Genomic DNA, 144179 nt, shown 5'->3' with positions numbered 1-144179 from the left:
GAATTACACACAGAAACAGGACTGGTAGGTGAGAAAATGAACCGATTCAGGTTTCATTACTCAGCACTGTTTTTGGAACTAAAACTAAAACCAACCCTCCCCAGCCCTGCCATCCTTCCTCTTTTGCGTTCTCCCATCCCTCAGCTTTCAACCGGGGAAAAGACCTAGGGTAACCCTTCACCTTTTGCTGAGGGGCACAGGCTTCTGGAGTCATGGAGATCCCAGTGGCAATGCTTTCACTGTACAAGAGGCTGCGTCTGAACATGAGCCCCCTTCATTGTAGGCAGCAATCTTCCTCTTTTTAAGGAAGTTATGAGAAACTAAGTTTCAGGGGGTATGAGACCCCTGTTCATCTTTAGGACTACCTGAAATGAGATGCCAAAACAAATGGCGGTGGATTCTGAAATCACAGCATGCAAATTTTTGAAAATAACAAGAATACTACAGCCTTCCACATGAGACTTTTTTAGATGGCACTGTTTATTTTGGAAATAAAAAATCAGTTCCAGCAGAGACTCAGATAATCCAAAGCATACAGAGAACCTTATTTGAAACTTAATCCATTTACAAGCTTCTCATTTTACAGCAGTTGGGGAATGTTCAAAAGAAGCATATTGTTAACAGTGTGTTAGATTCACCACACAGTAAGAAAGCATGAGGGATGCCATTTGAGAACACCTTCTCTGTGGTTTTAGGTAAACCATCTCTACATATTTCTGGAAGCTTTCCTTATCCATGGCATGCTTAGTAAAAAATGAAGAAGAGGAATGTTTTGAAAACAAATCATCATACATTTATGATTAAAATCTTCTCATAACCTTTCTCTTTCATCTCTGGGGACAGTTGTATGGGCACATATCTATATACCCTTTGGAAACCACCTACAGAATCTCAGTGAAAAGAGAGTGAAATTGATCAGAATAATTTATTTCCTGTGCAAATCACAGATCACTGATCAGTATCATCACTGATACTGGAGAGATTCAGCATTAGTGTTCTGTTGTAGCCAGCTATAACCCTCTTCAGCAGTGAAGTGGTCTGATATTAATTTGTGTTTGTCAGCTATTTTTCTGCTTTTCTCATGTCAATTTGTTACTCTTTGTTAAACATAACTAATGAACATCTACATAAACAAAAATCTACAATTTTTTTCTATCACCTCCCTAGAGCTAAGATTGCTACTTCACAGAACTTCAAGGGAGAAAGCTGATGTGTAATCCCAGTGCTCTTCAGTGTGGGGAAAAGTACCAGAGAGTGAGTTCAGAATCTTTCCTTCCTGTCATTTGAGCTCAGATGACAAGATGACTCTTTCAGTTCTGAAATACAAAATACATGTTTGAGTCAAGCAAAGCTACTTGTCTAAAGTTTCTCTACCATTATAACTGGGGAAAATAGAAAGCCAAAGTTCTATAATGAATAATTGAATATTTTTATAAAAATGGAAAAAGAAAGATTTTTTTTTAAATCACTTAAATTGTATGTAATAGGCATGGGAAAGAGCTTTGTTTCATTTAAGTAGATTTTGACAGAATGACTAGTGAAAAATCATTTTCCTTGACCTAATATTTTTTATTACTATAATTCACAGTAACTTATGACACAAAAATTGCAAAACTTTATTTAGAAAAATCAATATGATTACCTATTCTGACCTTCTGCATAAGACAGACCATGGGATACCACTGAATGATTCTGACAGCAAGTTCACTAATTCCACTTGAATTAGCACTTATTTTACAGAAGAACTTTCTGCTCAATCTTGAGACAATTTTAAATTATCCTAGTTTAACAACAGCAGCTGCTGGCAGGTATAATCCATTTCTCTAAAAGGTGCTTCAGTGGTTGATTATCCTTACCTTAAACATTTGCCATTGATTTCTGTTCAGGATTTGAATAGCTTCAGCTCCCAGTCATTACAATCCTTCTGCAGTTTTTTATGCCTTCAGAAAGTTCAAATGTCCCCTGGTAAATCTGCTCCTCTTTTAGGCATTTATCTCCTGTAAACAGACATCATATACCTTTAAAGATAAACTAAGATGACTGAATATCATAAGGTTTTGTAGCAAAGAAGATTTTCCAGAACTCCAGTATTTCTTGCAGCATTTTTCTAGACATTTGTTTGCCAATATGCTTTAGAAAATGTGAAATAGAGCTGATTGCAAATACTGTTTTATTTGAAACACCTTTTCTCTATGAAAACCAAAGCTTTCCATGGAAACATATTGATTTACAGGAGACTTCTGAACCGCTTAGACTGCCTTAGACCAACAATCAAAATACTTTCCAGGGATGTGGCTGACATATGTTCAAGTCATCCCAATTCAACGCAGAGATCTTGAACCTTTAACTCCTGTGATCCTAGGGATTTACTTACTCACTAAAACATCGGTACTCTACATTGATTGTCTCCACTTGGAGTTATTGCAGTTTATGTAACTCACTGAAATTCAATGGACCCAAACTGAGAAGATAATCGTTCATAATGTAGTAAGAAAGACCTTTCTTGGCACCACTCCTGGCATGAAAACCTAGGATTCAAATCCCTGATGCAAACCCAGCAAAGCAGACAACCACAAAGTTTTAGCCATGACCTGGTAGGTAGCATCATCATCCCACGTGTCCTTCTGAGAGACTGTGCCAAAGGGCAAACAGTCCTGATGCCCAGACCCTGCTGCAACAGTCCCACAGGCTGGGAGCTCTGCAGTGGCAGGGAAAGGAGGTGGCTGTGTCTTGGGACTGTCAAGGAGGCTTAAATGCTCCAGGTGCCAAGATATACCCAGGTTCCAAGGCACCCCGTAGGGCATTAAATCCAGTCACTTGAATTTAAGTCCACAATGGCCCCAAGGAGCAGTACCACTACTTGTCACGGGCTAGCTTGATTTTTATAGCGTTCTCTAGCTTTCACACAACAAAAATCAAACATTTCCATTTTGCAGAGCTAAAAACAATTACTATGCCTTGAAACAACCTTCGAGACAGAATTCCTGCTTTTCACATAATCTTGGTTTAAATACAAAAGCTGTATATTGTCTCTCTACGTGTGGTGGTAACAGTACCTCTGCTTCTGATTGATCTTTATTTACACTGTCAAGGACTGCATAGACTCTTTTCTTGCTACCGCATCATCCTTAGAGCTCATGTTGTGGTAGTTTTTCTATTCTGATGCTTTAGTCCTTAATCTCAATCATGCTTTTTAAAGCACAGCCTTCATTTTATATAAATATGGCATACCATTTTCATTCCTAGATGAATAACCTTGCATTTAGCTGTATTAAAAAAAGATGATTGTTGCTCAGCTGAGCATCCCTCTGCTGGCATCAACATACAGCTCCGGAAAGTTTCCATAGATCTCCTCCTTCCAGCTGGAGACAAGATTTCGATGGCAGATCTGACTGAGAAAACTGAGCAAAAGGAAAGGGATCAGGACAATAAGGATGAAAACAGGAAAGTAATGGAGATCTGCCCTTGCTTCAGATAGTTGCATATAGAAAGGCAACTCCAAAAACTGCAGTGAAAATAGAGCAAGTTCTTACATACCAGCTATCTCTCCCAGCCAGGAAAATCAGGCCTTTGAAAAATGTGGAGTATCCCACACCTTCTAGAGTCCTCTCAGTCTGCAAACTGGCATTAATACCATCCCTCCCTCCTGCTGCTTCAGTCTTTCATACAGACAATCAGTTTTGAAAGGCAGTCATGTCCATCTCCCTCTCTCTGTGGTAAGAAATAAAAAGCAGTGCAGACAGAAGATTTTATATGCCAATGGCAGGGGTCTGACTGTGTTTTCCCAAAATACAGATATAATTACTGGGCCTCAGGCAAAGAGAAAGAATGTGTGCCTAAAGGCACGCAGTTTTGCAATTTAACTAGGTTCTGAACAACTCTTCCAAGTAAAGGTACTGTTCAGCTGAATTGTTGCCTGCCCAAGAACACATGGGAGTCAGGCTCTTTTTTTCTGAAGCACAGGGTGGTTTTTGGAATGTGGTTTGTTTTTTTTAATGACTATCCAACTTGTGTATTTTAGTGCTTGTTCCAGCCTCCTAATACAGATCAGCTTTCCCAGAAGAATGGTAGGAACTAGTGAAGTGATTGTCTCTGTCCCAGGCAACATGGGTGCACAAAGGAGTCTTCTGTTTGCCTTGTACTTTACGAAACTCTACTCCCAGCTCCCTCTATATGAAGTGTAACTTTCCAAAGATGTGCACAAGCACTCTTGTAGGACTATGCTTTATATGTGCAAGTTTGCCTGTGGACTTTTTCTTTTCAATATACTCATATAATGTAGATTATTTGTAATTCACTGGCTTGCATGGACTTCTCCAATCAGTGTCTGCTTTTCCTATTTATCTCTGGATGAATGCAAAGGATTCAATCAACCTAGCATTTTTCCTGGGACAGCTAACTCCATCTTCTCAAGGAAGTGATCCTGAGGCCTTTAGTGTGTGTGTTGAGGCTCCTGAATTACCCTTCTATTTCAGAAGACAGTAACTTTGTGTGTTTTATTTGATTCGTAGGCACCCAAAAGTTTTTCTTCCATTCATCTCCCCAAAGCCAAAGGACTTTGAGGGCCCACAGATCACAGCCTGAATAAGCAGTGTATAACCCTGCATGGAAAAGCACAGTGGAAGTAAAAAGACAATGTGTTCATAGAATCATAGAATGATTTGGGTTGGAAGGGACCTTAAAGATCATCCTAGTTTCAACTCCTCTGCCATGAGCAGGGACACCTTCCACTAGCCCAGGTTGCTCAAAGCCCAATTCAACCTGTCCTTGAACACCTCCAGGGATGGGGCATTTCTCAGTTACAGCTTGTCACCTGTTAGCGTGAAGGCTCATTAATCCACACCCCAAGTGGGCAGCTGAGGCAGTGAGGAAATCTGTAATGATACTTTAAAGTATTCTCTCTCTCATGTGTCACAATATATAGAAGTGTTATGACTCCAGGTTAACCCAGGCTCTCCCAGTATCTACTGGTAAATCTGTTCCACTTCTCACTGAAATACATTCTCGGTTAGTTAAGCAGTCCAGATTTCAAAGTGATGGTCTTTCTTTGGGAAATGTTTGTAAAAATCCCACAATTAAAAAAATTCTATACAAAACAGTCCAACACTGTCACCCTTTAACTATACTGAAAGCCCAATCTGCTGGTTTTTAGAATTTCTAAAAACAAGCCAATAAAATTCCCAGGGAGAGCAGACAGCTTTTATGAAAACAGTGTTTAAGTGAGAGAGCTAACATACCCATAAAATTATATTTCAACAGAAGATTCTCATTAACTGTAATTGCATGTTTTCAAAGGTGTTAGTATGCTCTTGGTCTCATAGACCACTGCATGTGCAAAATGGAAATACAGAGGGCTCTACCTTCTCTGAGGTAGCAGTCAAAGGGAGGGCCTTTAATACAGTACCAGTAAAAGACACCTAGGCAGCTTGTGTCAAACAGGAGCAGTTCTCTATCCCACATTTCATAAACCAGCCTCTGAACCTCCAGGTCCAGCAGTGAGGTGGCACGGGCTGCAGCAGCTGTCACACATCTACACAGGCACAACATCATTTCACAGTAGGAAAACAATCAGTGTCACAGCAGATTAACATAAACTCTATTTCTTTTCTAGAGTGGGGAATCTCTTGATTACCATAAGCTGCAACCTCATTAAAATATCACAAGGAAAAGCATATTTCTGACATTTCCAATGCATTTGGGTTTTTAATTCACTCATCCGCACAAGCAGCAGTTATCGAGTGTGGGAGGACAACTCCTGTTAACCAGAAGCAGCCTTCAAGGGCAAACAGCTCTGATCTAGGCTCTTGAGGAAGGGAGAGAGACAATCCCCAACTGAAATAAATCTTCAAAGGATAGCATGAAGACTATTCTGGGTAAAAGCAAAGTGTGTGTGTGTCCCTCAAGTTTATTATCCTTTTTTCCCTTGATTTTCGGCTTCTAAATCAAATAATATAAACTGAGTTTTGGTTGGTTTTTTTTTTGTTTGGTTTGGTTTGTTTTTTGGGTTTTTTTTTCCTTGTGTACTGCCTTTGGACTCCATTTTATACACAAACCCCAAAACTGGTATTGATGATGGTGCAGAAAAAGAGCAGTCTATGAGTTAGGGTAAACATAAAATATGTGTAAAATACTGGCAACCCTGTGAAAGGCGAGATAGCAACAGAACAGTGGAAACAGTCGCATAGAGCTACTAGCTTACCATGTTGCAATTGTTATGATTTCTGTGGAGAGCAGCACTGGAAGAGCATTTGTTCCGTCTCCAGCTGAGATGAACCAGAGAACGTCTGTTTACTTCAGACAGCTTACTTCAAGCTTTCACAGACATAATCTGTTTCTGTGAAAGCTTTCTCTCTGTTAGGGAGAAATATGATGGATTTTTAGCAGGAATATGAGAACAAGTCTCCCTCCATTTAAAGCAACACTTGGCTGTTTTTTCTAAGCATTATATAAATTATTGGCCAGACAGAGCTAAGGAGGGGGGCAGAATCCAGCCCAGCAGTAGTTCATTTTTTCCAGCAGTGCTCTCCTGATCACTAGGATATGTGGGACTGGATTAATATCAAACAAGAATTACATTTTGAGAAAATACCTGAAGCTTTGCCACTTGTTTTCCTTCTGTATGAGATTAAAGGCCAGACCTCTTTCAGATACTAGATGAAATCAGATTTTGCTCAATGATCAGTGGAGGATGGAGACTGACCAAGTTCAGGTCCCTGTTGCTCTGGAATTTGCTTCGGTCCTAGCACAAGCCCCCCACAGCAAGCTATAATGTCAGTCTCCATGGGGTTGTCCATTTGGCAGTGCTGGACTTTCACTCCATATGCAACAAATAAGCTTAGAATAAAAGAGAACATGAACCCAGACAGGTTCTGTCACTCTCTCATGCTAACATTAGCTGAGAATCAGGAAAGTTCAAGTAACCCAACCCAAGCAACTAAGGGCGAAAAAGAATTTTTGTTCGAAACTGAAAAACAATGACTAAATAAATAAATGGTATTCCATACACATCCTATAACACAGAGATATTAAGTGTATGCAGCCAACAATTATACTGAAAAGTGCATATTACATGAAGGACATGATATTTGCCATACAAAGCAAATAGAAAGTTTATTTCTAAGAAAGAAAACTTACTAAGGCAGAAGTCTTACCCAAGCTACCTAAATTCATGAGCTAAGGTCACAGAGGTGGTTTTAAAATAGCAGTAGATAAAGTTCTACATGAGCACAGGCTTAATAGGAGAGCACCTTCTCCATGATGGTCTTTCTTTTCTTGTAATAATTTTCATTAAGTTATCTCAGTACATACTTTGTAGAAGTTGGTCAAATATTGCAATACTGTTTTACCTTAATCTAAGTAAGTTATAAAAAGTTTATCAGCTTCTCTGTGATCAGACCAAGCTCCCCTGATATGTGCCTATAAATATTTCCAGTTATCTAACTTCCTCATATACTAACTTAGGTTAAGCTGGCATGAGCTGCTTCTATTGTAACCTATTTATGCAAAATTCTATACCCATTTTTATCTTGTTACATCCCTAATGGTTTCCATATACTATTTGCTACCTTATCTTATGCAAGTTCTTACACATTGATCTACAGAAAGATAGGATTGAATGATAGCTCTACTAATGCACATGTGCACTTTGTCTGGAAGTCCATTCAATTTGATGTGTCACCTTGTCAAATGTGCAATAAACTACTAAAAAAAAATAAAAGAGAGAGAAAAGTTAAAAAAGGTTATGGAATTATTATCTTGAACAACATTTATTCCTGGAAATTGGAAAATTATTAAAAGAACATTCTTTATTCTGCTTATGAGGCTTTGAATTTTTAAGTAAAGGAAAAAAAAAACAACACAGAAAAAAATAGCACAAAATCTTTAAAAGAAACTACTAACCTCATGAATGCTTCTAATCCAGCAGCTAGGACAGGTTACTTGGAATTAGTCTGCACAAAGGATCCAAGACATGTCCCTTCTAGGATCCTTCTGGGGTTCTATTGACTTACATGCACAATCAAAGAACAAAATTAGGTGCCTCCAAGTAATCTAAATATAATTTCAGAGACAACCTGCAAATTTGCTTTTCATATAGAGTCCACGGCTGCATTAATTCTGAAAGGACATTTATGCTCTTTTGAATCCCAAACAGCTCTCAGGCTTTGGATGGCTTTAATTTGGTCCCTTCCATTAAGGAATCATGAACATTTTAGAAGCTCATTTTTGCATAAGAAGTCAGCTTTTTATTGATTAATGAACTGATAGTGAATCGCCAAAATACGTATGTCACCTCTCTGAAGAGAATATGCCCTTACATTATCATGGGTTATATCCCTGTTTAGTTCAGTGCCAGGTTCCAACTTCCAGGTTCTTCCAGCACACAGAACAAGGACTCATTTATCTGAAAAAATGAGTTGTTCACCTCTGTTTTACACTCAGCTTGCACTTCAGTTTATGTAATAACTTCCATTTCTGATAAGAGTAATTTTTGTGTCCCTTTTGAAGTGCTGTAAACAGATGATGCTTCAAGACAGAAATCATTAAGCCCAACAAAACAGATTTTACTAGCATCAGAGCATGGTACTATTATGATTCTATGATTAATCCTATAAGGCTGTGGGTCACCTTGGGCATGAGTTGGCAGCTCAGCACCACACAGCTGCTTGCTTACTCCCCTAGTAGGACGGGGGAGAAAATCAGAAGGGTAAAAGTGAGGAAGCTCATGGGTTGAGAATAAAACAGTTTAATAGGTAAAGCAAAAGTTGTGTTCAGAACCAGACCAAAAAAAGGGATTCACATCAGGAGGCAGGTGTTTAGCCACTTCCAGGAAAGCAGGGGTCCACCACGCGTAAGTTATTCAGGAAGACAAATGCCATAACTCTGAGTGGGTCATCTCCCCCCAAACTCCTTCCTCCTTCTTCCACCAGCTCTTTACTCTTGAGTACAACATCATATGGTATGGAATATCCCTGTGGTCAGTTGAGGTCAGCTCTCCTGGCAGTGTCTCCTCCCAGCTTCTTGTGCACCTGCGTCCTATCCATTGGCAGAGCAGCGTGAGAAGCAGAAAAGGCCTTGAGTTGTCCCTGTGTTCTCAACACTGTTTTCATCACAAATCTAAAACATAGTATCATACAAGCTGCTATGAAGAAAATTAACTGTCTCCAATATCTATCTTTTCAAGACTAATAGTATAATTGTAACATGAAGGAATAGAGACTTGGATTCAAAGGTTTAATTTTATGTTCTGGATCCCAGGCATGGTACCTGATTCTGCCTTGTCTTGCATTTTCTCTCTACACCTGTGAGATGGAGATTGAAAAATTGAGATTGTAAATATGAACTATTTTCCATTGGAAACACACAGATGTCTTAGGAAAGCTTTGTGAGCAGATGGCTTTCTGGAGCCAAGACCAATCCAGGTGTGAGCTGCTCAAACTGCCCTCCACAATTCCTTTATCTCAGCCCTCTTCATTTCCAGCTGTCCCAGTAGAAGCCAGAGACTGTTGGAGAGGCTGGGCTGGCTGCTTGCACTTTAACTCATCTATTTTGTCTGCACTGATGTTAATGTAATTCCTTTGCAGTTTTTGATGGGGAAAATGAAGTCACCACCACCACCTCCTCTCCTTCTTTCTTTTTCCCTTTACAGGTGATATCAGGGAGAAATTGAATATTGTTCTTTACATGCAGAGAGTCACTAATTAAATGCTGTCACCTCCCTCTATGTGTGCCCACAATCTTCTAATACTTTTAAAAGGCGTCACACACAAAAAAATATTAGCCCCAGGCAACAAAAGAAAGAAACATAAAGTTCAGCAAAATAAATGCACTTATACTCACACTGATCTCAAAGAATTGGTCATAGCACATTACAGGATCCAACAAAATATAATGGAATTTCAAGAGGATTTCAGAAAAAAAATCACCATGCTGCTACTCCTTGGATAGTCTCAGAGACTATATGGGGCTAAAGAGTAGGCACTTGAGAAGAAAATAAAAGCTCTTTTTTGACTTGAGTATGTTACATGTCATGAAGCTAGAAGGAGTATATTATTCCCACCAAATGTAGGAAGGATGTGAAACATATTTTTCCTGGTAAACAACCCTGGTCTTAAAGTGAGATAATTACAGCTGTCTTGGGGATGATATGTGCCACAGGGGAAAGGAAAGAGATACAAAATTCCCAGCTCATTCCCACCTGTCTTCTACATTCCTGGAGATCATAAATTACAGGAATCTACTGTGAAGAGGCTTGCTAAGCTGTCCTGGTTTTGACTGAAATAGAGTTAATTTTCTTCCACTGCTGGTACAGTGCTGTGTTTTGGATTTAGTGAGAATAATGTTGATAACACACTGTTTTAGTTGTTGCTAAGTAGTGCTTACCCTCAACAAAAGCTAATCAAGGACTTTTCAGTTTCCCATGCTCTGCCAGTGACAAAGGGGCACAAGAAACTGGGAGGGAGCACAGCCAGGAAAGCTGACCCAAACCATTATTATTTCTATTAACTTTATTTCAATTATTAAATTGTTCTTATCTCGGCTTGTGGGTTTTAACCTTTTTTCTGATTGAAAACATACGTGCTATCAGCAACCGTTCCCAGCCCGAAAGTCAAACCACGGCACTGCACCAGCTACCAAGAAGGAGAAAAAAAAAAGACTGCTACTGCTGAACCCAGAACAGCTCCCCATTCCACAGAGGGGCAGGGAGCAATGAACATGTTGCTGTGTGGTACTTAGTTGTTGGCTGGGGGTTAAAATACAATATAAGTCTTTTCTTACTTTTCCTCTGTCTTTACAGAATTTCCAAGTCTATATGATGCAATAACCCCCTTTTTAATCCTCTTCCAAGGTTGGTAAGTTACCCCTGGTACTGACATGATAGATATATGAGCCTAGCACATGCCTAATTGCTCTTCCCTGTGTGGGTATTAAGTTCTGAAGGTGAGAAAGTAATAGGCTTTTGTACATTTGAGGTTACAATAGAACAGAAAAACTTCCACTTCATCCCACATTGGTCTGGGGGTACATGCACATATGCCATTATATGTTGTGTATATCTGCATATATTTGGACATAGGGTAATGTATGTGTGTGTGTGAGTGTGCATCTCTTTTTGTGGCTTACTTTTCCAACAGAAAATCTGCTGGTATCTGAAAGTTTATATGTGTTTATTTGCTGTGCACTAAAACTTTCAGTAACACACAGTCCTTCAGAGGCTCCCACGGCCCTCTTTGAGGTTTTGTTTTGCAGGCAAACTTTTGCTGCCCACAAGGATGCTGCAAAAGAAAGTGAGAGCTTGTTTCCAGTGTCAGCTTATCTGCGGTAAACCCACTTTCACTGCCTCACCAGCGAAATAAATCTGGAACTTGTAGCTACTCTATGGTTTATTCTGAAATAGGTCATGGACATGCTGACAAATGAACTGTATTCATTCTTACCTACAGTTAGAGCCGCAGGGAACCTCAACTTTCTTGAGAGAAGCAGAAATAATAAGGTAGAAGTATTTGAATATTATCAGGTAAAAACATACAATGTGCCTAAAATTCATCTTCACCTTCACAGACTCCCTGCAGCATCTCTGAACTACCCCAACTCCCCATCAATTTAGAGAATTTTTTTTTTCAATGTGGAACCTAGAGATCAACAGGTAACAGCTCCATCAGGACATAACGAGGATGACATTTGAGAATCATCTGTGATTTGTTACAGTCTTTCCTTACTGATGCTGCAATATAGATGTTTCATGAAGTAGATTTCCAGAGACAGAGACAGACAGGCATCTTCTAAGATGCTATGACACATCCCTCTAACTCTGTTAAGTGCAGTCCCTGAAGTGATATGCTATAACACTTTGTAAAAGATCACAATTAACAACTGTTACCAACTAATTAAGAGAATTCATAAAATCAGAAACTTGAAGTCAATGCAGAGATTAGAGAGTTCTAGAAAAGCTAGATGATACAGATGGATAGCTAGTTTTTGTTCTCTTTCTCTCTTAAAGTTTCTTTCTCTTTCTTGCTCCTGTGCCTTAGTTAAAGCCTAGCTCCAGTCACTGAAAAAGAAATTTGCTCAATAGAATCTTTAAAATATTCTCTTAAATTTCCTGATAACTTGCATTTTTCACCTTTGGTGAAGGAGGAAAATTTGTAGGTAGGTGGGAAAAAAGAATGAATATATGTGGCCACTAATTAGCCAATGCAGCACACCAAAGATGGAAATATTCACAGTGAATTTTTGTTTTTCTACACAAAATTTAAAATTTGAAAAATAAATAAACACAAACCCAGCAATAATTTCTAGCAAACCCAAATTTTCCAGCTCCTTGAGAAAAGCCATCTGGGGAGGTAAAAATAATGTTATGTGAATATGTGTCCTGCTTTCTTTTCACTAAAGGAGGCATTGCGTAAAACAGCATCGTCATTGGTTTAATCATAGCATTTTTCATTTTGAGATTTCAGAACACTGCCAGTATTTATTTTTCCACTGGACTCATCCTCAAGCTCTTCCTGAATATGCATAAATAAATTTCTGCTATATGTATTCACTCTTAACAGCAACAGTTTAATTGCTTTGGTCATAAGCACCTATAAATTACCATTAACAAATAAGTTATGCTCTCATTGCAAACATTCCTCAAACAAAGATACTCCAAGCATTCAAGATTACTGGCACAGGCAAAACTTTGGGGTGTAGAAAAGAACAGAAATATTTAATGGATCTATCTGAACTGTCAAACACGAAAAGCCAAATTTTAGACCATCGTAGATGCACTTTGAGGTCATTTAACAGCAAGAAACCTCTCTGTGGTCTACATAAGCATTCATATATCAGTAAAAGAGCTGTGTGCCTCACAGTGAAAGCAAAGAAAAGCTGGTTGCATGGCGATAGCTTTTCTCTTTAAACTGCAGCAGGTGAGGAAGCAGGACCAACACTATGGATTTTGCACCATTTCAGTTTGTTGCTGGTCTCAAGAAGAACAACCTACTTCACATTGCACTTTTCTTTCTAGCCCTTGCTCAGCTTACAATCTAGCCATCACTTCCCTCTACAGTTGCTTTACCTGGTGACCAGAACATTTCCCTAAAGCTGAAACAGCAGCAAGCGTTCCCTCATCCTTTAAATAAGACATGTGTGTTTCTGTTGTCTGTGCCTGTGATTTTCTCAGATGGGAACTGCCAAGGCTTCCAGCAAGGTAAGCATCAACAGGCATCCATTGCCCAGTATTTCTGACAGGCTCTGACAGCCCTTACCTACAGCTTTCTGGCTCTCTCATTCACTCTTCTGGCTTGCAGCTAAACAGCTGCATGAGGAAATGAAGACAAATATTTTTCCACTTTTTCCCCACAAATTGGTAACTATAACTTCTTTTTAGTGCTCAGCTACTGAGAAAAACAAACAAACAAACAAGAGTTAAAGCCAGTAATCAGTGAAAAATTCTGGAATAAATATAAGTGACTGATTCTTCAGAAAGTACCTCACAGATACACCCATAAGTAATCCCAGGGTACCACTGTGACAGTCTGGTCTGGCCAACAGCACAACACAGGTCATACAGCTTTCAGGAGAGAATTATTTCTGTTTGGACAAGTGTGTCTTCTATGGAATAATGACCATTTTTAATGTCACAGTTTTCAAGAATGAAGAATCCATCACAACTCAGTAGAGATTCTTCTAAGCTTAGCTACAAACACAGTTTAAAATGTGCTTCACAATTCAAGGAATTGTCTCTCAGGAATGTAATTTGAAATTGTTCAGGTTACCTGATGGTTTCAAATTCACAAAAAAACCCCAACCCAAGTAAGCTTTCTGGAGGACCGAACATATTGTTTTCCCAGAATACATTTTATTTATTGTTTTGTTTTTAAAATGTTTGAAAAATACAGCTCTCAAAGTGACACACCTGCCCGACCTTCAGTCTATCTATTTGAGCTGTATTGTAGAAGCATATAGGGCCTTAGCTTTTCCTTCTGTCTTTGCATTACTTTGAACTGGTAATGACATATGTGTGCTGGCTAACACTCCCCTGAAGGAACTTGGAGTGATGGAAATGTTTACCTCACCAGGCAGGCTTCCTGTAAAACCTTCTTCTTTCAATAAGGCACCTACCCTTATCTGACCCTGCATTTGATGTCAAGATAATATGTTGCTCAGGATGTCACAAGCTCAGCATAATTTTCCCTCACTAGAAGAGAAAATACAGCCAAAGGAGGAGATGGGTTCAGAGGAGGAAAGATTCAATTTAATTGCAAATATCTACAAAATTAGTGAGAGATAAATTAGTTTATGCTTTTATGAATGAAAAAGAGCTAAGATTTCAATTTTTAGTGTGGCACTTCATCCTATTGTCTGGCACAGATGTACACTCTTGCAGTCATTACGTATGTGATAAGATAATGTAGCAACATAACACCAGATCTATCCATATATTTTAGAAGGAACTAGCATATTTACATATATTACATTCACATATTCTGTAACAAGTATTTTTTATTCATTGAAAAACATGAATCAAATACTACACTTTTTATGTACTTCAGATAAAATTCAAAGGAAAAAATGTTATTTTCATATTTTACTTTCCAAACTAAGAAGAAAATACCATACTTTTTTCCACTGCAAGTTGTTTTTCTTCCAGTTAAAGACTTATGTCTTCAAAAGTCCCTTTAATGGGAAGTTTTGGCATGTTTCCTCACCAACTACAAAAAATTGTTTTTTTTTTCAAAATGAAAAAATATGGAAAATAAAGTTTGTGTAATTATTTTAAATACAAAAGAAATTGGCTGTAGCAATGCTAAATAGCTTTAGTTTTTACAAGACAATTGTAACATATGGACTTATCTTTCCCAACGCCTTCTAAAAAAAAATTGTCCTAGGCCCGTAATCCAAACTCCAAAATATTGACACCATGTGCCTTCAAACAGATAAGAGAACTAAGTGGTTGCTGCTGAGGTCTGGTTCAGCAGAGGAGCCTGTGAGCAAGTGTCTTTAACTCAAGTGTGATGAAGTGCTGAGATTTTTGCCTGGGCTGGGCAGGTCAGTGTCATTCATGATCCAGAGCAATTCACTTCCTGTGAGAGAAATGACAACTGATGCTTTTCTAAAACTTTCCCCCTCTCAGTGCAAGGCCCACAGACAAGTTACAGTCACTGTGCTCTTCTATACATAAGAGGAAAAATGGTTCTCTCCAATGCAAAGTACATTAATTGTCTGGAAAACCTTCAGATAGGAGATAGGAAGTTTTTGCAAGTAATTTGAATTCAGTGTATATCGCACAGACACTGCCACCTCCCACTGTCATTGACAGTTGTTAATGAAAATGAACTTGTCCATCACAGATGCTGTATTGCTTTAAACCCTCAGGGCTATGATGGTACACTATATACTTACAATGGTTTTATAACACTGACATGATTTATATCACCATTAATGGCACAGCACAGGGCATTTCTCCACACCCCCATTAAGTCAAACAGGAAGCTCACAGGTGTATTTTCCTATGGTTATCCTTTATGTAAAGTGAGTGTAAAATGTTAGCAAATGGTGGAGTGGTGACTACAAATCATTACAAATAGCCTTAGATCAGAACAAAACTTATGCACTAGAAGGCTTCACCAGGAATCATGTTAAAGTTATGATGCTAAGAAAACATAGAGCATACTCTTGAGATAGTTTCCAAATGGACCTACTTAACATCTTCAGATGCTAACTGTGCTGAAGCCCAGTGTTGTCCAAATCATGCCTCATTTTCTGATCCATCCTCTTATACTCTTGCACAGTCTTTAGGTAAACTGTGGATGGTCCTTGTACAGTTGAATGTCATTGGATTCCCCTTATCTAAAGGAGTTCTTCAAAGGGTAAACATAATCACAGTAGAACTCAAGACTGGACTAAAAATTTATTTCACCACCTAGGAGTCTGCTTCTTTCATATTTTTTTTCTGAATAAGTATAATTCTCTCTTTTTCTTCCCTAAATGAGGTATTTTCTTTGCATCGTGTCTCTTGCTACTGTGAAAGTTAATCTCTGCCCTTTTCTCTCTTCCTTCCTTCATTTCTTCAAATCATAAGCCACCTTCAGTGTTGATTAAATCTAGAGGATTTTAGGACAATAAAGAAAAAGGGTATGACTTGAAGGTATGAAAGATTTATCACTGTGTGTGACATAAGATACTGAATGGCATAAATGCCTAAGACTACAGCAGTTTACACAGCACACCAGGCAATTCATTATAGCTTATTTCTAAGGATGCACTTGTTTAACTCAGCAGGCTGTGGGTCTAAAAATAATTATAAATAAAAAATAAACTGACATACGTACAGTCAGAACAGAAATCAAGTAGAGAAGAAAATAAGACCACACCATCTGCAAGACCAGCAAATTTCTAAATTGCCTTAAGGTTACCTTTTTCTAACAGACATCAGTTCACATTTTTTCACTTTTGGAAGTGAATTCAGTTCTCTCTGACTGAATTCCCTCCTTACTTTTCCCTAGTCTTGCAACAGCATGGAAATGCATTGCTATTAGACAGTCATGCTGTCCAAACTGTACTGAGGAGCACGTGCCAAGAGGCAGGTGATATATTTCTCCGTACTGGAAGTGTTATGCTGGAGCCAGGTACACAGGCAGGAGTCAGCATTGTTGAATGGTGAATGGACACAGCTGGGAAACACAGCACTTTCAGCATCATGGTAACGTGGCTGGAAGATCTCTGACTGTACGGGAAAAGAAGTGGGCCAGCCTGTGAGACTGCACCAGCTTTAGCTCCTGCTGTTTTATCTCTTCACTTGAATGACATTAAGATTATTTCTCTTAAACCATAGTTGTAATAAAATGGAAAAGTTAACACATATATAAAAAAACAAAGCCATCTTTTGCAATGCCATTTTGCAATATATATGCTTCTTCAATATCTCAGCTTTCACCTTAGCTTCACCTGTTCTCTTGTGCTAAACTAGAATACCTCCATCTGATAAAAAGCAGTCTCTCTTGGTTTTGTGGTCTTTGCTGCCTCCTACTCTTTTGCCCTGAGAAGAATTGAGGGCATGAAGCTCCTTCTTTATTAATACCAAGTTCATGGTATTACTATTAGAATCATTCCTCCTTTTTTTTTCTGTAGCTATCACGTAAAGGTTAACATCAAAAAGGTAAAATTAGGGAAGGGGACTCCAATCCACCTCTATAGGGTTAATTTCTGAGTGGTTACTCTCCCAGGCATGATCATTTCCTAACATATAGCTGTTAAATTTTTCCTGAGCTTCAATAAATTGGGCTTTCTTATTCTGGTGCATGTGAAAAAATAGATTCTGACACCTTTATTGTATAAGTAACTCCATCACTGACACTGGCTCTTCTCAGAATAATTACCTGTTAGTGTGAGTAAGAGTACATATAACTTATTGCTGGCAGAAATGGTAAAATGTAGACCTTTGGTTAAGATTTTTTTATTTATTCTTTTTTAAAATGAAGGTAGAGTGACAGAGACACCGCATTGAAAAGAGGGGAAAGGTTATTTTGTGCAGATAAAAGTTGGTGTAAGAAAGATGTGCTATTACAGCATTATGCAAATAGCAAACACAAGGAGGGTGAACCTACAGATTTCCCCTCGGGAGGAGTATCTCCTTCTCTACTGTTTTCTTTGGAGGTAGTGTTCCTCAGTTGAAGGCTGGTCTGGAATATTTCCCTGAACTTTCTAATTTGACCTGGATGCGGGAACTGAGTGTACCCTCAGCAAGTTCGCTGATGACACTAAACTGGGAGGAGTGGCTGACACACCAGAAGGCTGTGTTGCCATTCAGCGAGACCTGGACAGGCTGGAGAGTTGGGCAGGGAGAAACTTGATGAAATTCAACAAGGGCAAGTGTAGAGTCTTGCATCTGGGGAAGAACAACCCCATGTACCAGTACAGGCTGGGGGTTGACCTGCTGGAAAGGATTGAAGGGGAAAGGGACCTGGGGGTCCTGGTGGATAGGAGGATGTCCATGAGCTAGCAATGTGCCCTTGTGGCCAAGAAGGCAAATGGCATCCTAGGGTGCATTAGAAAGGGTGTGGTTAGTAGGGCAAGAGAGGTTCTCCTCCCCCCTACTCTGCCTTGATGAGGCTGCATCTGGAATATTGCATCCAGTTCTGGGCCCCTCAGTTCAGGAAGGACAGGGAATTGCTTGAAAGAGTCCAGCGCAGAGCCACAAAGATGATGAAGGGAGTGGAACACCTCCCTTATGAGGAGAGGCTGAGGGAGCTGGGTCTCTTTAGCTTGGAGGAGGCTGAGGGGTGAGCTCATCAGTGTTTACAGATATGTAAAGGGTGGGTGTCAGGATGATGGAGCTAGGCTTTTTTCAGTGATATCCAGTGGTAGGACAAGGGGCAATGGGTGTAAACTGGAGCATAGGAGGTTCCACGTGAACATCAGAAAGAACTTCTTTACTGTAAGAGTGACAGAGCACTGGAACAGGTTGCCCAGGGGGGTTGTGGAGTCTCCTACGTTGGAGATATTCAAGGCCTGCCTGGACAAGTTCCTGTGTGATGTACTCTAGGTTACCCTGCTCTTGCAGGGGGGTTGGACTAGATGATCTTTTGAGTTCCCTTCCAACCCTTGGGATTCTGTGATTCTGTGATCCTGAAAAGCCATATTCAGGTGGGGATTATTTCCTTGTTCCATCTGGATAAGATACCAAAGTTATCAGACCAGCAATTCAGATTTCAGAGATTTCAGGTCACCATGAAGAAGAACAGGATACAAAAATATTCCATTAAAAACTTAGTGTCTCCTTTTGAAATACTGATACTTCAGAGGTAAAGAACCCCATCAGGATATTGTCTCCTGGTTTCAAAACAATAGGCTTTCCAGTTTGGAAAGCTCGTATTTGTTCACACAATACCTCAACAGATTGCTGCAAGTATTTATTCTGATGCAGCAGTGACACAAGCCTTTCTGCATTTGCCAAGATTCTAATGTCAACAGTGGTTTCCATTAGCTATGGAAAGGTTGCTATCACTAATCCTACTAAGTAACAGCAACTTGCCAGGTCTCAGTTGCTTAATGGACTCACAAAATTAATTCAGCCACTGATTTCCTTCGTTTGCTGTCAAAGCTGAGGTAAAAAATAATCTCAAGAGACCCCAAACTTGACCTTTTCAAAATTTTATGCTTGTCAAATTTTAGTGCAGAAGATGAATTATCAATGCAAGCTCTAGGAGAGCAACAGTTTGGCATATATAATGCCTCAGATTGATTCAGATATACATACTTCTGTGTGTCAGAAGAATCAAAAACAGGATACTCTATCAGTGGTACTCACAATAGACGTGTCTAGCTCCTGTCCAAAATAGACACATTACCAGAAGCATGAATTCATTCTTCACTTTCTATGTGCAAGAGCAATCAGGCAAACAGAAAAGCAATGCCATTCATATTGCCTCCCCTCCTCTACAATTAGCTTTCCTTTTAAAAGGTTGCTACAGGCTATATTCACAGTGGGAAAGAATTGCAAATTGTGCAGGAAACCTATTTCACTTCAGGGAAGGAGTGGCCCATAATTTTATTCCTTAACATTATAAATTATGCTTTTCTATGCTTTAAGGGTTAGAAAATGCAGTGAAGATTAATAACATCACTGTTATTAATTACGACCCATCAAAATACACAATAAGGAGGGAGTATTCTCAGTGGGAGGCTATTCTGCTGGCATGAAGAGAAATGACTTAGGAAATAGCCATGCCTGAGTCAGCTGACAGAGAGCAATTAAAGCTTGCCTTCAGCCTATAGAAAACAGGCAATAATATAATTGATTTGTACTTTTTAAAATAAACCCATCAGACAATGCACAGAAAACATAACCATGATACCTTGTATCAAACTGGATTCACAACTCCTGCAGAACAAAACAGTGGCAAAGAAATATAGCAAGACTGAGGGCAGTAAGAAGATCCTGTCATCAGTAGCAGATTATGTAGCTAGACTGGCAGGCCACTTGTAAATAATGATGCAACTGTACTTAGCATAGCATAGGAAAATATTTCACTTCAGGAATCTACCCTCAGGTATTACATATCCTTTTTACTCTATGTATGTACATACATGAGGAAAGGGACAAAGATAAATTATGAACAAGCTGTATATACAGTCCATGTGATATAAGCAACACACCTGTAGTGGAAATAGAATATAATTTCCAAAAAGAGTTAGGCTCTAGATCTAAATAGAAGCTTAGATACTAAAGCACTGAGCATCATAAGTACTTAAGGAGACACTGTCAAGTGATGAGGATAGTTGTACAGTTCACAGACAGTCTGGAAAACCCAAGTCATATTTTGAGTGTATATTCATGAGCTAGCCAAGTAGGGAATTCAGATTAAGGGGTTATGCCATCAGTTTTTGTTGGTAGGCCAGTGGCATATATCCTGGAAAGTCAGAAGGAGAGTACAGGATTTAATCTAGGAACTGAGGTGGTCAAACCAGAATCCCTTTCCTTACTACAACCATTTTCAGCCTATGCTTAAACACAAATGTTAAAAAAAAAAACAAACAAAGAAAACTCAGATTCTCAGATTACAGCCACTGCGGTGTCACCACCAATGAATCCGTTGTGGTTTGTGGCATTTATGTTCCTATGACTTTGACAGTAATTTTTTTTTCAATTATCATAGAATCATTGAAAGGACCGTTAAGATCACTCAGTTCCAAATCCCTTGCCATGGGCAGATATGCCTCATACTAAACCATGTCACCCAAGGCTCTGTCCAGCCTGGCCTTGAACACTGCCAGGGATTTAGCATTCACCACTTCTCTGGGCAACCTGTTCCAGTGCCTCACCACCCTCACAGTAAAGAATTTCTTCCTTATATCTAACCTGAACTTCCCCTGTTTAAACCCATTCCCCCTTGTCCTATCACTACAGTCCCTGATGAAGAGTTCCTCTCCAGCACTCCTGTAGCCCCCTTCAGATACTGGAAGGCTGCTATGAGGTCTCCACGCAGCCTTCTCTTCTCCAGGCTGAGCAGCTCCGATTTTCTCAGCCAGTCTTCATACAGGAGGTGCTCCAGACACTCATTACCAGTCTCCATTTGGATATTAAGCTGTTGACTGCAAGTCTCTGCATGGGGCCATCCAGCCAATTCTTTATCCACTGACTAGTCCATCCACCAAACTGATGTCTCTCCAGTTTAGAGACAAGGATGCCATGTGGGTCAGTGTCAAAAGCTTTGCAAGTCCCAGTAGACAACACCAACTGCTTTGCCCCTATCCATCAGTTCTGTAGCCCCATCATAGAATACCACCAAATTGGTCAGACATGATTTGCCCTTAGTGAAGCCATGGTGCTATCATCAACCATCTCATTTTTCATGTGCCTCAGCATGTTTCCAAGAGAATCTGCTCCATGGTCCTGCCTGGCACAGAGGTGAGACTGGTCTGTAGTTTCCCAGGTCTTTCATTTTCCCTTTCTTGATAATGAGGGTTATATTTCCCTTTTTCCAGTCATCAGGAACATTAGCTGACTGTCACAACTTTTAAATACTATCAACAGTGGCTTATCAAATTTATCTGTCAGTTCCTTCAAGACCCGTGGATGGATTTACACATAATACAATTTGTGATAATACAATTAAATTAAAATTTATAGTTCTGCTGATTGTACTGATTGATCAGTGCTTCATCTATTTTAGGTTGCTTTCGAAATTTTCAGGTAAAAATAAAAATGGGTTTTTTTGTCACTAGTTGAAATAAGTGACATTAAATACTATCTGGAATGGGATACCAGTGATTTTCAATTAACATTAAATAAACTGTTTAATATCAATTTTAATTAATACACATTACCATTAAATTAATGCTAAATGGTATAGACAAACTTTTCCCATGAAGAATACAGTAGGCAGCAGTCAGTTTCAGGTTTCCTCAGCTGAAAGATGTGTTTTGATAAATGAGCATTTATCCCATTTACGCCTCTTTAGCTACCAGCTCTATCTAATCTCCATTATAAATATTCCCTGGTTAAGACATTCTTGTAAATTTTGAAGTGCATTAATTCTATGGCTCCTGCCAACTAATTTTCGTTTTCTTTGAACCTTTTCTTTGAGCTTCACCTCACACATATCATTAACTATTTTTTGCTGTTCCACAGGACGAATTCATAGCATTTGATTCTTCTCCAATTTAAATAAGGGTCAACTGCTTATATCAATAAAATAGTACTGAATAGGGAAGAAACAAAATAAGAAAAAAGCTTGGTATTTTTTAAAGATAACCAGTCCCATAAGATACTCCTTTCTTATAGGAGCTGGCAGCTTCTATGATTCAGGAATCATTTTTAAAAGTGAGTACTATGTGAATAAAAAAATGGATAGGGATATTTGCTTATGGAAAAACATTGCCACTGGTTGAATGATAAATTGTTATTGAGTTGCATGGGGTGGGACACAGTAAATGCCATGAGTTTTACTCAAATAGAAAACCTAATAGGACTGTGTTGGATCGTATCTGTAACTGATGTGTTTGGACAGTCTCAACGAAAGCGTATCAGACCCCTGTGTGCCTCTGAAACTCCTCTGAAACCTTGCTTCTTGGGTATGTTAAGATACAGCTTGAAATCTGAATTACTTGTACTCACAAAAAACCCTGGGAGTTTTAGACACCAGATGGTCCTTAAGCCATAAAGTGGACAAGACCTCTTAGGTCTCTGAGTCCCATGTCCTGTTTTCACAAAGATCATATTCTTAAGCTCCTTGAACAAATTTATCAAACTACCTTAAAACTTAGCATGGGAGTCTCTCAAAAGTGGCAGCTAAGTCTGACACCTCGAGTTTGGAACTGAAATATTTCATCCCAGAAGGGAATCAAAGCCACAGGTAGTATATTAATGAATCACAGTATAAATACAGTTTAAAATGAACTTTTCATTTTTCTCATCTGGGGAGTTCAATAGCCTAAAATGGATTTTTCAGTGTGCTATTTAAAGCCTCAGCCTGCACGCTCTCATATAGATGAGCTATTTTAGTCAGAGTAAAAAGCAATTCTTGAAGTCTGCAAACATTTAGTCTTGCTGAATTGTCTTCAGAGAGAAAAAAAAAGCATTATACAGGAATTTTGTGCAAAACAGCTTGTGCTGTGCTTGTGAAGTGGCAGCATGTTAGGAAACTGGTGCGACAGTTTGATGGGTTTCCATGGAAACTGCTAGTCTTGAATGCATGGGTGCACAAGCAAGCTTGCCAGGTGCCTGTTATTGGCTTGGAGGAAGAAAACATTACATTTCCATGACAGCTATAGATTAGCTGAGCAAGTATCTTTCCAAAGTGATGTACTTGCAAAAATAGATAAGCATCAACCAGACTAAAATTTTTTCGCACTTTCTACAACAAGCTGCGTAATTCGATCTCCCCTTGAAAACATCCACATTGCAGTTTCTGCCCATTGACTGTTTCACACAAGATACTAGGGACTTTGGCAGCAAGGTAATTTTCTGCAAAAAACTTATAACACAGCAGGTAGGATGGAAAAAACAAAACTGAAATGGCAGAGTTCTCAAGAGAGCCACACAAACATTTCAGACACCAGTGAGATATGCGAGAGGATGAACCACAAATAGGGGCTATTTGATAATCCTTTACATTCACTCCACTTGTCTGCTGGGCTATTTTTAAAAATCCAAATATAACCAGGCCTTTAGCTAGTGTGAATTGCCACTGCTTTGATGAAATCAGTGTAATACTGAAAGCTTCTCTAAACTGGAGATTTAACACAGTATTCCTCAATGGGAAGATATAGATCAGGAACAAGGGACAGGCTGAATTGTACCTGGTGCCTCATCACCAGTATAACTATGTTGTCTTCTTCATTAACTCTTTGAGTACAACTGATACTTGATAATTTGATATTTGAATAAGCAAATTTGATATTTGAATAAGCAATGTAAATATCAGAATGTCATGATCACGCCAAGAGAGAAGGAGATTGAAAAGTTCAGGAAGTAATAACAAGGAGGCTTAGGCTTCTGGAAAACTGTAGGAATATGACTACCATAACTGCTCCAGACGGAAGACTTACTTACTTTGGTATCTAGCAGATAAGGAGTCCTCTCAGAGGCCACTTATAAAATGCTAGGGTTATGTGAACAAAATCTCACACAAGTCAATTCACCAGTTTCAGCTGACAAGGAATTTGATTTTATACACTGGAGAATATTCAGGGAAGAGAAAAATTGACTGTATGGAAGACATGCATAGGAGGAATTACAGAGATCCTGAAACACCTGGCCTAAGTCCAAAGAACACAGTCCAAGGGTAGAAACTCAGATGTTTCTTTGTTTTATCTAGGTCCATGAGTCTCTCACACAGTTGGAGGTGAAAAATTTGTCAGTACATAAGGATCTTCTAATACTCAGTGTTTCTGGGAAAATGAACTTTGAAACAGACAGCTGACAGGTACTGTGCTCTGGGAAACAGCAAACTGGCGAACCTTGTGTGTCCACATCTGTGTAGAACATAATTGCATTCCAGGAGCTTGCTTCTCTGAAGGGAGTCTACACCCAGGAGATTTACAAGAGATGCCAGAGAACACTGTAACTTACCCAGACCAAAGAAACCTTATAAGTACTTGCGCTTATTCCTCTACAAGCCAGAACAGCCTAGTAAGACATCAAATATGAGAGGTCAATTAACAGAGTCGCTGAACTAAAGCTGAGGACTTTCATGAATGGATCCTCTGACCTCTGTCAATGTCCAGAAGTGCTACACTTCCACAGTTGTTAACCCCTTTCCAAACAGTGGGTACTCGCTCATGGGTTTCTATACTTAGCCATGGACCAAATGGTATCTCTAGCACCAAATATTCACGTTAAAAATAAGTGATTGCTTACAAAAAGCTCTATTTCACATAGCAGTCTCTTAATTATATACTCATATGGCTTTATATTAATTCAATTATACTCTTTTAAAAGAACTAGCAGCTCCAACAGAGATTAACAGCAATACTCAATGGAAGCATAGGCCCAAACGTCTATTTTTAAATACTTACTTGCTTTTTCATGAATTATTCCTTTCCAAAACACATATTATGTCTCTCTTAAAGGAGAAGGTTACTGCATCTATTTTAAATGTTAATCCAAACCTCTCTGAAAGGTCTAGCCATAAGTCCTTTTGAGGGGTAGTTACCAAGACACACAACTGTTGCAGATGTTATTTCTTTTCATACTACTTCTGTCACAGATGGGCCACTTGTGTCATAGCAGTAGAGGAGGCGGGAATGAGTGTTACTGCACAGAGGGCAGATGGCAGAGGTACAAAACAGTCTCCAAGCCCTATACATTGTCCAATAGGCTGAAAACAAGACAATGTAACAGCTTCAGAAAAGGCACAAATTAGTGTTTTGTACACACTTCCATTATAGCATATGGTACTTTTCCATTCGTTCGTTTGACTAAATCACAGCTTCAGGATAAAATGATGAGACAAAAAGAACCCTGTACAAATGCATTTAGTATAATGGCTGAATAAGCTGACTCTGGAGAATCTTTCATGTTCGAGCAATTTTTTTCTTACTGTTTTTTTCTTGACACTAATTCTCTCTCTGGCTTCCTATAATACATAATTGATATGGAAATTAAAGCATGAGTGAAGATCAAACAAAAAGTCTCAGTACTTGAACTTTGTTATTCTTCCTTTCCTGGACAAAGTAATTTGTATTACAGTAACGCAAACTCAATTACACTAAGCAAATATCAATGTCTGAAACCAAAGACAGATTACTGGACAACAAGATGCTGGCTGATGGATTTGAAGGATGTTTTGGGGTTAATAAAATATACATCTTTACATATTTCTGAAGTGAGAATTCAAATCAGGAGGCTTTATAACCTTAAAGTACCGGGTTTGAAAGGAGACAAAAGACAAGAGCTGTCAGCAGGACCCCATAACTTCCTTTCATGTTACATGCATATAATGTTTATTATAGTTCTACCTCTCTACTGCTAGGAAGCTTTTACCAAACAGGAAATCCACTAGCTTACCTGTTCCTAGCTACAGATGGAAGGTTGCATCTTTCAACCTTTTCAAGCCTGTCAGAAAGCACTGGTCACTTAATGGGGCTTGAATGTCCTACACTAGATATAACACTGTCTCCATGGAGTAAGAGTTGCGGAAAACTACATTAAAAATGTGAAAAAAAGAAGTAAAACCAACAAAACAATTCTGAAAAATTAAATTTAACTTCTCAGTGGGCATTCAGATTTTTCAAGTTTTAAACTCACACAACCATACACTCTTATAAGTATGCCTATCATCCAAATGCTGCAGTCAAATGAGAATGAGTCAATATATAATGACCTTCCCCAGAGCTTTGTCAGGGTTACTCAAAAAAGAGCTTTAGCAAAGGTTTTCATGGGCCTGAAACACACTTTGAATTCAAGCTCTACAGTTTTCACTCATACTGACATGAGATAGTGGCTGCGTGACAGCAAATTAATCGGTTCTATGAATAATGAGTCAACCAGTGTGATAACATTCTTGAATTTAGTGCAACAAGGCAAGAATCTGATGATGCACTAAACAATGTCAAGGTTTTAAGGATTTCTTGCAAATTCTACTTTACTTTTAAAAGTGACTTTCAGCTGTTTTGGGTAGACTTGCCAAGTGACAGAAAACACTCTTGCTGAAATAATTTCTTCTGCAGATGTTGAGGGGTTTTCCTTCTGGGAAGAGCTGCACTGATGAGGACATAGAAGCAGCTTGTGTTTTTATAGAAGTTTCACTTGGAAGAGAGATATGCTATTTTGTGAACCGGTAACCTGAATATGAGACACAGATGTGCACAATGTGAAATGTACATCCAGTTAGTCCGACTTAATTCTACAGAGTTAGCAACAGCTGAGGTACCTCAGTAACAGAAGAACCAACAGAAGCCAGTTAAGGATTTGCAAATGCTTTGATTCATCGAAGAATTATGCACATACTTTTGGACTTCAACCAAACAACAGACAGATGTAAAGGCTTAAAACAATGTTGATATTTAATCATTGTCATGTACTACCAGTCTTCCAGAACTGAGGCACAAGCCAGTAAGAAAAGTTGCCCTATGTTGAACTCATCTGGGAGTTATGTACTCTATTGCAGATTTATAACACATGAAGCACGATCTGGGAGACCAGTTTCCTCATTGTACATGAAGATACAGTTCACTTCTCAGTAACAATTCATAACCATAGGCCGTTAAATTTTGGTTGCATTAGGATTCTTTTAGATTGGCTTACTGCATCCCTCAAACTCATACAATCACTGGAGTGCTGGTTGGAAGGGATCTCTGGATGCCTCTGGTCCTACCCCCCACAAAAAACATGGCTGTTGCCAAGACTAGATCAGGTCAGCTGTTGCTTTACCTAGTGACTTTAACTTCCTAGTTGACTTTAACTTCCAAGTATAGAGAGTCCCTGATTGGGTAACCTGTTCTAGTGCTGCATCACTCTCCCAGTGAAGAAGTTTTTCCTAACCTGACCCCCCAAAGCTGCAACATGTGACTGACATTGTAGGGAAAAGCTTGTATCAGGCATCCCTGTAGCACCCAACGACGTAGCTGTATGATGCTGTTAGTTTGACCAATAGTCTCTTCACCAGGCTAAGCTAGCCCAGTTCCCCAATCTTTCCCTGTATGTCTGTGCTCTAGGCCCCTCATCATCCTATTAGTCCTCTACTCAACCTTCTCTATTCTATCCCCTTCTCTCTTGGGCTGCAGAGTCTGTGAAATTGAAAATATCTGAACTAGAGCTTTGACCTATGTCAAATAATTTGACCTATGTCAAATTATGGCCCCCGCCTTGGACTGCTGACCCCATTGTCCCCAACACAATCCATATGCAGCTTGTGTAATTTGCAATGAGAATGCGCTAACTCAGAGCTTGGCATTCACTGTAACTCTAAGGCCCTTTGCAACCAGTCTGTTCCCAGCCCGCACTGATGCCTGCTGTTATTCTTCCCCAGGTGCAGAGCTTTGCACTCCCCTTCCTGCAATTCATGAAGTTCCTGTTGGCCCAATATTCCAGTTTCTTTGGAATGTAACTCTGCTGAACATGCTCTGTTCGGTATGTTAAGCATTCCCCCAGTTTAGCACCATCTGCAAATTTGTTAAGGGTACGTTCTGTCCCTAAAGTTGAGTAATTAATGTTAATACAAGCTACAGGAATTAGTACTGATTAGATGTTATTCTGTGGTGCTCCCAAAGCTCGTGTGAGAAAAATGAAACATCCCAGTCAGTATTTCTAGTTGTCAAGAAACAACCAAGTATGGAATGCCAGAGTCCGCAAAGCAGAAACATCTGCTGAATAGTTCTTGCTTTTTGCAGCACAGTGTGTTCAGGATGAGTGCAAAATGAAGAGAGAAAAAGAACATGCTCAAAAAGAATTAATGAGAGCAGAATACATAAACTGGCTAATAAAATGTGGAGGACAACTGGCATGGTGGACAGTATTTGCCATTTTTATTTTGTCCTTAGTTTTTACTTTCTAGCTGAGTTCTTCACTGTGAATTTTTCCTCCCCAGTGTACAACACACCTTTGAGGTACCTCAGAAGTAAAAACTGAAAACTAACTTTGCAGTCAGTCTCTACTATTTTACCAGGAGAATATTTCCAGGGTGAGTGAGAGCTAGTGATATTCATATGGGAAAAAGTGTAGGAGCCAAGCCCAATCTCCACAGAGAAGAAAAGAAAGCAAACCACCTCTTGTGATGTGCACTGACTAGTATTTTCTTAGATTAACTTTCCTGATTCACTCTTTTTCTTCTCTACAAAAGGTATCAAGCAGGCTATTTTCACTTAGCACAAGGCATTGAATTTTGTTAAGTTAGAAGAGATCTCCATTTTGCTTGACCCTACCTTTCACGTATCATCTTTCCTCACGACAAGAAAGCTTCAGTGTTCAATATCACAACCATATCTTTGTTCCAGATTGGAAATGGCAACTGCCCTTCTGAGACACACTTTTGATAGAATTGAGAATTTACATTTCACCAAAAAGAAACTCATGCATTTTTTTTCCCCTGAAAGAGGAAAAAAAAAAAGCCAAAATCCTTATGAAACAGATTCCTCAAACCTGAATGAGAACTAGGTGAAGTGATCAGTTTTTTCCAGGGAGCATGATGATCCTCACTTCATTATGGACATAGTATGCCTATTCTGCACCAGAGTAACTTGGTCTGAAGATACACGGTTTTACCACAAAGAGTCTCCCATGCACCCTTTAACAATTCTTATAACTTGAAAATCAGTTTGCTTCACACTGCATGTTAGCCCCTATGTCTGCTGGGGAAGGACTGTCTGTTCCTCTGGTGACACGACACTGCACCTCTTGCCACATTTTACTGTTTGCATGGGGCCACCAACATCCATGCTGAATTTGCATGCCTAAAGCAGTGGCATAGTCACCCCTCCTTGCAGTAATAAACAGTTAATCCACAAAAGCTGAACAGCTACAGCTAGGTTTTTTGAAATTGTTTCTCTATTCAAATGATCTTACACATGCAGGAAAACAGTTCAATCTCTGCTCTCAATAAAGCTGATTTAGGCTCACACATACCAGTGTTATAAATTGCCTGACAAAGATTTGCAGGGAAAGGCACTTTTTTCTGTTACAACTGTTTTTGGTTTATTAGTGGAAACCAACCTGAGACACATTTTGGAGAGACAAGAAGCATGAAGTGATCAAGACTGCTTTTTATTTGAAACTTAATGCAAACTGAGGCATGACAGTAACTTAGCCTTTTACATTAAAATTTGAACTCAGTAAAAAGCATTGACTATCCTAAAGCCTACACATCCTCCATCAGAAAGAGAACTGCAAAAACATTTTACCACCAAGAGCAACCCTAGCAAGAATTAGTTCTCCTCAAGATGATGTTCTGCCCTGAATTACTGAGTAAAGGAGAACCTGAGAAGCTCAACTTCTGGCACCAGGAACACATTGCCACTCGCTTTTCCCACCTATGGTATCTTCCTTCACTTTTCTTCATCTTCTCCCTCAACCTGGTGCTAATGTACTCAATTCTTCCTCTCAGTGAAGAACATTTACTCAGCTGGGAATTACATACACAAGGGAGGACTCAATACCAAAAGCAGCTGTTGTAAAGGGTTGGTTTACATTTGGTTTGAAGTTAGGTTCAGCTAGAAGAGCAGGGCACCTTGTGGACTCTAACTGAAATGCATGGGGAAGTCGCCTACCCTCTCTAGGCCCTTCACTTACTAGCTGTTGTTGTATCAGGCCTTTTTCATTTGATTTGGTTTTTATCATCAATTTATACAAATTATTCCTGAGCTATGTCTACACAGTACATTAAATCACAGGTTCATTTCCTTGCAGGTGTGTGCTCAGCAAAGGTGGGTCTATAAAAGCTGCCATCAGCTATTGTCAAATCAGAAATGAGAAATGTTGTTAGCGAGAATTGCGCTTCTTTTTTCCACCAGCTATGAATCAGTGCTCTACTGCTTGTTTATTGAGTTACCGAATATTGGCAAAATGATGCTATTATGCCCAAGGAATGTTCTTTCAAATTTTTTATAATGACACTGCACCCACTGTAATTGTGTAACTGCACTTCCTCTGGATTGAGGCAACCTGCACTGTGAGGTGTCTCACAGATTAAGAACTAAAGTCATGACGGTGTATCAATTAAAGACAATGGCCAGGCAGCAGGGGGCAAGAAGACAAAAACTGCCTAGAGGTATTTAATCTGTGCTCTTCCTTGGTGCTCCCACCCTCACGGTCCTGCATGTCTGGCCCCAAATGACTCCCCAAAAGACCAGCTGGTCTCCCTACCCCTGCAGTTGCTTCCAGCTAGCTTCTTTTAGACATTCACCAAGACACGGCTCCTTCCCTGAAAAGCAGCAGCCCTGGTCAGCCATGCTCAGTTCCCTCCGCCTTGGCTCAGTGCTCCTCCAGGTAAGCACCAGGATCAGGGATCCACTTTTCTGCAGCTCAGCATGAAGAAGCAGTTAGGGTAATCTTCCCTGAACATAGGCTTACATTGCTCCAGACCTATGAGTTTAACACAGAAGGTTATGATTATGACCTTGAATAAAGATTATCAAGGATGCATGAAATGTAGGGCTAGCACTGAAGAGTATACTATGGACATAATATATTCAACCCCTTGAAAGACAAACCAGTGTCTAGACTAGTAGAAAGACTGATTTTCTCTCACCTGATTGCAACTGTCTACAATGTGGACATCTGGAGATGAGCTGGGCATGTCAAGCTCACTCTGCAGGCAGTAAACATAGGCACTTCTAGAGTAGCAGCCCTTTGAACCTTTTCAGTGCCTCCTTTTGGGTGAGGTACAGTGTACTCAAAGACTCCCACTGCTCCTCACAGTCTGCAAAAGAGACCAAGGGTGATGCTGCTGCAGATCACTATATGACAAGTTGTTTTTCCAGCTCAGAGCTCTGTTATTCAAAGGTGAATGGTTCAAATTGAAAGAAAGGAAAGGCTTTCTGAAGAACCTAAAACTGTGACATTTCTGAACCTTCCAGCTTCAGTTTGCAGGAGCTGGGTGGCTGCCAGGAGAAATGTCCTGTGCTCTGGGAAGCTAATGGAGGAAGTGTTTCTTCCACAAGTCCTGCCCTGCCACCAGCAGCTCCAGAAGCAATGAACTCTGGAAAATTAAAACAAGAGCTCAGGACATGAGGGCAAGGATATTGAATGAAAAGAAAGGTGGTGTCTGTCTGAGAAGCCTAATCTAGCAGAGAAGAACTGTAGTGGATCAAGAGTCATAACCAATGCCCCTGATGGCTGTTCATCCAGTAATGCAAAGGTTGGATACCTGTTTGCCAGAAAACTGCAAAAGATGTCTAGATGAAGATGGTTCTTGAACAAATTCTTGCCTCCTAAAAGACAGTGAATCTGGTATAACTTAGGAGAAAGAGTAGCTTCTACAACAGCTTCAAGAAGTAGGGTTTGATGACTACTGAAGAGAAATTGGGCTCCTATCTGCCATCTGGAAATGTAACAACTGAGAAAAAAGACAGAGTTTTTTCCAGCTGTAAACTCAATTACTGCTCCAGATGGTGGCAGAAGAAAGTCACAATACAATCACAGAGTATTTGCATCCCTGTGTATTCTGATGATTAAATGCTATTTGTAAGTTGCTTCCTTCTGCAAAAAAACAAAAGGTGTAATAACCAAAGAGACAAATAAGATGAAACTTTGCTATTACAAAAGCAGATTGCTTTCTGCAGATCTCACTTTTCACTATGTCTCTGCTCCCCACCCTGCTCACGTAACCTGTAAAATATCATCTTTCTTCCTAAATATGCCAGCAGTTGTAATTGCACCGGGCAGGAAAATAGAGAATTGCATAAGAAATTAACAAATTAGGAAAGTCTCTTCAAATTCATCACTAAGAATTGTCTAAATGTTATGAAAGCATAAAGTAACAAGACAGCACTGTCCTGGTATAGTGCTGTTGTCATGTGGTGAATGTCAGAATTACACTACTAGTGTAAAAGAGGTCCAGATCTGCCAATGAACACTGACTTACCAAAATTTACAGCCACCAGGAGTTTGCATATTGCACAGCAAAAGAAATAAGCTCCCTTCACTTCACTAACTTTAGAATGTGAGGTTTTAGACTCAAAACAGTATTTTTGTCTTAGGAACATAGCAGTCACTTCCACCACCTGTTCACCAGGCAGATACAGGCAGACAATGCAAAGGAGCAGACCAACTCGATCCATGATATTAATAGCTGTGAAGAAAAGGACATTATCATGTCTAATACAGTTATGGACAGATGGCCTACTTGTAGCACAGTAATCCTTCAATCCAGTTTCAGTCTGTAAAAAAAGTCCTCTGCCTCAAAATAAAGTATACCAAACAATGACTTGAGACCCTCTGCTTCCTTTCCAAGGGTAAGTCTCATTACAGAAATAAGTTTCCACTTTTCCTGGCTATTTAAATCAGCAGCTTTTCTTACGCTGAAGCAGAAGATTTGTAATAATATTTTTTTACTCCTACACCCATTGCTTTCCTGTTGAATGTGACTCCCTCTGCTTGCCCTCCTTCAATTGTAAGATGTCTGTGAGAGCCCCTGCAGAATGCAATAGCTTGCAGCAAAGCCCTTACAGGAACAATTCCCCTGTCCCCTCCCACCACCATTCCCCCACATCTGTGAAATCTCAGCAGTTAGGACTTGTCAGGCTGCACTAGAGCTTTACATAGCTCAGTTTGAAAAAAGCCAGACAAGGTGAAAAGGAGGGGAATTTTTTCCAGCTCCTCTCTTTTTGACAACTTGACGGTTTTATATGGGAAAAGATGAGAACACAATGATTTTAAAAAAAAGTAATAATAATTAGGGAGAATGAAAGTGGGGGCAATCATGTGGTAGCTGGGAGGCAGTGAATCACTGCTGGCATGTGTCATGACAGCATCTTTGGACTATGCTAAAATGTCATACATTAAAAAGACCTGTGTACCCCCTGAGTTGCTTGGTGATGGGTTGGGCATAGCAGCCATTCTGAGGCAGGGCTGAGGGTAAATTGAATGTTTTCAGACTGCCTTTAAATGTCATTGGCTTACCAGCAAGTACATCCATCCATTAGAGTTTTAAAAATGATTGTGGAAGGGCAAAGTGTAAGGAAGACTGGGTGTGAGGTGCCCTCCCAGACTGTCACAGCTCCAAGTTCTTCCATACACTCAAATCCAAAAAGCCAGATCCCAAATTTCCTGTCTTCTCAGCTGTCTCTATGATTATTAATAACAACAGAAGCTTCTGTGCTGTCTTCTCTTTTCTCACTCTTACAGTCTTGTATTTAGATTGTTGCCAATAGCTGTATCTGCTGTTTCTCCGGCATCTTTCAAATCTTCGTAGTATCCAAAACTCACATTGTGCTTTCTATTCCTATTGCCAAACCACTTTATTACTGCTTTTGTTGGCTAATGCTGCATTGTATTCACTCATCTAGCATTTAGTGCTTGCCTATGCTGGTATGGGCTATAGCATATCTCAGATGACCTCTAAGCCCCCTAGCTCAGGTACTGGCAGCATTCTAGTTATTATAAAACTGAGACTCACAGTAAATTAATCCATGCAGTAGTGGAGATTAAGAACTGCATGATTCTGTGGCTAGTCCATGAGATACCATAATTAAAACTGCTTCTGATATCCATATGATATTTGCAAAGTACAAAGTGAATATAACCATTGTTTACCAAGGAATACCACACACACATAAATTCATTCTTTCCTATACTCCTTACTTTTAAATGAAACAAAAATTCAGTATTATGTTAGAGCTGAAGAGCTAACAGCATTATATCAGAAACAGAAGATACTCATCCCTCAGTAAGTTGTATTAATCTATAAAACAAAATACAGCTCTCATGTCATGAAAAATATAAGGGACTAAACTGTGCTAAGTTGACTTATTTTCCCCTTTGCACCATTTCTTTCCATGTTTTGAATTTGTGGCTACCTTCACACTGGTCTGGTGATTGTAATTTCAATCTCTTCATTTTGTGACTTCTGCTCATATAAATCCTCATCTGTGAAGCTGATGAAGCTGCGACTTTACCACGAAAAAGTCCTCAAGTTGAAAATGCATCCCTTGCACACTGCCACTCAAAGCAGCCAAACAGCAGAATGATGTTATCCTGAATGAAAAGCAATAGCAAAACAATGAGGATCAACCTAGCCCTGTCAAACTGCCATGCTCAGCCAGGCTGCTGCTAAGAAGGCCTTGAAAGGGCTAGCAGGAGCTGTGACTAGAAGGCAGTTCTGTCTCCTGATAAAGCAAGCAGACATGCTGCATTTCCTTGTAATCTGCGATGCTGCATCTGCCAACTTTCACTATTTAATCTTCTTTTTCCTCTTGTAGAGAATAGGGGTGGAGAAGGGTTAGGGAAGATTCTGGATGAAAATCCTCTTTCATTCTTCCCTTCTTTGGACAGTCTACTTTGGTTAATTTTATCTTGACTGTAGGAAAGGATAAAATAGACTGCTAGTAGGACTTGTGTAAACATTATTAGTAGAAAAGGTTTTGTTTGCTTTTCACTTCGTGATGGAAATCTACAAGCTATTAACATCAGCTGTCATTTTTAAATAGAGTATCAACTAATCTCGAGTGTGCATTTTAGATACAGCTGTACCTAACAGTTGTCACTGTTCTAAAAGCCAGGCACCAACATCAACCTGGCAAAAGAAGTGTCTAAGAGTAACACTAAGCAGCAAATGAAATATTACTGAGGTAAGAGGACCCACATCACCCTCTTTCTTCCCTACTCCCAGTCCATGGAATTCATATCTTTACTGTCAAAACTCAGACTTCCTACTTTTGTTACTTTTAATGTATTTTCAAAATTCACTTCCTAATGACACACAGCTTTATAATATGAACTTTATACTAGTACTTGCTGACCCAACTATGCTCAGCTCCAGCAAGCCTGCTCAGTTTTCTTGACTCTCATGAAGTGGTGCCACCACAGAACTGTCCCATGCTGCAGCTTTCCACATCCCTGTTATCCCTCTCACGCTGAACGTGGTGTAGCAAGCTCTGACAGAACTGGTGCTGCAGACAGAGCTCCTCTTCAAACCACATTCATTCACATACCTGAGGCACCACACAGCCTTCAGAGCTCATCTGCTGTGTTCTCTCCCTGGTGGCACTGCCTTTAAACCTCATTGGCCTGTTTGTAGTAGAGTAATCCTTCCATACAGTTTCGGTCTGTAAAATAAACCCTCTGCCTCAAAATGAAATATACTCAACAATGACTCAGGACCCTCTGCTTCATTTCTAAGGGAAGTCTCATTACGTACATATGTATTCTTTCCTCTCTAATGGATTCCCCATTCCTCTCACTCCTGGGACCTCTGAGTTTCATTTTTAATTGCCATTGCACGCTCTTTTCTAGCAAGTAGGACACAGATCTGCTTGATGCCACTCATACTTGCTTGGCTATGAATGCTGCAAGCTCTATTTCTGCCCCCATGTAAAAATTACATGAACGGAACTGAAAACAGAGATATTGCATTAGAATTATTCCAGAATAATTCTACTGGGAGCATTTCTGGAGTATCGCTTTGATCCCAGAATATTTACTGTTTGACCAGAGGGGATTTTTTTGGAGTTGGTTTGTGTGGATATAAACCTCGCCTCTGTTCTGGAATAGTTATTGCACAAATGGTTTTTGTTCAATAGCTATCCTTTCAATCACCCCAGACTACTATAAGATAGAACAAAGAGAAAAAAAATCACAGCACATGGGAACTGTGGTCAGAGCATTCCTAAGGGGAGATGGACTAACAAAGAGGGCCTGCTCTAGTTTATTTTTAGTTTGCTACCCTTCAGAGAAAACTCCCAAGTTGGAAAGTGTTTGCTGGATGGTTTTCATTGCCTTGCTGCCAGGCTAGTAACTGATTTTACCACCTCATTAGCTAATCCACTCCTAAATTAAATATGGATCCAACAGGCATATATGCAGGAAGGGGTAAAGTAGATGAGTGTAATGGAAGTGTAATAGATTTTAATGCATTGTGATATCAGTAAATGCTCTACATTAATAAGTGTTCCAGGGCAGCCTGTCTGGTCTCCAACTTAACTGCCCATACAGGATGTTAGCTTATGGAGGAATATATACAGAGAAAGTTTTTTTGGTTATTCCTCTAGTATAAATGTCACAATCAATTGACACTGGGATGTGAAAAGTAGGCTGAATTAAAAAAAAAAGCGTAGGATGGTAGTGGGTTTTTTTTACTTAGATTGTCAGGTAGATTTGCTCTCAAGTACCTAAGGTTGTATAAACACAATACAATGACTTACAGTCATTGTTTTCACCCAACATTGCATCAATCCTCTCTTGATTTTCTTGTAAAGATGGGAAGTGATAAGAATGTGTCAGCTGCAAAAATGGGATGAGAGGGACCACATTACCTGATGGCAAGTGCAAGAGGGAGTTCTGGTCCTGCTTAATAAGTGAGGACCAGAAGGGACAAAAGAAAGCATGAAGATGTTCCAGACAGAGATTGCCCTGAGGAGTGACCCTGCAAAGCCCTGCACCATGTGCCAGGACCTCTTTGCAAAATAAAATTAAAGGACTTGTGCCTGCAGTAGAGGCACAGCCTGGCTGGCACCAGAACATCTTCTCTAGTCCACCAAGCAAATAATGTTTTTCTAGTCTGTTCCTTGTGGGGAGGTGGTAATGGTTTTTGCTGGGAGAGCCTGTCACCCCTTGGCTCCCTGCTGGAAGCCTGGCAAATCACAGCAGACTGATTTGGTGTCAATGTACTTGTAGGAGGAGACCATCTCAACGGCAGAGATGGCTAAATGCTGAAAATGTGTTTTCACAGCTATGATGAGAGGGAATAAATTCATGGAGTGCACTCTCTCTTGAAAATTACATGACAATGTAAAGGATGGGAGCAATGGAAAAAAAAATCAGCAATGATGTACTCAAGGCAGAAATAGGTGGAAGCCAAATCATTTCAGTATAAGCTAATGATGTGTCTTTTAATCAAATTCACTGTCATGATAGGCCAGCTATATTTTTTTAGCAATGACTGAAGAGAAATGTTTTAAGATATTACCAGTCCTACTGAACCACCTGCACTTTTTCCACTTTTTTTTTCAGAAAGCTCATGCTCTCTTCAGCAATATATGAACACAGCAGTAAAATTCTAGTGTTTGCTTATGGGGTCACAGTACACACCAACCCCTCTCAGCAATGGCTGGTTTGTATTCAGAGCGTATGCCACGACTTTATAAAATCAGCACAAGTTCAAATTTAACTACACTATAGGAACTGAAAGTAAAAGCACATTCCCTAGGCAGGGGGACAACTTTCCACTTTAAATTTCACACTGGCAAAATAATTAACTGTACGGAGGTGTTCACCTGGTACTGAAACTTCCCAGCTTACTAGAATTCAAATAAAGCATTTCATAACTGAGGAAAATGAGGGCATGATGGTTTAATCCTTCTGTTAGGCTCCCACATATCTCTGTAGAAATACAGCCAAAAGCAAAAAGCCAGGAAACTACCACATAAAACAAAAAACTCCTAATATCAAGTGTAAAATGTCTTCAACTAATACTAGTTCAGATTATTAAATGGGTTCACTGTGAATGCACAGATGCTTTTTGCTGTTTGCTTTCTGGAAAGGATCTGGCAGTGTGGTTTGCTGGCAAAAATATTGGAATAAATAGCTAATTTTTTATAAGTTTTGAAACTGAAAATATTATAATTCCTGCCAGTAAGGCAATTTTAATAGTTTCACAGACTCACTTAGGAATAGAGACACAGCCCATACCACACTGCATGCTTCCAGCTAAAAATCAACCAATGCAGCCAAGATATCACAGATCAAATCCTTGCAGGAACATGCTTGCAATTAACTTCCAACAGTTAATCCCTTTTGTGCAGAACAGCATGTAAGAGCTGTTCAGGCGCAACAGAGGTACAAAAGAGTGGAGCCAAAGGAAAAAAGTGAGAATTATTTATTCATTTAAAAATATTAGTGGATGTGGGATAAATACCATGTCTTAAACTGACACAAGGCTCACGCACAATATCTCAGGCTTTCCATAAGCCTGTGTCAGGGTTCTCCCTCACACCCAGAAGAAAGGAAGGCAGAAGATGAGAAAGGGTGGCAGCAGCCTTCACCTTTGTGCTCTGCAGCAGCAGGACACACTGCCAGGCTCCCTGGGAATATCTGGTCCCTCTGGGTTGTCTGCTCTCTTTGCTCTCCTTGAGCTGTGTCTCACTGTACTCAATGACACCAGATTCCTGTTGCAAGGAAACAGAAAGAAAGCTTGTTTAATAAAGGTTGCAGTAAGCGACTCAACAGGTAAACACTGGAGACATTACAGAAAACATGAGGACAGATAACCAGGGAGGAGCTGAAGTCCTGCAAGCAATGTGTGCTGCCTCCACATGGACAGAATGTTTTGTGGTCTCTTCCTTTTCTTCCTTTTTGGTTACTGCCCCTGATTGCTTTTTTTACCTGTTATTTTTTGTCTTTTTTAGCCTCGGATGGTACTGTGAAGTAGTTTTAGAAGTCAAATAGTTTAGAAGTCAGCCCAGCCCTAAGAGTTTTCTTTAGTTGCATTCCATCACTGTCGAATATGCTTCACAGGGCAGCCTCTCCTGATGAAGTGAAGACTAGAAAGCAAGTAGCTTGAAGAGGCATAATGTGCTATGACAGAGAGCAGAGTATGTGAGCAGAAGTCTCTCACCAAAGAATGGTGATTTAAACTCCCTAAGCTCGTGACATGGTATAAGCCTAGCATGCTCAAGTCTTGATGGATGTCTACAGGGATAAATGGTGCTAAGGAAGCAAAGTTTATTCCAACTTTTGTTCCAAGCCAAAAGGTACCTGTAATCCATTCTCTTCCCCATTAAAACATCTTGTCACAGAGCTTTTAACTGTTTTGAGCAGCAGTCTGTCTAATTTTATGAGTGCTGTTTTGCAAGCCTACCTGGCAGACTATGAAAACAAACTTCTTAGGAAAAGATGCTTTGTCTGGCAGGAGGCCAGGGTGTGCACTGCAAATACGAGACACATGTAGGAAGAAAACTTATTCTGTCAGCTCTACAGCTTCTTAGGCGAAATGTCCTAAAAACTGAAGCTTAAAAAACCTCAAAACCGAAATTGAAAGCTCAGTTTTCTTTTTAGCTCTTTGTGGACTTCACTGTGAATCTGCCACCTTTCTCAGTCATTGTGTATTCAGAATTTCTCATTTTGTCCTTTCCTCACATAATTCAAACTGACTTTCTGGTGCAAACAGAGGTCGTTGGGGTGGAATGACTGCAAATGACAAACCACATCTACAAATAGCCTAACTCGGTGTCTGAGGTTCAATGCCTTTTTTGCAAATAAAAAGCTGTGACTTCCAGTAATGTCAGTTTAGTACTTTCAAAATTATATACTGGTTGGTAATGTAAAAATTTGTATTTTTAGACAATTGTTTTTTTTTTCCATGGATATCTACAAAGTGTCTCTTCAGGCCTAAAGGCAGCTTTATCTTCTGTATCCATTTCTGGCAGGAATTTGTGTGTCTTGTCTTTTTCCTACCTCCATCCCCTGTCTCCCTGAAAATCTGGATTGTCTAGTCCTGTTAAGAGATCCACAGGACCTGTTGATTTCCCAGCTCAGAAACCAGGCCAGTTTCGCACACCTAAGAAGAAGATGGCTCAGATTCAGATATCTGAAAGGAATGTAAGCCAAAAGCAAAGTGCATGACGTTTTTCTTGCATGTGAACAAAAATAATGACACCAAGACAAGTGTGGCAGGGATACAAGAGACTGCAGGAATGTTATACAGGGCAGAAAGCATAGGAAGTTTAATAACAGCCTTTTTTGTTGTTGTTGCTGTACAGATGGAAGCCTCTCACTAAGGGAGCAGTTACCCCACAGAAGTACCTTTATTTAGAGTGCTAATCTTCAGGCATTTCTGAAGAAAGCAGTTCTGAAAGCCAGTGACCATGGCACTCCAGGTGCATTCTCTACACTTGGATTGTGATGACAAAATTGCTTGAATGAATTGGTGTATGCAATTTGGTTTCCACTTTCCTGCTCACAAACTAATCTCTATGCCTATCATTCCTGCTACCGCCTTTAAGGATGAAACATGTTTATCATGTTTCCCTCAGTTCTCTCCATCAAAGTTTTAAGGCTTCAGCCATGCTTACCAACAAACTTCTTCCATCACTGATTGAACCAGATCAATTTACATAAGCTGGAAATTGGCTGTTGTTTCCGAAACACATTACTGTGGTGGAAGACACAGTGTGTGTTTGCTTTATGATTTCCTTTTGGCTTAACCTCTCCATCTCACCTCTCATGGCTTACATTTCAATCAGACACTTGCCTGAAGAATACTTTCACAATTTCTGGAAGGTCTCACCTAATTTCACTCAGAAAGATCTCTCCTCAGGTAAAAGTGCTGCATCAGAAAAGCAAAAGCTTCACGTGCAGAAATGACAGGAGTGCATGAGAATTAATGATAGTAGGACTAGTAATTCACATTGGAGAACTAAAACCTTTTAACCATTGCCCATTCCAAAGTAAGCTGCCTTTAAACGCATGACAGAAGGAAAAAGGACATACTATCAGATTGTTTGCCAAATTTCAGCATAGATCCTCAAAGGTATGTTTAGGCATCTAAGTCTTTCAGTGTTTCAGCAGGTGATTCAGAAAAAAATAAGATGGTGTTTACAATCCTCACATAAGCAGTAGAAGTTAGATGTAGGAAACACTAAACACAGAAGTTTATCTGACCTCCGGCCTACTCTGAAGCTGCCAGATGCTCAGAACTTTGTATTAACTGTCCAGCTTACCTGGACTAGTTCATTCTTAGGGTTCCAGACTGCATATTACCTGTTGGTTTGCTCTATACCTCCAGAGGAGCCCAGCCAGCAAGTGATACTGTTCTTGGGGACACAGAGAGAGCTAAGGCTATCTGGAAATAGTCCTGGGTGCTTCAGCACACCTGAAGGATGTGCCCCTTAATTAAGTCCATGCTTTAGCTATGCTTTAACTCTGATGGCTGGAAGTTCAGTCCCTGGAGGCAGTAATTTTCACAGCCTAGCCTACTGTATCTGCTACAGAAAACACAATTGTTCCTTTTTATTTGCTTAGATTTCTAAAAGCATACTCAAAAACTTAGATTTGAACGCCAGTTTAGCCTTTCTTTTCAAAGATGACATGATTTGGCTTTAAGGCAAAGCCAGCACCATGTCAGGAAGCATGTGGCAAATTCAGAATGCCAGCCCATCAGCTCTAACTCATGTGCTTAATTGTTTTTTGGAAGGTGGCTGGCCCCCTGGATCAACAGCACAGCCTGCCAGCCACAGCCTCAGGCCTTCTTCCTTTGACGGTCACACCTCCCACCTGGCACTAAAAGCACAGATCTAAATATGTGGTTTTGTCCTGGCAGAGGCTCCTGCATGCCAGGCATTTGGCTTAGAGCTCTTGTCATTGCAGCCACTGATATGGATGGAGGGGGGAGAGCGCTGGGCTGACTAGAGCTTGCCTGTGCCAGAGAGCAAGCAAAGAACTGGGATGTGAATAAGAGGGGTACTGTGGTACTGTGATAATTTTTTTTAAGTTTATGTAGGCCCCGTCAGCTGAAGAATTTAGAGAGACTTTTTGGCCTGATCAGCTTTTCACAGAAAGAAGTAGCTCAGATACCAGTTTTAGGTCTCTCAGGAGATGCTGAATGTCCTGTGAATGAAGCCCTAAATCTGTCAACAGGCAGTGCTAGATAAGGAGTGGTCCTGCAGAGCTATTCCCAAACCCTCCCCATTCTCTCTGCACGGCCCCTTCCTGCGCTCCCTTGTTTCCAGGAATTACTGGCCTGCTGTTGAGAAATGCGGCTTTGCTCTGGTTCCCAGCATGGCCATGAAAGAAGTGGGGGCATCCACATCCACATGCACATTCATCCGGGGAGAGGAGCTTCCCCTCACACCTGCTGTGTGGCACAAAGGCCCTGGAGCCTGGTGGGGGGCACAGCCCCTCTCCCGGTCTCCCTCCCTCAGCTAAGGCAAACAAGGGAACAAAAGCAGGGACTTTCTCTCCCCTCTGCTTCAATACCCATGTCAGGGCCAAGAAGGAAGCTATGAGCTCTCCTCTTTCACCTCTCTCCCACTTGGGCTGTGCTATGTGCGCAGTCCTCCCTCCTCTTTGACAAGAAAGATTTGCACTGGGACTTCAGATCAGATCCCTCATTGCCATAAGCCATGGCCTTAGGCCATTTACCTTTTACTTTTTTGGGGCATTGTCATCAAAGATATTAAGACCCCTTACATTTCAAATTCCTAAATACCTTTGAAGTTCTGGCCTCCAGTGTTGCAGTTTGCTATCTTAACCGGAGGGCAGACAACCAGGTGAAACTCAGGTCAGCCTAATACACTTAATTTCCCTAAGCTCCCTACACAGCTAGCAAGAAGAGAGGCCCTTCACAACATCTTACAGATCTGCTAAATTAGCCTTCTATTCTGAATCACCTTCTGAATAGACTTGTCATGCTCCATTGATTACAGCAGGAGCCTATGGACAGCCTCTGAGATTAACCTTCCACCTCACCCACAGGGATGGTGGGTACTTATCATTGGCAAACTGCATGAAAGTTTTTGAATCAAAGGTGTTAACTGAGAGTGTATTACTAAACTACAGCACAAGGCACAATAATGGCTGTTAAATTGTTGTTGTCGTTGCTACTAATAACAACAGCAAATAAAGAAGCATATTTCTGGGTTTAACATTAGAGTAGTTTTCATCTCCCTTGATGAAATCCATCTACTCAAGGGACTGGTGAAGTAGGAAGGTTAAGGCCTTTTCCATTGTTTTTCTTCCTCTAAAAGCTTGTTGTTCTTCTTTTATTGTACACTTTACCGTGACCTTACATTAAGGTTGCAGAGCACTTACTCTTTCGGGTACACACTGCACTGAAAAATTCACTGGTCTTTTTCTTCCCATACTGGTAGAACAGTGGCTTATTTAGAGAGCTTTCCAGATAAGACAGCAAGTAGCAGTGATGATACACAGGCCCAGTTCAAGTTCAACTGCTTACAAAACAGCCTTTATCACAGGGGACTTCTGTTTTGTCTTTGCAACACTCAGTTGTGCAGGCAGCTTGATGGACTCCTGTCATCAAAGGAGGACAACAGCAAATAGAACAGATGCTGTACTTCACTCCCAGCTAAGAGTAAATGGAGACCAGGTCCTGCCACACATGGTTTTTGCACTGGGAATTGTCCTGTTAAATCAGTAGGACTGTCTGCACCACATAAAGCACAGCACTCACGCAAATCATTACAGGACTGAGATATTATAAATTTTAGGATGTTTATACATTATATGATGAGTCTCAAGGCATTTTTCCAGGCTGAAAACAGGCCACTTCATATTCAGAATATATTCAAAAACAGGTCCTGAATTGAACATAAATCCTTTTTAGTGTATCTTCTCAGAAGACAAAGGAGAAATCTCTGGCTTTCTCTGCAGCCAGTTCCATCTACTTCCCAGGTAATCCTGTTTTTGGGAGGGACTCTTCAGCACCTCAGACTGGGCCCTTTTTTGTATTTTTCTGTGACACGCATACCTGTTTTCTTGTTGCATTGATCTTTACACCAGGGATACTATTATCACTTTCCAAAATCACCTCTCATCTTCAACATTTCATTCCCAAAACTGCCAGCCCCACTGAAGTTTGGAGAGTCTGTACAACAGGGACTCTATCCAATTGCAGACATCACGGACACATCTCTTCCTAAGCAATCACTTACTCCCCAAGTTTTGGTTCAACGGGATGTAGCCTAAGCCCAAATAGAGAGTAGAAGAAAGGAATAAAGAAAGACAATAAGGAAGAAAGAAAAAGAGAAGGAGAAAGGCCAACAGGGATAGTACTGCCCTGTGTTACGTTTCTTATCACTACCTCCACAACAAATGCTTTGAGGAGAAAGTGGAAGTTGGTCCATTCTTGCAGCTGGAGATTCCACTTGCATCAAGCACATCCCCAGGAAGCCACCTTGTCAGACTGAGGAACCCTGCACATCCTGCAGTGACACCAGCTGCAATTGACCAAGGTTGAGTATCTAGATCCCATGAGCATCTGTAGCTCTATGTAATGAACAGCAGAAATACAAGAATTAATGTATAAAATAATTAATAAAAATAAAAAAGCTGAGGTATCTCAGACAGAAAAAAAATTACTTGGGTGCAGAACTGTTTTGTTATAAACAATAGGTTTCTGAAGATGCGTACTAGGGTAAAAAACCAGAAGAAAATAACAGCTTGTATTTCAAAATGCAATAGTATGCAAGTTAATTATCAGTGTTACAGAAAGCTCTTTTGCTTTCCTCCATCCCCAACATACTACATTTTTCTTTACTTTGCCTTCAGAACCTCCAGTAACAAACACCTAACAACTGCTAAATAGCTATCAATCAAGTGAAAACATTAAGCATTATATATACTTTTTATTAATTAATTTTTTTAAGAAGGATTCTTTCTGTCTTCTGATCTTTAGTTTTCGTCTACTGAACAGGACTAAAAATAGTTACTGACCTTTCCAGATCCAAGCTCTTGTCTTTTGTTCCTGGGACAGAAATGGAGCAAAGCAGCAAATTAAAAGCATTAGAATGTAACTAAGAAAGCAGAGACTGAATAAATACAAATAAAAAAAATGTTCTTTGCCAATGAAGAAAATATTTTCAACAGTGGCTGTGTAGCAAATGAGCTTTCTGTAACTCAGTGTAATGAAGGAAAGGAGGTATTTTTCTGTAAAAGACACTCTGTGTGTGTGCACATGTGTTTGTATGTGTGTGCATAGGAATGTCTTTTTAATTTTAAATCTAATTTGACCACAAGTCAAGTATAATGGTCTTTCTTAAGAAATGCTTTCAGTAAACAGTGAAGAGTTTACAGCAGACTTATGTTTCACTATAAGATTACAGGTTTTCTTCTTTCATTGGGTTTCTCTAGTTGATCAGTACAGACCAAGTAAGATGAATCAAGAGGGGATCTCTGTGTACGTGGCTTCCCATATCACCACATAAGATGACAATGGACAAAGAATTGTATTATTATTTTGTGGGAATGCTTAATCTTGAACATGGACAGTTCATTGGGCAAATTCTCTATTCTCAGTGAAAATCACATGTTGCTCTGTCATTTACAAGGTAAGGGATGAAGTGAACGTGTCTGTGTGTGTGCATGTGTGACTATCATGTATTTGAGTATTACTTATAATTCTACCCTGTGCATCCCAGGGGGGTGATGAACTACAAACAGGTTTTTAACATCAGCTGTAGAAAAGCATAGATTGAGCTTACAGTTCTCAAAGTGGCCTTCACACTGCTACTGGTTATTTTTGCATGGACATCTTGTCCCATTCACCACTGGTCGACCTCCTTCCATCCAGATTCACTTAATGAACCACCAATCCCAGAAATTTGGAGCACAGAGTGGTAGCAGAATTTGGGCCTCTTCTGCATGAAATCCTCTTCATTCATATACTCCATATATAACAAAAAGAGGCTATGCAAACACAGAGATGGCCTTCTAACAAACTGTTCCATGAAGGCAACCCAACAGGAAAGAGCTGACCTAATAGTATAGAATCATAGAATGGTTAGGGTTGGAAAGGACCTTAAGATCATCTAGTTCCAACCCCCCTGCCATGGGCAGGGACACCTCACACTAAACTGTGTCACCCAAGGCTTTTTCCAGCCTGGCCTTGAACATTGCCAGGGATGACCAGTTATCTCCCATGGCAGTGCTCAAGGCCAGGTTGGACAGAGCCTTGGGTGACACAGTTTAGCGTGAGGTGTCCCTGCTCATTGCAGGGGGGTTGGAACTAGATGATCTTAAGGTCCTTTCTAACCCTAACCATTCTATGATTCTACGATTACTCAGTAATCTGAAAATGTAACTTAACTGCTAGGTAGCATATTAAAAAGAAATTTAAATTTTTCTTTTGTAATTCAATAGTTATGAGTGCTTGGCTATAGTTTCCAAGGATAGGATTTCAGTTGCGGAGTCCATTAGTGTTTTGAAGAATGCACTGTCCGTTTTCATACCTTACAATACTTCACTTTCTTCCAAACAGTTTCAGAAACCTGTATAAATCTCCTGGACTTCTAAACAGTGAAGCATCTCCCTCTTTTGGCAGTGAATGACAGAATGGCTTGTACACAGAAATTAATTATTCTAACATTTTAACTAACAGGTGAACACAGAAACAAAACAGGAAAAGTATTTGGAACAGAAAGTAGATTTAGAAAAAAAGGTTAATTGAAGAACAAAAAGAAAGGAAAAGAAATTAACACATAATGAGCATTACCTGAATTTCTGTCTAATTCTATTTAGTCTATTAATGTAATTTAACTTCTTTGTTCTATTTTTGAGGCTTAATCATCTCTCAATGAACACACACACCCATTAAAGTCACTGTTAAACTGCTGAACATCACAGGGCTGGGAATAAGGTTTTTCCACAGCTCACCCGATAGGGTAATTTAAAAAGAAAAAAAATCACAATAAAACAAACCCAACTTCTTGTCTGTATTTGTGTCAATATTACATAGGTTGAAATAACTGTATACTGAAACAAGCTGCTTGACAGAATGGGTGTCAGGAATTTGGGGCAGACTTCAGTATACACAAAACAAACAGCTGTTTTTTGCTACAATAATTTTCTGGCAGATTTCTTTCTACAGACTAAAACTTTTGTGAGTTTACAAATACAGGTGTTTCTACAACAAGCAAAACCTATAGAGGGTGGGAAATTAGTACAATATAGAAAGACCAATAAGAATACTTGGAATTGATTTCAGAATCTTCTGATGTCCCCTACAGTTTCCACACCCAAATGAGAACGCGACACTTCTGTGTATTAGTTTATTTAATTCTTTATCGCCACTAAGAGCAAGTAAATTATGTTGATACAATTGGTAAACATATACAGTCGCTAGAGCCTCCCACAATCCCACAGAGCTAAGGGAAACATTAAGGGATGTTACAGGATTAATGTTTTCATTCTACAATATGGATATATGGCTTTCATACAAGTTTAAAAAAAATGAAAAGGTAACACACTGCTAGCTTAAAAAATCAATATACAAACTGAAAAAAAAAGGAACAGGAAAAAGAGAGTAACCCATGAGAAGACATCAGATAGCACTGGTTTAATAGATATATACAGAATTAGAAATCCATTGAACACAATATTCAGGCTTTAATTTGTTATTTTGACTTTCATTCCTTCTTTGTGTTTAACATCCAAACTACAGGTATTAAGATGATTTCAGTTTTATTTTCTTCTTTCCATCTTTTTTTTTTCCCATTTTCCTCACTTTTTGTTGGCAGAGAAAAAGCCTTCTTCTGCCTGGGTTTCTATGTTCACACCTAACTGAAGCAGTCTGTCCACTTTGAAGCTTTGAACAAAGCCCTTCCACGCACTTGGTGTGACAGAAGAGAACATCACTGTGATACTGCCCTATTGGCCGTTTCATTGGCATGTGTTTTGCATTTTCCTCAGACACAGCTATCCTTAAATTGATATGCTAGTGAGTGGGAAGAAACCTGTCTCTTCATCCTACATACTACTTTTGTATCCTTGTGTAAATACCAACACAGGACAAAAAGCTCTTTCACTTCTACTTTAGCTTGAAAACATGGTAGCACTATTTGTGAGATACATTTTGAGTTATGGATGCACTTTTTTAATAGTTTTGCTTCCTCACATATAAATATATATGTATTTATATGTGATGAATAATAGTTTTGCTTCCTCACATATAAATATATATATATATTCGAAGACCTGCTGTGCCTGATGATGATATCCTCATTAGGTGGTTTCTAGCTCAAAGCTGCAGCACTATTAACCTGAATCTGCTTCAGGTCTTCCCAGAAACCACAGCACACTCTAGATTATCAGAGTTATTTCCTTCAGGTACAAAAATCTAGATGAACTACATAATTACAATATGGGAAGTACAATGAATCACCTAATGAGAAAAGTTAAATAATGTCTTCTTGCCAGGTAGATCAGGGTGAAGCAACTCAAACACTGTAATTAACTGAAAGAAATCAGCTACGGGTAAGACAGCCATGTACATTCTACTGTACATTCTATTTGTTTTTCAAGCTTTACATCACAGAATTCATGGCTAAAGCTTTTATACAGTCTTTAGCTTTAAAGACCTTCTGAAATGGGAATATTTGGGAGCCTCTGTTTTATCTCACCAGTAAATTCATTCATTGGGTACATGCTACCAGGTTTTTTTTGGGATTTTGTTTGTTGTTGTGTGTTTTTTTTAAAGCAAGGTATAAGAATTGTAGGTACCGTTTTTTCATAGGCAAATCACTCAAAAGCCAAGCAATTTAAAAGCTAGGGCTAGGAAGTATCTACTGAGTTTTTAGCCATCTGGGACCCCAAGAGACTCCACATTTAAGTGGCAAACTGCAGAATGGGGAAAAGGATTGCAAAGCCCCACCAAAGAGATAATGACAGTTGAATATAGTTGAATTCCCACATTTCCCTTGAAATATCTCATTTTTGATCAGGTCAGAATGATGAGGCGGGAGGCAGACCGCAATTTCTGAAGGGGAACATTAAGAAAATTGTTAGACTTCAGCATCATTTAGTTTTGGTCCAAAAGTACACACAGTTCTCTGCTGAGCAAGGCAACCTAGACCTTCTACAAACGCAAACACAAGTGGGGTGGAAGAGGCTCTCTCCATGCTCTGTTTGCTCAGGCAAGTCTTCCACTATTCCCAAAGCTCCATGTGACATGTCTTCTCCATTTAATTTGATGGTAAAAGAGGGAACAGTGGGAAACAATGCAGCTTCTTGCCACTGTTTATCTACCTAAAGTTTTTTTCTGTGTGAGGTCAGACGCTCTTTCACCACTATGTCTACTTTTTGATCACATGTGATGCATTTCTTTCCACCAGGAGGCCTTGCCCAGGCTGAGCTATGACAAAGATTTTACAAGCAAATCACCCTCCCAAAGAATCCAGGGATTCTTTGCTCATTCTCATACTTCCATGCTCATTGTCATCTTCTGATTAACATGTTGCTACTGTGTCTTTTAATCTTAAAAGAACACAATGAGAGGTACCTGACAGTAGGGGCTTGCTGGGCTGTTTTGCAACAATTCAGTGAGAAATGAAGAATACAGCTTCAAGGATCAATGATATTCACAGAAGTTTGGCTGAAAGGTAGAGTGCCTTAGCAGAATTGACAGAAAACCTACAAATACTATGGAAGTATGGATGAGTGGAGGAAGACAGACAACAGGTATAATCTGCTCCCACAGAGGAAAAAACGCAATCAGAAGTTCACAGAAGATGCTGTCCTAGAGAGTTTTAAAAGACTGAATATGAGATACCTATCACCGTTGACATACTGCTTCCCCTTCCTGTAAGAATTTAGGAGATGTGAAAGACTACAGTATTCTGTCAAAATGGTGTACACCTCACCAGTATTTTGCTTTAGAGAAGTGTCAGGTTTACATTGTTAATCTGTTGCACTTCCTACGCTGAGGCAAAGTCAGGCTGTTTTTTGCCCCACCCTCATCATTGACATTAGACTAAGGAAAGTCAGATAAAGTTTATTATTACATTAAGGGATTTCATTAAACAAATGGGAAAGCTACACAATGTTTATCTTCAGACACTCCCTGCTGGCAGCATGGCTAGTTTATGGGGGTTGATAGCCTGTTTCCATAAACAGTCTCCATAAGTATTCACTTTGCCTTAGTTTGTCCTAATGCACTGTTGTTTTACTTGAATTGTTCATTGCCACATATCAAGTGGTGAAGGATATACACCAAAGAAATGAGTTATGTTTTCTCCTATCATCATAGCTTGTACTGCTAAACCGGAAAAGACACACTATTGTCTCTGTTTGACCTTACCTCTGACTGGACATGTTCTTTTGAGGCTGGAGTGGGTCTTGACTTCTCTGTAACATTCTACATTTGATTAGTTTTCATTAAGGCACAAATCAAGCAAAGCGTAATAACCAATGTGCCAGCCACTAATCCTGCCTTCCCTAGTCAAGGAGCATGCAAAAAAGCCTGTAAAATGCTCCTGACTTCATACCATTCTCTTATTCACAATCTCCAACACTGTCTGTTGATATGTATTATCATTATTATTCTTTCATTTCTTCAGTCCAAAACATCATTATGGAATTAGAAGATGAGAATCAGTTCTAAGTTCTTATAACTTAGTTCTTATAACTAAGTTCTTATAACTTAGTGTCTACCTAAATGTACAACAAATGTTCTCACTTCCTGGAACCTTGTCCCATAGTTCTGTTCTGCTGCATTCAGTAGTCTGTTAAATATGCCAGGCTGACAAGCAATGGTTCCCTTTCAATATGGGCACTTCTGTCAGCAGATATGTCAAAGTCAGAAAATACTCCAATCACCAAATATTGTTTTAAATCAAGATACAGACAGACCTAATTGCTTAGAAGCTTGGTTCAGTCTACTCAGAGGAAGGGAACTGAGCTATACCTAAATTCCCCTAATTTAAGCTTGCTAGAATCCAGAGTCTGGATTAAGATTCATCCTTAGCTGATGTTCAATAACTCATCTCTCTTTTTCTCTAAGAGATTTGAGTGCTCAGAAAAAAACTTTAATTTGGGGGATTTCCATCATCTCCCCATACCATACTATACCTGTAGCAAATGAAGATGGAAACCACTTCTCGAGAGGGACATTCATGAAACAAGCTTCAGTTGGTTAAACTAGCTAAGCAATATGTCTATGCTAAGTCATTTTCCATTTTAACAGGATAGCACCAAGAGGGTAAAACATATTGCATCTGAAGTAGCCACCCCCACAGCACTGTCAGACAAGCTTGCCCTCCCAGGGGAGGGAGGGTAGAAGATTAGAAAGCAAATAAGGAGAAACTTTAGAATGACTCAAGTGGAAACTGAGCAAGATAGGATGGGAAGAGGTTTTGTTCATATTCTTGCCTCCTGCTTTCTTGACGATGCCACTAGTGAAGCAACTGCTCCCGTTAGGCACCAGGCACCTCCTTTCAGAGCTGACCTGTCTAGTGTATTTTATTCAATCTTCCTCTGTTCTGCCATGTGTTACTTTTGTCATCTCCATCACCATAGTTTCCACAAAATGTTTTCTGCTAGTTTTTTTAGAAATCTTCTTCACTGTTTATGACGGATAAAACTCCAATAACTGTCAACAATAAGATGCTAATACACATCCAAACATATCTGGCTGAGTAGTACAGAGGAATCCTCGTATTTCACATTCTTTGCTAACAGGACTGCTGCACTTTCTTCTGGTCCTAACATAGTAATTTTTTATTTGTTTCTTTGTTTTCTGTAAACTCTCTCTATGGAGGCCCCATACCACCACAGAAACATGAGTGGCCTCCTTCAAAAACTAGTAGGAATGTTCCTTTAACAAGACAGGTGGGCAGTTAATCATAAGGGCCATAAGGTGTTGGAGGAAACTCAGAGGAAATTATTTTTTTCTTACTCACAGAGGTGGAAATCAGAAGTTATATCTAAGGTTTGATAAACGGTAGTCAAACTGTTGGTCTCAGCATCATTCCCAACTCCTGCCAGCTCCCTGTGAAACATGGACTAGATTAACCAGTGTAAGACAATGGTGCAACAGTGTTTGCACTCAAAGCTGAAGCACTTTAAGTGAACTGATGCAGCATTTAGACAGACGAACCTTTGGTGAGTGAAAAAGCTTCTTTCTCCCTTTGCTTTCAATCAGACCTACCAATTCATTAGTTTGAGGCACAAGCACAGGTAGACCTGATTAGACCATGAGCAAAGCAAATAGCACCCAGAACCACCGAAATATGAGCCTTTATGATTTTGGATTTGGTCATTGCACATCCACCACATGTTGGGGATATATTTAGCTATACCACTGGCTCAGGTATGTCTAACAGCATAGTCAAAATAACAAGGACATCAACAGAGACTGCAAAACACACCCAAGAAGTCTGGGAAATAATCAGGTGGCTAGTCTACCTTGAGCTATGTGCAGGCTTGGCTAGCTGGCTTCAGAAGGGTTTAGGAACGTCTATGGATGGACTTGCCACACTGTGAGTTCAGGTCAGCCATACCCTACATGTAAGAAAAAAGAGGGCAAACTCTGCAATTGTTATGCATTTTTTTGCATAGAAAAGGGGATTGATGTTAGTCTGGAAAAAAGACTTTCTACAAGCTAATCCCAAGAGAGCAATGTGATTTACTCAGATGAACACATGCTGCTGCAGCTTCACTGAAGTCAGTGGGTACCTGCAGGATTTCAAGGAGTCTATTCATCTTGACCATCAGTCAAGCAATGATTTTGAAATTAATTTGGGCACTGAAAACATATTTCCTCTAAAAAGTCTGGTCCACTGATTGTTTAGTTTATTAAACAACTGTTTAGCTGGGAACAGACCAGCCCTTAATTAGATCAGTTTTCTACTTTGTGACTTTTTGTTACTATCATTTAAAATAGGCAAAATTGAACAAACTGAAAACCAGCTATTTTTTTTCCCCCTGCAGATAATTAAAAAAACCCTAAAATCATAGAACTTGTTTTACATTTAGTGAAATTTTCCAAGGTCTTTCTTTTCTTATATAAAAATGGAGTAAAGAAAAGGTACTGCTTTTATATTTCCCTTCTACTTTACTAAGAGAAACAAAAATTAATTCCATTCCTATTGGTTTTAAGTCCCACAAGTTGTCCTTTTTATTTTTTTTTTTTGTTAAAAATAGGAACAACAACTTCTCAGGCAGTTTCCAAATAGATTTCTTCTGTTACTTCCCATCAGACATAGTATTTTTCAACCAGCTATATTTAAAATCAATAGGAAGATTCCCACTGATACAAGAAGGGAATTGGGTCAGGAAGGATCACAACAATTTCAACTAGATTTTTGTCAAAATGGTATTCTCCTTTCTGGAAAAATAATCAAATAAAAGAAAGCATTTTTCAGCTTTTATAGGTAAACCAGAGGACACTACTATCTGCCAGCAATGATATGCTGAAAAATGGAAGTTTCGCTAACATTCTACTTGGAAAAATCATTGCTAGAAAGTAGTGAAAAATTAGGACTCTTCCATGTCCAACTGTTGAATTATTTCAAAATTTTGCTGCTAACATCCAAAATGTGACCAAGGATAGGAGTGCTACTGGTTTTTACCTGGAGATAGTGGCATTTTGGAATGAACAGTCACCACACATCCAAAAAAAATTCTATGCCTGTAAATGCTAAAAAAAATGCCCCCATCCTTTCCTTAAACACATAATTTCATACAGTTCTCAAGACGCAATAAGTACTTAAGAAACAAGTTTGTGTTTCTTCAGGTATGAGGTCCCAATCTTAAATATAATTGCATCCAGCCAGACTCCTATGATCACACAGGGCACCACTGGCTTCAGCAGAGCTCCACATGGGTTCAAGTTCTGCTTGCATGGAGTAACTACCAGACTGAGACCTATGGCAAGACTTGAGAATATTTTTAAAACCGCTACATTGTTCGATACACAATAGACATAGTTTTCTAAATGAGATTGGAGTCCTTTATTACAGGCCTCTAAAAAGTTGTTGTTAGGGTTATACATTAAAAATACTAAAGTAATAAAAAAAAGATTTTTTTTTCTGCGTTTGCTTATTTCCTTCTATGATACCATTAAGCTATAAATAATTTTAGGATAAAATGCCTAAGTATAAATGAAACTGTTAACTGATCATGTTTGCTGATGTCCCTTTCTCACATTGCCCGTTGGCTCCATTAATCCAGCATCTTCTCTTGTTTCTTGCCTTCCTTTTTCTTCTTCTTGGATTCTGTCAAGATAATAATAACCATAAAGAATTAGTCTAACAGTCACTGCAACAAATTCCATTCAATACCCCGAAACTTCTGCTTGTTTTCTCTGTGTATGTAAGAACTAATTCTAATTCCTCATTCTGAACAAGGAAAGGGAAAACAGAAGGAAAAGAAATTAAAAAAGGAACAGCTGAGGCACTAGAGAAGATGGAAAGGGGGGTGCATGTGCCGTTCAGAACCCTTCCTATCTGAGCAGCTGACCCTGTTTGGCATGCAAAGCATTGTCTCAGGAACTTGCTTTGAAAATAAGAAAACAGCAGGCAGCTCCTGGAGAAACCAGGTCATGGCTCAGTGGAGAGCTGGAAGAAAGCTTTGCACACACTATTCACACACATACCCTTCTTCCTTGCTTCCTTTCTGTTTCATTGTCTGTCTTTGGCTTTCTCTAAATATAAGAGAAAGTCTAGAGTGTGGTGAGAAAGCTCACTTATTTCTTCAGTTTCTCCACTGCCAACCCCTTCCCCTTTGGGACTAACACCTACGTACACTTGAGGAGCCTGGAGTCACTAGAGCATGATCTGTCCAGGCAGCTGGTACTGACAGGATGGTGAAGGGACTAGGGAGCATCTGTTTCTCCGATTAATTTGGGGTAAATAAGGTAACGATGTGAAGGTGCAATTTAAAGTTTATATTAAAATTACCATTTATGGTTGTATAATACCATACCATATAATATGAGCTTTCAGTGTGCTAAAGGGGAGTGTGGTATTCTACAGGCAAAGGAAATTCACAGAGGGACCTAGGACATGAATATGTATCACATGTCACCTTGCAATGGGCAAAATAACAGATCTCACAGGGAATGTGAATAAATCAAATCATCACAGATACTACAAAAAACACAGCACAACAGGTACTATAGAAAGAATGAAACTGAGTTTCTGTGAAGCATCTTTCCTGGAACCAAAACGCAAGCAAGTAGACTCATGTTTGCCTTGAAACAGATGTCACTTTTCTCCTTTGAATCCTGCCTTTGTTTCTTCCTTCTCAAAAAAATACTTCCTCCCCACCAAAGAAACCAAAACAAGATAAAAGAAAAAAAAACCAACCAAAAATCAAAACAAAAAAATTAAAACAACAACAACAAAATAACAACCAAAACCAAAAAGCAAAAACCAAGCTTCAACAGAAAACATCTCAGGTTAAATAACAAATATAACCATGAATGAGAAGACAATCACTTGGCCCTTTAGGTGGTACACTCTTCTTTGTGAATATGATTCTCTTCTCTCTGACCAGTTTGCAGAACACAGATAAGCATGCAATAATCACCTCTTGTAAAACCTTACTTAAATTAAAGCTAAAAGAACTACACTGACATCTTTCAGCTATGTATAAGGCCGGGTACCTTCAACAAAAGGCTGGCTTAAGTCATCACATTTCTCTGATTATTTCTTTTTTTCGTGTTTGTTAGCGTTTCAAAACAAAATCTTCATCTTTTTCAACATGACAAAATTTTTTTCTGATAATCCTTAGTCAAAGCAAAATAAAATATTTATTTTATGCTTAGTCACAAAATTTGCTCTATAGAATCTTTCCCTTAAAAACTCTTCTTAACATTTAAATGGATAATAATTTAAAACAAAAAGTAATTTTGTTTGAAAATAAGAAAATGAACAATTTTATTTTTTTTTACCCCTGCCTTTGTATGTTTGTCAGTGTTTGTGTGTGCTTGTATATGTATGCCTGCAGTCCAGAACTGTTCACAGAATCTGGCACTATTTTACATGTCATTCTTTAATGCAATCATTAAGTTAATATCTAATTTGCTTTCAGCTAAAGCTTTTTTCTCCCTACAGATTTTGTCTCCCCTCATATCCTTTTTAATCCATGTTTGCCAACAGTTCCTCTAATTTTGCTCTGTACCACTGAGCCTCCCCGATTCTGTATTGATTGCACCCTCTCTGACTCTTTCTTCACCCCCTAACACTGCTTTCTCTGACAGAAACAGTGGTGTTTTATTAATCACACCAGTGTTTGAATCTGCAAAATCTATTTACACCCAGCACAACCAGAAAGACACTCTGCAGACTTCAACTAAATTTACCAAAAGCAAAGCAAGCATATGAATGCAGGCAGACCACTAATAGGACTCTACTGAAGAGTATGGGCAGTTCACAGTAGAGGTGAAGTCACCACCAGGAAAAGTTTTTGGTCTGGACTTGTGTGACTGCATCAGGTCCCCATCTTCACTTGACTTGAGTACCAAACAACTCACTGTTAATCAATTTGCTCTTGGCCCCTGTGGGTTTCTATCTGCTCCTGTCAGCAAAAGCTCAATTCTGCCCTGTTTTCTACCTTGTGATAATCTGCATATCATCCCAACTGCCAAACCCATCTACCTACAAAGATAAGTGATTCTGCTTTGTGTCCCAGCAGAGTAAAACCTTTGTGCTTACTCTTGGGATGTAAATACTCTCACATTAAAGGTACTCACACCACCACAGCTTAATCTTTCACACAGGTAAACTGTCCTGATGCAAAGTAAATTTGCTCCATGAAATGACATACATCCCCTGAGTTGTGGCAATACTGAAAAGGAAAAAAAGAAAAAACCCAAAACTGCTCAAATATTCCCCAGTCCTTAAGCTCTTCTAAAAATCTTACTACAGACATTAATACCAGATGCCGGCCCATGAAGATGTTGCTGCTAATCTTCTCATGCACAGTTACCCACCAACTGTTTTGACTATGGGCAGCCTACTATGTCCATGGCTAACAAAATATAAAGTTGCTTTAAGATGTACTTTGTTCATGTTTTCTCATTGCTCAGACCTAGTTTTTGCACCTGTGTCATTCAGGCTTTCACTACCCTCATCTCTACTAACCCTGCACTACTGTTTCAACTTTTATGACAAGCTTTTAGCTCAGCTTAAACAGCCACACTGGAATCCATGTCACCCTGATCATCTGGTCTGTCGATGCTTCCCCTCCAAAAGTAATCAGGTTTGACTGAAAAGATCACCATGCCAGCAGTGCCAGCACTGACATCATGCTAGAAAGCCCTGACTGGCTGAAAATACAATACTAGCTACCTAAAGCTCAAAACAGCCCCATACCCCAGCACCAGCTGTAGCCATGTATAATGAAAGATCCCCTAGATGCCACAAACTGTGACATCTCAATATAAAGCTTTATGATAGGTAACTAGAAAGGTATGTAGACAGGTATGTAAATTTGATACTTACAGTGAAACACTTCATTTAAATACATTTAATGCCTTATCAAAGGTATTTCTTCTAGTGCTACCAAGATCAGGGTCAGCAGGGAGGTGAGAGTGGGTGCTATCTCTCACTGTCTCTCAACACTTGAGGTGAGTAGGCTGTGCAGTGGAGGAAAGAGATGAGACCATTGTTTACCTACAGCTCCAAGTGCACTGTGTGTGTTAGTGTCCCAGCCAAACTGTCCTTCCATTGCTGGCGTGGCTCAGCATATAGCCACCCTGAGGAAAGCAGTAGCAGGATCTATGCCTTCCTCTCTGGCTCCCTTCACATCAAGGAAATACTTACCTTTACAATCCTTGTGCATCCTTGCAGCAAGACAGATACTGGAAGAGTGAGCTATGTACGTTCCAGAATATTAATAAGGATGACAGAACAGTCCTCAGGTTTTGTGCCTGTGTTAAAGCATGCACTTTCCTCCCTCTCATCTCACAGTAAGAAGCTGCCTAGTGGTGCTCTTGCTCAGACAGAGCCTGGGATCCTGGACCAGAGGACACACAAAGAGCAAATTCAGAATACCTTGCTGTCCTTATAGGACACAGCAACAAGAATTGCACAGACATCTCACTCCCCTCCTGGAACTCAGAGCAGTTGCAATAAGGTGAAAAAAACCCCTATGTAACATTGTACAAACAGTCCTGCAAGACAAATCTGTGCCAGTGCATACATACTGGATTACCTAATCATCCATCATCTGAATACGAACAGTTGAATGCCTGAGAATTATTTGCAGGATTAAAGGCTGTGTGGTCATGGATTAGCACTGAACCCACTTCTGCGATGACTGGTAACAAAAATTTCAGTGAGGATCTTGCAGGGTAAACAATTTAATTTGATAAGCAGAACTTTCTGTATGGAATTTGGAATGGCAGCAGCACTCTTTAAATAGTCATCTTTATTCTGAAGACTCATTCTCATTCAGCACAGGTAAGCAATTTTGTCGAACAGAAGCCACACACCATTTGAAGCCACCCTTAATGTATAAGGCACAAAAGGGAGGTAATTAGATTTTAATGGAAGCCAAGCTTTCTAAACCAAGATTTGCAGGTATTTATTTTCATTTGTTGAGAAGAAGGTAACAATTCACTCATGGCACTTCTGAACTCCTGTACATAAAAGGCAAGCAGCGTCCCCAAAAGCAATACAAATCATTCAAAATAGCAAAAGCTGTGCTGATGGAAGGTTAGAGTGAAGAATTTCAACACAGGTGTTCAGGATGCAGCTCTGTCAAGAGCTAGCATTTAGTGCCACTGAATACAGAGGAAGGCAGCTCTTCTGAAGGGCTCTCTACCTCTCATTGGGGAAAATTTCCCAAAGCACCTGGCTGCTATAGTGAAGGGCAATGGTGCCACTGGGTGCAGGGAACTTCTGAATTTTGGGGGTGAAATGTCAAGCCATATGGAAGGAAGCAGTCTTGACTTTGATGAAGCCAAGAATTTTATCCCTGGGTGAAAAAAATCTCACCCTAAAGAGGCTCACCCTGCTGTCTAAGAACAGAAACTGCTATCTGATGATTTTTGTGGTTGTAGAAACAAATCCCTTGATTTCTGACATACCCTTTAATATGGTATTTCTTCTGCTTCTAGAGAAAGAGAACCTTTTATAGCAATCTAATTTTTTTTCCTATTTTCCGGCACAGCATTTATATATATTCTCAATAGTTTAAGAAGGAAAAACTATCTTACAATAGTTTTGCTCCAAAATGAGCTCTTCTCAGAGCAACACAGTCCTACTGGTTGGAAAAAAGAAAGCAATACTTCACTAACTAAACAGCAGTAGAAGACAAGTCTTCAATGAATCAATGACCTTGATGTGGCTTTTAGTTCATTAATATATTAAAATTTATTGTATTCCCTATCTTTTAGCTCTGTGCTGTTTAATGACTTTCTCTTACAGTTGTCTGTGTTTCCCAATTTCTCTGCTCTTCCAGTCACTCCCCTCCAGCATGTTTTGTTGTGCTTCTCGCTTTGCTAAATTTCCATTTTGAACAGACCTGGAATTGCTCCCAGCTGAGCAGAAGATGAACCCAATGAATTCCAACCTAAAGGGTGGAGCTAAACCATATAAGACAGGATGGCATGCTGTGATGTGTGTTACAAATGGGGAACAGCTAGATGTATGTCTGTAACAAACACTAACATACCTGATAAATGAATGGACCAAAGAGCTGCTCATGGAAAAAGTTTTACTCATTTTCTTTCTCATTGGACTTGCAAGAAGAAATAAATGCAAGGAAAAATTAATCCAATTTATCTGAAACAACATTAACAGTCAGATAGCATTGCTGGAGCCTGACCTACAGATGCAAGACATTTTAAATACTCCCTTTACTATCCTTACTGAAATCAGTCAGAAATTACAGGTAAGGTAATTGAAACCAAGATTTTTCATCAGAAAGTTTTAATTTTGGTGATTTTCTTCAAATATTGGGAGAAAATTTCAAAATTGCCTAGGCAAAGGCACACAAAAGACCATAGACACACACATATTCTGATTTTGCTACATGAGCTAATTGGCCAAAGACAAAGATCAGGAAAGTTTCATCTCATTTTCTTTATGTCTGGGTCACATGTACCTAAGATGTTAGTCTTTTGATTAAGTACCCAGAAAACTGCAATGGGTAAACTTTCCAATCAAAGCCTGCTTTGCAACTGGAGAGTGCTGAAGAGCTCTGGCTAAATGAAAAGTGACATCCATAAGTAGTTCACGTTGCTCTTCTGTTCGCTTCTTCTCATCTGCCTATGGTACATTTGTACTGTTCTTCTATATGGTATGAACTTTCTGTTCTTTGTCATGTTCTGTGCATGAAGGACTCAGTCCCAGCTGGCTCTTCAGCCCTCCTTCTATGCTGTACACAAGATCCCCCTTAACGCCAGTGAGACAGGTGCAGGCACAGACTAATAGAGAATTCAGTCTCTGCGTTCACATGCCTGGAGCAGACTGCTGAGAACAAGACGTATTAATAGTCCAACTAGAGTTTGGCATACACCTATACAGCAAAAAGATTACATGTTGCAGCAGTTTATATGTCAAACTGAGATTTACATTATATATAAATAAATATATAGTTATTTAGCAGAAATTTATTTGTGATATATTGTGAATAGACACCCTATTTTACTTATTTAGTTTTTGGAAACCAGGCATACATCTTTCTCAGCTGTGCCTTTTGCATCTGCCCCAGATGGGATCTACCCTCAGGGCACAGGACACAGGCTTGGCTTTGATTAGTGCTCTACAGTGAAAAGTCTCCTGCGAAACTTCTGCAGTTAGCACAGACAGAAGAAAAGATAGAGCAATGGCAAAGTAGAAAATGAGATGGAGGGATAAAGAAGGGGAAAAAGCTTGAAAGGAAGGGAAGAAGCAGAAAAGGAAAGGAAAGGACAGAAAGGAAGGAACAGGGTTTTCTCTCTGTTTCACTGCTGGGAACAGTAATGAGTGCAAGCATTTGCTGATGGCATATCTTTTATCACAGCAAATCCCACAGCTTCAGGCATTTTCACGGCTCAAGGGCACAGACTAATGCCAAGGAGGCTGACTGCTCTTGCAAGCCAGGAAAGTGAGACAATAAGCATGTAACAGAACTGGCACGCAAAAGGCGACTTAGACTTTCAGCCACAAAGATCTGTCTTAAACCATAACAGAAACTCCTGCAGCCACAAAGAGGGTTAAGCAAGACCATTCATCACATCTAATTTTTCATCTTTTGGGGCAGCAGAATAAAACCAAAAAATCTGAAATACAAACCAGGAGGTGAGAAAACATTACGGTCTACCTTTTTCAAAAATACCTGTAAAAGTGGCAGAAAAACTAAAAATTAAAATATATTCTTTTCTTTAAAAAAATATTTCTCTTTGTCCCTCTCCTAAAAGTATTTCTTACTCCCTGGAATCAGGGTTGTGTCAATCAGATTAATATTATATTATGATCTAACAATGCTTTCAAAATATTTATCCAAACAGTATAATTTTTCAAAGGTAGAAAAGCAGTCTCAAGGGACAATACAGTGCAAAACCTCTAAGAAACATATAGAAACGGAAGCAGAAAAAAACATTAAAAGACATCCAAACTTTATTAGTTATAGGCCGCATTGGTAGCCTACTAGAGTTAATTTTTTCTTACATGACTGTTGTTCCCACTTACATTGAGAAAAATCGTATTTCCTCATCCTATGGCAGCAAAGAGCCAAATCACAGAGATAAGTCTCAGAACCTAAAGTTCCCAGTGAGTTTTACTTCATGCTGAAATACAGGCCTTGTCCTCAGACTAGCAAGAGGCACAGGGAAACACAACCAATCATTTAGTACCCAGTCTCACCCCTCCAGACTACTGTTTCTTCTCTTGGTTTTCACATTTCCCAGCTCTATAAGGCATAAATTATTCATGGCAAAACTGCCTCTCACAATGTTTATGCAGTGTTTAGTACAATGGCACCCTTTTTCAGCTGGGGCCTCTGGGCACTCATGCAATACAAATAATCATGATGATAGCAACAATAATAACAGCCAGCTATGCTGTTCCCACTGGGCATCCACTGACATTGTCTCCCCCCAGAGAACTCAGATCACTTTATTTCACTGCAGGCCCCTGGTCAGTGCAAGAAGTCATTCTTCAGTAAACCTGCCACATCCTCTAGAGCAAGAGAAAAATCTCCCAGTTTTGCCTTTCAGGTTTTTCTTTATCACAGCTGTTTCCTAATATGAGAAAATCCCTCATTTTTATATCTAATTAGTTTCAGCAGATCCTATTATTCTGCCTCCTGTAATACTAATTATTACACTAGCTGCATGCCTGCACGACTAATGAGTTACATTAAAGATGGGGAATTCTAAAACCTACAAAGGGAGATGTAGCATGAGTGTGATGCCAAAACAGGAGACATCAGCATCTCTCAAGCAAAAGAAAATCAGAGTCCTAACAAGTAATTTCTTCCTCCCCTTCCCTGGCCCCTCCAGCTACTCTTTAGGAACAGACATTTTGTTGCAGCACAAAGGCAAAGTTGAGGGAAGGCACCTAGCAAAAGCAGACTGTCCAACATACAAAATGGAGTGGACCACAGGTGGTTCTTTTTGGTGATGCAGCACCCCGTTTGTCTGAGCAATTAATAGCTGCCTATCAGGAGAGCAATTGTTGCCTGCAAAAGCTCCCTGCAACAGCACCAGCCAAGTCACCCTGCTAAAGCACAGCCAGCCTGGCAGCACACTGTGGGTAACATGTCCTCCCGGCAGGTAGAAATCAAAGCTGCCACTGTACTGCTCAAAAAACACATGTTGTTTTCTGTTCCTGGCACCAAAGTACAGACAGGGATACACCTGATTGTTAACAAAAGTCCAGTTCCATGTTTTGACACCAAGCTCCCTAAGAAGACACAAGATAATTCAGTGTTAAACACTGTCTTAAGTCCACTGAGATAACTAATGTTAAAACCAAAGACCCTAATTAAAGACTGCAGTTCAGTCACCTTGAAGTAAATTCTGATAATTGTAATTGCAGACTAGGATAAAAGGGAGCAGCAGCTACTAGTCAGAACATGGAGCTAAGAGTCAACAGCTCCTAGCTGAGGTAGGGCTGATTATTTCTACTTCACTAAATTCTTAAGTAAAGCTCTTCAAACAATATGGAATTATTAAAACCAGGCAGAGTAAGTCTTTCCTCCACTGTGGTAGCACGGACACCTTGCTAAACACAGGGAACTGCAGAGACACCTTGCTAGACTCCCAATTGCTACACCTGATCCGCATTACACAAAAGAGGTTACAGCCATTAATTCAGTAGGTTTTGCCTTCATGTGAGAAACGTTTCCAAACATTGCATGTTGGAGGATGTGATCTTTGCGTGCCACCCCAATTATTAAAGACAACAGCAGTGCAAGCAATGCCAACTTTGACAAACTTTTTTGGAACTGTTTTTCTGTGTGGCAAGGACTGAGCTGAGTAACTCACAGAACTGAAAACTGATCAAAAGGTGGGAAGGAACATTTATCAAAAAGAACTAAATACAGCTAGGTGAAAAAAAAATACCTGAAAGGAGCATAATTCAAAAAAATGAAGGGTACATTGCAGAAAGAGCAGGCACACTGCTTATTTTATTTAATTTTGTCTTAATCAGAAGAATAAATAGGTGAAAGTACAAAAGTTATCAGGAAAAAGAGAAGAATGAGAGTGATGGAGAGAATGCAAAAAGAATTAAAGCCTACCAGGCAACTCAGCTCAACAAAAATAAATTCCTCCTCTCTCAGCAGTTAAAGAAAAATGTTTCCTGACTCCGGACAATACCCCATTCTTTTACTTTCTGGCTGGCTGGAACCCGAGCGACCATCAATCAAGTTTGGGTGGCAGTGAAGTAGGCCAGATGGAGTATATCGGAAGTGTTTTCTGCTCTTCAATGCAAGTTGGCCATTAGAGCAGCTACCCAAAAGACGTACCCGAGTCTTTCACATCTGTCAAGATAGTTCAGGGGGACCCTGAACATCGCCAGCCTTGCAGACACTGATTAGAACTGTGTGTGCTAGAGAAGACGTGGCTGCCTCCATGGGGATTTTCTGATAAAAAATAGCCTTTCACCCTTTCCACCCTTTGTGACAGGCTTTCTCATGACCTCATTTGTGTACTAAGACAGAGACCACGGTGCCTGGGATATCACTGTACCTGATAACCTTTCTGTCCAAATATTCAAGAAAAAACAACAGTTTTCATCCACTGTTTACTTTAGCACAGCAGCCCAGGACCAAGCTATTGTCTTGCAATCTGAGAACACCTCAGCAAAGCCATGGAGAAGAGCTTGTCAGAAATCCAGACAAAATTCAAATTCCTCATTCATCATCTTATCACCTTTAAATCCAATGTACAGCAGATACTCCTCCTGCAAGCAGCGAACTCCAAAATGACCATGTCGCAGATTACAATCCATACTTAGAGACAGGTGCTTGGATTAAATTAATATTGAGACACAGCAATGGTAATAAGGAAAATTTTTTATTTTTTTTCTAGTTTCCAAAATAATGTGAGCACTTCAAAAAGACATTGAGGCTTTTCCATCAATGCTGAGTAATGATAAAACAAATCCATAGGAACACTCAGATCACCAGTTTATGAGGCAGGCAGTGATTCCTGAGGTTAATCTACTGCCTTGTTTAATTTAGCAGAAGTTTTGCTACAGCTCATAGAAGCTCCGGGAAAGCCAAAATATACTTTAACAGAAAATCTGCAAAACGGTAACCCTTGGGATTTCTCTGAAGGTATAATTTTTCCCTTTGTGTTAAGCACTGATTAAACTCCTTTGAAACAGCAGTCATCTTCAAAATAGTTAGCCAAGAGGAGAGACAGACACAGGAGTCATCCTACCAGCAAAGTTGCTGCATGTTCGAGAGCTGAAAAGTGGACAAGCAATAATACGAGAGCAGCAGTTACAAGTAGCATCCACTTATTTGTTTTTCTCAAAGAACACAGAGAAGGTGAGGAAGAACTTTAGACAGTAAGCCAGAGTAAGGATTGGGCAAGTTTAGGAGAAATAATCTGTCCTACCCAGACACCTTCTTGGCTCCTAAACTGTTCAAATTAATTAACCTTCTTAAAAAATATAAGAGTTAGGGAAAATTCTGACTGTCTCAGATAAAGATACCTACTCCACATGCAAGCAGCGATCAAACCAAAAACATAGGTTATTTAGTGAACGTAATAAACGATAAAGGATATATTACAATGGTATTTTCTGTTTCAATGCAAATCTGTAGAGAAGTTGGAATACTGTGTACAGTCCAGTCTCTTCATCTCAAAAATTATTTTCAATAACAGAATTAATTTAGACAAGTCCAGCAGAGTATAAATGGATTAACTGTTATACAATGAAACACTGAAGTTAGAAGTTCTATCTTCAGAAGACAGAAAGCATCAAAAGTAACAGGAGATACATAAAACTGCAATTGATTGGAGAAGCCAAATAGGGGCTTTCGTTCACCCCATTTAAAACATAAAATCAGAAGGAAAACTGATGTAATTGAGAGATTACAGACATGACCCAATTGAAGGAAAATTCCAGAACACAGGAAAGGAAGTTAGTCGGGGAAATAATGAAAACAACAATTTTTCTGAATATACTTGGTATTTTCAGTGTAATATTCTCAGTCAGTTCACATCTCCTTTTGGTACTCCCAACGTATTGCTGTCAGAAGTGATGCAGCTCTTGAAGCATACACCAGTCAGAAAGGTAACGTTTAGCAGTAAAACAGATTCCTGCAATCAATAAGCCCCCCACTTACTGTTCTGCCAGAGCTCTCAAATGTGAGAAGGCCACTGCTGTGCTACTTCAGGCAATCACAGTACAAAGGGACCACACTTGATCAGCATTTATAAGTCTATCTATGTTACAGTACAGACCTTATGCAGCATTGTGCCTCAAAACAAAAATGCTGTTTCCAAGTAATGTATATGCTTTTTCTCTTGCAGTCTTGAGCCACTGGTGCAAAGCTATGGGTGGAAAGGGAGCCTAATACATATCTGCAGTCCATTCCAAAGGCTCAGACAATAATCTAGATTTTCTTATCACCAAAGAATTAAATTGGGTCCTATTCTAACTATACATTCAATTCAGTTTGATTTTTCCTTTATCTACATATGGGTGGAGACTTACCTCTAACCTGTAGTTTCCTTCACCTCAGAAAGGAAACAGACACTCTCAATTCCAGCCAACATGTCAGCACACAGATTTTTAACTCAGAAATAAAGTTCAGTAGGGCACATTTCACACAGTACTAATCTGCTTGACCTAATTTCTTACTCTAGTTTCTCTCTACTGCTGCCAACATAATGTGCAGTGTAGCTCCTGGGCACCCACAGATCTGCACCACGGAATTCTTATCCTTAGCTCAGGGCCCAGGCAGGCTGTGAGTGTGTGACTTCCTTGCATGCTGTTCCTGCTAATGCCAACAGCAGATGAATGAGCAGGTGGCACACGGGAAGATGCTGTGAGATTTCTAACGTAAATAAGGAGAGCAGAATTTCTGCCACAGTTATTCTGATAACATACCTATGTTTACACTTATTTCTTCTTTTGCATTCCTTCAAATAAATGAAGCCAGGTTTCCTAATCAAGTCAAACCACATAACTAGGTTTGCTGCAGTCAGTCCCAGCCCAAGTTTCAGTCTCAGCTATAACTCACACTCATGTCTAGAATAAGTAAAAGTTAACTCCAATCCAGCAGTTTCACAAGCACTGCCTTTAAAACTACAACTTTAAAACGACCCTGTACCACCGAAGAGCATTGCTGTCACAAAATAATGCTGTATCAATGCTCTGCTTTGTCTCCCTCTCCCTCTTCTGACAGCCATTGACAGTATATACTGACTCAGGGAGAGTAAAACACGGCAAAAAGCTACTAGCAGCTGCAGCTGCAGGGGTCTTCTGGTAGCATAAAAGGAAGCTTCATTCAATAAACTCCCAAATGCCACCTGGGCATGGAAATTTACTCAAAACAAACAAACAAAAAAAAAACCCAACCCCACACCAAACAACTCTCCCAAGGAAAAGAAAAAGGTCCTTCTCCCCAAACTAATAAACAATGAAATCAAAGGCCTTCCTGCCTTCCCACGCAGTCACTTCCAGCCCCAAATGAAGATGTTTACTGCTGCCAACTCAACCAAGTCAGCTGGTCTCTAAAAATCTAGTTTCTAGTTGTGAAATATAGTTTCTGCTTCACAGCTTGTCATTATCTACACAGTCTAGGCTTAGTGCTGATGTAGTAACTCCATAAATGTCGTGCAGGGAAGACCAGTTACACCTGTACTGACTGCAATGCAGACAGATGCATTAAGCACACCCAGAAAGCATCTGCAACCTCATCAGACACGTCTCTGGTAGCACAAGCAGAGCAGGCCACCTGCAGGTACTCCTCACTCAGATCAATGGTGCACCACCATTAACAATTTGAAAATGGCTCATCCCTGTTGCACCTGCCACTCCTAATCACATTTATTTTAATAATTATCCCAGTATTCAGACGCTCAAATGTTTTAAACCTAGATGGTTTTAAGCAAACAAATGCCAGGGTAGCATAGCTTGTGTAACCCACTTAAAACACATTGCTTCTGTATCTCAAACAAGATCTCACAGTTTTACCTCCCACTATAAATCATCCTACACACATAACACCTGCTACTCCGACAAGAGAGTATATTAAAAGGCTTTAATGATTAGAAAGAAAATAAGTTTGTCTGAGTAACACCTGGAAACACAAATGCAGAGCATATGCCTTTCTGTGTACTAAGAATTACACTGTCACACTTAAACAATAATACTCTCCTTCCTGCTGTCTTTGAATAAAGAATACACAACCCCAAGGGTGCAGAACATCCATGTATTTCAGCATGCAGTGAGCAGAACATCCCTTCTATGCTACCTGTCCAGAAGGAAATAATTTATTTCAATCTCAACTCAATTCCTTTGTTTTTTCAACTGGCCTTTATTTGATAGCAAACAAAACTTTTATAAAAGGTGTCTTTATCAAGAGACATTTTTGCATGCTATTATTGGTCTGTTCCCATCAACAGCAGAGTTATGAAATGCATCTGTACTCTGGAATTCTAGTCGTATCAGGAAACTACTCACAGCAGAAGTGGTCTAAGGTTAAAATCAGAGCTCTTTATCTTCAGCTTACCTCTTGTGTGAGACTGCCCTGACCATACATCTTGGGAATATTGTCTGCCTGATCACTGAGACATAGAAGCAAGCACAGAACTAAGACAAGTCCATGAAAATATAATCTTCTGTACTACTGAGTTCCCACTGAAGCATGCAGGACATTACAAATCCAGTGATTTGAATGAACTAGTGTGCAGCCTTCAGCAAATGGAATTTACCTTGAGGTTTGGGCTTGGTAAGCTTCCCACAGGGCTTAGAGATTGTGACAGTCTTCTGGCAGTCAGCATTATGAAGGGCTCTCTTTAAGTTCCCAGTTCTAGTCTTCAAGGCAGTATTCAGGTCACATTCTCCCCATGCCTGGAACTGGTATTTGCACTCTGCTGCAATGAGTAAATAAATGGCAATTTGTAAACCAAAATGACTGTGAAAATAAAAATGTTATGAGTCTAACAGAGTAAGTTCTTGTAGACAAAAGGATCATGCTAAGCAGAAAATACAGGCTTCTTGCTCCATATTTGAGTAAATACGAAAGCAAATCCCTTGAGAGCAATGCTTACCTCCAAATTGCTTCTTCCAGTTGCAGGGGATCTTACACTTCTGAGTCTTGGTGGTTTGTTTGCACTCAGCTCCAGTGCGAGTGCCCTCACGTGTCCCCAGGCCACAGTCACCATTGGTGGGCACACAGACACTCCACTGCCATTCCCCACAGTCAGACTTCTTCGACTTTTTCTCTGGATGAATACAAGGAACCAAACCCAAGCAAGAGAAATGGTTAGCACCCACCAGCCTATGGAGAAGTTCCCTAAACTTCATTAAATAGGCATATCACCTGAAAAGTTGAATGAGGAAGACATTTGTAAAATAACTGCTTCAAAGGCAAAAGTTCTGGCATCCTTTTCACAGTTCTGCAGAGACAGGTCAGCCTCTCTGACTCCGAAGTAGAGTGGATCATTCAAATTCAGTCCCACTACCATGTCTACTAGTCCACTTAGATATTCTCAAGTGGATTCTCATCTTCACAGTGGGGAATCACCTAGAAACCCTCAGGGATCGCTAACCAAAACATACAGCGCTCACACAGAAAGGACACTCCTCTGCCTCCAGTAGCTGATGGCATCCAAATATTTTCAGTTCCAACTGAAGCACTACACACTATACAGGTTAAAAATCATAATTATATAATGGCTTGTATTGGAAGGAACCTTACAGCTCATCCAGTTCCAACCCCTCTGCCACAGGCAAGGACACCTTCCACTAGACCAGGTTGCTCAAAGCCCTGTCCAGCCAAAGATTGCAAATCCACAGCATGCCTGGACAACCTGTGCCGACCACCCTCAACCTCAAATGTATGTGTTGATGTTGTGTATCAGGGGATTCAAGCACCTCCAAGGAACAGCTGCAGGACACAAACTTTTCATTTGGTATACCATGCCACATTGTATGGCAGAATATGACCAAAACTCCAAAGGGGAAGAAAAATCTACATGGAGAAGTGTACTCAAAATGCTGTGCTCAGGGACAAAAGTAAGGGTCATAGTTTCATTTAAATCCTTAAACCCAAGTCTGATAAGAAAAGACAGCAATGTTATCAAACCCAAGTGTTAATCCCAAAACATCACAAGTAACTTAAAGTAACCTTATATAAAATTAGTTTTCTTCTAACTTCCGTATATTTACTTTCACATTTTCTCATATTTCCATACAGCCACAATGGCTATAAACACCTATGTAATCAGAACACAAATTCAGATAGACTTACAGGTCATTTTAACTGGTGTGTAAGTGGCCTGTAAATCATAAGACCTTAAGAAAACCACCAAAAGATGCGTTCCTTAAAAAATGTCACAACTGGGTTGTATAGATATGAATTTTCCACCCCAGGCCTGTCTCCCCTATAATGAGGTGTGAGTTCATCACTGGCAGAAAGCAATTACCTCTGGATGTCTGGCTGTCTTTATGCAGCAGTGAGTTAGTTCAGTTCTTTGTGGGAGGATTTCCACATCGCACAGCATTAGCCTAGCATTGTCAGATACAACACTGAACAAGCAACATGGTAACTGCTCTTACATCACTCTTATTTGGTTCTCCCTATGTCAAGAATGAACCTATTCCCAGAGCAAATATTAAGCTGCCTTGCAACACCCACTCTGTGGTAAAATAACGACTAAGAGGCTGTCAAGCTGCTGACTTTCGTGAAAACTAACTTTTATTTTCCTATTTAACGCAGAATAGCATGTCACAGCCACAAAGGCCTACCCTGTATGTCAAAAGGTTAACAAACAACCTGAATTTCATAACAAAACCAGAAGCATTTGACATTCTACCACACATGCAATCTATCATGGGGATTAACTCTGAACTACACTGGACCTTACCTGGTTTCTCTTTTTTGCCAGCCTCTGTGGTACTCACAGCTGCCAGAATAAAAACAAGTGCCAGGAGGGCAGCTGTGAACATTCGACGTTGCTGTTGTTGCTGTTGCATTCTGGGGATTAACAAGAAAAAAAGATAAAAAAGTTGGTCAGCATGTAAAAAGTGAGATCCCATCTAATGTGTTGCTAGAGCATTTTGGGGAATCTCTGCTACAGGCCAGTAAGAAACAAGCAGGTAAAACATAATTAGTCATAGGCAGAATGGATATCTTCATTCCAGAGAGAATACAAATATTTTTACCAGCTGTTTTCCAGCCCATGTACCAAATCTCTGGTCTACATCATTGCTGTTATGGAAGAGTTTTGCCACAGGAAGTTCAGTAATTATTGCTAATCTCTAGAAACCTGTCACAGAATCAAGGCTCCTGATGGGCCTGGAACTCTGTTCTTCTTTCTTGACCTCTGACTGATTTATTGTGTAAAACTAAATATACCATATACTTTGTGTTTCAGCATACCCACTCCTATGAAGCAGGGAACGCTGCACTGTCCACCTTGCAAGAGAGCAAGTTCTTACTAGGCTTACTTGACATCTGAAAAGGGCTTCTTTCATGAATACTTATATAGGTAATATGTGATGTATTACCTTAATTGTCATGGGCATCTTGCTACTAACCTTTCCCTCCAATTAGTGTCTCGTCATGATACAAATTAAGCTAATTGCTTGAAATGCAAAATGGGCACAGAGATAGGACTTGCACATACAGCTAGAAGCTATCCATAACATGCTAATGAACCCAAAATCTGGATTTGGGATTCAAATATACAAAATATAAATATAAATTAAAAAAAAAATTAAAAAATTAGAAACATTTGCTTGGTGGTGAAATATCATTTACTAGCCAATCACCAAAAGTCATTCAGAGCTAGCTGATTTCAATGACTTACATAGACTCATAGAATAGTTAGGGTTGGAAAGGACCATAAGATCATCTAGTTCCAACCCCCCAGCCATGGGCAGGGACACCTCACACTAAACCATGTCACCCAAGGATCTGTCCAACCTGGACTTAAACACTGCCAGGGATGGAGCATTCACAACCTCCCTGGGCAACCCATTCCAGTGCCTCACCACCCTAACAGTGAAGAACTTCTTCCTTATAACCAATCTAAACCTCTGCTGTTTAAGTTTCAACCCGTTGCCCCTTGTCCTATCATTACAGTCCCCAGTGAAGAGTCCCTCTTTCACTTTGCTATAGTTTGCATTGTTTCATTCTGGCATTGCTTATCAGAAAGCAGGGTCATAACAAACATATATGTTAAAAACAAGCAACCTTCCCATTTCTCAGAGTCACTTCTCTAGTAGGCAGTCAGGAACCAAGACCTCATATTGCTCAGACTGAAGGTTTCTCCAGCTTGTTTTTTTTTTAACCAGGGCCCATGGCATTCATAGTACACTAGCCTTTCAGGGAAGTGTCAACAATGCTAGCCACTAAGATGGCTTTAATAACTTAACAAGACCAATGTTATTGAGAGTTTAAGATGCAATCTGATCTCATTTTGCTTAGCACAGCAACCTTAGGGGAGAAATAATTCTCAACATGAACAAAGAACAAAGTGTATTTGAAATTTAATTTGGCATTCCTCAGTATTCCCTGCTGGCAACCTCTTGCTCAAAAGCAACATAACTGTAATTGACATGGAAAACAGGAGAGGAATCCCAAACCCAGAGACTTTAAAGTAACCAGCTTTAATACAGTGGTAGAAACCAGAGGAGAAAATCTAATGGTTTTGTTGAAATAAAGTTCATGTGAAGACTGCAAGAGATCTGGCATTCAAATGTCTGAAAGAACTGTCATTAGCACTCATTTGCTTTATTTCAAAAGAAAGTACCATTTCCCACCATAAAAAAAGGACCACCGATGCTTCCAATGAACTCAGAGCCCAGAGCTAGAGGGCACACGAGTTGTGTGTGAGCTTGGGTCTGATTTTTTCCTTTCTTCTGCTACATTTTTCCACTTGGAGCTTCTCATGCTTTACAGAAAATTAATTACATAAATAAATAAGTAATAATAATAAAAATTTAATCTGCCTTTTTATTCAGCTTACTTCAAAATGGTCTTCCATAATTAAACATAGTTGGAATACTTATAAGACACTCAACTTTTTCTCTCAGCCCCTCTCCCTTGAAGAAACCTCACCACTTGTAACACTACAACTCACATCCCATTTTCACTGCAATTTATCAATTTATCCTCTCACTTCCTCTCTTCCAAATGACTCACTATAGTCCCTCTTTGGAGAAGGGAGCTAAGCACTTGTATGGAAACTTGTATGGAAAAATACTTCCATAAACTCCAGAAACCATCCCAGCATGCTGCCGGGGGGTGTCAGAAGCTGAAACAAAGCAGGACCAGAGGGTTTGCTGCACAGCATGCTGCTGCACACGAGATGCCCACAGTGGACTTGGGACTTCCTCCTTCATTCTTACTGCCCACCCCAAAGACCTGGGATGTAGTCACAGCTATCCCACAGTCTGCTAGCAGTCATTGGGAGCTATGTGTAACTGTTTCTAGGGAAGCTGCCTTATATTAAGTTGGCAGAGACTCTAATTCAAATCTGATTGACCCTATTTTCAGCAAATCAGGCAGGAAAAATAGTTGGGGTTAGGAGTCTGAAATGATCCAGAAGCCCTATAAACAAAACCCCATGGAGCCTTAATATAACATGTTTTCCTGAAACCCCAAGCCTCCCTACAGCCAAACACTTGCCAAGCTCTCTAAAGCAAACACTAAACCTGCACACAGTGAGAGATCACTCTGGCAAAGAGAGCAAGGCTGCTTCCTGAAGTGCTTCTGCTATTAATTACCAACAAGTGAAAAGCCATGTTGTACAGACAGAGGCCTTGCTTCACACCACACCTACACCTCAAGTCTCATATAACCAATATGACTACAGAAAATTGCCTGATTGCTTTGTACATGATAGATCAGCAAGGGCAGGTGCTCCCACAAAAATACAAATGGCTTACATATAGTACCCATTAGATTGCAGGTATTTTTTCAGGTCAGAAAATCCCACCTATCAGTAATCATTCAAATTCAATCTTCAATTTTCCTGCAAATATTTCAGGTGGCCCTTAAAGTTGGATGGAGAGAAAAACATGTCAGGCTGGTTTTGAAAACAATGTATTATCCTGAAAATAACTTTGTGGGATTTTGGTTTATTTTTTTCAAGTATTTCTCAATAGGCAAAATGGACTCCTTGATACATTAATTTTCGTAATGAACCTTCTATCTACACCAACAGTAATAAGCTGTAGTTGTTTAAATCATGTGTCCTGAAGGAAAACTATTTCTCGAATCCTGTCTGTACCTTCTCCCAAGAACTGATGCACAGGAATTCCTTCTGTCTTACAGTTCATTTCACAGTCAATCACTGTTTGGGAGTAGAAAATGAAAGAGAAATTGAAAAAAGGGAAGGCAGTCAGAAAATTAATTAGTTCATCAGCCATACACGCATAGATTCAGTTGCATGTTGAACACCAGAAAGAGAGTCAGGCAGAAGACACTATGGCTGCAGTTTAAAGGACCATCTGAGCAGAGGTGGACCCTCTCACCCCAAGCCCCTAGTATCCCCTGACCTGATAGAACCACTCCCATCTCTTCTGAACCCGATTCACTAACATTCATTTGCTGTGATGAGTACAGTACACATGACAAAGTTTACCAGCTACTTCAGGAAATACCTATCCTATGGTCTGCACACCAATCCCAGATCTAATAGAGGTCCAAAACAGTACCTACATAGGATAGCACAGTGGCATGCACACTTCCATTTGGGCCCAGAAATGGTACAAACACTTTCATGCAGTGCCAGGCTTTGTGTAACAGCCCAAGAAAAAGTTTACTCCTTCCAACCCAAGACCCTGCAAATGCAGCTTGCTTATTTCATACCCAAGTTAGCAGCCCAAGGCAGCTCAGGTGTTTTCATCTTTAGAGCTCTGGATCTCAGTTAGTGCAAGCTAAATTTGCTGGAACAACTCTGTTGGCATTTATGCAATTAACTCATGCACAGGTTCTCCATTTGTCACAGCTGAACATCCTGAACACAGGCATCCAGAACAAACAAGACAATTTCAGATGAAGCGCGATTGGTGAGCAAATGTTTATTTTTCCTAGCCTTACTGAAGCTAGTGTAAGTAGCACATCCTAGGATCACATTCGCCTTTTGCAGGTGGCTTTTTTGCCGTTAATAACTATTACTCATAAGACCTTCCCTTTATCTGCTTCCCTTCAAAGCAACTGGCAAAGTCCCAGATTATAAAAGCAAGTATTTTATTATTAGTGCATATGAGTGTAAACTCCCACTCTGAGCTATCAGGTTTTCTCACATGATTTAACCTGTCCATATCCTCCAGTTCTTCTAGTATAACATACCAAACATCAACTGTGTTGATAATGCTGTTACCCTGCATGTACTGCAATACTGTATACATTGCCATTGCTGACAAGCTGTGTAGTGAGCCTGTAAGGCCTCAGGACTGAGGCTTGTCAAGGTTTGCTCTGTCTGAGCTTTCCTTGGCCTGTCAGCAGCCTCAAATTTTCTAATTGGCCAGGTAGCTGTGACTAATTTGATCTACTTTTCTTTGGCATTGTAAGGAGCCACCCAGGTTTTATGACTGTTATATTAATGTACTATAGAGAAATACATGACTGGTATCCTAGCAAAGGCCTTGGGAAGTGGTGACATAAGATGCAGTATAGACAAGTATAGGTATGAGAGATATGAGAGGTGGCACAGGCTTCACAGTGAATACCCCCCAGCTATAAACAACCCATGGCTAGATAAAGAAATTAAGACCTGGAGCTAAGGGTACAGGAGTAAAAAAGAGAACACAGAAGTAGTTCCACCACACTTAAAACGTGCCATATAAGTTTGGATATAACATGGACCTGCAGACTAATGAAGAAAGAGAAATGCATAAAAGCAGGTCAGCAAACAAAAAAAACAACCACAAGCCGATCCTAAAATGAGGAAGAAGAAACCATCAACATAAACATCCTCCTGGCTGAGGATCCCAGATGATGACAAGTCACCATAACCATCCCCACAACCACCACCATACTGAAACCATCAACCTTAGGGCCAAGAAGAGCTGGGAAAGGGTCAGCATAACATTAGAAAAAGTAGTTTAATGTAAGTGTATGTATAACAATTTTTACTGTAGTAGTAGTAGTATTATTAACATCTGCATAGGTATATTCTTTTTCTGTAATAACTACATCCACACTTATAATGATTCTTGGATTAGACTTAAGATTTCAATTCACTAACAACAAATTTTTTACTTTATACAAATATATAGAAAAGGTCTGTTTCCTTTTTGCCAATAAGCAATATTTTGAGCATAACTATGACTCTCTACTTAGTCTTTTAGTACACTATCATTTTCATCCCATGATAATGAATAAATAAAATGCATCCCCAATGCAAACAAAAAATTCCTACAGCCCATTATTTCTCTTCACAACTCTGCTCCTTGCCCATTTTAGAACTACCTTTTGCATTAATCCTTGTTTTTCCTGCTTAAATGAATAATTTCTCACCAAGTCCCATAGCAAATACTTTAATAAATTACAGTCTGATTAGTCCCAGATTAGTCACATCTACAAAATCAGTTTTTAAATGAGGTAGTTTGGCACATCAGTCTCCTTTCAGTAAACACATGCTGTGTTTAATGAAACTTAACATTTACCTCTGCTTCTTTAGTTATTCTCTTATTCAAATTTTGTTCTATTTTGCAGTCCATCAAGGGGAGATTAACATGTCTGCAGTTATCTGGATCTATTTCTTTCCCCCTTTTTAAAGAAAAATATTTATATAATGTATATTCACTACGCACCAGTCATACAACAGCATGTTTTCACCACCTTAATGAATCTGAAATGTCAAGTGCCATTTTTACAGTACTCTGACATGAAAACACACAGTTCTCTCTATAACAGAGAAGTTAAGAGCATTTGGTTTTTAGGAGTCTGACCTCTGTACCAGTTGCATAAACTCCTGCTTCTCCAGGTGAATCTCTCTTGTTCACCATATGGTTAATCCTTATGTCCTACCTGTCCTAGTCAGACCTTTGTGAACTGTAATCTTCTAACTGTATGCTCCCTCTTCCCTCACACACACACATTTATCTGAGTCTTTGTTTGAGGACTAGAGGAAAAAAAGCAACTAAAAATAAATATCAGCCAACCAATCAACCAAAATAAACCCCACTCAACTGGATTTGATTTTTATTTCCTTCATAAGATTAGGTTTTGGTGAGTCTTAGCCATCTGAACATAGCAAACTTCTGGACTTCCAAGACACTACTTTCCTGGATGACCAGTACCACTTCTTGAAATTTCTGAAAGCTCCTGATATCACTTTAGTGGGCTGATCCCCTGTTAGCTTTGGAATTCCTCTGTACAGGCTTTTTTACCCACTCTTTTTTCCTTGAGGAAACAAAATTTGTTTTTCCTCTACATCGATACAATGAGATTTGAAACAACCCTGTATTAAACATCTTTCATTGGTTCGATACACATGATCAGTTTCCTAAACTTCTTTAAAATCAACTATTAAAACTGAAGACCTTAATTAGATTTACATTCATGCATGTTGCTCAGTTACCAGCTGGGATTAAATCACAACAATGCTCCCATGTAATATAAACTGAATCAACTTGTTAACACTTGATATAAGTGGTTATTTTTAAGGATGAGCTTTAAGGATGAGCTGTAAGGTTATACTGAATTAAATTCTAAAATAGCATCAACTTTTTATAGTCCTATGGTAGGTAGTGAAGAGATCTTCTTATTACATTTTCCTCATAGGTAACATCACTGGGCCTTCTCTAATCCAACTCTGGGTTGACACAAAGCCAGTAGGTATTTTTCCATACTCCTCTGAAATAGTTGAGTCATATGAACCCTATCATAGAATCATAGAATAGTTAGGATTGGAAAGGACCTCAAGATCATCTAGTTCCGACCGGTCTTGTTTAATATTTTTGTTGCTGACATAGACAATGGAATTGAGTGTGCCCTCAGCAAGTTTGCCGATGACACCAAGCTGTGTGGTTCTGTTGATACGCTAGAGGGAAGGAATGCCATTCAGAGGGACCTTGACACACTTGTGAGGTGGGCTGATGCCAACCTCATGAAGTTTAACCATGCCAAGTGCAAGGTCCTACACCTGGGTCGGAGCAATCCCAGGCACAGCTACAGGTTGGGCAAAAAGGAAATTCATGGTAGTCCTGCGGAGAAGGACTTGGGGGTGTTGGTCAATGAGAAAATGAACATGAGCCAGCAGTGTGCACTCACAGCCCAGAAAGCCAACCTGTCATGGTTTGAGCATGTTTTGAGGGTGTTTTTTTTGTTCAAGGTTTTTTCCAGCCAGGTGGAGGAGGGGAGGCCGGGAGGAAGGAGAGACAGGACACCTGACCCAGGCTAGCCAAAGAGGTATTCCATACCATAGCACGTGATGCCCAGGATGCATACTGGGAAAGAGAAGGCTGGAGGGGTAGAGGCTGGAGCGGTGGAGGAAAATGGAGGAGGGAGCACATGGTGCTCGGCCGGGCAGGGTGGAGTGAGTTATGGGTCGGTGGCTGGTGGGGTGTTGTATTCTTTTCACTTGCTGTTTGCTGTATCATTATTATTTGTAGTAGTAAATGGCAGTAGAGGCTTTGTGTTATGCCTTAGCTATTAAACCGTTCTTATTTCAATCCGTGGGGGCTACATTCTTTGGATTCTCCTTCCTAACTCTCCGGGAGTTGGGGGACTTGGTTTAAACCACGACACAACCGTATCATATCTTATGCACATAAGTAGCTCTTATCTATTTACAGCGTATCATTAATTTCCATTACAGCTATATGACTTTTACTGTGGTTTCTATCTTTTCTGGACTTTTGAGTCCTGCCTACCAGTCATGATTTCCATTACAGACTATATGTGGGCTAACCCAATAATATTCATTTGCAGGTACTGCATCTCTTTCCAGCTTCTCCTATTCATTGCCCAGTTCACCTATACCTGATACTTCTCTCTGATCTCGCCCAAATGTCTTCCAAGTACCAACTTTTCATAAACTGCTTTCCACCCTGACTACTGCAGTTTTCAACAGTAATAATTCTGTTCTTTGTCTTGGCTACCCTGCAACTCTAGTGTTGTTTCTCTACCTAATGACAAATCTTTATTCACTTTGTTTTTCCTTCCCATTAGAAGTAGACATAGAATCAAGAATCACAGAATCGTAGAATAGTTTGGGTTGGAAAGGACCTTAAGATCATCTAGTTCCAGCCCCCCTGCCAAGGGTAGGGACACCTCACACTAAACCATGTTACCCAAGGCTCTGTCCAACCTGGACTTGAACACCGCCAGGGATGGAGCATTCATAGACAGCATATTCATTTCTCTGTATGCTTCCTTATGGGTAAAGATCCCCAAACCCTCCTCACAACACAAAGCCTTGAGCCAACTTGCTGATCTTCATCACTTAATTGCACCTACATGGACCAAAGAAATGCTGTATTCATTCCAAACAGAACTACTTACCTTAGTGGTCTAAGCCTAAATTGAAACAAGGCTTACGGAAAGAAACTTTACTTATAACAACTTCCTCAACCAAATGACACCATCTCTCTCTGAAAACTATGCCTAATCTCATTTCTAACACTGGTTATGTTTCAGAATGGTTCTATTAAAGAAAACCTACTAGAATAATAATCAAACACCAAGTTTTCTTCTATAGTCAAATTAAGTAATGAAATTATATTTTACTCTTTGGGTGCTAAGGGTTGAGAGGGTTGGTCAGTGTATCAAAAAAAAACCCAAACATATTAATTCAGAGACCTACAGCTACTGTGATCCTGCCCAAAGCAAAATCTGTGTGCTCATTTCCCTTACTCCTTTGACATTCCTGTTTGTGATTGGAATTCTCTTGTGGTATAGCAATGAAATTTTGGGAGCTGTGTTAACAAACAGTGGACACCAGTGTTCTGAGTCTGTGCTCTAATAAGTTAGTTCAAAGCCATGTAGGAAACCCCAAACCCTAGTGAAAAAATGCTCCCTGCATTTCAGCCACAGGAGGAAGGCTGGGTAGCAGGGCAGATATCTTGGCACCAGCCTTCAGGCCCCCATTCCAACACGCACAACAAAGTGCAGCTGGCAGGTTACTCTGTCTGGCAAAATGACAGAGAATCAGGGAGCTTCAACTAACAGGTGCTTCTCGGCTTTTCTTTTTTCCATTCTCTCATTTGCTTCATTTTGTGGGGGAGACAGAAGTTACTCCAGCAAATGGATGCAGCTTCAGCAATGCTCTCCCTCCATGCAAGGGAGGGGAAGCTGTCAAGCAGCAGCTGGTATGGAAGAGGCAAATGCTTCTAAGGTGAGCTGGTACTGGAAGGAGTTAGGTAAGCAGCAATTTATTCAGCACTATAATGGCAAAGTTAAAAATCAAAAATCAAATTGAGTATAACTATCGATATCTACAACTGTTGCTGCAGATCAGGCAGGGAAAAATGAGAAAATTCTAGAAGACTGGCATTATATTTGGCAAACTTTATTTTTTTAATACAGCATTTCTGCCCAGCTACAGCACAGGGTACCTGTACAAGCCAGCATCAAACAGCTAAAAAGGAAAGATATCACAGCATGACCCTTTTGATAAACCCAAGTCAAACACTTCACTTCAAACATTGCAGTGTGCAGCCTGGGGACTACATTTTTCACTATGTAATCAACTTTATGTTCTCTTCTAAACATAAACATCATTAAGGGCTAGAGAAACGAGCACCAAGGGCAGCAATTTTGTTATGCCAATGCCATTAAAAAAATAAATAAAAAAATGCAGAGAACAGAGAGTTGCATGACTGAAAAAATTATTCAAATATAAATAACAAAGTAAAAAACAATGATCAATTAACATGCTCCATATAGCTTTGCTCAAGTAAATAAGCTAAAGTAATTAGTTAAGTTGTGGATAATGGTCCCCCTAGCTTTTGATATTTGCATAGTTGATTGCATGTTTGGCTCTCACATCAGGCTAAGGCAAACACGCTGTGGATATTTCATATTTCTAGTTCCCTAGACATAAATTAATAGTTCAAGTTGATTACAGATACCCCTGGGTACATGAATTCTACCTTTTAGTGCTGATCAGAATTTAGACTGATTCAAGACTCAACAAAATAGCCAGTCCAAACAACAACAAACTGAATATTTATTTAATTTTTTCCAAATTTTTTTTGCCAAAACTGAAAAGTTTCATGGGAGAACATCACTTTCCACAAGATGCCAAGTTTCTGAAAACATTTTTATGAATTAAAATAATTTTATTTTTTGTTCTTACAAGCTCATTAATAGCAAACTGAATTTCTTTCCATTTAAAATACAATTTTACACAAGCTACACAAAGGATCCAACTGCTTCTCATAGGCAGACTCTCCAAGTACTTGGCAACATAACATCAGACCTAGAAACTAGAACTTCTATTTGGACTTCTCATTAGTCAGCTCTCCAGGAGCACCAAAAGCTGGGTAATTCCTTCATTTCAAGTTTTAAGCAAAATTTTGCCAACCCAGGACACTATAAGCCTTCATCTGATCACAGAAGATGGAATCAGTATAAAAGAGGTTTTTTGGAGGGGTGAAAGTTTGGTATTCATGCAGTAGTTTGTGAACAAAAATACTTTCCTCCTCAGAGGAAAAGCGTAGTAACTGGAAATGTAGTGTTAAACAAACACAACAGGCAGCACGGATGGTTAAAAGGCCAGGAAACTAAAAATCTCATAAGAGATGGCCAAACCTTCCAAAGGGGATTAAAAATTTTATGCTTCTCTCTTTCCAAATTTCCAGCACAAGATTTTACGAAACTGCTTTTATTTTCAGACAGCCTAGGGAACACACCTCATAGTTTTAAAACTTTGTAACAAAAGAAGAAAACAAATCAAAAACCTGAAACCCATATCATAAAATGTTAAGAAATTAACCGTGTCAATAAAAGGGTGAAAAAAACATGCTGTCCTTTCAAGAGAAGCATTGCATTTATTAAGTGTTAAAGGGCTGGTTGCTATTTTCTCTGTTGGTCGCCCTCCAGTGTACAGATAATTTTCTTAGCCCTGGTCTTCAAAATTTCTCCTCTCAGCTACATCACTGAAATGAACATCACTGTTGAAATCCATTTTCTCTCCTTCCCTGAGCTCTTATTTTTCTCTCATCCATAATACACACGTTTTCTTCCTCTCTTTTGCTCACTGTGGGTATGAGCGAGTCAGGGATTCTCAAGAGATAACTAATACTGTCTTCTGCAGCTGCCTCTTCTATTAACCTTCCCCTCCCACTGTTCTAGCTGAGAAGAGGAGAAAATAAAGCAAACAAAAACCCCAAACCAACTGATATTTCAGTTCATTCTTTTGTACTACCACATCCTAACTGAAAAAGACATTTTAAGCCATTTCTGCTACTGTGATTTCCCCCTCCCCCCCTTCCCACAATAATCACAGCTGCTGTGTCACTATCAACAGTCACACTGGGTTTTTTTATACTTTCATTTCTCCAAGACTTAAGATGAGATTAAACATCCCTGGATCTAATCACTGAGAAGACCACAGGAGACTCACCTCCACTCTCTCCAATTATTTTTGTTTCAATGACGACAAGGCCAAGCCATTGGCTCAACTCTCCCATGCATCATCTGCACCAGTGTGCATCTCCTGGAGAATACATGTATTGTGGTGGTGAGCTTCCCCAGCCACAACTACTGATGTATTCTTTCCCTCTCTTCTCTACCAACTCTGCTCCTCCAATGTGCAAAATAAATAATTACTTGATAATGTCAGAGAGACCAAACATGCCTATCTAGGAGAAAACAAGCTCTTATTACAGCTATTTTTTTCTGCCTTTTTTTCCACCCTTGGCTAGCATCTTTGCTTTACCTAATGATCTCCTGGTTGCCTGAGATTGTTAAAACAAGTATTTTTTCATGGTTTTGCAATGCATCTGATAGATGACCAGATCCCTACTACTCAGCTACCATGGACATTACAGGACCAGAAAAAGACAAATAAACACTGTAATACAGAGTCTTCTGGTATAAGGAATACATCTGACACCTATTTGGCTAGCTAATGTGCTTTCATCTACCAGAGATTATATTTGGGTACCTTTTGAAAATGTTAAGCTGTGGCATTTTCCCCCATCCTCTTGCTAAGCAGAGGACAGAAAAGAACCTCTCATTGTCCCTGTCTGGCAAGGAGAATGTTTTTCTCAAAATTATAAATTCATTAATTGAAACAGCATAAATTTATGAAGCCCCATTATCTTGACTGCAGCAGTAGTAACAATGTCCTGTGGGTATTACAGTTAGGAAAAAAAAAAGAGGAGTAATCAATAAATATAGCTATTTTTGCAATCGGGTCCACAGCCAAACATTATTACTATTACAAGAACAAAAACTGCACAGCTACACGCTGATGTCACTACAGCCCAGAAGTGATCCCATAATTGTGAACACATCATGATTTGGGAGCTCTTTAAGCTGTGACATGATTTTCATAATGAGCAGCTGTACCGTAGAAGCCAGACAGATGCCTCCACTGTATTTTAATTTTCTTTTTCTCCCTCTGCTCCAATGAGGACATTTTCAGCTCAATGGCAAGAGGCAAATTGCAGCATCTGTCACTATCCTCACTTCTCCATCTATGAAATAGGGATAATAGCTCTTGACTCCTTCAAAGGAACACTGAGAAACACATAATAAAAATTATTATGTAAAGGTGGGGATAATTTTACTATCCAGCATCAGCTGCAGCTTGCTTTACTTTCCTGGATCTCATGCCTCCGTGAGTCCAAGCTTTGAGCAGGGCAGCTAGACTCCCCCAGGCAGAGAGCAGCAGCAACATTGTGTAGCTCCCAGCAGCTCAGCATGTTGTTGAAGGAAAATTGCAAGACAGCACAACCCCTTTACCTTTGATGACTACCTTTCCTTGAAAGTAATCAAATTTTGTCAAATACTTCAGTTTTGATTTGCTTTAATTGACTATCAGGCTGGAGACCTTTTTTCCTTTTTGTCTCTAATAAGGCTCTTGCAAATACTCTATATTCCTAAAGAAAATAGCCCACTTTATTTCCTTTACTTATTATGACTCGACTCTTTTGACATCTGTCTGTTCAGACAGCACTCCAAAATATACAGGGTAGTCCGAAACCCATTTAAGCTGAAAGTACATGACCTCCCACCTATACCTTTCAGTAATCTTTTTGAGAGACTGCATTTTTTTTTCCCCAAAGAAATGATCTCCTTATTTCAAATGAGAAATCCCAGGACACTGGGACAGTTCTGCAAAAATGAAGAGGAAAAAACAAACTTGACGTGCAAATGAAATTTGTGTTTCAACCATGTTGTAGCACGGGGCAAGAATGGCTTTTAAATCATTCTCCTCCAAAAGCAGTTAGAGAGCAGAAGACAGCAGTTGTGTAGCATGTTATCACCTCTTTGCCAGTCACAAAGCAAATGGCATCTCCAAGGCCCACATACCCTCCTCCCGTATGATACCCTCTGGCAAAGAAAAAGTCCAGACCTCATCTTCTTCAACTGATATTAACAGAATAATAGAATCACTCAGATTGGAAAAGACTCGACTAGTAAGCACAACCATTAACCTTGCATTGCCAAGTCCATCACTAAATCACATCCCTAAGCACTACATCTACACATCTTTTGTACGCCTCTAAGGACGGTGACTCCACCACTTCCCTGGGCAGCTTGTTCCAGTGCTTGACAGCCCTCTGGGTGAAGAAATTTCTTCCAATATTCCATCTAAACCTTCCTTGACACAACTTGAGGCCACTTCCTTTCTTCCTACCACTTGTTATTTGAAGAAGAGACCAACGCTTACCTGCTGCAACCTCCTCCCAGGTACTTCACAGCCATTCCTACATAGCTATAGCTTTAAGAATAGACACTCTTATTGCAGTGCAATTTAAAAATCACTTAGGATGGACCCTACCCTGAATTCACAAAAGGACATTCACCATCTACTCACTGTGGCATTTAATGGTAGAAAAAAAATGAGTTGGGATGCAGTGTCACGCCCTTTTCAGGTATAGAAGCCTGGCCAATGTTCACTATGACCATATTAATGCTAGTAATGAGCAACACTTTTCAACAGCTATGGTGAAGTGCTGTCAGGCACTGATGGTGAACAGCTGCATTCCATGACGGCACCCCAAAGTGGTGCCTCCATCTTTAGGAGATTATCCTAGAAACAAACAAGGGGAAGAAAGGAAAGAGCAATCACCTTCACTTGGCAGAACAGAAACTGAGGTTTAGAGATAATAAAAAAAGAGTGCAACAGAGAGACTTTTTTTTCAGATAAAGCAGTCCTGCACCTTAACTAAAAAAATATCCTAGGCAGAAAATCCCACTTTCAGTTTTGGCCAGGAAGACAAAGTTGCCTCTGCTCCAGTTATTTAACTGCCATAACTTTCATAATTCAATCCAAGAGATGCTACATGATAGGCTATTGTAGCTGCATCGTTTGATGCATACGGCAGACAGAGTAATTGTACAGTGTGAAATATATAAGAGGTGAGACTTCGGAATAGCCTTTTTGGCTTAGACTGTTGAGTTCTTCTGCTATATTCCATAAACTCTTTCTATTTTTAGAAGGCAATGCAGAGCTACAGGTCACACATGAAAAGTTTTCCTAAAAATTCTCTTTCCAAACCACAATGGCTAAAGAGAATTTCTTTTATTTTTTTTCCCCAATAAAGTCCAAAATCTGCACAGATTTGTGTGACAAGAGTCATACTAATGACCTACAAGATCATCACAGTACCACAGAATAAACCAATGGATGCCAGAAAAACAAGATGGCATTTCTGAAGAAATAAATTGGTATTTATAACCTCCAAAGGAAGGCTACAGCCCTGGAGGAGGTTGAACTACTGCTGGAAGGCAGGTTGTATTCAAATTGAGTTCTTATTAACATATAAATAAGGTGATTTTTAAAAGCCACATCTATGCCACATATCCAAGTGTAATAATAGCTCAGATTTGGTTGATTGTTTCCAGGCCATATGCTTTTCTACTTCTTTCCAAAAGAGACTGCTTTTCAGTTTTGGAGCTTATATCACAGCAACTGGGCTTTTCCCGAAGCTCTCTGAGAACCACCCCTTTGGGACTTTGAACAATCAGTCACATAAACTTAATGCTAATTCAGAAATTAAAAGAATAATAAAAATAATTTATGGTTATGCTATTTTGGTTGAATTTTGCATTGATTTAAAAACAAAAATTTAAAGCTTGGAAGATTTGTCTTCAGATCCTGTCAGTGATTGATAGCTGAGGTTTTGATTATTGTTTCCTACCTCTCAAGAGACCATTACCTATAGCTCAGAGATTTCTTAGGCTGGTATCTCTAGCGCTCATACAGAGAATTTGTCCCACATTACAGTTATTTCTAATGGCTTCAAAGGCATTTTCCTGGAAGGTAGGATTATCACTAGTGAATATTTCAGTGCTTTATATCACACGATTAGCTTCCATAGGAGATGTAGAGAAACTACCACTATTGAGTACCTTGTAGGACAGTATTTACAGCATTCAGATACATATGTGAGGTAAGTATATGTGATACACGAGTATGTGAGAAAAACTTTTCCTGTCCAACAGAGAGGGATGTGAATCAGGACTTCCTCACTTAAAATCCTACCCAAAAGACTACTAGATAAGGGCAAGGCAGTACCGTACAGAATAGCCTCACTGCTCTCTTCTCCCTTGCATAAGCAGCAGTTACTCCATAAACTTTCACACTTAATCTACAGTTACATAGAGCTACATCTCATGTGTTTCTCAGTGAATAAAATATTTGCCAACTGTGATTCAACAGAATTTTCTTGAGAACATGTCTCTCAGCAAATTTGCAAGACAGTCGTCTTTTTTCATGTGTGAAAGAAGCTGCTCCTAAGCACTTCAACCACCATAAAGGTAGGATTTTTAGAATGAAGTTCCAAATTTTTATGTTCCCTGATCCCAACGAGAGATCTCTAGTGCAAACACAGTGTTTTTCATACCATATTCCTAAAGTTGAAACCCAAGTGGTCTCTTTAAGAGTTTTCTGATGAACAGACCTCTAGGGATCACATTGTTTACACCATTAGGATTTATGCTTTTCTCCCCTTCCTAATGCAAACCACCATTTCTCCTTCTCCCATTCTTCTGCATTGCTGTTACGTGCGGAAATTCAGTACTGTATTCCCCCATATGAAGAAACTGGCAAGGAAAGAGAGCATGCTCTTGGCAGAAGTTTATCCTGGGATTAAGCTAACAAACAATCATTTTCTGGTTGCCACAAGCATCCCATTATTTCAGTTTGGCCATTCAGTCCAGTCCCGTTCAGCCCTGTTAGTGCTTCCTTAATAAATCCTTATTATCAGGGGCTTAGGCCTCAGTTGTTTGAATTACTGCTCAGCCGGTATTTGGTATCCAGAGACCCAGTCCAAATGTCCTTTAAAAAATATATAATTAAAACACTTACTCTACCACAGAGCAGACACAATGGATTTTTGTTGGCTGCAAGTTATATTTGCACTCTTAAAAGTCTTAAGAAAAGCTGGATTTTGAGGCTTGTTTTATAAACAACACTTGGAGGCTTTGGTTCTCACTAGAAGAGAAATGTGACAGCATTCTTTCACCTTCATCCTTCTTTGCATGTATATGCCTGTTGTTTACAGTGCAAAGAGATTTCATCTTCACATCCATTTTTAATCACCTACTTTGGGTGCTAGATTTGAGGGGGGAACCCTAATACCCAAAAGCACTATGAAGCTCCCACTGGGGGAGGTACCAATCAGTGACAGTGCCTGAGACAGCTCCTCCTCCCCTAGCACAGCTGACCTGGTGCCTACTGAGGAAGCAGCTCAAGCCACTTATCTGTACAGCATGGGCTTTACAGCTTTGATCCAGGAACCTCTGTTCCCCTAAAAAGCATTAGGAAGTCTGTATCACTGAGGGCACCAAACACACACACACACACACAGAATGAGCAAGCTGACCAGCTCCAGACCTTGAACTTTAAGCAACCAAAATCAACTTCATTTCTTCAAAGATCAATTAAGAAAAAAGAGTTTGCCCAGAGGTTAGTTGTAAAGCCTGGACTGTTAGGTTTGCAACTGAAAAAGCTCACAGCCACCTGCCTCATGTACCCCACTGTCATAACCCCCTTAACATTTAACTTGTTCTTTACAAGAAAGGTGTAAAATCACAGAAATTTGTTGGCTGGATGTTTTTATGTAGTGCCTGTGCAGAGCAGGAGTAGTAGCATGTATAACTCAGACACAGCAAGGATGGCATCTGCTCTTCTGCAGCAAGTTCTTTTCATACAAATCAAATTCTGCTGTAGTTACAGTGGCAGCCTCTAGAAACCAACATTTAGATGCAAAAAGCTGCAGCACCCATGGATCAAATTAGCAAGGCTTAACACTATGTTTATGTTCCTTCTCTTCCAATACAACATCCATCAATATAACATTCTTACTGTCCTAGAGACATGCAACAGTGAAACACATTCTTATCCATGCCACCCTCTTCTCTCCTTTGTTCTCTGCAATTATAATCAGATATGTCGATGATAAACTTGACATGATTCAGCTTCAGTATGCGCTTGCAGAACAGAAAGCCAATCGTATTTTAGGCTGCATCAAGAGGAGCATGACCCCCTCTACTCTGCTCTTGTGAGACCTCACTTAGAGTACTGTGTGCAGTTCTGGTGTCCTCAACATAAAAAGGACATGGAACTGTTGGAACAAGTCCAGAGGAGGGCCACGAGGATGATCAGGGGACTGGAGCACCTCCCATATGAAGACAGGCTGAGAAAGTTGGGGCTGTTCAACCTGGAGAAGGATGCATGGAGACCTCTTAGCAGCCTTCCAGTATTTGAAGGGGGCCTATAAGGATGCTGGGGAGGGACTGTAGTGATAGGACAAGGGGTAACAGGTTCAAACTTAAACAGGGGAAGTTTAGATTGGATGTAAGCAAGAAATTCTTTACTGTAAGGGTGGTGAGGTACTGGAATGGGCTGCACAGGGAAGTTGTGAATGCTCCATCCGTGATGGAGTTCAAGGCCAGGTTGGACAGAGCCTTGGGTGACATGGTTTAGTGTGAGGTGTCCCTGCCCATGGCAAGGGGTCTGGAACTAGATGATCTTGAGGTCCTTTCCAACCCTAACTATTCTATGATTCTATGATTCTATACACAAACTACAGAAAATGGAATCTGCCATCCATCCTAATAAGGGTGGCTGGTCCCCTAGAACAAACTGGCTTGTAAGATGTGAAAGCCACTGCTGACTTGTGTTGGAAGCAGGAACAGAGGAGAACAAAAAGAGTATGATAAAAAATCACATATGTATTTTGAACTCCTAAAGTGAACTCCTTCTCCATTGCAACTGGTAGTCACTCTGCAGGTTGCTACAGAAAGTAGTCCAACCTGGGAGGATAGGGAAACTACAGAAGGTTTTTCAAAGAGAAGATTCCAGACAGAATCCCCTGGGAACACTTTTTGTCTCTGTTCCCATAAACTGAACTAAATCCCTTTCTTGCTGTTGCCAGTTGAAGAAGTTCAAGACCAGCACGGTGAAAGCACTTTTCCAGGGACTGCCCTACACTGGTTGCTGCCATAGTGGCAGGGGAGCTGGTGAGCAGCTGAAAGAGCAGTTTCACAGGCTCCTCTCTGGGCCCAGGGTCCCTGATCAGAGCAAAGAGCTCCTGAAGGCTCTGGATTCTTTAGTTACACCAGAATCACACACAGACGAGTCCTGAGACAACAAGAGTGAAATTGACCTCGAAGGAAATCAGTCATATAAACTTGTGAGATTGTAGCTCTTTAAGAATCAAATTAGAGCACCAGACCTTTTAAGATCTCCACTGGTTTTTAGACTTTTCAGGACAGAGTAAACAGCTGAATATATCTGTAATTCTAAATGGTACTTTCCATTGGTGCTTTGTGTTGAATTTCTTCCTGAACAGAAAAGTATTATGGCATGCATGGTTGTTAACAATTTCTGTAAAACACTAATTCAGTTTCAATGAATTCAATGATCAGTTTTAATTGCAGAATTTCATCACTTTTGTAAGTTTATCAGAAACAATGATGGGGGAGAAAGCCTTAATAAAACTGCAACAGCTGAAGAAGTTAACAGGCAAGAACTTGGGATGGGGGGTGGGGAAGGAAAGAATGAAAGGTGGGGGCTGTTAACTCCTGATAGTTTTGGTGGAATGTTATGACAAGTCATGATTGTTTTATTTCTGCTCAAACCTGTAATGCAAACAGTCCATTCTTGTATCAGCAACACACCTACTGTCAGTGAGAGTGAATGCCCCAGAAAAATTCCAGGACTTCATTGCAAAGCCCCATCCACAAGGTTAGTATAATCCATCATGAATTAAATGCATGATTTCTTACAAGGGAAGATAACTCAAAGGTCCTGAAGATAAACTCATTCGCGGTATCTGTAGAGGTGCAATACAGCATTGCCCTCTGCTGGTTTTCAAGCTGCCTACTCCTGCAAAAGTTGCCTCTGGCTGAGCTAGGAAGGATGATTTTTAAGCAAGCACTGTAGTAACTATAATAAGGTAATATCTTGACACCAAATAAGGAACGGAATAGGAATTATGCTTAATCCTAAACCTTTTTTTTTTACTTTTTTTTTTCTCCACAGGACTTCTTCAAACAGGGCCAGTGGTGACTCATTCAGTCCTTGCCCAGTCCAGCAACAGTCATAGGTTATTAACACATTCCCCGGAGTCCAAACACTGAACAGAATTAGTGCACAATCAGATCCACAACATCTAAATAAGCAGAGGCTGAATTTTAGGTGAACTCTGGCTAAACCCATGTCACCATCTTGCAGGTTCTGCTACCTACAAGAGTTGTCCATATTACATGACTGCATGTCCAGCTGGTGTTTCACATGATACAGCATTCCTGCTAGACAAAAGCTTGTGCCACCAACTCCTTCCTGGGTACATAGTCAAGTGCTATCTCCAGTCTCTTCACAGGGATGTGTTCAGAGACTACCTCAGTATGGGCTGATGTAGGAGTATGACAAAAACAAGGCAAATCTTTTTGTCTGTTCTTGCTGTTCAGCATCCATAATTCAACAACTTTTTCCTGGCTTACTGGCACTTGGTATAACAAACCAAACGCACACACATATATAGGTATACCTATATGTGTAAATACATGTTTGAATACAGCTGCCTGTGATGGGCTAATTATAATCATATGATCTAGCTAAAGACAACAAATCCCACTTCTGTACTTCTTCAGCTATTATTCCTCTGATCATGTAAAAGACACAGCAGGGCATTTTGCATCCTGTAGCTTGATGCTGTGCATAATGGGACCACATCCAGAGAATCAGGACATCTGCTAATTCAGACTAATATATGGGAAAGGGAGTTAGCAAAATACTCTTTCAGAAGAAAAAAGAAGGAGCAAAAATAAAAGCTCTTTTCTATTTATACTAATATCCAGTCCATAGTCTACCCTTGTGCTTCTTAAATGGTCCTTTATTGGGTTTCATTTAACTTTGCTTTTTCCCACCATTCTTTCTCCTTTCAGTCTCTACTTTATTCTCCCATTCTAATATTTTGCTCATTTTCCCTCTTCCATCAAAAATACATGTCGTATATCCTCTTCAAAATAGCTAGCCTCCAAAAGCAGCTGCTTATATCCCTAGTTTTCTTAGGATTCCAACTTTGTTATATATCTGTGCTGCATTGGTTACTGTGGGAGCAACTCACTCTTCTCCACAGGTGGTGGTATTAATAATAATAACAATAAACACCTCAGTTTCTAAAGATGCTTTCTTGCTTTGTTGCTTGATGAGAATAGCCATATTCTAAAAAGCTCCCTCTAGTCTACTTCTCCCTGCAAGGTATTCTGTAGTTCTCTGTGGGAGGCTTCTTCCTAAAAATAAATGTCATGATTTGTTTTCTCTCATGTTAGAGCTAATTAAATTTTGCCACCATAACATTTCACCACTTCATTATGCTACATTTACAAGAGTATTGAGCAGCACTTTGCCCTGTTCCTGCTTCTTTTTCCTCACTGTACTCTTAAGCCGAGAGCAATGGCTGAGTTTTAATATGAAAATTATCAACCCCAGCCACGTGCAGTGAAAATAAAAAGCAAACCCCACATTGTTTGATCTCCTGAAAGAAGTCAGCACCAGGAGTGAAGAAGATTTGTTAATGTAGCAATTCCAGCTTACAAACTGCAGAAAGCAGGAAACTTAACTGTAATAAAAGGTCTATGAAAACACATGAAAACAGTCAGACATGAAAATGTGAAGAATGTACTAAAAGGCTGACAGATAGAAGAACTATTTATGTAGTAAAAGAAAATGATGAAATGGTTCATATTACCCAGAACTCAATTCTTAAACACAAAGTTTACCTAAGTGCCAAAAAAGAGTTTTATGGACCAGACAGGCACTAAATTTACAGCATCAGCCCAATTTTTCACTGCCTCATGTTTATTTAATTATGTATACTTATGCAAATGAGCAGGCAATACCATCCATTAGCATTTTGCACTCACCTTGAACCAGTGACTGGACAACATGCAAAGCAATAAAATGGATCTTGTAATAATAGCAGGAACTTAAACATGAGGTAATTAAAAAATATTATACAAATTGTTTTGGAATTATCAGCAGTCACTATGAGCAGTGATGCGGATGATCTCTCCAGTTTAAGACTGAGGGAATAAGCTATAATGCAAATGGTTCAGCAAAGCAGAGATACAAAGGAATATATAAAATTCTCAACATGTCACACTCAGGTGCATTCCCTACTTTACATTTTAAAGAACAACCATTCAAGTGGAAAAAAAAAACATTGCAGCTTACATTTTAAATTGCAAAGACAAGCTTCACTTAAGACTATGTTCTTGAGCTTTGGACATGCTGTACCTGATGTCTGTTTATATTATACCACACATTTTCTATAATGTTAGCTATTTGTGTTTTAAATTAGAAAATACTTGGTGATGATGATAAATCAGAATATGAAAAATCTCTATGTGAATGCTGTCCTGTCTTGGACCTATTTTTCACCTACCCTCTACAGGTAAAAAAATATAAAAAAGCTTTGCAAGGCTATAAAGGGCCACAGATACAACAGTGGCTGTATTGCTGCTATTTATTAATAGCAATGTCAGAAAGGTAATGCAACAAAGTTACCAAACTCCTAATCCTCATTTCTCCCTCAGGACGTGGGTGTCCCAAAGGTCACAGCACATTCCAAAGCGGTTTGCAGAGTCCTGGAGAACAGGACTGGAGTGGGAGGACTCTGGCAACATGCAGTCTCCTTTCAAGTTAAATGTTGCCAACAGGGAAGGAGGAAAAAAAATAGTTTGCTGTCTTTATAGGCATGCCACAGAGCTGAAATTATTGCCAACAAGCAGGAAAAGTTTAATGTGGATTTCAAAATACCTTCCCTGAAAGAAACAGTGGTATTTAAGCTTTCCTGAGACTTTTAGTCCCTATCAGAAGAAGTACCTATGAGAATTGAGTTCGTTTCAACTGCAATAAAGCATCAGAAAAGTAGTACAGCTCAAGCTCAAACAGAAAAACCCTTTGACTGACTTAACCACTCAGAACTCTTGGCACCCTGACTCTTAGGAATCCTGAAAAAAAGAAAAGCAATGCTGATAGAAGAGTAAGGAACAACCTTTCATAGTTGAAAATTTCTGAAAGATATGGTATTTGTTATTGCTCATTACATGCCAAGAGAAAGCAGAGCTGAAAGGTGCTTTCTTTACAAATAAAGCCTAACGTAAAGGATAATCTCATGCACACCTATTCCCTTCCCACCTCAAATTCTGCAAAAAATAAAAACAGTAATAAAAAATTAAAAAAAAATAAATAGAAGAAAAGCAAGCCAAAACAAGACAAATCCCAGAACACTCCATGGATCCACTGGTGGATCTTTTCTCTCATACACTTGCACAGGTTCACGTGTTTATTTCTGTAAGGGTGCATGCTTTAGAAAGTAAAAACCCACATTAAGTGAACTTCCTGCTTTTAACAAGAGTGGGGATCCCACAGACTCCATGATTTTTTTCTGGTAACTTCTTGTGCTGCCAAGGTTAACCAGGCAAGTGCTTGGATATTCAGTCCCAAGCAACTTAGGGCATTACTTGCATGTGTCATGACCCAAGTTACCACTCAGTCAGCAGACCTTTATGGATTCCAATCATGCACTATTAATTGTCTCTGTACATCAATCTTAATGATTCTTGATTCCACTCCTAAACTATTAACTCAACAATGAGCTGAATGCACCTTCGTGATGTGTGCCAGCACGGGACACATGGGATCAAACCCAAATCCAGCCCCACCAATGTCAGGTTTTTTCCTTCTGAAGAGTTTGTGGTACACAAACAGGTATGCCAAAACCTGTTGGATCTTTTCCATATCCAGTTTTTGCTAAGGAAAAAGAAGTTCAGCTTTTGGTTAAGACTTTCTCACTCTCCAATAAAGAGCACCTGGCACACATGCATGAAGGAAGGCAGGGTTAAATTCAGACTTACTTGAAGTTCCAGGCCATTTCAATTAACTTCTCTACCACTCCCTCAGTAGGTCACTGCATCACATTGACTTACAAGCAAATAAATGCACTGTATATCTGTTTGCCAGTTACTTTCACTTCTTTCTTCCAAGCCTAAAAAGCGCCGGAACAGAGCACATGTATATCTGTTCATTTAATGGGTGTTAAGTGTATAAACTACTTCTGAAATTATTTCTGCTATTCTTTGTTCTCCTATCGCTATAGGAGAAACAAAACCACATAAAAGCAGAACACAGAAAAAATAAAAGTTGAGAAAAGAAGATATTTGATCCTGAAACATTTCCCTGTCTCCATTTCATTAATATTTGTATTTTCTTCTATGACAGAAAGTAGGAGGAACAGCTCATATTACCAAGGATCATAACACCAGCTTTTTCATGTGTGGATGCAGAGAGGCATGAGGGAGCATTCCTGCAGGTAATTAGGCTTGACTGCTAATCACATCAGCCAAAAGTGATGAACAAATTAGAGCTTTGGTAGAGCAGCTACTCTGATGCTTTTCCTAGATCCCTAGAGCAGCATTGCTGGTTACTGTGATGCTCTGATGCACAGAAACCTGCAATACATCCTCACGACCATACCAAGACTGGCCTCCCTCCACAGTAGCCTGCCCTTGGAATGGGTGGGAATAAAGACAGAGTGTCTTCTATTAGCATCGCACCCCACCCCAAGGACCACGTTTCTTTACAGGTCAGGGTAGATATTCAGATTCCGGTTGGCTCCATTGATCTGCCCTCATGCTGAAACAGTACAAACCAAAGAAGAGCAGAAATTATTTTCTTGATCCTCTCAGAGACAACATTTGCCTGGCTTGCAGTTTTCCAGAAAAATAGAAAAGTTATGATCCAGTCACAATGCACACAGTGAGAAATTGACAGAGACTTGGATTCTGATTTGTCTGTACCTCTTGTCTACTAATCCTTTTTCATTTATAAGAGGGGGGGAAAAGCAAATATGCTGTAGCATTGCATTTCTACATGACCTGTCACTTGAGTTCATATTAATTCCTAAAGATACAAAGTAAAGTCTCAGCACACATGCCTCACCTGCAAAAAGGCACATCTATTTAAAAGTTATCAACAGGAAACAGCAAGCATGTAGACAGCATGGCAGTTTACACCTATGCCATCTATACCTGGGACCTGAAAGAAGTCAGCATGCAAGCAGCTCCAGCAGCCTGTTTTTACAGACAAAGTAGTGTCATACAAGTGTCATACACAAAGCATAGGACTCAAGAATTGATTCCCTCAAAAGGCTCTCCAAAAGCCAAGGCTGGATTTCACACAGGTCAGCTGGGATGTCCTGTAACCTTCGCTCCCCATCCTTGAGCCCCCAGACCTGAACCCATTTGCCAGTGAGTGTTGCCTTGCTGAATGACTGCACCTAGGTGCAAAGAAAAGCTCAGTTCAACTGAGCACCAGGCCAATCCTTCTCTCCCAGGGATACAACCCTGAGATGCAGCCTAGTGCCATGTCCCTTTCTTTATCTTACATCCCATATTTGCATTACTGCAGATATTCGCAGCAGACGAACATTAGATCCCTTGCTTCACTGTCATGCAGGGTCTATGCTACAGACACCCCAAGGGAGTGAGCCAGTCAAAACAGTGCAGAGAATGCTGAATGGTGACTCTCTACTATAGCTATAAGATTTATAAAGGGACAGTGAGGACCTTTACAGAAGTTGCATGTTTTGTAAACATGTTAGGAGAAACAGTCTCCAAAAGCTGAGAGGGATGAGACAAAAGGTGTATGCTAGATACAATGAACAGAGAACCATCAGTCCCTACTCTGTCACTCACAGAAAGACTCTGAAACCCTTCAAGATACAGGACCATATCACAGATGGCACAGGCCTAAAACAGATGGGGTGAAAAAGAACTTAGAAGAAGATGACGATCAGGAATGGAATGGACCAGGAGATACAGCGACAAGTGGGCTGCACATTGAGAAGGAAGGTTGATACAGAAAATATCTCATTATGAAGCTTAGCTCAGCCAACTGTGCTGAAGACAGGGCCTGAGGCAGTTGCTCCAACACCCTGAGAGCAGGTGACTAGTTTCTGCATCCTGACATGTTTAGAAACTCAGCGAAGGAAATGCAGAAAAATAAATCCTTCTGAATATTCTCTTTTCAATACGAGATGATGATAGCTTCATTATGCTGGAACTTATTGAGGGCTAGACTTTAAAGAAAAGTACCCTGTAAGATTTCAAAGGATGGAAACATAGACATTACTACTAAACCCTACAGAATTTAACTGAAAACAGTTACAAGTGGATGGCAGATTTCCAGTCACTAGAAGATCAGAGTAATTTGATTCTCCCTCATATAAACATTTACATAAGTCAGAGGGATTTAGTGAAAGGAGCTCTACGTCAGCAGAGTGGGATTTCCAGCACCTATTTCCAGATCTGTGATTCAGGCTACCCCACCCCATTTCCACCCTCCTCCTCCCTTCTTGCCAAAGGATGGCTTGTTGTAAGCAGCTTTCTGCCAGAAGAAGGCTGGATGATTAAGGTAACCACCTCACAAGGCTCAAGGATTATAACTTCCTCTTTACTGATGCAGAAATAACCTTAGAAAGAAAACACAGATTCTTAGTGACAAAGGCTAGAGACTGAAGGTAGAAAGGAGTGAAACCATCTGAGTTCAAGACATTCCAGGGCTCAGGTGACAGCATCCCATTTCCAGAACACTCCGATCATTTTTTGTAGCACGAGTTCATCCTTATGGGTTTCAGGAAAGTCACATTTAAACACTTCATGTGATCAGGACCTGTGCACACCATGCAGACTGCAACACATCCAACTGTGTCTTTAGTCTTTTCTCCAAAGCAAAAACAATTCTGATTTAGACAGCTTCTCACCAAAGCTAGCTCACAGCTACTTTGGCTTCCCTGCTCCAAGACCAAAGAAGACATAGGATGTCTAGAAAGCGCTGCAGTCTTAAGTGCTACATAGGCCTGTTTAGCCTAGAGGAGACCCAGAGGGGATCTCATTAATGAATATCAGCATCTCAAAGGCAGATGCCAGGAGGGTGGTACCAGACTATTTTCAGTGGTGCCCCGCGACAGAACAAGGAGCAGTGGCCATAAACTAAAACACAAGAAGTTTCACCTCAATGTGAGGAAGAACTTCTTTACTTTGAGCATGGCAGAGCACTGGAACTGCTGCCCAGGGGGGTGTGGAATCTCCTTCTCCAGAGACATTCAAAACCCACCTGGATGCGTTCCTGTGTAACCTACTCTGAGGGGCCCTGCCATGGTGGGGGATTAGACTAGATGATCTCCAGAGGTCACTTCCAACCCTAATGATTCTGTGATACCAAGCCTGGTTTTGTACACTCACAGACCTGGCGTTCAAGTTTTACAGCCAAGACCAGGCTGGCAAGGAAGGCAAAAGTCTTGGGATTTAATGTTTTGTCATATGTACTCTTCAGCTAGATACATCTCTAAATGGAAGGGATAAATATTTCAGCTTATGCAATGCTGTTATTTCTGTATTTTAATTCTCAAAATGTCTTGACAGGAAAAGGGAAGCTGCTTGTGCTTTACCCACTCAATCCTATTACAGCAAGGCAAGTACTCCCACTCCTCAGATAACACACAGATTAACAATGAAGTCAGCTTTGTGATTACTCCTGGTACTGCCATTTTTAAGCAGAGTCAATATTAATAGGTTGGGTTTGCTGCAGAATGGGGAAGAGTGATTACAAGCAGCTACAAAAATACAAAGAGTAATCAAGGCAACATCCCTGAGGGTGAAACTACAGGATTGTCTCATGAAGGAAAGTGCACGTGGAAAAGTAGAATCAAGAACAGCAAAACAGGTAAATCCAGCCTTTGCATTGGATCAAATCTCTATGCTGTTCATTACTCATTTATTGTTTCAGGTAAAAGGAATAGAAGACTAACTGGAAGTCCTCCTGGAGATTTGTTTCAAACAAGCATCTCACCAATAAAAGCAGATTAAAAATTCAAAAAAAGAAGATAAATCTATTTTGGGGTAACAGAGAATGGCCCTAGTTCATCAACCAGTACACTTGGTACAAGTGCTACTCTTGGGGCAGTTCACAGACTCACGCATTGATAATATGCTGCAATTAACATCATATCCTGCAGATACAGACTGACGATCAAATGCCACCATTACAAATATGACAGTGGCTCCCCTCCTATTTCAGTGCCAGTTGACTCAGAGTCTACTAAAGTAGGACAATATCTTCCTTATTAACAAAGAAACACTCCACCCTCAGTCCCTGCACTGCTTGCTTCTACCTCTCATGTAAAAAGACCTACTATGCTTTTGTTCTCCATTCACTTTGTCCCTGCCCTATTTCTGAGGTCCCTTCAGCCTGAGTTTGCATATCTCTGAACCAGTGGTTGCTTTTGAACCTTTCCCTGCTGGTTTAGTTGCCTTTATTAGCTGCAGCTTGTCACCAAAGTTAGAGATATTTCTCTCAGCAGTCTCTCCTTCAGCATGGAATAATGTTTCTCTCATTATTAAGGCTGATTCTCTCCCTAATTAGAGGACTTTTATCATCTCTAGACTTACATATGACTGAAATGTCTCATTCATTCAGTAACACAAGCATCTCTCCCTTCTTTGCTTTTCAGTTTAGGGTATTTCTGGCACCTCACTCTACTCCTCCCCTATCTTCTCTATCCCCCAAAAAAACAAAACAAATAGACAAGCATATGAACGTCAGACTTCTCCAGTAATCCTCCTAATTCCCCATTTTTATCTCCTGTGGTCACTGTGTACAGACCTGGTTCTTCCTTTTACTGCATCACAAAGATATAGGATTTGTGCAAATTGGTCTGAAAAAATCCAGTGTTCCTTTTGCTTCAAGCCCCCCAAATAGAAAAAAACCCTCATATTATCTTACTAGGCCAATTACTGGCTACTACTGTCTTATATACCACATTTGTGGGGAAAAGCACAGTGAAAATATGAACTTTGAGAATATAGAATCATAGAATAGTTAGGGTTGGAAAGGACTTAAGATCGTCTAGTTCCAACCCCCCTGCCATGGGCAGGGACACCTCACACTAAAGCATATCACACAAGGCTTCAATCCAGCCTGGCCCTGAACACTGCCAGGGATGGAGCATTCACTACCTCCCTGGGCAACCCATTCCAGTACCTCAGCACCCTAACAGTAAATATTTTCTTCCTTATATCCCATCTAAACCTCTGCTGTTTAAGTTTCAATCCGTTACCCCTTGTCCTATCGCTACAGTCCCTCATGAATAGTCCCTCACCAGCATCCCTGTAGGCCCTCTTCAGATACTGGAAGGCTGCTATGAGGTCTCCACGCAGCCTTCTCTTCTCCAGGCTGAACAGCCCCAACTTTCTCAGCCTCTCTTCATATACTAAAACAAGAATCTTTAAGAATGTTATTTTATAAGATTTTGGAATTATTTTTTTTATTATGAAAGAATAAATAATAATAAAAAACACAACAGCAAAAGGCAGCCAAGAGTCTGTCACAGTTTACTGTCGGGAAAGAGCCCCAAGAGCCTCCAGCAACAAAAGCAGCAATTTCCTACACAAAGAAAAAACCCAGTCCTTCTCCACCTTGAACATGTTAAGGCATTTGTTATAGGCCCAGAAGGAAGCTCAGGGACTCTAATGAATGGTAAAATTGGCAGAGGAACCATAATGATGAGAAAGACCTTGCTAAATGTCAAGTACCCTGAGAGAGGAGGAACTGTGTCTTTCCAGGCACCTCAACTTGACCTGGATGCTGAAGGCATCAAGTGTGATTCAGAGTACAGAACCTTTTCCTGATTGCTGAGCAGGAACAGTATTGCCCAGTTTGGGACCTAGCAGATTTAGTTGAGAAATATAATGCTGGGAGAGGTTTTAAAGAGAGTTCCACAAGGAATTATCACCAAACATTTGCATTTTCATTTAATACAGAAAAGACATGAGACCAAAGTTGAAATAAATGATACATTATTAAATTAGCACGCTTTCCTGCTAGTAGACTTTAGGATAAGGTCATCATAAAAGAATTGGATAACCTTAGGAATGAAGGGATAACAAGTTCTGAAACTCAACAGTATCAGAAGCAAGATCACACGCTTGGGAGCTAACAGAAAATTCTGCTTTGAACCACTGACTCATCAGGGTGCACAGAGTGAGAAAGGAGAGGTTTAACACAGACCCTGATTACTGCCATGGTGAGACCATTCAAAGCAGGGATGTAAATATGTCATAGACACAGGACATAAGGTCTGGGTGTCTCCTTAGATTCTTCCCCCTGAAATCAACCTTCAGAGAAGAAACATCTGTAAATGACAATATTCAGCAGGTTTTCTTTTGCTTTTTTTGTGTTTTGTTTTGTTTTTAATACAGGGACTAGCAAGTCTCCAAATCTAATGTTTTTAAAATACCTAAAATTTGGATGTTTGGAAACAGCTTGATACACTTTGCTCTGCTTCCCATACTGTCTTCTGGGACACAGACTTTCCTCTCAGGGACCATTTGTATGATGCCAAGAAAACATCCCTCATCTTTTTTGGCTGAGTCCTCCTGGCACCTCTGTGAAAGAAATGAAAAAATAACCTAATGAAATTCCAAAGTGGCCAGAATACTTATCTGTACTCAATCCCCTCTCCCACTGCTTGGAGGGGAAGGGTTGTTTACCTAATCAGAAGATTACATTTGTTGATCAAAGGATGAGGGGAATCCTTTCCACCTCACACGCCCCATCCGTATGCAGATTTCGGGGCATGGCCTCACTGAAGCATAGTGTATTGGCAACACAAATGAACTACTCCTATATTAAGTAACCAGATGTAATCCTGACAGCAACGCCAAGCTCTTGGGGTCCTCCTCCTCCTCTGATCTCTCTCTTTTTCCTGCCTCCCTCTCCTTTTGCTTTGATGATTTTGACAGCCAAGTTCTTGGAGAGTTACTCCAGGTTACAACATGTCACCTTTAATGGAATTCAAAGCTTTAATTCAGAAAGTGGCCACTCTTGACCTCTGGCCCCACTGCCACCCACTCTGCTGCCCCCCTCCTTTCTCCATCACCATGGAAATGAATAGCCCAGCGAAAAAATGGGAGCAGGCAAAGTCTAAAGCTTTTCACAGAGCCCCCAGAAGAAAGATGAATGAAACTCATTCATCACTGAGCAAGGGACCCAGAGAGCAACGCTAACTGAAAAGCAAGCAGGAGGGAGAGCAAGCAAGGGAGAGAGACAGACCAAGATAGAAAAGGTTACCTCATGCAGGAAGTTATGTGATTTGAAAAAGAAAAGCACAGGAGGTGTGAGGGAACATAGTTCACTTGCAAAAACTGCAGATTCTGCTGAGAAAGATGCTGTTATTTGGAGAGAAGGGGTTATTTCCTCACCCCCTCCTTATATAGAATTTCTTGTCAGATTACCAGGAAAGCTGGAAATTTGAGGGGGAGAGAAGAAGAAACACCTGAAAAAAAAATGCAGTGAAAGCCTGAAGGATGGGAAAGTCACTGCAATGAAAAAATACAATTAGAAACAAAGCTGTGCTTAGAGTGTTTAAATCCTTTTCATCGCATCTCCTACTTTAGAAACATTTTGTCCCCAGTGCATTCACCTGCCTTTCCTCCCCATCACCTCTGCATTACACAGCTTGATTTGTCTTGATACGTGATAGGAATCAAATATCAAGGCAATTTTTAGCACTGGAGATCAAATGCATTTAAGATACAAGAGCTTTTCCACTCAGATGTGGCACCAGCTTTCTAATTTCCCCATTTCTTGCAACCTCACTACAACTGCATTGGCAAACTGCTCCTTCTTTTGGGGCATCTGAAACAGATACACAATAAAAGAAACACCAGATGAGGGAAAATGTGCTACTGCATGCTGTCCTACAGAGCTGAGGGAGCTTGCTAATACCAGTGACAGAAAGAAAGGGAGAGGGAGGGAAAGTAATAGATGCAGCAGCTCCAAAAAGCTTATTTGCCTGCACTGTTTGGCAGAATCTGGAGTTTTTGCAACTGAACTATGTTCCCTCACACCTCTGGCTCTTTCCTTTTCAAATCACATAACTTACCACATGAGAAGATGAAAAAGAGATAAGCATGACAGAAGGAAGGCAAGAAGTGCTAGCAAGTGATTCCCTAAACTCAGAATCTTTCTCAAAGGTATTAGATAAGTGTCATAGATTATACTGGGATATTTATATAGTTGATGACTTCACCGAATAACCAGTCAAAATTCATCTCAAGCATACCAAAGATGTGGGAGAAGCCAGCAGGGTACTTTGGGATGCTTATGAGAGAAAAGCTGTAAAGGGCTGCTCTCAGGAAGAGGCAAATTCTTACCCAAGATTGTCTTCCTGCCTTATCCTGATAGAGGAATGATATTGCAGCTTTCCTTTTCAGTAAAGACCAGTACAAAGCTTACCCATTAAGTACGACTCAGAAGAGCCTACCTAGAGACTAAGTAATAACTCCAGGAGACAGTTGCCCCTTGCAGAGCAATAACCATTCTGAGCCATGAGATACTATTTCCTCCTTCCAAAAGCTAATCAGGCATGATTCCCTTTCATTCCCCCAGCCCTTTGCCACAATTCTTTGGGTTTTTTTTAGTGTTTTAGTGAAAAGGTATCACCCGAGAGTCACTAATCATTAAACTTTATTCATTGTTAATTCAGTGAACAAGAAGCCAAGCCAAGCTTCCTGGGAACGGCATTAGCACCTCTGCTGGCCAGTGAGTTCAAATCTAGAGCTTATACTTAAGCTTCAGTTTTCTGACAACCTGTATTACCCTACATGGTGGCTAGCCTGAGCTACCCTGCAGATTCCCCAGGACAGAGAGTTCAGGTGCATGAGGAGAAACAGAGGTATCTCCTATTAAAGCTAGTGAATCATATTTCACTACAGAAGGATGCCAGCACAGAAGGCACAAGGCAGAATCACTGCTGCTTCTCTGCATCATACTTCACAAGAAGCATCTCTGCAGATGTAGGAAAGCCAGAAGTAATGCTACAGGCTCATAAACTGAGGACAAAGGGAGAACAGTGCAACACAACAAACAGGGAGAAAAAAAAAACTAAAAAACCTTACAGTGCTGTTCTTCACATCTTGCCTCATCCTCCCTCTCCTCTGGCCTGCAGACCTCTTCCTCTCTTCTCACCCCCAAGGTCCTGTAAGCTTTTCCTCTTTCAAAGCTAGCTTTCAAACAGAAGAGGTCAGTTAAAGGTTTTGCTAGTTAAAAAAGAAAAAAAAAAAGATGAATGCCATTCATGACAGTTAATATGATGATGCCATTTCACCCAGGCAGAAAAAGCATACAGCGCTGGTCTAAAACAACTTGTGTTTGTCTTAAGAACAGGTAACAAGAATATCTTAGCAAGGAATTACCCTCTAAATGGTTCTTCTCTCTGGTGGCCTCAGGCTAAGGCTTTGAATTGTCTTGAATGAAGATGTCTGTAGTTGATCCATGCTTAATTCCCACTGTAGGGAAGTTCAGGTCAGCTCTGTGTTGCACATCTGTTTGTTAAACAGACAGATTTTGGTAGCAGTAAGTTGTGCTACAAATGGCTCCACAGCGGTGGGAAGCCTCATTTGGTCTTCAAAGTAACCAACTTCCTACAGTAAATTTAGAAGCTTCAGTGCTCCAAACCATGAAGGACACCTGCATGTCATTAAGTACTTAATGCTGAGCATACAGCTTTCTGGGTCACCATCTGTTCAGTAAGAGCACCAGCTCCTGGCTGCTGTTCCCCAATTCAGTGTGCTCCAAGGCTTGAACTCCCAGCCTTGTCAGCTCACAGTTACCCAAAAGGCAGCATGGGTGCGTCTTCTGTGTCAGCAACATAAATTGAAGAACAGTGTCCCAAGAGAACAATTCAACCAGGCAGAGTGCAGTAAAGTATGTTTAAGGATTAGGAGCTAATCAGAATAGCTCAAAGTATAGCTCAAAGTATAAGCCTCTGTTTGTTATATCTACTGCTGCCCTTCTAATCTCATCAAGATGCCTGCTTATCTGTAGTTGTCTGGCTCTGGTAATACTTACTGGTTTTGTTGTTTAAACAAAGTTCTCTTGTGCTAGCAAGTTTGCAATGTAGGCAATTATTCACAGAAGAAGGGTTAAAGTTAACATGCCTTCATCTAGACAACAACACTTGTTGAAAACACTTTTTGTAGCAACAGGAGAAGCTACCTACTTAAAGCTGGAGAAGAAATATCTCAGCAGCTGTAGAAATCCAGAATGATTTTCCCTCCACTCCACAGGAACCAAGTTGGCCCAATGCTGGCACTTCTATCCAAAGTTTTCAGCCTAAACATTCAGCTTTCTGAAGTTCTACTACTGAGAAGTAGTCCTCTACTTCTGAGCTTCTACTACATCAACACCATCATTAAATTAGGCAACATTAATCACAGAGATAAAACAAAAGGCAATGAGTCCTAACGGCCACTGGGGAAACATGACCTCAGCATAAAATGAAGTAGGAGAAAGAGAGAATAAAGGCTGCTCTAAGATCTGGGGAACTGATGTAGGCTATAACCACTTTCCACATCACAGGCTTCTGCTTTTTGCCCCCGTCATCCCCACCCAAGTTGTATTACACATGAAAACTCAGTTTAAAAAAATGTACTTTGTAGAACAGTTCCATATTCTCGGAGAGAAGTGATTTTTCCCATTTGGGAAAATCCTATGCGAAAATTGATCTTTCAAAATCTTCTTAAATAAAGCCAGCAATTTATTATGACTATAGCCAGTGCTCAAATTGAACTAGAATTCAAAGCTGCTAAGCTCCTTCATTCTTTTCAGTAAGAGGAAAATCAGCATCTCTTGATTCTGGAAACAGAACTGACTTAACCACATGACTAGAAAAGCAGAAATAAAGGTCCTTCAATTTGATGAGCAAAGGAAGATGATAAAGCTGACACCCTCCTCCTCCCTAATGCCTCTGTTTCCTCAGTTTTGCAAGATCCAGATGATGTCCTTATCCCCACATTAGCTGCATATTCCCCAGCTAAAAGTGGGCAAGAAATAGCACTCAGTGGTGTGGATACTCTTCTTTGAACTGGAAACACTTTTGCTTGATTTGGTTTATTTCATTTCTAAAGAGATTTGTTTACATCTAAAAGCTGACACAATCTACCCATCTGTTCGATGCATGTTTACTTAATTTGGATTCACTTTCCTAGGAGTCTTTATACAGGTAAGGCCTAAAGACAGTAAGACAGTGCTTGCATGGAGACCTTTTGTGCTAAAGGAAGTGGGTTTCAGGAATAAGGGCTGCAGCCTGCTTGTCTGTTACCAAGAAAGTCACCTTGATTTGAAAGGAAAGCACACACTCAGTTACCATCCCACCAAGGCAAGGTAAGCAGGGAAAAGAACCAAAACAAAACAAAAAACCCCACCATGACACACTTAGAAAGGAAGGAGTAAGCAGCCCTATACTTTGATGATAAATGCCCTCCCAGCATGGCCCTTCTAGTTTCTATAATAAATCTTTCCCTATTCACTCTGTTTTTCACATGACGTTTGGCTCTATTCTACTGGGTTTACAGCAGTTGAGTTACAAATTAATACAATAAAGGGCAACACAAGTGGTGTGACTTGCAACATGTTTCAGCCTTTGCAGGAAACAAATTGACACCTAAATTACAGTATTTGTGTATTACAGTTAAAACTATTGCTTGATAAAGCAGGACACATTTGCTGTCTTTCACAGCACACACTTCTGCTTCATTGACCTCCCACATTTCACCTCTGAGCAGCTGAGAAAAACTTTTCTGCCAAGACAAAAAGGATGTCTTTTCGCAAAAACTCCACAAGTTCCTTGTACCAATTTTCTGGAATCCACAACTTTGCATTTGCCATTTGCACTTTATGAGATGAGGGATCCACTGCCTTCCATGAAAGCTTTTGTGAAATTATCATCCTGCCTCCTACCATCAACACTATAAAATAGTAAATTAGTTTGTAATTGAATTTTTCTTATCATGGCTTTCCCCAGTAAGTTACAGGCCTTCAGTACTTGCTACTTTTCTTCCCTAAAAGTTATTTATAATGTGGTTATCTGTTCTTCTTGAGTGTGTCAGGCAGACTAAGCTCTTTAAGCCACAGAGCAAACCTTCCCCAGCCATCAGTTTGCTTTGGAGAGTTTTTCCCTTCCTTTCCTTTTTTGCACCTTTTGAATGTCAACACCAACAGAGAATGCCCTATCCTGGTACCTTTGTCGTCATCACCATCGCCCTAGTCCAACCCTCTCATGTATATAACCAAGAATTAGTTTTAGACATTTCTCTATGGCACTACATTCATCTGCCAATGCCTATCTCCTATGACACCCTAAAAACCTTCTTAGTCATTGCTTTCCAGGTATTTCCAACTACGTAAGTTTCATTCACACATACAGAGATAAAAGAGACTAAAACATGCTGTACTAAGCCACCTGCATCTTTATTTTCAGCCCTGAAAACACAACAGGGAAAATGTCACCCATCCCTAAGACACACACATAGATACGAGAAGGAACAGGTAGAAAGAGGTTCCCTGCCTTTACCTGGCACCTTATCCCATTTCCAGAAAGGTAGAAAGTGGTCCTCAGCAGCCTCAGGCTGTTAATGAAGATGATAATGCTCAGTAAGTTTTGCAACATTTAGCATTTTCTTTAAAGACTAAGGTCTAATTCTTCATTAATTTTTAAAAGGGGGAAAAAAATGTATTTTCAGTCTTCAGCTTTGAAGAAAACACTTGGAAGTATGACCAACGGGTTACATTAAAATAATAAAAACCTACGCAGAGGGCCAGAACAAAGAATCCAATCGTTGTTTTGGATTTTCTTCATCCAGTGATTTTTAGGCCAATACCCTGACAGGAAAGGGGGAGGAGTGGGACTGTCAGTACTGTATTCAATGAGTATAATTACACTGAATTAGTGCTAAAGGGTTTAGGGAGAGGAGAAAAAATACTATTCCACAGAGTTAATATAAAGTGGGCTTTCATGTACATACAAACCCACAAGGAGCAAGCTACTGCCTGCTGAGACCTATTTGAGAGCCAAGGGATTGATCGGACTCAGCCAGCCCTTGCTTCAGAAAAAAGCTGCAGTTGTGAATTACTGTAAAGCAGTATTCACATGATTGATGGGTTTACCCCCACCACCACATTTGTTTCAAAGATCCATTTTGTCTTATGTGGCAATGGTGTGAATTAACCCCTCTCACAACGGCTGGCTGGATTTTGCAAAACCAGTCCAAGATCTTGGAGCTCGATGAAGCTTTTATCTTATGCAGCCGTGTGACCGGCAGAAAATGGGAAAGAGATGCTATTTAACACCCAGGCTTCTGAACAGCATCACAGTAACACCAACATCCTCAAACAGCTTGCAAACTTTCCAACATCAGACCAGCTAGCTCCTCACCTGCCTGGAGAATCATTTTTGAAGGTGCTCTGCCTCTGATCTCCCTTGCAGTCTGATACTCCACACACTTGTCCTTACATCTGAGGAAGCATAAGGCTTTTTTATTTAATCTCTTGGCTTTCTAACCCAATCTTCTGTCAGAAATAGATTTTTTTTTCTTTGTCTTCTTTTTCCCCATGGAGAGCAAGAAAAAACCTGAACTCTGTATGTAGTAAAGAATCCAGAGACTCCAGGTAGATTTGTGATGGGATTTCTCCTCAAGCCTCAGGCACTGTAAATTAAAAGAAGTAGTTAGAATAACCAGGGCAATGGGTGAGAAAAACCAGAAACGGGCCCAGATCATAACCAGCTTTTAAAAAGCTCCTGAAATCTTTTGAATTGACAGTATGACACAGAAAGCCAGATTTCCATGGAAGCCAATCACACGCCTGCTTAGGAACAGGCCCACAGCATCTGAGGAACAGTTTATTCGGCCAGGAATAAATCTGTTCATGTCGGCTGCAAACTGTCCTGTGTTCTTCCCAGTTCCCAGGAAGGTATTACATACATGAATGAGAATTCTTTTCTCTTTATGAGGTAAATACACTGTTTAAAGTTCCAGGGGGGAGGGGGAAGATGAGGACTAGGAGGAGATGGACAATGACAAAGACCAAAAAAAATAGCAGAGCATTAAGTACTATTAGCTACCCCAAGCTGGCTGCAGGCAAGTGAAGTGTAACTTTCCTACACAAACTCTGCAAATGCACTGCAAACTGTGTCTGCACCATTACATTTTTCTTGCCTTGGACTTCATAAAATCATGTATCTTACCCTACAGCACCTCCTCTGTATTCACAGTCCTGTCCTAGCCACAAGGAGAAAAAAAATGATGCATTGCCACCTCAGACATCTGTGTCACCACCACCACACTTCCAGCATTTCTTAATAGCTACCAGTAGCATCCACTGCTCCTCTCAGGGCAGTGAGTGCTCTTCTCCCTTATAGAAGCCCCACAACCCCACTTGCTTTCTCAGGCCTGGCCCTGGGAAGAGGGTGTAAGAGCAGGACACTGCAGATGGTTTTACAATGAACACTAGGCTGGGGAGCTTTCTCAGTGTGTCCTGCCTTGGCTTGCCATGACACATCATAGAAGTTTTCTGTCGTCATGTTTGAAAGAGCACTTTGTAATCCTCTTCTGTCCTTTCTCGGACACTATGTTCATTTGCCTTGATAGTTATGGCAGATGTCACTGGAATCACATACTGGAAACCAAACACTGCGAGAGATTTCCATCTAAAAAAGCAGCCTTCAAAAGGAGTAGATGCTGAAGTAGTACCAAATGGGGTTGAATATGAAACGCTGGAACAGGTTGCCCAGAGAAGCTGTGGCTGCCCCATCCCTGGCAGTGCTTAAGGCCAGGTTGGATGAAGCTATGAGCAACCTGGTCTAGTGGAAGGTGTCCCTGCCCATGGCAGGAGAGCTGGAACTAGATGGTCTTTAAGGTCCCTTCCAACACAAACCATTCTATCATTCTATGAAAAACATTGGAGCCACTATGCTTGATTCTCACCTAGAGATAAAAATTCTCAGGTCAAAATGTGCCATGACTGAAAGCATCTAGTACCTACATTAGTCCCCTGTACATGAAAGTTACTAGCAACCCATACAAACCACAACTAGAGCTTGGCTGTCCTGGAGCAACTGGGTTAATGGATGAACATTCTGCATCCTCAAAAGCATACAGAAATTCCAGTCAGACCTTCTTTTGCTATCCTACAAACTTGTTTCCAAATTTTATGTGTGTGCATTTTATTAAGCCCAAAGGACAGCATGTTTCATTTCTCTGTGAAAAACTCTCTCAAATTGCAGGGAAACTGTCCAACTTGTCAGGATCATTTTGACTTCTGGTATGCTTGTGACCTCTGCTGCTGTGACATGCAAGTTCTACGCTATTTCACCACGCAAATAGGGAAGGAGAAGAATGGGGTGAACAGCAGACTATGCCAGGACCTCAGAACTGCCAGCAGCCTGCAAACCACACTTATGGAAAAGCATACCAAAAGACAATGTCAGGAATCCTGCATGAGCTGGAGTGGGGGAACACAGAGCAGCAGAGTACACTAGCATTATCAGTGTGTTAATATCAGTGTGTTAATCTGCTGTGTTATCAGAGCCATCAGACTCACTATACCAAGCTGAACGTTCACTGCAGTCCCAGGAGGCCAACTGTCTTTGTTGCTACCTGTCCTATGACAGAACATCTCCACTAAGCTTTGATCAGCACACTGAGTTGCTATCTTCCCTCCCGCACCAAGCCCCCTAACTGTGTATTTCAGTCCAGCAGCAATAGCACCTGGATGTTAAACACAGATATTCTATAAAGAAAATCAAGTTATTTCACTTCCAAAGCCTGCACACAGTGGGGCACCAGTAAAACCAGGCACATATTTCTTCTCATTCCACATAAACAATTATTTAAACAAAACCTACTCTTGCCACCCCCTCGTCTGACACACAGGCCTTGTAGGCAAGTGATCTAAAAGCACCATCATTACAAACAAGAGGTTAACTTCAGTCTCAGCTGGCTTCTGTTACTGTGTGTCACCACAAAAGCTGTAACGTATTTAGCAACTCACACGATGACAAGAACCACTAAACCCTTGTACCCATTCACAGCACCCTACATAAAGCCACTTGAGCTCATCAAGAATAGGAACGAGCTCTTTAAGTCCAACCCAATCCAGTTAACAGGCTTATAGAGAAATGCTGAGACAGAGCTTACAAGTGGCAATGCACCTAATTTGCACTAGTTTGCTAAAAATTAAGGAATGTATGCACTGCCTAGCTGAGGTTTCTATCTGCCTCTTTCTTCTCCCTATATTTCGTTACAGATGCCTATCTCTAAAGATATGAACTTAAGAAAAGGCTTGAGTGACCTTTTTGATTAGTAATCATTATAAAACATGTTCCACCAGCACATACACAAAAAAACCCTGTTAAATACAGAAGCCCATTTTAGCCTTCCTGATCAATTAGCCGTCCCTTCCTGCTCTTGGCGTATGCTTGTGCAAGTTGATTTGCTTCTGCTAAAGAGAAGTCAGCATGCATCAAAACAGGAAAAAAAAAAAAAAAAGGAAATAGATGCACAGAGGCTTTGAGATAACCCAGTACTGTCCCATCTTTCTCACTCCATCTATGTACAGAGATATAATCTGGAGAAGGTTGCTCCTGACCTTCTGCTGAAGAGCAAGCCCTGAAGTGGATTCCCAAACCCTGTCCTCCCTATTACCACCAAACATGCAGGATAGCTCCAAAATGAAGGATGAAACAAATATTTCGTCCCATTCAAAAAGCAAAGATTTTCTTTGGGATTCACTACTTAAAGGTAAAAAACTTGTAACTTCAAGTTGCTAAGTGTTGGTTTTCCATAAGAGAAACTGGGAGGAGATAAGGAGAAGAATTTGAGCAAGCATCAATTTTACCCAGAGTATGAATAATTCTAGGAGTTAAATGAAAGACAATTTAGAAGTATGAGTTTCACTACTAGAACCTAATATTAAAAACATTCTCTGTGAGACACAGGGAGGCTAAATTAGCATCAGATTCATTGAAAACAGCCAGACTTAAGGGAAAATGGGTAGTCTTCACAGGATATTCCGACTCCAGCAACATACTTGTTTTCAAGTAGTTGTCTAATCACCACAGCTAGAAAGCATCAGGGCATCAAATTAGATGTACATGACTGCAATCAGCTTGCATTTCTGATATTACAGCTTCCTGGAAGACAGTTTGCTCTAGTGTTAATGAAAAGAAAGGCAGTACACAAAAAATGTTAAATTATAAGGCCAGTCTAAATCCCATCAAGCATTTATCTTTACATATATATTTAATTACTTTGGTGGAGTTTAGATCAGGCCTTTAGCTAAAATGCTTAGAGGGGATTCTTGTAAAAGGAGAAAATGTACAATCTTGGACTACAGTTGCACACATACCAAATAAGAAAGAGGAAAAAGTCAGAAGTACAAATATATTTTTTTCAGGCTTTCTTTAATGAGCATTTCCTTGTAGGGAAGTTGCTATAGGATTGTTTCCAACTACAAATTCTGAGCTACAGTCTTGAGGATGACAGAACACAAGCCTCCAATTCAGACCAGAGATGACTGATGAAAAATACTTGGTGACCAAACGATGACAACACTACAAATTCCTAGTAATATTAAAAAGCAATAATTTCTTGACATTGTAACCAATTCATATGGTGGCAGCTGGTTTGACTGAAAATCTACAATGAGTTAGTCCTAAGCAACTAAACTAGTAAGTTCAGGAATTACATAGGGCTATGTTTCTAGCCTAATTTCCAAAGCAAGAATTGCAACAGTTCAGATACATTTCCACAGGATGTAAACATAGAATTCCCCCACAATCCTTTGAAATTTTCACCCCAAAGCTACTACATGATTATGGTGGATACTAAGACTGGGAGGTGATTATCACATCTAAGAGAACCAGGCTTCAAGAAGCACAATATTTGGGAGTCACTTCTTTCCATTCTGTCAGCCTGCTTTTAATGAAGCAAGGAATGAGTACAGATATTCTGAAAGGATGTCGAAATGCAATCAGTGATGATGCTCCTGGCCATTCAGAAAAAAAATATAAAAATAAAAGACTTGCTAAATGTGGTTTAAGAATTTATTAACTTGTACAATATCCTGAAGAAAACAGAAAGGCAGCCCCACTGAAACTAATAGGAGAGAACAACAACTTTGGCAGGTGAGATGCAAACTGGAGACTAAGATATCCAGCCTCAAGGCTAAGAAACACAAGAGGCAAATACATAGTGACAAGTAATAAGGCATTCCTTAAACACATGGCAGACTACAACTCCAGAAGAGCTGATAGGCCCTGCAGACTATGCTGCAGACTACCTTGATGCAAAGAAGTCAGTGAGGACAGAAAAAGAGATTGCACAGAAATTAAACGGCTCCTCTGTTCCAGTTTTCCTTCAAAGTAGAAAGAAGTATGTCCTAGGGTTATACAAGTAAAAACCTTGAGGCAGAACTGCCAGACAGATTATGGGGAAACTAACTAACTAAATAATTAATAAACAACTCAAGAAATTCAATTGCACTAAACTGCATTTCCAGAGCTGAGAAAAAAAATCAGTGTAAACCAGCAAGTGTAAACCAGCCAGCCTAAAACAGAAGCCTCTCAAACTAGAAAAGTCTAAAACAAAGTACATTTTTCGCAATGTTAAATCATTGCCCCTCTAATCTACAAGAAGTCTTTAAAAACTTATCCTGGCTGTTCCTCAATAGATGTAAACTGTTTGGATTTTCAAAGACTTTGGGGGGGGGGGGAAGGGGGAGGCTATTAGGAGAGCTTAGTAATTTGGGATAAGAATGAATGTCCTGTCACTCTTTAAATGTTAGTCAAGGAGCTGAGAATCCCAGGGTAAGAACAATAATCAGTTCTTCATAACGAGGGAGGGTTTGTAGCACCGACTAGGCTAGTTCAGCCTAGATAAGTGTTGCTGAGTGCATTTATGAAGCAACTGAAAGAAAGAATTATTAAAACAAGGCAACAAAATGTGCTGCCTACCTAAAATGGTGTTAGTCAACAGTATGGAGGTCTTTGGATTCTCAACCTCCCAGTTAACCAGACAACACAAGTATCAGGTAAAATACAGCACAAACATACTGAAGTCTAATGGCAAAAAATATCTATATGCTTGCATACCACTATATACCAATGATTACTAATTAACTTCTAGACATCAAAAAAGTTCTAGAGACAAAAGGTGTCACAGTTCTGTGCTTAGTGGAAGAGTCATTTCAGATGAGACAAAAAGCTTTAGAATAGCGCTTCTAAAATTTTAAGCCATACTAAGAAAAAAAATTTGACTATGGAAATTATAATGCAATTGTAGAACGCCAGGTCAACTTTCAGCTAAATGTGCTTGCTAAACTAAGGGCATGAATTGTGAGCACGTGTAGAAAAAAAACAAGCTGAAGCGTTTTGCTGATTTAGAACTACGTGTGGGGCTGTTAAAAGGCCACCAAAAACAAGAAACATGAGAGAATGTATAATATTTATGAAGGGTGAGCTACTACACTATTTAAACAGAAGAGAGATTAAAGTAAAGAGAAGTTGAGGTTATGGAAATAAGGATATTAGAGACAGAGGAATTCAGAATTAAGATTAAGGAAACCTCAGCTATTTCAGAGTTACAGAAATCCATCTTCCAAACCCAAACAGCTTGGGTGCAGTTTATCTGTTCAAGGAAAAATCCATTTCAGATCTATGCACATTTAAATCTAAGGAAGATGAATGCTACTTGCAAAGAGTTTCAAGCAGTTCACATAACCTTATTTTGACAGAACTTGACCCAAGCTCTTCTACACACTTTCATACCTTTGGACTGCTACTCACAGGGCATGACACATGTCTTAGAAAAATTCAGACCTATTTCACTGCCTGATACATCTTCTGCTGTAGGAGCAGTAGCAGCAGCCTTCAGCGGTTTAGCTCTGCTGCAAAACTAGGACCAGATGAGAATCCGAGTAAGGAAACTAGAGAAGTAGGCAAGGTTGCTCAAAGTGAGCAGCTCACCTGCTATCAGTTGCTGCAGCAGCATGGAAGTTCTGCTACTCCAGGAAGTTTTTAAGCCTAAAATACCTTTTTAGGTATTTTTTAGGAGAAATGGAAGAGAGATACAAATGAGATTAAAAAAAAAAAACCAACTTTTTCTTTCACACAAATCACACAGTGCATCATCAGCCAGTGAAACATAACACTGAACAAAGGCTAGAATGTCTTTTGCGACAGAAGCTATGATTATACAGGGAGGAATAATTAAAAAAACTATTAAAAAGAGATAAAAAAATCCCAACCACCACATTCTGCAGAGCAATTGAAAACAACATACACAAGTCTTTGTGAAAAAATGGAATCAAGCTTCCATTTTTTATTCAATTCTATAATTATAGTAGTAATAGTTGTAAATAACAGATATAATTTGTTACAATTATTTTGTAAAGAAATATCTTTGTAATAATTTAATAATTTACAATTATTACAAAAATTTAAGTGTTTACAATTATGTGTACTATTAAAATTGCATATATAAATTATATTCTAATTTTCAATGGTATACTTTGAGAAAAACAATTCAAACTGATCAAGAAGGGATAAATTTGACAAAATGTTTCTCATTCCCCATTGCTGTGTATTAAACCACTTTTTCTGTAAGACATCGTGATCATAAAAATGCCATAATGAAATGCAGCAGCTGGACATCATAGGGCATCATGAAGAGCTTACTGTAGGCAACACATCTATCTTACACATGGGCGCAAGTTCTTGCTTCCATTCCCTCAATAGCCATTAAGTGTTCCAAGTGTTCAGATACACACTAGACTTTCACTGACCTGTAACACAAATCTTGGAATAATTAACTCAAAAATGTCTATTTTGATAGGGCTTATGTAAAATATTTTTATACATTTTTATATATTATAAGACAAGAAGTAATGGGTTAAAACTTAAACAGGAAGTTTAGATTGGATATAAGAAGGAAGTTACTGTAAGGGTGGTGAGGCACTGGATTGGGCTACCCAGGGAAGTTGTGAATGCTCTATCCCTGTTCAAGGCCAGGCTGGACAGAGCCTTGGGTGACATGGTTTTGTGTGAGGCATCCCTGCCCATGGCAGGGGGGCTGGAACTAGATGATCTTAAGGTCCTTTCCAACCCTAACTATTCCATGATTCTAACATTTCAAACTCAGTTTTTCTTGACTTAGACAGATAATTTACACTTCACAGACTTCTCCTGCCTTGGTTGGTTTGTGGGGTTTTTTGGTTATTTCAGAATTTCCTATTTAAATAAGACAAGAAATTCCCACCTGCAATTACTTGAGAAATCTCAGTTGGTAAAATCCCAACTAGAGTTAGAGCCTTATTGCACATGATGAAAGTGTCAATACAGAAAGATGTGAACTTGTAATTTATAGTACATGGTGCGCAATTGGAAAGTCTAAACTTAGATAACACATTTTTGCTACACATCCCTACAGTTTGGAAAGTTTCTCCAGACACTCACTTTTGATATGAGATATCTACAGATCACATTTTTTTTTTCCTCTGGAAAAATGCAGTCTCCACATCCACTCAAATCTACAGTTGCGGTTAGAGCAAAAATGAGGGGCTCTTATTTAAAGGGCTACTTCCTTGTAGATATAAATAATTCAAACTAAGCTACAATACATAGCAATTAAATGAACAAAGTACACACTGTAATACACCACCTTTGCTTTTTAGTTCTTTCCTTATATGCCAGTATTCAATACCAACCATTCTCAAGAACTCTCACCCTTTGTGAAAATTAGCAGAGATGCTGTATTTGGGCACAGAGAAGCAAATAAAGGTGTGGTGGGTTGACCCTAGCTGGACACCTGGTACCCACTATGACCATTCTATCACTCCCCACCTCAACTGGACAGAGGACAGAAAATATAACAAAAGGCTTATGCATCAAGATAAGGACAGGAAGAGATCATTCACCAGTTACAGTCAGGGGCAAAACAAACTCAGTTTGGGGACATTAATTTATTGCCAATCAAATCAGAGTAATAAAAAATAAAAACAAATCTTAACACACCTTCCCCCCAACTCCTCCCTTCTTCCCAGGCTTAACTTTACTCATGGTTTCTCTACCTCTTTGACCCCAGCAGCACAGGGGGATGTTGCACTCAGTTCATAACATGTTGTCTCTGCTGCTCCTTCCTCCTCAGGGGAGTACTCTTCACACTCTACCCCTATGGCAGCATGGGGTCCCTCCCACAGGAGAAAGCTCTTCATGAGCTTCTCCAACATGGGTACTTCCCACAGGCTGCAATTCTTCAAGACCTGCTACAGCGTGGGTGCCTTCCATGAGTGCAGACCTTCAAGAACAGACTGCTCCAGTGTGGGTCCCCCTCAGGGTCACAAGTCCTGCAGCAAACCTGCTCCAGTGTGGAATCCTCTCTCCACAGGGCCAAAGGTACTGCCAGGAGCCTTCTCCAACACTGGCTTCTCAGAGTCAGAGCCTCTTTCAGACATGCACCTGCTGTGGCATGCAGTTCTCCATGGGCTGCAGGTGGGTATATGCCCAACCATGAACCTCCATGGGCTGCAGGGAGACATCCTGCGTCACAATGGCCTGCACAAGAGATTCTCTGCTCTGGCACCTGGAGTATCCTTTTTCTTCACTGACCTTGGTGTCTTTCACATACTCTCACTCCTCTCTTCAGCTGCAGTTGTGCAATTTTTTGCCATTTTCTGAAATATGTTAAATACCCAGAGGTGCTAGCACTGTCACTGATGGGCCCTGCCTTGGCCAACAGTGGGTCCATCTTAGAGCTGGCTGGCATTGGCTCTATCAGATGTAAGGGAAGCTTCTGGAAACTTCTCACAGAAGCCACTCCTGTGACCAAAATTTTGCCATACAAAAAAGGCCAGGACCGTGTTGTACATTATCCTACCTAGAAAGAAGCGTTTGTAAATATTATCTCAGTTGCAAAGTACTAAAAGGATCTATGAATGTTTTTTGAAAGCAGCCTCAAAACAACTTTTCTGGTTCAAAATGATGATTAGGGGTAGCAGTTCACCTGCTTTTCCTCCTATTCCCATCCCTTTTGAACTTTTTTTAGCATGAAAACATGACAAATTTCTCAGGTATTTGGGGACAGGGAGAGAAAGTGTTCCCCACTCTCCTACATTTCTGATTCTAGAAAGCTTCAGAAAACCATTTCAGATTACAAGACGAGCAGTTTTCTCCTTTCAGAAGTAAAATCTAGGGCTGATCCCAGAGGTTCAGACGTAAAACCTAGGGCTGATCCCAGCACGAAGTCAGCAGCCTCCACCTCACGTCAGGATAAAGTCAGAATCTTCCCAGCACCAGACAATCATAAAGGAAAAGATTTTGGCAGGGGCCTGGCCTACATCATGCTTTGGAAAGGTACAGTTATTAACATGGACCAACAGAAGTTTACGTTTGAAAGTGGAGGGGAAAACCCAGCTCGCCAATACGACTTCTACAATAAAAACACACGAGCAGCTCATAGTTAAACAGATGTCCAGAAAAAATATCTAGTGAAGCTGCCAAAGGCCCCACGGTAATTGTATTGCTATAAAACTTATCACAAGAGATTTCGTCCCCACCCACTCAAACAACATGCACCTAAACATATGCGGTATCATCAGAGACTTTTATTTCCACCGTGTTAAACTAATAAATCAAGGCATTGATCAAGCAAAGGTTTCACATGCGCTTCTATATTTACATTGTCTAAGTAAATCCCATTGTTCCCAGTGAGGTAACTCATAGCCCATAAAGATGTTTCAGTGCACAAGATGGGCAAAGACTATAGCTCAAATTAAAAGTGACTGAGAGAAGAGGCTGATGCATCTTAAAACACATACACCTATAATTCCAATGGCCACTCAATATTACTGAGTCCACAACACAAGCTAAACCCCATGTCCCATTTAAAGACAAGTTCTTGTGTGGACAAACACAAAGGGAGCAATGCTTGTTTTTTCTTCTTCATCATCCCATAAACATGGTTCCCACAGTATTTGCAAGCATAGGAAAACTCCTGCAAAGTAGATTCAAAGAGACACCCTATTTAGGTAGCTCATAATCCCTGCAGCACTTTATAAATCCTCTGCTCATGGATGATCTAGTTATGACTAGTAATAAGAAGGAAACAAGAGCAGCTTTTAGGCTGCTCTGAACTCTGTGGGTCTTTGGTCAAACTGGACAGCGCATCACCACACCATAACTGGATCCCCCATGGCTTTCTGCTTTAGTTCTGTTGGGTTTGTTGGGGTTTTTTTAATCCCACCACTGCATAAGTAAGCCCAAAAAAGGGGAAGCCTGAAGCACGGAACAAGTATGCTAATGCCATATCATACCAACTGACATGCCAACAGCAATCACACACACACCCGCTCACACACTTCTGCCAAATAATCACTTAGGCAAACATCAACTGCAGAGATTAGAAAAGCATCTGACAAGGTGCAAATCATACAAGAAACATGGGCTGAAGGGACAGCTTAGGAAAGTGAGGATTTAGTAAGTGAAGTGACATGAAGTTCCCAAATCAAAGCTTGCAGTGTTTTTGGAAGATTTCTGAAAATCCTATCTTGGCCTTAGAGGGAAAGCTAGTAGATTTTTCCATCCCTCGGTTCCTACTGCATATCAGCTGCACAAGCAGGCTTCTAATAAAAGCAAGTGACTTATGCAAACAAAAACATCTTTCTGACCTCTGGGAAGGCAGCAATCCAAGCAAACAAGCAGGCAGTCAGGTGGCACAAGCTATCAGGAAGCATCAGAACATCTCAGGGCCCTTTTGTCAGCACCAGAAAGAAAGCTAAGCCACTACCATAGTGGAAGACGGTTTTCAGGAGAAACCACCCTAGGTGCAACAAGAAGTTCAGACTATTTCTGTTCAGTATGGTGGGGGCAGGAAGGCTGCTTTTGAACACATAATTTTTATTGTTCAAACTGAAGGAACAAGGTGTCTTCATAAAGGAATTAAGGCAGAGTATCAGAACAATCTCTTGATTTATCTTTGATTTACTGGAAAGTGCTTCACCCCAAAGACACTTCCAATGAACGTAATGAGATTCTGCTGCAAGAAGAGTCACAACCATTTACCAGCATTATCATTCGTGTCTTGAAGACTCCATCACCAAAACAAAGGGGTGAGCACTCTTTCTAAATCTTAGGATGAATTCTGTAGTCCTTATTCTGATGAAACTCTTGCTGAAATGGCAACTTTGCATGAATAATAGTTGGAGGATGTGTGCCTCATTTAGTATTAATCTGTGCTTGACAGGAAGAATATAATTTTTGTGAACTGAAAATGATCTCAATATAGAAATGGAAGAGGTTCACTTGTCCATAAGCAAACTGTGACCTTGTAGCACCGTAAAACAGCAGGGACAGCACCATACTAGAGGTGCCATATTTCTACCAAGGCTATTTCTGAGTTCCTTTAGAAGATCATTTACAAAGACAGTAGCCATTTCTTACGAGCTCCATCCATTGCCATCTAACAAAGTGCCTAGAAAAGCATCACAGAAATGTTCAAATGTGCATTTTGAGCCAATGTTACTCTTCCCATATTGCTTGCATGCTGCAAACTAGTAAAAAAAAAAAAAAAAAAACCAAAACAAAACACCTGTATGTAAAACACTTATTTTTCAGTACAAAGGTTTTGATATGAGAACTACCTACACACAGTATCAAGCACATTTTGGACGCTCCTGTCACGGAGGGAAAGATGCTCCAGACTGTGAGCCTTCTGTTGCTGGCTACAGATGGGCGCATGCATTTGCATTGCACAACTAAGGCTCTTTTGCAATTTGAGAGACATGATGTGTGAGAAGTATAGCTAAAAAAATAAATAAATACATAAATAAATCTGTTGTACTAGTGATCCAGTTAAAACAAGGAAGCTTTAAATGCAGTAGTCAGATCATCTTTAGCTGGTTATGAAACTAATGCCATTGTTCGCATGGCTCTGAGAAACAAAACCCAAGAACAAAACAGGGTTTGTGCTGCATATCCAATGGAACTGAATCTGAGAAGCCAGTTCAGTCATTTCTGTTGCTTGCAATCAGACAGAGAGACTGACTTCCACAAATAAATACATATTTACTACTTGTGTCAACACATAGGAAATCCCACCTTTCTTATGTACCCACAGAGCACAATTATCTGGGTTTTACCCTTCCAGTCCTTAGGGACAGCCTAAGTCAACAGATAGCAAAGTGGAGACAATAGCAGAGTGGTCTATCTTCCTTAATGAGCTCAGAAAATGAAGACCAGCTTTGCACTCAAGCCCGAGAAATAGGTTACCACCATCTTGTTGTGAGCATTACTAGTGCTGGGTCTTTGTCCACTGACAGCTGGATCCGTCCCATTAAGATGGCAGAGCATTAGCTCAGGTACATAGAGAGATACTTCCTGAAGAGCCCATCCCTTTCTTTCTTTTAAGCTGACAAAAATTCTATTTCATTTACACAGCTAGCTGTGGACCAGTCTCAAAACAAGCATTTGGACTGAGATATTAGAGAATTTCTCTGCTTTCTCTTCACTCCTCATGGGCACTTGACAATGGTTTCATCTGCAGCTAAATAGGGGACAGTTACAAGGTCCAAGCTATGCTGCAATTCCATAGAAACTAATTAGGAAGGAAGATTTTCATAACACTCTTGTGAAATATTTAATGAGCTCTGAAATGGTGCTGGCAGGCCTCAGAATAGAAAGGTCCAGTTTAAAATTGAACGTTGCAGTTTAACAAATGGCACCGGACTGGAGCTCCAAACACTATTTTCAGAGATTGTTTTTATCAGAAAATGCCCAACACCTGTAATGCTCTTTCACTCTAAAAGTCTTTACCCCCCTGTTGCAGCTGCCATGTGATCAATGGCACTTGCCAAGCAACGTGTTCCTAGAGCCCAGATTAACATATTAACATATTTATCTTAATGTAATGAAACTGGATTTGCCTCAGACATAGTCAGCTCTACTCCTCACCTCCAGAAGTTTCCCACATTGAATCCAGAATCTGCTATTTTGGGAAGGCAAGGAAGGGCAGAGATTTTTTTGGAGTGGAGGGATGCAGGGGGTGGAAATCACCTGGCTGCAGCAGTAGTATGTCTAGCTCTTTATTATATTCACATTCCCCCTTCTCATCTCCCATGAAACTGCCTACAGCTGTGTTCTCTCAACCTTTGGTCTGAAAGATATTAAAAAACAGTCTGCTAGATGACTACAATTTTTAAAAAGTCACTCCCACATATGCAAGCAAGGAAGGAAATTAGAAAAGTTTAAAATAAAATCATCAGGGTGCCACTGCAGGAGGCAGAGACAGATATTTTAAATGGCTCAGTGATTCTATTCCTTGGAATAAAATACTGTCCAAGAGAGTCTAGTCTAGTTTAGTAAAATCCCACTGACTTTTTCTACCATGATAAGGTAAGCCATTGCTGAAAACATAACAAACTTTATACTTTAATATCCCATGTGAAACACAACCTCCAACAGGGCCTTTTAAGTCTCAAAGGTCCTTACTTTTCACTAGTGGAAAGACTGTAGGAGCCTGTAGAGTCTGAAAAGTATTAACGAACTTGGCATCACAAAGTCAGGTCTTCTGGCAATTCAGAGCCAACAAAATTTTAAGCAGCAAATTCCATACTGACTGCCAACTCTTATTTCATGGGCTGGATCAAGCTCATGTTAAAGTTAGTGGGATTAAAGTGTTTCTCCAGCTGACGACCACCTCTCTTTGATACGAGACCAATGGTTTGCAAAGCAAATTTAAATCATTAAAAAAAAAAAAACCTACTGCTTTTTATTTAATGTCTATTACTGTTGGCACAAGTAACAGGTATCAGTCCCTTGGAAGTTAATGACACGCAAAAGATATGCCTTTTCACATCTTGCTGCTGTGTCAATCCACAAAGACACCACCACCCCATTTCTTACACATCTACAGTGCTCTGTGGTTTATGGTAGTAAACTACAGAGAAGAGATTGTTTGTTCTTCTAATTTCATTTTTCCACACTGCTTCTGCTGAAGAAATTGATGTGAGACAACTGACTTAAATTTCCCTCAACTCTCCTCAAACACACATTGAACACTCAACAATGCCCACTTTTCTATTTTCCTCTCCACATCATTGCAGCACAATGGAGAATGATTTCCAAAGCATTAACTTGGAGCCATTGAGACTTGGATGTTTTCAAAACAACTCCATTGTGCTCAAAGGATTCTACACTACCCCAGCTACTCCAGAAGAGAGTCTTTTTCCCTTTCTCAAAATGTCCATTCCTTGAGCCATCCCTGGAGTGCATTGTTGGGGCTGATTCCTTAGTGCAGCAAGTTCCATCAGTCAAAGCTCAACAGATACAAATAATATCAGGATATGGATATAAATTAGTGCGACAGAGCCTAAATAGTTTTGACAGGTTTAGTAAGTATATATAGCAACACAGAATGCTATTCCTGCTGTCAGACATCAATATGTAGACAGAAGATTGGGGGCACCATGGAAACTCGGTGACATAAGAGTGGTATTGATTGGATAGAAAATGAGGCTGCAATTTAAGCTTAAGGCTGCCAGAGATGCCAAGAATGGAGAATGACCTCCAGCAGTGAATTTTCAGCATAAGCTCCCTGTGAACAAGCCAGTCCAAGAAGGATAAATCAGGGACAAGCTCACCAGGGATATGGCTCAACCAAATGCAGGCTACCCTAAGCAGAAGAGAATCACTCTGTGTGTGCGCGCGTTACAGTGACCTAGTTCATTCAAAGACAGCATTTGAATGGTTTATTATAGAGGCTTGAAACAAAGAGATTTCCTCAATTAAAGTCCTGAAATGAATCCTCTAAGTGAAAATGCTTTTGATACACTGATCAGCAAGAGGTTGTAAATACTGAAGCAAAGTGTACATTGTTAGAGACCAGTTCCCACAGAAAACACTGTGGTTGAGAGTGTAGGTAATAAGAGGGCCCAAACAGAGCAGGAGATTTCATGAGCAATGCCAGTTCTATCGCTAATGCCCTACTCTTACACTAAAACACTTATTACACCATAACACTTCATAAATCATACCTTCCCTCCCACAAAAGCACACTAAAATAGAGTATGAGTTAAATAAATGCATTTTCAGAGTTCCTGTAAAGGACTAGTTTTAACTGTTATCTGAGGATTCTGGAACAACCATTCCCAGAATGATCAAGAAGAAACATAGGATGTGTCAGGGAAGTACCTTGCAGGAGATCTAAGTGCTAGAAGTCAGCTAAGTAATAATATTCACATTAGGGACAGAAAGATGAATCTACACAAAATATCCAACAGTACAGCTGTGACAAGAATATGATAAGCCTCCGAAGTGTCCGAAGTGTCAGTATGGGTGCAGATGAATACAGGCATATGGCACTGGGATAACAGCACTGTGATTTGTAATACTATAGTAAGACCATCCTTCTGCTGGCAAGGATCTATAAGCCACAGGCTGCATCTCAAATAACTGGTGATAGACATCTGGATAATTGCAAAAAGTCTGTTTTTCTTATGCCACTTCTACACCATAAACAAAGACTTACCATTTGTAAATGAACTATTTCTTGCTGGCTTTTCTTTTTTCCACCCAAGAGCTTACTCTGGTGCATACTACATTCAGGAAATTTCTGTCTTTCAATTTCATTCAAAGCTTCATAATAAGCCACCAAATAGTTCAGCTTAGCCTTTACACAGGAATATATGAAATTCCTGCCTTCCTTCTCTTTAGCAAGGATCACTAAATTATGCAGAATGCTTTGGGGAGTTTATTTATTCATTCGGTAGTATTCATCACTACAGCAAATTAACCAATTTTGTTACAAATATGCAGGTTCCCTTTGAACCACTTCTCTGGATCAAATGTGCAATGCCTTTTTTTTTTCCTTTTTTTTGGGGGGGTGTTTGTTTTTAATTCTTCTTTCTTTGCAGGGAGGAAAAAAAATATAATTTGCTTTGTAAATCAGATCAATCAAATCACCTATTTCTTCATCAAAACTTCTCCTTCCCTTCTCTCTTTCTCTCCATCTCTCCCTTCCCTCCTTTTCCCTGATAGAAGCAGTTACACGGTCTATTTCTTGCCCAAAAAGTTGAACTTTGCTAAAAGCTCAAAACCAAATCAAGGCCCAAAGAGGAAACAAGGAACAGACAGAGTTCAAGAGTTGATGAGCCACAGGTGAAGTGTTCTTCCACCATAATACAAGTCCTTTACAGCAAACAAGATCTAGTTAAAACACCCACCACTGTCCACAGCTATCTCAGGGCTATCACAGGGCTATCTCAGAGAGAGAGATTTAATGCATGTTGCAAACGTTTCTACAACGCTCCCAAGATCCAGCTAGCCTCCAGCATTTACATCCTAGAACCCAGCTTCAGAGTGGATCACCAAACTGATGCACAGCATAGGTCCACCGCTGAGGCAAATCACCTGCACTCTGGAGGAGAGACGGGTGCAACAGCCCACTAGAACACGCAAAAGGAGCCGGGATCTCCCAAAGAGTGAAGATTACCTTCCCCTTATAAAAAGCTGTACTTTTAAAAAGGAGAGAATGAAGGAGGATATGGAGTGAGTTGAAGACTATAACACGTTTGCAGAATAATGTGTATGATCAACACGAAGAAACTGTGTTTTCACTGTTGTTGGTCCAGATTTTCTCCCAACCTATCCCTCCAGAGAAGATGGAAGACACAAACGACTGCAGTTTTAAATAGATTTATAGACACTTGCTATATTCAGCTGCTCCACCAGAAGAGAACTAGGGGTAAAAAGGCAAAGTCTCAAGAAAAATACCAGTTGAAGTGCTCGGTCCGAGGGTGCAACTTAAGCTCATTATCCCGAGGCTCAGCTGGGACATTCCTGGCACGGGGCAGCCGGGACCGCAGGGGGCTTGCCGGCTCTGGTGTCACTCCGCCGCCCTTTTGTCATCCCGGAAGGGATCAGACCGAGGACTCCTGTCTCCATTCCCCGCTGAGTCTCGGCCCCCACCACCACCTCCCTCCTCCTTACCCTAGCTTTCCAACAGTCCCATTTAGCGATCCACCGCCGCTACCCAGCTCCCAGGCACCCCCAGACCTCACACCCTGCCTGTCCCGCTGTCCTCAGGTGTCTCCGGATCCTCAGATGCTCCCAGCCACCCCACTGGGTCCGGGCTCCCACTCAACCCCACAGCCCCTGTCCGCGGCACCCGCCGGGCAGCGAGAAACAACGAAGCGGGACCGGGGCTGCGGAGCCCCCTTTGGGATAAGCCCCCCAGAGCCAAGGCAGGGAAGCGGTTCCCGCTTCCCACCGCTATCCCGGCGGAGCGAGTGAGCGCGGGGTTCCCCATCCCTCGAGCGGATCGCAGGAGCCCCACCTCCCTTTCGGACTTACTTCGGGCTGCAGAAAGCTCTTCTCCCGCAGCTGAGAGGGGTAAGCTGCGGGCGTCCTCGGTGAGCCCCGGCTGCTGCTGCTACCGCCGCCGAAGCGCGTCCCTCCGCTTCCCCACGGACGAGCCCGCCTCGCCGGCCACCGCCTACAAACCCCGCTCCTCCCGTGCCCCGTCTCTCTCCAGCCGGAGCTTTCTCGCCGAGATTTATACAGGAGGCAGGGAACCTGATCCGCGCTTTGACTCAGCAGAGCCCGGGCTGCAGCGCGCGGCCAGAGGAGGGAGGCAGGCGGCGCCGGGGCAGAGCGAGCGGCCGCGCTGCCCCCTCGTGTGATGTGGATGAGCCGCGCCCGCCGGGCGGGTCACCCGCGGGGCAGCCTCGCCCTCGAAGCCGGGGGCTGGGGGGGGCAGAAGGGTGGGAGGGGAGGGGAGGGGACGGGACGGGGCTCAGCGGCAGCTTCCCGTGCGCCCGCTGCCGAGGGAGGGAGGGAGCGACCCGGGCTGCCGCTGGACTGGGTTCTGGGTCGGTACCGAGCGTTTCAGCACAGGCAACTTCTCCTCTTCCTCACGGCACCCCCCGGCCACTGAGTGGGATACCGAGGGCGGGAGGGGCACCTCACGGCCGATGCGGGGCTCGCCGGTGGTTCAGCTCTTTTCCAGGCACAAATATCCATAGCTTTTGCTTGGGCAGCCTTTGGCTGTTGGGAGTTTGGGGAGCTTTTCAGTTTAGCCTTGATGGCTTCCAGCTTACTACTTGAATCATGGTAGTGCTGGGTTGGAAATGCTGTTGGGAGGGGGAACCCCCCACGAAAAACAAAAGAAAAAAGAAAAGAAAACCAGCTTTTAATTTCAACTTGGGCTAAAAGTGCCATAAGAACAACTTTTGCAATGGCATTCCAACACTCCTGGTTGTAATGGTTGCTAGAGTTAACTCAAGGTTTTCATTTAGCAGCAGGCTTTTCCAGCTTTTGGGCTCGTTACATCCATTGAATAAGTGTTCCCCAATCCACAGCTTAATTTAAAGCTAAGTGGACTTGTTCCAAACTCCAGGCAATTTCTGTGTAATTCCCAATCCCCAGAGCAAATCTCTGCCTTCATGTGGAAGAGTGGGCCCATTGACTGCTTGGCTCTCTGCTGGGCTTGTAGCTCCTGCTCCAGGTTTGCACAGAAATCCAGTTCAGATTCTTCTCCTGTTTCCTGAGGAATGAGCTAAAAAAGTAATTTGTCTGGCACCAAACACATTGCATCATCTAACACCTAACATCTGTGACAATGAAAAGCACTGTGTGGCTAGTCCCACCGTGGGCAATTGCACCCACCTGGAGTACTTCTTAGTAAACTACTCCCTTCCATCCACACCTTGGCATCTTCTTTACATCACAGTTATGTGTTCAGTCCTGGTGTGGCTGTTCAGGATTTGCACCACTGGCAGATTTAATGACAAGTGATGTAATTTAAAACAACAACTTTGATTTGCAGTGTAAGATGAGGGTTTGAGATGGAGAGAATATCTTTTCCAGCAGCTGGACAAGTGGAAATGAACACTCAATAGTAAACGCCATCTTCGTGTTTCAGAGCATGCAAAGCTGAATGGGTCCTTAATAGCTAGGTTGCACCTTTCTGAGGGCTTCTCAATATAATGCTAGTATCATAGTTCTAAGCACCACAAACATCTAGAGAAAGACATTTTCTATAAAAAAAAAATACCTGGTAGTGGTTGACACTTAAAGCCCTCAGAATTTCTCCATAACAGCCACAATAGCACATTTTGGATGGTCAATCGTGTCTAAGTAACAAAGAAGTAGGAAAGAGGACAAAGGCTGATCTCTAAGTTCACCTTGACTGAAACCAAAACAGGTTGCACAAAAGTGGGACAAGAGATCTCTTCCTTTCTTTACAGAAATCTGAATCTTAGCTAAAACAATGAAAATCAGATTTTCAGCTTTCCAGAATACAATGGGAACTTTCTGAGGGAAGGAACTGTTTTTTACAAAGATGTGCATGATATTAGAAGCCTCATTTGTCCACTAGATTTTAGAAGCACTGTCAGCAGACAGTCTTTGACCAAATTTACTCACAGTTTTTATCCATACCTACTTTTTCTAAAATCAATTTCCTGAAACTGAATTTGCATGCACAGAACTAGTTTTGTTGGTATGACTTGGGTTTTGACACAGAAAGTCCAAAACGAAACTGTAGATGAGGTTGATACAGCTGTTTATAGGGCAGATTATAGTCTGAATCACCTATAACTAGAAAAGAGAGTATCTCAGTTTTCAATTGCCAAAAATTAAATGTGTTGTAATGTTAGTATTATCTGTCTTAATGAAACATTGAGGCTTAAAGTGATGTTTCCATTACAGTAACCACTGTACAAATACAGAAAAATATTCTTTGCTGTAAATTGCCTACTGTGTTTGATGCCTTTGATATTTTGATATTGATGGAGTATAACATTTGAATTACTTAACTGAACCTTTGCTATTGAGATAAAACTCGTAAAGACATAGAAGCAGGTGAGATAGTGAATACAGCAATCTTGGGAGGACCAATGTAACTTATGTTGCTAAGAAAGAGTTGTCAACTCTTTATTAACCACTGCCTTAAATGTACCTATTGTGCTGGTTCCCGATTGGGAAGAACAGGACAGCATGGAGAAAAGGAATGGAAGGAAGGTACGCTATGACCTTTTACTTGCCACAGGAATATTTTAAAATATAACATAAATAAATAAAACCACAGTTTTTATTAAAAGAACTATAAAATTGGAGAGGCTCATCTACAGAACCTCTCTGCTGGTTTGTCTCTCCGGTTTTCCAGACAGTGCTTTATTTCATTTCTTACACGAACTCTGGAACTAAGCCTAATCTACATTTCTTATAACATATAGAAAAATCCATACCAAAAAAATAGGTTTGGACTGCTACCTTTCTAGTCTGGACACACAACTGACTTAGAAAGGAGAATTTGCTTAGAGAGTGCCAGTGACAATTATAATTAAAATCCTCAACATTTGTTTACAGCTGCTGGTTCCACCCTGGTCAAAAACCAGAGATGAAGAATGGAATGGACTGGCAGCTGTAGAAGTCCAATTTCTAGTTTCATGTGTCCTCTTTGCTACCTGAAGCAAATATTGGGAACCTAATGAAAGAGAGAGACAGGGCTGAATTTTCTTTTTAAAAGTAAAAGTACTGTAAGAAGTTATAAAAGGATTTCTGATTAACGCCACATGCAAACGTTCTCATAAACAATCCAAAAATACTAGATCCCAATTAGAATTCTACTTCAGTCAGTAAATGCTCAAGGCAATCTGGGGGAAAGAACCTCTCACCATTAGATATGGTTTGTGCCAAAATGTAGAGAGCTGTCTTGTCAATGAGTTTTGGTTTTCTTTTTCCTTTGAAAAGACTTGAACACCAAATTTTCCCTTTGAAGATGGGTTTTTCAGTACTTTTAGGTAATCATTTCAGAAGCATCTGAAGGAGACAGATAGTTACTTGGATCTCATCAGCTTCTAAAAGGGGTTTGCACTTTTTTCCAAAGATGCCCTTGAAAAATTCCGACTCTGAAGCTCAGACTACAAAGACAGAGAACAAGGCATGACACAGTTTGCTTCCAAGAAGCACTGTTTTCAATCCCAATGCTGAGTAGAATGATGCTCTACTTTTCAAAAGCGACCACCACCCCATGAACACCATTTAAGAGGTCACCTTGAACTGAGCCTGCTTGTTTGTTTCAGATACACTGTAAATACCAATTTATTTTGCTTGCCGTCCGGAACCATCAGCTCCAGGAAAATGTAATGTGATTCCAGAAAAGCAAAGAGAATTCAATGGTAGTTTACAGATTTTTTCACCTTTTGCTCCATTGTTGTTCCCTAGCCATTGAGCTGCAGACCCTGGCAACTGAGTGCCCCTCATCCCCACTCCTGTGGTAAGATCAGATTTCCATTAGTGATCCTGAATTATTTAGTGAATGCTTCAAAGATTGAAATCAACTACTTCTGAGCTGTATACCTTCTCACTCTATCTATCTTTTATTTAAAGTCCACAAAATGGCAGGCATATTGTCACAAAGAATATCAATTGTATAATTAGAATAGAAAAATCTATGGAGTTAAAAAACAGTAATTCATATCTTGCTCTCTAGTATTAAAATAATCCAGTATGTAAAAAAATCAGATTCCTCAGATGCCTGTAGAAGAAGGCAAACAGAGAGCATGAAACCAGAAGAGTTATTTTTTTCATGCACATATGCTAAAAACTTAAGATATTTGAAAACAAAGTCAGTGTCCCAGAACTTGGTCTTAAGCTTCAGTCACCAAACCGTGAACACATGTTGTAACTTTACACATTTGACTGCTTCTATTTTGTACAAGGGGATTAAAGCTTCTATGCTTAAAATTATTCATGTGCATACATCTGCATATTGTAGTTTGAAATCCACAAATATAATGTGACACAGCAGGCCTTTCCAGGTCCTCAGCATTTAAAAGACTGCTGTTTGTACTTTGGCTTTTCTCACTCTTTTCTTTCTTTTGTGCCGGCAATCTTGAGAATGGAAGTCTGCACCATCCAGGATTTCAAGTCTATTCCATTAAAAAAAAAATATGTCTTAGCTATGGTACAAAAATTGCTGCTTTGAGTATATTATTGCTCTTTCTATATAAACAAACATGTTCATTTCACTCTAGTTTTACAGTTTGGGGAGCCAGGTAAAGCAAAACAAAACAGCGTTTTATTTTGAAGGTCTGAGCAACAGCTACTATTTCTGCTTTATTTTCTGAGGTTTTGTCATTACCTATTTCTTTGTAAAAATCAAAGCAACATGCAGAAAGAAACAAAATGTTCTTCCTTGAAACAGAACCAGTAAAAATGATGGGTTTATTTGGTTTCAAACTTCTGGCAGAAAATTACTGAACAAATAGAATACAAGTTTCCTTTTCAATTTCTCTCAGGAAGAACTTGATTTACTAATACCTATTTTTTCTAAAGACACTACATACCCACATGCCTAATTACTCTATGAAAGGACTGGCATTAAAAGTAGAGAAGGTAGTATTTATAGTCCCTCCAAATCAGTTCTTGATACTCAACACAGTCATCTAGTATCCGTGACAGTGATAATTACATTTTGAAATACCTAACGAGTACTTTTCATTCTAATGATGCTTATATAATTAAAGAAATATTTCTTAATAAACTCCCTTAAGAATGAATTACTAATATTGTGGGGAACAGTTTAAAACTACTATTAATTAATTAATTACTAGTAGTCTAAACTACTATTAGGACAGTCTCTGCATCCACAGTGTGATGCAATCAGCACAACCCTGAGTTGAACAAAAAAATTCCACTTATCAAGATGATGTCTTTTTTTTATCAAATTATTAGGTTGTCAATTTGTAAAGGGTTCACCTGTGTAATTATAATGATGCTAAACTTCACATTTAAAGAAAAATATAAATGGTTTTGACAAGTTTTATTTATGTGCAATAAAATGATGAGATGTTCCCCTTTAATGCAAATTCAGGACAGCTAAATAGCTGATTATGAATTTTAGTGAAATCACAGCAATAGAAGGAACAATGGGAATATAATATTGACAAGTGATTATCAAACACATTCCAAAATACCACTGGAAAAATAGCTGGCTTTTCCAAAGATCTTCAGGTGGTAGTTTACTAGGTAGATACTTTCACAAGAGAATAAAATAAAAGTAAAATTGTATTAAAGTTAAGTAGTACACTTTCCCTGATATAATTTTTACAAATAACCATGGCAAATGGGAAATTGAGGTGATATATCATGTATAGATATAGACACAGACACACCAACATAAAGGTCTGTTGTTGGAAACATAGGAACTGAAAGACGAACAGCTATAACCTGCTCATGCGCAATGCCTCATTAGTTAATGCAATGGCCATGATTTTCCCCCCATAAGAACAAAATTAGGTACATCTGTTCTTAACTTACTGGCAATTTCTTGCTTGAGATTCGAGCCACTTGCATGGCATTCACAATACATCTTTGATGGAAATTCCTGAGGGATGCTGTTGACTTCAGTGTCAGCTTGATCTAAGTTTTCACGTTCAGGAATTTAACAAAACATGGCATCATCCTTTGCAAACCTAGACCTGGACTGGATGTTATGAAAAAAAAAAATAATAATAACATGTTAAAACCCTTTAAAACCTTTAAACATCCACATTAATGATTTCATACTGATGCTGAAGTATGGGCACTACTATGGGTAATGCTAGCACTTCTTGCTCAGTGATAGGAGTTTCTGCCCAAAGACCTCATTCCCATCATTACATGATTGCATTAGACATACAGTTTTCAATAGCAAAAAGTGGCCAAGCAAATAATGGAGAGAAAGTACTGACTCTTCCACTTGTGCTTTTTGATAGGAAAATCTCAGAATAAGAATGTTATAAGGCTATTAAAAAATCCAAAGCTAATACAAATGTTCAGAATATGTGTGAAACTCTATAACATAAACTTATATATTATAACACATAAAACATATATATGAATGTTTAAAATTTGGAGCCTGTCTCATGAGATTTTTTTCTTTTATATATTTTAACTCTTGGAACTGTCAATATAGTAAGAAAGACTTAAGAAAAAAGCTATAGTTACATTATATGTTGTTTACTTTTGTTTTCTCCTCCAACACATTCTTCACTTCAGTGGTTAGTGCTGCACATCAAGAATTTGAAGGGGGAAAGTATCTTCCCACAAAAAATAAATTCTGACATGACTCAAACATTCCTAATTTTAGGGTCATTTTAACAAAACTGCTATAGATATTGATGATAATAATTTTGTCTATACCATTCATTTTTAAAGTGAAATTATGGAGATTTTAAAAGCAAGAGGATATGATCACACATATTGGGGTTTACTTTGAGGAACAGGAACAATCAGGGTAACTCTGTACAATCTACAGCTTTTTTTTTTTTCTTTTGGAATTATTATTTCTGCTGAGAAATGAACAAGCAGCAGGGTCTCTGTCTTCTGAGATCCATCAGGAACTTTATGTCTTTTGAAGAACCTGTGTTCTTTTAGTATTATATATTCAATGTTTAAAACAAAGGAACACAATCCTAGCTAAGGTCTACAGTATCTTTCATCCTAATTTTAGTATTAAAACTAATTAGTGTATGCCATTATTGATCAAATTATATTAACAGGCTAACAGAACCTAAGAGGATGGATGAACATGTATTTCAGTAGCAATATTCCCATTTTTTCGACTTGCTTTTCAACACTACATGAGATTGCATATACTTCTACTTAAAGCTCTTCAGAATCGTTTTTGTCTTTGCAAGCTATTCCTTTTCCAATTATCCAGGCTAAACACAAAATTTTCGCAAAGCAGACCTTTCCAAACAGCTAAATTGAGCTCTGTTTCCCTCTCTGCATCTCCAGCCTCTTCAGTATTCTTCCTACCCTCTCTAAATAACCCGCATCGCTTTCTTTGTCTAAATGATGCCAATATAAGATCCTATTAGGACAGCGTAAATAATGCATAGCTAGAAATTGCACCATCCTCAAAGAATTGAAAGCAGAAACAATACAAGATTTGTGTTAGGAACCACTGTTAACTGCCTAAAGGCAGTATGACTTTTAATAAAATGTTTGCAATATTTAATGAAAATGCTTACACTCCTGGTATAATTCGCCTATTTACATTTTCTCCATGATATTTTTTCAGGAGGTAGAAAACATGAGTCTTTAAAAATCAGTTTGTATGAGTCAACGGCCCTGCACCATTGTTGTTGTCTGAACTCTTTCTTTAGTGACATGTTTTAGATTTTCATTAACTTTTTTGTATGTGTGTGACATCTGTTTTATTTCAGCTGTCTGGAATAGGAAATGAGGAGCACTTTTGTAGTTGGATTGCTTGTCTTTACTCTAGGATCTACAGGTACCATTCATTTTCCAACTGAAAGATTGGTTTGGAATGTTGTAAAATGATATTCCCTTTATGTCTCAAATTGTTCCTATAGTGTTGGTCAGAAAAATGAGAAACACCTAATTTTGAAGCATAGTTATAGGACCAGGTCACAAGTGTAATTCAATGCTCTTTATATGGTGTTTTTTCCCTGGTTGTTCTGATGATGAAAGAAGTGCTGGGAATTTATGAACTTATTTAGCATGCATGGGTTTTCTTATTCATGAAATTGAAAAGTGAAGATGGGAAAAGTCCCTGCAAACTGATACACTACCTGATCTGGCCAGGAAAAAGTCATTATTCATGGAGTCTGGGTTTATTAACAGGGATAATATTTTTATTCAATCCTATATGAAACCTCACAGCTGGATTTTCCCCCACAGCCTGTCTAATACTCAGATTCATTCTGTAAAGAATGCCCAAATCAGACTATAGGCAGACAAGCATTCAAAATCCCCTCACTGTGACACCTATTCTCACCTATGATTTTCCCCAGTGACATAGTAAACCGGCTGCATGAGTGAGTCAGAAAAATTACTTAGCACTTTGCTAAAAGAATTATTCTAGGAAAGAGGTTTAAGGCAAATTTTGCTGGGTTTACTGTCATTAAAAAACTAACAACCAAAAAAACCCCACCACAAAAAAGAGCAACAAACACACACAGAAAAAAACAAACCAAAAACCAACCCACAACAGGTAAATCCATTGGAATTTACACCTTCGCAGGCTGCAATCACAGTGTGTTCAGAAAACTTCAAGATCGCAGGTACATGGATTCACTGAACATCAAGATGTCACAGAACTGTAATTGATTCGACCTCTCCTTAGATTATAACTTTTCAAAATTCAAATCTTAACCACAAAGATTATTGAACAGAATTTCAGGAAAGCCATCAATACCATTTTAACATTCAGATGCTTTGGTGTTTGGGACAGTTGAGAAGAGGAAAAGCGTTGAATCTGGAACCACTTCAGAATACAAACCACTGTTAAGCTCAGGCTGTCTAAAAAATGAAGACAAATTAAAGAAAATGGAAAGTGATTTCCTGTTCCCTGTGTGCAGAATTACTTCACCAACACTGTGAAAACTCTAACATTTGTAACTGTAAAAGTCGTTGACCAAATATCCTCCAGCTTGAAGAGGTTTATCTCATCAATACATTAGACATGAGGCAAGAATGAACTGCTATTTCGGACCACCATTCTTATGTCAAATTTTGCATTATGACCGCTGAATAACACTTGCTTAATTAGCATATAAAGCAGATTAAAGTAATCTCTTGCTCGAAGTCTGTTTCTCTGTGGTGAAGAGCAGGTCTTTGTGGTGGGATTTTTGTTTTATTTGTTTTTTAAATTAATACTTCAGAGCAACAACTAAGAATGGGCATATTTATTTCAATAAGATGAGTTTGAAAGGCTGAGGTGAATGAAAAAAAGGCTTTGAACAGTAGCTCTGCCTTGAGTATAATTAGTTTTATGCAGTTGATATAAATAGCTGTAGCACATTTTCTCTGAGAACCAAAAGCTTCATCAATATTATTGCTTGCTGTAGACTGGTGGCAAAACTGGTGGTGAAGAAAAGTTAAATCCAGTATTTACCTTTTTTTAAAATTGAAAAGTGAAATAAATAATGAGTCTTAGTTCAAGCCCCTGGATGCTAGCTTGCCTCTGTTTATGTGAAGGACATGAACAAGACACTCTCTGCCACCAGAGTTTCAGCCCATGTATTGTGCTCACCTCCAGGCCATGGCAAACAGCAGTAGCACAGCTTGTTCTTATGTCTTGTGGCTACAGCAGACTTCAGTAGTCTCTTTTATATCGTGATTATGCAAGAAAATGATGACAAGAAAATGACTGAAAGACAGTGGTGGTTGACGCCTGATTCAGATTGCTGAACTGTATCTACAGCATGACACCTGCATAGGAATCTACACCTACCTTTGTGGCAGGAAAATGAGGAATGAATAACCTGCTTGTGTGGAAATTACATTTTCTCCTTCTAGTCAAGCACACTGCTTTTCTATGGCCATATTTATGTAAGCATGAACACAGCTGTACCCTGAAGCAGATCATTTTTTAACTGTTACACTTAGTTCACACTGAGATAAAACCACTTTCTTGTTGTTGTTGGCCAGTATGCTGGTATTTGAACTTCTTGGGTAAGCAACTCTGTCTTATTCTATGGACTAACAGAGGACATAAGTCTTAGATGTGGCTCTTTAGTGCTTTTCAACACTGTGCTTGCTTTAGAAGGGACAAAAGAAAAACAAAAGAGAAAACATTTCCATGGCTATTGTTTTAGTGGCTCAGAATCAGACTTTTGCCTGGTGTCACGTGTATCCATGGAAAGAATGTGGTAAGGCTACAGGCTGTCACCTTCTCCTCCCAGTTTCCATTTAGAGGCCCAACAAATTTGAGAAGAACAAACCTGTTTCATATTTTCTGCACAATAGAGATGCAACTTCTAGCTTCAGGGGAGAAAAAAAAACCCAACAACTCCCAGCAAAGTGCCTAAGTTCATGAAAAAACCTTCAGCACAAGAGAGACTGCAGAAACTAGAAAATCCAATAGGCGACACATAGTGCAATAAAATTTGCCAGATGTGAAGTTAACATAGTGGGAGCCGGGGGACTTGCAGGTCTGTTCTTTTTTTTCTAGCAGTTATTTCCTGGGTGACTTTGAGTAAGTGAAAGAAACCTCCCTTTAGCTGGCTGTAGTTTGTTCAGTCCCTGATTCTACAAGTCACACAGCTTTCGTGTTGCCTCAGATTACCAAAGTGGGGGCAATAACAGACCATTTGCCTATTCATGTTGCCAGTTCTTTTCAGCAAATACCTGTTCCTTTCTTTTTGTTTGTATATAAACCCAAGGAAAACCTTGATAAGACCTAAATGATGGTCCTAAACACAAGCAACTCACCCTGAGCATGCTGAACTAACTTCGAAGTTGAGCATGGTTTGAGTGTGGGGCTGGACCAGATGTCCTCACCAACATAAATTAGCCTATGTTTATATTTCGTTGCAATAGAAATTCAGTATGTGTTTTAATAAGCAGATAAGTTTGTCATGAAAATCAGCACATTGCCAAACCACAGCACTGGGATTCAGACAACCTTCTACAGTTCCTAATTCCTTCTTGTGGGAGGTTACTCATGGTGACTCCCACACCCATTTTGGGTTAGGCAGACTCATAGATCTGTGTACAGTTGGTGAGCCATATCCCATCTCTCACATTAAACAGGGGGTGCAATTAAGCCTATTTTTGATGTGAGATACCTAGGAACAGCAAAGACAATTCGTGAAGGCAATCACCTGCTCTGTGAGAGCTAGCCCCTTCTTTGCCTCCCCAAGATAATTGTGGTAGACCAAGTAGAGATTCTCTGAGTTAGAAAGCATTTGAGCAAGTCTCCCAGTGGTGGCAGACTTGGAAATGAGCAAAAAGTGTTAGCCCCTGCAAATAAGATCTGCTGTATTTAGCAGCAGAGGATGTTGCATGCACTGCCTGTAAGCAAACAGCCACCAGAGAATATACTTGATTTTGTATCATCCATCTCCACTTCCCATGAAACAATCGATCAAGTGTTGACTAAATGCTGTGACTGCAGAACCAAAGTGAGCTTTTTGCCATGTGAGTAGAAAAAAAACATCTCTTGCTGTGTGCCTGAAGGAAGAAAAGACCAACACCCACCTCACTACAACCTCCTTTCTGGTAGTTGTGGAGACCGACAAGATCTCCTCTCGGCCTCCTTTTGTCCAGACTTACCAACTCCAGTTTCTCCAGTCACTTTTTGTAAGACTTGGTCTCTAGACCCTTCACCTTATACATACATATAGTAATTTTTACAGATGTCTTTTTCTGCGGATGACTGAGTTGAGATACTGAAAAAGGCTGTGATTTAGAAGGATTAGTGAATCTATCCTCTGGAAAGATTAATATCAGTGTTGGGTTTTTTATATGTATATATATGTATATAAAATCCAGATACTGTATTGCCAATTTTGCAAAATCAGAATGCAGATATTACAGAAACTTTAAAAAAAAAGTTAAACATTAAAAGCTTGGAAAGCACTCATATTCTAAATCAAAGAGTTTTTCATAATCCTAATTAGACCTTACTCTCCCCCACACATGCGGATGCTTAACTTCTGGCTCCGGATATGACCTCCTTAATTATCAAAGGATGAAACAAAGGCCCAAATGACCTGCAGAACACTGCAGTGTTGAACTAGGTGTCCCAGGAGGAGGTCACTTTAGGAATGGACAATACAAGTACATTTCAGCTCGACTGGAAATCCAGTGTAAGAATTTCAGGGTGACTTGTGAAGTCATTCATTCATGCAGCTACACATGTACTGCTCACATGGTTTTGTATTACAGGAAATTTCGAACTGCGAGCTTCAATCTACAAACTGACTGTTAGTTTACCAGGACATTAATTCTGGTCATGTCTATGAATATAAGCAGAATTTCAGGCCCTCACTGCAGTATTAGATGGCAAGTAACTGAAAATTAATATGAAAAACCTTAAGTGAGAGGAAAGACTAAGGAGAACTTTTAATAGCTGTGTTGCACCAAGAAACTGCTAGTTATCCAATGACCCCTTATTCTGCAATCATTCAACTGGACACAACTGATTATATCTGCCCTTCTAGCATACATTTGGTAAAAGGGAGAGGGAAAAACAAGGAAAAAGAGTGAACAGTCAGAATAATAACCCCTTATATTTATGTGGAACCTTACATCCCTGTATTACCTACTTTAGGGATGATAATGAGACCCATTAGCAAAGCCCAGATACTCCTGGAGTATAAATGTATATTCATAAATGGAGTGAGAAAGACCAGAGCTTTTTAGAACATCATCCGTTCTGTCAGCAAAGAAATTTATGTGATTCATACATGCATTAACAGAAGCAGGCAGGTAATCACACCCTATTTCTCAGAAACACAGTCCTCAGGCTGCTGCCTAATTATGTCAGCAACAAACCCCCCAAATTCCAGACACCAAACACTAGCCTGAATGACATAACAGAGTTGTTTGACTCATGGTGATTCATGCTGGATGGGGCTTCAGGACCCAAAATACCTTTCAGAACTACCTTTAAATCTTACTATTTAATTTTTAATTCTCTTCTTCATTCTTGTATCACTCTTAAAAAAACACAACCAAACAACAACAACAAAAAATGTATGCACCCTCCACCTTTCACCAAGCATAACAGAACATCCACCAGAGCTGATCTACACCCACCCTTTGGTGAGAAGCCTCCTGCTTTCCTCTAGATTCTGAAGAATGCTGCACCTAAAAACTGAAACCTCTAGAATGAGAGTGAATTACCCTATGCAGTGCAGTTTCTTGCTAGGCTATTTGGTGCTTTAGCAACAAATGTAAAGCAAATGAGGCCACAGTCAGAAGTTCTGACAGTCAGTGATACTGATTTTTGTTAGCTCCCTGATTAGATGGCAAATTGATTACAGCTATCAACCAGGCAGTACTTCACCTGGATTCCTATCATGCTACAGATTGTCCATCTGAGCTTAACTCACAGCAGGTAGCTCTCTTTTCATATCCACAGGACACAAAATCTTTATTTGTCTGGGTCTTTGAACTCACAGCTCACTTTCCTACCTGTGGGATTGCTTGCCTTACTGAATGAGAGCAGCAGGATCCATGCAGGTGACACTTACACTTCACTCACATTCACAATAAAAACAGTTCCTGACAAACACACACAGAGATACACACACTCATACATCCCTAGTGCCACTTAAGATTATGGACAGATGGGGCAGAAGAAAAGAGGAGCTGCTCTTTTCCTTGAGGTTTTCCTTGTCCTGTGGTATGCCTGCTGTGAATGAATATGGCTGCAAATATAACACTCATGTATCAATATCAACCCTTGAATGTAAAAATATAAGACACAACACCTTGAAATTATGGGATTGCTTCCAATATTTTACCTATTTTTAAACTTAACAACATTGGCAACATCTCTTACAAGCATCACCACCTAGTTTAAAAGATCCCTTGTGAAAGAGAACCAAAGTTTTACTGCAGGGAAATACTGAAGTCACTTGGCTGCAGTGAAACTGCAGGGGCTTGGGGTGTTTTTCAAAGAAAATGATTCATTTCATGATTCTCTTTTCCTCCCAAAAGCGTTTTGGGCTTTGGCGTTGGTTTGTTGGGTTTCTTTGTTTGTTTGTCTTCATTGTCATTACATTCTTACTATGAAAGACTTAGCTTTTTAAAGAAACAAAAGTTATTACATTTCATATGTAAAAAAAGGTTGCATGTAAAAGAGAAATCCCCACTTAAAGGGCATTAGCCTATGAGAAAGATACTTACATATATGTGTGTGTATATATGTGTATGTATGTATATATACATATATACATACATAATATTTCACCATATATAATTTCACCAACTTTATGAAATATTTTTGTATGGTAAGTTGGCTAGAAATCAGCCCTGAAGCAGCTAACACAGCTGAAATGCTGAGGAACAAGGGCAAATTACAATGGATGAGCAAAGCAACAGTTGGACTCTCTTCAGAATTATGTGCACGTGCAAGGCCACACACATCCAAGAATTTGGGGTGCAAAATTGGTAGGATATCAAGCTGTACTCTCATTTTTTTAAATACACCGCTGAGCAGCTCTGCCTGCAGGTGGTGGAACACCTCCAGATGTTCCTGTGAGAGCAGCGCTGAGAACATCAAAAAGCATCTCCTCCACAGGCATTTCCAGAGAGCAGCTGGCAGACATTTGGAGCTGCTTGTTACTGTGAAGGACTCCAGAGGGGTTAGTGCTTTGTACCACAGTGCTTATGAACATCAGAGCTATGCTTGGTAGTGCTTTCTGCTGTGCAGTGTAAGTCATGCCTAGGTTACAGCCTCATCCAGCTCCATCCAGTCCTGCACAGGCAGAACAGTTCATCATTTTAGCACTATTATTAATACTAATAATACTCAGGCTGTCTGAGGCAGCCGGAAAAGAGGGCTTAAGATATCCTTTAAAAGAGACAAGCACACAGCTGGCTGCTGGCAGCAGCGGTAACTATCAAAGGGCTTGGAATGGAGGAGGGAGCCAGAACCATGTGTGAGGGAGGTGTTTTTGTGGCAGGTGCTGTCCCAGAGAGACAGAGCAACGGAAACATCACAAAATTATTCAGAAATACAATTTCAGGATGGGAGATCAGAGGCAAGGGGACTGTTAGGAAATACTGAGTTGTATTGGAGAAAGCCCTCAAAATCTTGGTGTCAGGAATGGTGCAGAAGCAGGGAGAGCAAGTGCTGAAGACAAGAATGCAAGCAATGGCCACGGCAGAAATTTCTTCAATCACACACAGCTGGACAGAAACAAAAGGAGCCATTATATGATTATGGGTTAGTCTAGTGACTGTGCTGAACTGAGAACCTAAGATAATTGGGGGTGAATCAGAATGTACACTCAAGAAACGCCCCTGAGATGCATAACCATGATGCATAAGACCCTGAGGTGACCTATATGCCTACATTACAGTCCTGCTAATCTCTGCTTTATCTATTTTGTACACACTGAGTTCTGTGCTGACAATCTGAGTTTATTGAGGGACTGAGAAGACTTCCCTGGAAACAGTAAGGGTATCATTAACCTTTTTCATTACCATGAGCTTGAAGTTGGCTTATCCAGAGGCTTAACACCCCCTTCCCATCTGTCCCTTGCACTGACACACACACATGCAGAATCTTCACCCTTGCTTCCCTTTGCTCCACTCCCCCTAACTCTTCTCAGCTTCCAAGTCACACCAGTCTTTTCACTTTGCCAGAAAAAGCGACCCAGCGCCACTGGCAAATAACACAAGGAAACTCAGCCCAGCCAAGGTATGCACTTCTTTTATTCTGTACATTTCCACGCAAGTGACAATACAGAAAAAGTGTCCAAAAGGAGCAGTAGCCATCTCTTTCACTGGATGCAGATTTCCTCTTTCCCCCAGTTTAAAATCAACTTGTTTAGCAACACAGTGATCAAGATACTTTGTATAAATAAGAAATGCAAGAAAATCAGGGAAGAAAATACTTTCTCGCTTTGTTACAAAAACACCCTCCCCCTTCCCCTATTCCCCTTCACTGCTGATTACCTGAACCCTGATTCTCTGTTAAACATATAGTTTCACTTCATGGGTGCTGCTGCATGCCTCTGATTCCTTTTGCCAGCTGGCAGCCTCATGATGCACAGCTCTGGGGCATTTTGCATGGGGTCAGGCAGCATAAAAGAGCCCTTTGTGATGTTATTACAATTCCTGGAACAGATGTGGGTTCAGATAATAGGATATGTACAAATACTGGAACTCTGGATGCCCATGAAATGTTGGCTGAATACGTGCATTTCTTGTTTGGCTTTACTGCTTTATTCAGGGGACTAAACACATTAGTGGGTGGTCTAGATTCTGACCTCTGCCGCATGTTGGTTCACCTGGTATGAATTCAGTGCAGAGGAGATCAAGATGTGTCATTTGTCCTTTCTCCATCATCTCCAGGAAGCAGCAAGTATCTATATACCACTATATAGCCTGTTGGAAACTCAGCCTTTCTATCATGAGCCTGTTCATTACCATCCCACATGACAGTGACTCCTTCTTAACCTTGCTCCTTTTTGCAGGAGACACCTCCAGTTCCTCAACTCTTGGCTAACTGTTGTCCTTGTTCATTATCAGTTTTCATCTCTCATTTGCCAATTGGCTAGCATGGAGGCCAGAGAGTCTGTTCTCTCAGCTGCTTGGATTTGTTCCCCGGGAACCTTTCGCATCAACAAACTCAAGTGGTGATTTCTGGCCTGTTGGAAAAAATACTGTGGTACCTCAGTGGCAGGATAGAGATAACAGAAAGTGGTATTTCTGAGACTGGCTTTCCCAGATGAAAGTCTGTGCTCAATGAACTCAATGTGATGGAATACAACTCTAAAATTCAACAAAATACTGTTCTCTGGAGGAAGGGCAACCACCAGAATGCTTTCAATGACTAGAAGAATCACCCAAGTTAAAATTTTTAATACAAGGTAGCTCAAACATGGAAATCAAACACAAAAAGTACAAACTAGCTTGTTTAGAAACTTGTATCATCCAGCACTCTACTATCTTAAGTCACCTAACTAAAAAGCCTAGGACAGGGCTACTCCCAACATCCTTCAAAAAATGGTTCCAAAAGAAGTAGGATGTTATAGAGTAACATTACAGGCATAACAAAAAACTTCATAGTTAATATGTGGTGGTATTTGGCCTCACAACACAAAGCACATTACATATGTATGTATGGGGAGGTGGTACTATCCCCATTATACAGGTAAGAAAACTGAGGCATGGGAAGGTTAAATAACTTATCCAAACTGGCTCAATGACAATGGAAGGAATAAAATCTCAATCCCTTGATTTGCTGCCTTCTCCTCTACCCCTTTGACCACAGTACCTCCAGAGAGATGTGCTGATGAGTTACAACACACAGCAAGTGCTTTCCCTGTTCTGTGACACAACCATGTGCACAGACTTGCAAACTAACATAAAAGACAGAAGCACATCATTAGACAAAGTTATTATTCATAACATAACCTTAATGTTTTGCAATAAAATATATCAATTCTTGCTCAGAATAAATCCCCACTGAACTAGCAGTGCCAGACTCATAAACGAGGTTCAATCTTTGCATACATTGCATTTTCACTTTCACACACTTGTAGCTTGATGGGTATTGGTGTCCATAGGAGAATGGTGTTTCTCACAACACATCTTGTTTTGTTTTCCCAGGGCAAGGCTGCAAAGCTGTAGCTGTTCTGAAAGCCATGAAGAAGAAAAGTAGCAGTAACAGTGATACAAAGGCAGGCCTTTAGTGTGTAGCAGTGTTCTGCTCACTGACTCAGAGATGACACTAAAACTAGTTTTCAGACCTTGTGTGGGAGACGCAGAACACAAGTCCTCAACTATATCATTGGCTAGATTTGCCAACATCTTTCAAAAGCCTCCTGCTTCCCAAAAGCTGGCTGCATGCAAAATGACTGGCATAGGGTTTACAGTATGAAAAAATAGGGGCAGAAAAAAAATAACCTTTGTTTCCCACTGTAAAAGCACGTTTCACCTTGCTGAGATTTCTATAGGGAAACACTGGCATTTGTGTTCCATGCTCCCCTCCCTGATGCATTGTACCTCAACAGGTCAGCAGCCAAGCCTGGCAGCTCCTAAGTCCATTTGGAAAGGGATTTTAACCCTTAATTTTTGCAATAGAATTACAGTACATAAAGCATATGCAGCCCATGGTGTGAGGGCACCTAGATGGCACCCAATTACAAAGGGCAGACCCACACCAGCTGCTCTGAGAGGAAACAAGCAAAAAACCACATCCACTGGCACCAGAAAGGGAAACAAAAAGGGCATGGAAGAGCCCTTAAGAAAGGAATGTATCTCCTAAAGCTTTCTGATGTCTATATGTATTTCATACTCTGCCTGGCACATGGTGGAGTGTCTGGAACAGGTAGCCTCCAAAGAGTTGCTGCTTCTGCCATTAAGGTGATAGATGAGTCTCTCTGCACACAAGGCACATCCCCCCCCCCCTTTGCCTTTCTCCAGATCTGTGAGGTGCAGCAATAAGCTAA

The 144179-nt window shown here is 40.1% G+C and overlaps 1 protein-coding gene across 1 annotated transcript; it reads right to left on the bottom strand.

Moving 5' to 3' along the window:
* Positions 1-47344: 47344 nt before the first annotated feature.
* On the bottom strand, positions 47345-125903 carry PTN (pleiotrophin). Its single transcript, XM_005151735.3, has 5 exons — positions 125599-125903; positions 70575-70684; positions 68757-68930; positions 68418-68579; positions 47345-54300 (listed from the first exon to the last, which is right to left on the bottom strand). The coding sequence occupies exons 2-5, from the start codon at positions 70681-70683 to the stop codon at positions 54248-54250; spliced, it is 498 nt and encodes a 165-aa protein (XP_005151792.1). The 5' UTR covers position 70684; positions 125599-125903; the 3' UTR covers positions 47345-54247.
* Positions 125904-144179: the final 18276 nt, after the last annotated feature.

Source organism: Melopsittacus undulatus, chromosome 5 (assembly GCF_012275295.1).
Source record: "Melopsittacus undulatus isolate bMelUnd1 chromosome 5, bMelUnd1.mat.Z, whole genome shotgun sequence".
NCBI lineage: Eukaryota > Metazoa > Chordata > Aves > Psittaciformes > Psittaculidae > Melopsittacus > Melopsittacus undulatus.
Note: the sequence above shows the minus strand (reverse complement) of the source record. Positions and strands in the feature narration are given on the sequence as shown.

Coding starts and splice junctions, on each gene's coding strand:
- PTN (XM_005151735.3), bottom strand. CDS start 70,683: ATGCAACAGCAACAACAGCAACGTCGAATGTTCACAGCTGCCCTCCTG. Junction 68,931..70,574: donor TGGCAAAAAAGAGAAACCAG/GTAAGGTCCAGT, acceptor GTATTCATCCAG/AGAAAAAGTCGAAGAAGTCT. Junction 54,301..68,417: donor TACCAAGCCCAAACCTCAAG/GTAAATTCCATT, acceptor TTATCTTGACAG/AATCCAAGAAGAAGAAAAAG.